The sequence below is a fragment of the Nycticebus coucang genome, chromosome Y, assembly GCF_027406575.1.
Source record: "Nycticebus coucang isolate mNycCou1 chromosome Y, mNycCou1.pri, whole genome shotgun sequence".
Taxonomy (NCBI): Eukaryota; Metazoa; Chordata; class Mammalia; order Primates; family Lorisidae; genus Nycticebus; species Nycticebus coucang.
Window position 1 is genome coordinate 26164046 of NC_069805.1, and position 144179 is coordinate 26308224.

A 144179-nucleotide genomic window follows, 5' to 3' on the forward strand; every position below is an offset into this window, starting at 1 on the left:
ATCAGGATCATTTTCTGCACACAGTCCTCTGGCTAATTGTGCCATACTCCCCTAAACACCCTGCCCAAAGGATAGGAAAAACAGCACTCAAACCCCCTACACTGAAAATTCAGGGAGCTTCCATATTGGATTCCCCCCTCCACTGCTGGAAGTTCTTTTCCCACTGGCTTTTCACTCTTTCTACTAATCTTTCCCTGTCAATAAAATCTATGATGTTAGTTATCTGCGTGATCTGTGGTTTCAATCTTCCAACTCAGAGACCAAAGACTAGGCATAGAGAGAAATTTTCACAATGAGGCCAATGCTTACTAAAGCTGTGAGAGCAATGCCACTGACAAGTGTCTCCACTAGGGTAATGCCCAGTGGAACCATGGTAGCAGGACTGCCACCAAGACCCCACAACCAAAGAGCTACCAGTGTGCAAGGTCAACTACGGAGAGCTAGGTCGACTCATTCCAGCCAAACCATAGGCACAGGACTGCCCAAGTGCTTGGAGAACCATCCTGCACACCAGAGTGCAGATGATATTGGACATAGAGTCAAAGGAGATTATTCTGGAGCCTTGAGACCAGTGGTTCTTAACCTTCCTAACTGCTGTCTTGTTCCAAATGGAAGAACAGGGCTGTGACCTATAGGTTGAGAATTGCTGCTTTAGACCCAATGTCTGCTCTCCTAAGTTTCAGACTTGCTTGGCCTGTCACCCCTTTTCTTTTCCCTTGTTCCCTTTTAATTGGGATCCTTTACCCTATGATTGGCCCACTATATCTTGGAAGGATATAGCTAGTTTGGACTTCACAGGCTCAAAGATATAACTTTGTACTTTTAAACTGGTGCTGGAGGGATTTAAATACTTTGTAGCCATGAACATGAAAAGAATGTACTTGTATGTCAGAAGGGGATAAGTTTTACAGGCCCAGGGGTGGAATTCTGTGGTTGGCATGTCCCCTCCAACACTCATATTCAAACTTTTATTTTAAATTTATTTTTTTAATTTTATTTTTTTCTCTCTTTTAAAAAAAATAATTAAGTCTTTTGTACATAGATCATAAAAACATTTATGCCCATTTCAGTGAGTTGATTATTTGTACAAATTGGAGTGCTTATGTCATAATAATCAGCATAGCTTTCATCTCATTTACCCAATTATAGCATTAGGACATTTGTGTTCTACACACGATAGAGTCAACTTGTACTTGCAATGTGCTCCATACTTGTGGTCCCCCTATTATCGCCTACTGTCTCTCCCACCCCCTCTCCATCCTTTGCCCTCCCCTTCCCTTTTTCATCATAGCCTAAAGTTATGTTTCATTTTTTATATGCTAGTGTGAGTTATTATAAATTGGTTTCACAGTAGTACTTAGTACATTGCATACTTTTTTTTTTTCCATTCCTGAGATACTTTGCTAAGAAGAATATTTTCCAGCTCCATACATGTAAACATAAAGGAGATAAAGTTTACATTTTTTACTGCAGCATAATATTCCATGGTATACATATACCACACTTTATTAATCCATTCATGGGTCACTGGGCACTTGGGCTTCTTCCATAACTTGGCAATTATGAACTGAGCTACAATGAACAATCTGGTGAAAATATCTTTATTGCCAAATGATTTTTGATCCTAGAAGAGGAATTGCAGGATCAAATGTCTATACTACCTAAAGCAATTTATAGATTTAATGCGATCCCTATTAAAGCACCTCTCTCATATTTTAAAGACCTGGAAAAATTAATACCTCATTTTATACGGAAACAGAAAATAACCTCAAAAATCCAGGACATTACTCAGAAATAAAAACAAATCGGGAGGAATCATGCTTCCAGACTTTAAACTATATTATAAATCGATAGTGATCAAAACAGCATGGTACTGCACAAAAATAGTGAGGTAGATGTATGTAAGAGAATTGAAGACCAAGAGGTGAACCCAGACACTTATCATCATTTTATTTTTAATAAGCCTATTAAAAATACAAATTGGGAGAAAGATTCCCTATTCAATAAATGGTGTTGGATGAATTGGCTGGCAACTTGTAGAAGACTGAAACTGGACCCACAACTTTCTCCTCTAACAAAAATTAACTCTCACTGGTTAAAGGACTTAAACTTAAGACATGAAACTATAAATATTCTTAGAGAGAGTGCAGGGGAAACACTTAAGAAAATTGGCCTGGGGGAATACTTCATGAGGAAGACACCCCGGGCAATTGAAGCAACATCAAAAAAACATTACTGGGATCTGATCAAATTTAAAACTTCTGCACTGGCAAGAACACACTAAGTAAACACACTAGTAATACAATAGACAGCCCTCATAAGGGGAGAGGATTTTTGCAAGTTATACTACCAACAAAAGTCTAATAACCAGAATCCACAGGGAACTCAAACTTATTACTAAGCAAAAAACAAGTGATCCCATTTCTTTGTGGGTAAGAGACATGAACAGAAGCTTCTCTAAAGAAGATAGGCACATGGTCTACAGACACATGAAAAAATGCTCATCATCTTTTATCATCAGAGAAATGCAAACCAAAACTACTCTGAGATACCTTCTAACTCCAGTAAGAGTAGCCCACATCACAAAATCCCAAAACAACAGAGGTTGGCGTGGATGTGGAGAAAAGGGGACACTTCTGCACTTTTGGTGGGAATGAAAGCTAGTACACTCCTTTTGGAAGGAAGTTTGGAGAACACTCATATTCAAACTTAATAGCCAATGTGGCAGTAGGATGGAAGGGAGGTTTAAGAGGTTACCAAATCATGAGTTTCTGCCCTCAGAAATGGATAAATTCATTCATGGATTAATGGGTGAATGTCTTAATGTGTACCATGTGAGGGGAACACATGGCCTTATGAGAAGAGGAAGAGTGACCTGAGCCAGCACATTAGCACAGTCAGCCTCCTCACCCTATAATGCCCACATATCTCTGAAGCAGCACAGACAGCCTCCACCAACAAGACTCTCACCAGCTACAGCCCATGAACTTGGATTTCTCAGCCTGCACAACAATTCCTTTATTATTGTTGTTATTATTAAATCATAGCTGTGTACATTAATGCAATTATGGGGCACCATACACTAGTTTTATATAACATTTCACATATTTTCATCACACTCTTTGAAATAGCCTTCTTGGCATTACCTTAGTTATTGTGCTGACATTTATATTCTACATTTAATAAATTTCACATGTACCCTTGTAAAATGCACCATAGGTGTGGTCTACAAAAACACCCTCCCTCCATCCATCCTCCCCCTCCCTTACCCTCCCTTTGACCCTTTCCCATATTCTTAGGTTATAATTGGGTTATAGCTTTCATATGAAAGTCATAAATTAGTTTCATAGTAGGGCTGAGTACATTGGATACTTTTTCTTCCATTCTTGAGATACTTTACTAAGAAGAATATGTTCCAGTTCCAACCATGAAAACATGAAAGAGGTAAAGTCTCCATCTTTCTTTAAGGCTGCATAATATTTCATGGTGTACATATACCACAATTTATTAATCCATTCATGGATCAATGGGCACTTAACCTTTTTCCATGACTTAGCAATTATGAATTGGGCTGCAACAAACATCCTGGTACAAATATCTTTGTTATAATGTGATTTTTTAGTCTTCTGGGTATATACCTAGTAGAGGAATTGTAGGATTGAATAACAGGTCTATTTTTAGATCTTTAAGTGTTCTCCAAACATCTTTCCAAAAGGAATGTATTAATTTGCATTCCCACCAGCAGTATAGAAGTGTTCCCCTTTCTCTACATCCACACCAACATCTCTGGTTTTGGGATTTTGTGATGTGGGCTAATCTTACTGGAGTTAGATGAAATCTCATAGTAGTTTTGATTTGCATTTCTCTGATGATTGAGGATGTTGAGCATTTTTTCATATGTCAGTAGGCCATGCACCTGTCTTCTTCAGAGAAGTTTCTCTCAAGTCCCTTGCCCACCTTGGATGGGATCACTTGTTCTTTTCTCGCTAATACATTTGAGTTCTCTGTGGATTCTGGTTATTAAACCTTTGTCAGAGATATAACCTGCAAGTATCTTCTCCCATTCTGAGGGCTGTCTGCTTGCTTTACTTACTGTGTTCTTGGCTGTGCAGAAGCATTTTAGTTTAATCAGGTCCCAGTAGTGTATTTTTGATGCTGTTTCAATTGCCCAGGGGGTGTTCTCATAAAATATTCGCCCAGGCCGATTTATTCAAGAGTTTTCCCTGTGCTTTCTTCTAGTATTTTTATAGTTTCATGTCTTAAGTTTAAATTTTTAATCCAGTGAGAGTCTTTCTTAGTTAGTGGTGAAAGGTGAGGGTTGAGTTTTAGTCTTCTACAGGTGGCTAGCCTGTTCACCCAGCACCATTGTTATATAGGGAATTTTTCCCCACTGAATGTTTTTAATTGGCTTGTCAAAGATCAAATAATGGTAAGTAGCTGCGTTCATCTCTTGGTTCTCTACTCTGTTCCATACATCTAACTCTCTGTTTTTGTGCCAGTACCGTGCTGTTTTGATCACTATTGATTTATATTATAGTCTGAGGTCTGGTAGCATGATTCCTCCTAGTTTGTTTTTATTTCTGAGTAATGTTAGAATGGCTATTCAAAGTTTTTTCTGATTCCATATAAAATGAAGTATTTTTTCAAGATCTTTAAAGTACGACAGTGGAGCTTTAATAGGGATTGCATTAAAATTGTGTATTCCTTTGGGTAATATGAACATTTTAACAATTTTGATTCTTCCCAGCCATGAGCATAGTATGTTTTTCCATTTGTTAACATTTTCAGCTATTTCTTTTCTTAGAGTTTCATAGTTCTCTTTATAGAGATCTTTCACATCCTTTGTTAGATAAACTTTCAAATCTTTCATCTTGACAGTACAGTGAATGGAAGAGAGTCCTTAACTTTTTTTTCAGCTTGACTATTGTTGGTGTATATATAAAGGCTACCAATTTATGAATGTTGATTTTGTAACCTATGATGCTGCTGTATTCCTTGATCACTTCTAAGAGTTTTGTAGTAGAATTCCTTGTGTTTTCCATATATACAATCATATCAACTGCGAAGAGTGAAAGATTGAGCTCTTCTGACCCTATATGAATACCCTTGATTGCCTTTTCTTCCCTAATGCCATGACTAAAACTTCCATTACACTGTTAACGAGCAGTGGAGACAATAGGCAACCTTGCCTGGTTCCTGATCTGAGTGGAAATGATTTCAATTTAACTCCATTCAATACAATATTGGCTGTGGGTTTACTGTAGATGGCCTCTATCAGTTTAAGAAATAAACCTTATATACTAAATTTTAGTATAGTGTTTTGATCCTGAAGGGATGCTGGATATTATCAAAAGCTTTTTCTACATCAATTGAGAGAATCATGTTTTTTTTTGTTGTTGTTGTTGTTTTGGTTTTTTTTTTCCGTAGAGACAGAGTCTCACTGTACCGCCCTCGGGTAGAGTGCCGTTTCGTCACATGGCTCACAGCAACCTTTAACTCTTGGGCTTCCACGATTCTCTTGCCTCAGCCTCCCGAGCAGCTGGGACTACAGGCGCCAGCCATAATGCCAGCTATTTTTTTTTTTGCAGTTTGGCCGGGGCTGGGTTTGAACCTGCCACCTTCGGCATATGGGGCCGGCGCCCTACTCACTGTGCCACAGGAACAGCCCTGGTCTTTCTTTTTTAATTTGTTTATGTGCTGAATTATATTTACAGATTTACATGTATTGAACCAGCCTTGAAACCCTGGGTTAAAACCCACTTGGTCATGATGTATAATTTGTTTGATTTGTTACTGGATTCTGTTAGGATCTTGTTGAATATTTTTGCATCAATATTCATTAATGATATTGGTCTATAATTTTCTTGTGTATTTTCCTGGTTTTGAGATTAGGGTGATGGTTGCTTCATAGAATGTGTTGGGTAGTATTCCTTCTTTTTCTATATTTTGGAACACGTTGAGTAATATAGGCCCTAGTTCATCTTTAAAGGTTTTGTAGAATTCTGACATGAAGCCTTCTGGTCCCGGGGTTTCTTTTTAGGGAGATTTTTTATAGTTGATGCTATTTCAGAACTTGATATAGGCCTCTTCAACATTTCCACTTGATTCTGGCTAAGTCTTGGAAGGAGACATGCTAAATTTCTTTTCTTTACAAATTAAAGAAATAGACTAATTAGCAGAATAACATGTTTACACATAATAAGAGCATATTAGAGTTATATTAAGAAATGTAAAAATTCCAATCTATTTCAAAAAGATTTTTTTTTATATTCTCAAAATTATGTGACCTCAGAGAAAAACATGAATCAAGAGTTTAAAACTCAGAAAAGAAGTGACAGAACTCATGAAAAATTTGCTATCAAAGAAAAAATACTTTCTGAATAAAAGGTAGTATAAGAACAAGAACAAGACATTTACATTCCACATTTGCCAAGTCTTGGCAAAGTAACTAGGAAAATGCCAGGAGGGCTATGTCAACTAATGAGATGAAAATGTGTCAAATATTCCATGAAACAAGTGTGTGGTTCCCCATGATCATATTGATGTACACAGCTATGATTTAATAAAAAAAAAGAACAAGAACAAAAATAAACACAAATAGAATATGTTAAGTGAAATAAAACCAAAAAAAAAAAAGAGACTTCAATTAAAGAGTTTAATAAAAAATACTGAAAACAACTCAGAGAAAGGGATAAATACTGAAGATCATCAAAGACCAAACAAATGGATAATAGAAATCCCCAAAGAAGAAAACCCAAACAAGGGAAAAGATCACATACTACTATACACATCATAATTCAAGAAAACCTTTTATGAAATAAAATATGTGAAATCATATGTTGAAATAGCATGCTGGGGTCCCCACAAATATCAACCCCAAATTACAAACATCAGTGCATCTGGTCAGATAACTCATAGACAGGAAAGAAGGAGAAGAGGGAGGGAGGAGGAAGGAAATAAAAAGTGAATGAAAAAGGGAGGAAGAAACGAAAGAAATGGAGGCAGGAAGAGAGTTAGAAGAACATTTACAAATAAGTAAATACCCACTCGGCATCTAGAAAAATATGTTTGTCATTTAACAACGCATTGGGCTTTAATGATTCGTTTGCCTAATAATTATTAAGTAACATACACCCCCTACCTGGGGAGCTTGCTCTCCCTGAATCTGAGTAAGCTGGGCTTCCAAATTTGTACATAATTCCTCCTTCTCCTGGAGTTTAATTTTTATTTTCATCTCTTCCTCTGTAGAATTCTATTCATGAAGAAAATGCAAGAGAGGAAGTCATTTCTTTAGAAGAATTACAATTAATTTATATTTGATCTTTTGTTCTAATTTTTCCTTTACAACCATTTAATTATACTTTTATTACACTGATGAAAACAAGAAAAACCATCTGTTCTCATTTTCTTTTTTTTGTTTGTTTTTCTTAGAGACAGAGTCTCACTTTGTCACCCTCAGTAGAGTGCCATGGCATTACAGCTCACAGCAACCTCCAGCTCTTGGGCTTAGGCAATTCTATTGCTTCAGCCTTCAAAGTAGCTGTGATGACAGGTGCCTGCCACAACGTCCAGCTATTTTTCGTTGCACTTTCGCTGGGAGTGGGTTCGAACCTGCCACCCTTGGTATATAGGCCCGGTACCTACTCTCTGAGCCACAGGTGCCACCTAATATCCTAATTTTCAAAATAAAATATATGAAGATTTTTGTATTTGTTTTCAAAGTTATGTTGACAAAGAAATAAGACAACAGCATTTTCAAAGACCTTGTCAGAAGCAAGAAAAATCTACACTTAATCTTTTAATCACTGAATCACTAAATATTTATGTTTTTATTTGTTTGTTTGTTCGTTTTGCATTTTTTTTCCAGGGCTGGGTTTGAACCCACCACCTCTGTCATAGGGGGCCGGCGCCCTACTCCTTTGAGCCACAGGCGCCACCCCTGAATCACTAAATGTTTAATTGCATGAAATCACATGTATATATATTATGAGGATTTTATTTGTTTTTATTTTGAGACAGTCTCAAGCTGTTGCCCAGAGTAGAGTCTGTGGCATCAAAGCTCACAGCAACCTCCAACTCTTAGTCTCAAGTGATCCTCTTGTGTTAGTTTTTCTATATTTAGTACAGATGGGGTCTCCCTTTTTGCTAAAGCTAGTCTCGAACTCATAAGCTCAAGCAATCCACCTGCCTTGGCCGTCCAGAGTGCTAGGATTAGAGGCATGAGCCACAGGGCATGGCCTCATTATGAAGATTTTTACAAGTATATACAAATCTGGCCTGATGTGGTGGCTCACGTCTGTAATCCTAGCACTTTGGGAGGCCGAGGCAGGTGAATTGCCTAAGCTCAGGAGTTCAATACCAGTCTGGGCAAAAGTGAGACCCTGTCTCTACTAAAACTAGAAAAATTAGCCATACATGTGATTTGTGAGGCTGAGGCAAGAGGACTGCTTGATCCCAGGAGTTTGAGGTTGCTGTTATCTGTGACACCCCAGCACTCTCCCCAGGGCATCAGAGTGATAAACTGTCTCAGAACAGAACAAAACAAAATGCTATATACATCTCAGCCACGTAAGGCTTACAACACAGTTGGAGGGAAAGCTCAACCATAGTCCCTTATTTATGCCCTGGATGATGTCTCCCAAATTCTCTCCTGAGCTTCTGTTTCTACCTACTTGAGATATTTCCAGGTGGACATCCTAAAGGCATTTCAAACTCCCTGTGACTAAAACAGAACTCTGGATATGACATGATAGCTCATACTTACAATCCTAAAACCAGGGAGGAAGGGTCACTTGAGTCCAGGAGTTCAAGACCAGCCTTAGTAAGAAGATCCCCAGTTCCCCTCCCCCACCCCATTTCTATAAAAATAAAAAAAAAAAAAACTGGCCATGGTGGTGCATGCCTGTATTTCCAGCTATTTGAGATTCTGAGACAGGAGGTCATCATGAGCTATGATGGTTCCACTGCACTCTACTTGGGGGAAAAGAGCAAGGCTAATTTTTCTATTTTTTTTAGTAGAGATGGCGTCTCACTGTTGCTCAAGTGCCTGAGCTCAAGAGATCCTCTGGTATTGGCCTCCCAGAGTCCTAGAATCCAATTACCGGTATAAGACACCTGGTGCCTGGTTTTCTTTTCTTTCTTTCTTTCTTTCTTTCTTTTTTTTTTTTTTTTGAGACAGAGTCTCACTCTTCTTTTTTCTTAAAAAATAATTCTTTGTAAATAAGGTATTGTTGCCAGGATTTTTCTCTATGCCAAATCTTTAATATCAGGGTTCAAAGAGTTAAATCACAGAGCATGCCCACAAGTGACAAGATACAGTTTATTGACACAAACAGGTTGAGAGAAAAATAACTTTTTTTTTTTTTTGAGAGAATCTACTTTGTTGCTCTAGGTATTGTGTCATGGCATCATAGCTTACAGCAACCTCAAACTCTTGGTCTTAAGACATCCTCTTGCCTCAGCCTCCCAAGAGGTGGGACTACAGGTACCCACCACAATGCCCAGCTATTTTTAGAGACGGGGTCTCACACTTGCTCAGGCTGGTCTCAAACTAGAGAGCTCAAGCAATTCACCTACCTCAGCCTCCCAGAGTGCTAGGATTACAGGTCTGACCCACTGTAACCAGACCAATAGGAAAATTGATAAGCAAAAGAAGGGTAACAGAACCTCCAGCAGTGGGGGTTGGGGACCCAACTAGGAAACGCTCCAACTTTTCTCTAAATTAATCTCATAGGCTTTACTGAAAAAATATGTACATGGAGAGATAAAACAATGTAGCAAAATATTAACAAAAAGCAAATCTAAAAACATGATAAATATTTTCATTAATTTAATTTTTATGTGTTTGAAAATTTCAAAATAACCCTGAAAAAATTTTTAAAAAATGTAATATACAACAATCCCCATTTATTTACTTTTAGTACAGAAAAAAATGGGAGAAGGAAAGTCTACTGAGTGCTCCAGCTTACAAGATTAAGTATAAACTTCTGTTTAGTAGACAAGGCCCTTGCCAGTCTCATCCAGACAGCACTGATCTCGCAATATACCCTGAACCACTGTTTTTCAAACTGTAGGTTAGTTTGTAGGTCAAAGGTAGCATTGCCATATTCATTAAGGATGTTTTGAATTTCTGAGGAGTCTGTTGTTATTTTGTCTTTGTCTTTTCTGACTAATGACGTTAGAGATTTTACTCTATTTTTCCTGATTAGGTTAGCCAAAGGTTTATCTATTTTATTGACCTTTCAAAAAAACAACCTTTTGATTTATTGATCTGTTGTATAATTCTTTTGTTTTCAATTTCATTTAATTCTGCTCTAATTTTTGTTATTTCTTTTCTTCTACTGGGTTTGGGGTTGGAATGTTCTTCCTTTTCAGTTGCTTGAGATGCCCCATTAAGTTTTTAACTTCCTCTCTTTCAATTCTCTTGAGGAAGGCTTGCAGTGCTATAAATTTGCCTCTTAGGACAGCTTTTGTGGTATTTCAGATGTTCTGATAATTCATGTCTTCATTGTTGTTCTGTTCCAAAAATTTGGCAATTTCCTTCCTCATCTCTGACTCAGCTATCATTCAGCAAAAGGTTGTTTAACTTCCATGTTTTTGTATGAGTATGCAGATTTCTAATGTTACTGAGCTCAACTTTTATTCCATGGTTGTCCAAGAAGATGCAAGGAATAATTTCTATTCCTTTAAATTTGCTGAGGTTAGACTAGCTACCTAAGATGTGATCGATTTTGGAGTATGTTCCGTGGGCTGATGAGAAGTATGAATATTCAGGTTACTTGGGATGAAATGTTCTGTAGATGTCTGATAAATCCAAATGTTGGATGGTTAGGTTTAAGTCTAAAATATCTTTGCTCAGCTTCTTATTGGAGGATTGCTCCAACACTGTCAAAATAATGTTGAAATCTCTGACAATTATGGAGCTGGAGGAAATGAAATCTCCAACTACTATGGAGCTGGAAGAAATCAAGTTGCTCACATCTGTTAGATTTTCTCTTATAAATTGATGTGCATTCTGGTTGGGTGCATAGATATTTGGGAGTTTATCTAATAAAGGACGTGAAAGATCTCTATAAAGAGAACTATGAAATTCTAAGAAAATAAATAGCTGAAAATGTTAACAAATGGAAAAACATACCATGCTCATGGCTGGGAAGAATCAACATTGTTAAAATGTCCATTCTTCCCAAAGCAATATATAATTTTAATGCAATCCCTATTAAAGCTCCACTGTCATACATTAAAATATTGAAAAAAACAATACTTCGTTTCATATGGAATCAGAAAAAAACCTCAAATAGCCAAGACATTACTCAGAAATAAAAACAAAGCAGGAGGAATCATGCTACCAGACCTCAGTCTATACTATAAATCGATAGTGATCAAATCAGCATGGTACTGGCACAAAAACAGAGAATTAGATGTCTGGAACAGAATAGAGAACCAAGAGATGAATCCAGCTACTTACCGTTATTTAATCTTTGACAAGCCAATTAAAAACATTCAGTGAGGAAAAGATTCTCTATTTAACAAATGGTTCTCGGTGAACTGGCTGACAACCTGCAGAGGACTGAAACTGGACCCACATCTTTCACCATTAACTAAGATAGACTCTCACTGGATTAAAGATTTAAACTTTAGACATGAAACTATAAAAATACTAGAAGAGAGTGCAGGGAAAACCCTTGAAGAAATTGGTCTGGGCGAGTACTTTATGAGGAGGATCCCCCAGGTATTGAAGCAGCTTCAAAATACACTACTGGGATCTGATAAAACTAAAAAGCTTCTGCACAGCCAAGAACACAATAAGTAATGTAAGCAAACAGCCCTCAGAATGTGAGAAGATATTTTCAGGTTATGTCTCTGACAAACGTTTAATAACCAGAATCCATAGAGAACTCAAACGTATAAGTAAGAAAAGAACAAGTGATCCCGTCACAGGCTGGGCAAGGGACTTGAAGAGAAACTTCTCTGAAGAAGACAAGCACGCGACCTACAGACATATGAAAAAATGCTCATCATCTTTAATCATCAGAGAAATGCAAATCAAAACTACTTTGAGATATCATCTAACTTCAGTAAGATTAGCCTATATCACAAAATCCCAAGACCAGAGATGTTAGCGTTGATGTGGAAAAAAAGGAACACTTTACACTGCTGTTGGGAATGCAAATTAATACATTCCTTTTGGAAAGAGACATGGAGAACACTTAGAGATCTAAAAATAGATGTGCCATTCAATCCTATAATTCCTTTACTAGGCATATACCCTAAAGAAAAAAAATCACATCACAACAAAGATATTTGTACCATAATGTTTATTGCAGCCCAATTCATAATTGCTAAGTCATGGAAAAAGCTGAAGTGCCCATCGATCCACGAATGGATTAATAAATTGTGGTACATGTACACCATGGAATATTATGCAGCCTTAAAAAAAGATGGAGACTTTACCTCTTTCATGTTTACATGGATGGAACTGGAACATATTCTTTGTAGTAAAGTATCTCAAGAATGGAAGAAAAAGTATCCAATGTACTCAGCCCTACTATGAAACTAATTTATGGCTTTCACATGAAAGCTATAATCCAGTTATAACCAAAGAATAGGGGGAAGGGGGAAAAGGAGGGGAGGGAGGGGGGATGTCGGTGGAGGGAGGGGGATTGGTGGGATTACACCTGCAGTGCATCTTACAAGGGTATATGTGAAACTTAGTAAATGTGGAATTTAAATGTTTTAGCACAATAACTAAGAAAATGCCAGGAAGGCTATGTTAACCAGTGTGATGAAAATGTGTCAAATGATCTATGAAACCAGTGTATTGTACCCCATTATCACATTAATGTACACATCTATGATTTAATAAAAAAACAAACTAACTAAACAAAAGAAACATTGCCTAAAATAGAAAATATTAAAGTGCAGAGGGAAAACATTAAAGGTTTAACATTGTTCTGTGGAACTTTTCAGTTTTAAATAAAAGCAGGTTAGTATGACTGCATACAAGAACCCAATGTAAATTCCATTTAAAAACTCACATATTTTTCCCTTTTCTTATCAGAAATCATAGTAGATAAAACTCATGTAGGAGCTAATCACCTATTTTTGAGTCCTGATTTTAGTCACATGGTTTTCTAGTTTAATAACAAAAACTAATTTTTTTGGTAACAAAAAACAACTGACCCCCTTTCTTCTTGACAAAATTTATGATAGGCATCTATAGAAAGGCTCACCTTCTGTAGGCTGAGAAGGATCATCTCAGATCTGATTATTGTGGGATTGACAATTTTTTGCTTCTGGAAAGCAAAGAAAATTATTCATACCACCAATAGTTAAGATAAGTGACACATAACTAGGAAATCAGTAAATAACACCAGAACAAGGTAACCATTGAATCAGTCATATATCATAAAAATTGGAGAGAAAACACTTAAAAATGTATTTAGAAGTTCCACCCGCTTGCATAATTATCATTACATTAATTCCATTTCTACCTTGTCTTTGGAAAACATGGTTTTTGGATGTTTATCCTGCATTCGGTACTGCCATATTAAGTTGGCCAAAGCACTAAGGCACATTTACTTCAAGTCTATCAAAAACAAAAAGGAAAAAAAGTTATCTGTAGTATCATATCTCTATCATCAAGAGAGTATTCAACAAGATGGTCCATTAAGTAACAACTAAAGCAGCAAAAAGTGGAGCCATTGGCTCCCCACCTTTAACACAGTAGTTATGGTGCCAGCCACATGCACCAAGGCCGGTAGGTTTGAACCTGGCCCAGGCCAGCTAAACAACAATGACAACTGCAACAAAAAAATAAAAAATTGTGAGGCATTGTGGTGAGTGCCTGTAGTCCCATCTACTTGGGAAACTGAGACAAGAGACTCACTTAAGCCCAAGTGTTTTAGTTTTCTGTAAGCTGCGATGCCATGTCACTCTACCAAGGGTGACATAGTGAGACTCTGTCTCCAACAACAACAACAAAAAAAAATGTGGAGCCATCACTTGATCTGAAATAGGCAATAGCAATTATTCAGTGCTAAACCCCAAGTTCATTTCTACCACCTACCAGGCAAAGGTCTTCTGATTCTGCTATGCCTACATGTGCTTCTTTTCCAGCAAATAGTCATCTTGAAATAGTCCAGAATTTGTTCTTACTTCCTTGCTTCTGGAGGAAATAAGTATTACCACTATGATGACATACATTGCAATGACAAATGTGTTGGTCATGAACAGCAGACAGGATCTGTTAAACAAATAAATTTTACAAATTAGTAAAACACATACTTCCAGATGAGACAAAAATCAACAGGAATCCTTTCCCCTCAATGAAAACTGGATAAAAATATCAATATGTTGGCTCAGCGCCTATAGCTCAGTGGCTAGGGCACCAGCCACATACACCAGAGTTGGTGGGTCCAAATCTAACCTGGACCCCCCGAACAATAATGACAACTACAACCAGGTGTTGTGGCAGACACGTGTAGTCCTAGCTGCTTGGGAGGCTGAGGCAAGAGAATCACTTAAGCCCAAGAGTTTGAGGCTGCTGTGAGTTGTGACACCACAGCACTTTACCCTGGGTGAAAGTTTGAGACTCTGTCTCAAAAAAAAAAAAATCAATATGTTAACATACTCTTAAAATGTAAAAAGGTCTTCAAAACCACAACAGGCTTGCATTTTCACTAATACCAACATTTTTCTTTCTTTCTTTTTTTTTTTTTTGAGACAAAGTCTCAAGCTGTCACCCTGGGTAGAGGACTATGGCATCATAGCTCACACCAACTTCCAACTCTTGGGCTCCAGTGATCCTCTTGCCTCAGTTTTTTTATTTTTAGTAGATAAGGGATTTTTCTTTTGTTCAGGCTGATCTCAAACTTGTGAGTTGAAGCAATCTACCTGCCTCGGCCTCCCAGAGTGCTGGAATTACAGGTGTGAGCCACTGCACTGGGCCTTTACCAACATTTTTATATCACAAAAAATTAATAAAACATTAACTACCACTGTGGACAATTTAGCATCTGGAACATTCTCACCTATCCCAGCTCAGTTTCCTTTTGAGTACAACAGACTAACTGTGGAAGAAGACAAAGTAATGAAAGTCATATCCGCCAATAATGTTGGAAAGTGCATACAAAATGTTTGAAAAATGAATTAAAAATGTAAATATTATCAAAGACAAAGCAGAGTCACAAAACATTACTTGCCTCATAAATAGATGAATCCTTCAGATGATCATTAGTCCCGAAGAATTCAATGGACCCAAGTAGAAACTTCAGATTTAGTAGTTAGGAAAGATTTTTCAAGAACACTAATTATGAACTAGATTTATAAAGATTAGTGTTTGTTGTTGTTGTTGTTTTGAAACAGAGTCTCACTATGTCACCCTCAGTACAGTGGTGTGGCATCACAGCTCACAGCAACCTCAAACTCTTGTTCTTAAGCGATTCTCTTACCTCAGCCTCCCAAGTAGATGGAACTACAGTTGCCCACCACAACACCTGGCTATTTTTTGTTGTTGTTGTTGCAGTTGTCATTGATTTTTTAGCTGGCCCGGGCCAGATGCGACCCTCCCAGCCCCAATGTATGTGGCCAGCGCCTTACCTGCTGAGCTATGGTTGCTGCCAGATGAGTGGGTTTTTTAGACAGGTGTACTATGTACAGAGATGAGAAAAGTGCAAGCTAGGGGCTTGGGGGTAAACTCAGTCAACAAGTTATTTCCAGGACAGAGAATTTGTCAGGGCTATGATAACGATATGGCTTGAATGGTGGGAAACACAGGAGGCCTTACATGACAGATAGTAACTGGATTTTTTTTTGTGGGTAATATGAACTCCTTGAAAAGAAAGGGACATGGGTAAAGTAACAAATTAAGTGAAAGAATGGGTCTGAAGAGGAAGCGACTAGAAAACCTGAATATACAAAAGAAGCTTTGTAGCAAATCCAGCAGAAGGTAAAAAGAGGCTTGACCTAGAATGATACTAACACAAATGAAAAAAATGAGGCATACAAGAATTGGTGAAGCTTGGGAGCCATGTAAATGGAGGGAGAGAAGTAACAAAAAGGAATTCTAAACAATAACAATGGTAAAATCTTTTTTTCTTTTGCTTTTTTGAAAACAGAGTCTCACTATGGACCCTAAGTAGAGTGTCATGGCAACACAGCTTACAGAAACCTCAAACTCTTGGGCTTAAGCGATTCTCTTGCCTCAGCCTCCCAAGTATCTGGGACTACAAGTGGCTTAGCCTCCTTTGGGAGGCAAAAACAAGAGGATCATGTGAGCCAGGAGTTTCAGACCAGCATGAACAATAGCAAGATCTCACCTCTACTAAAAATAGAAAAAAATTAGCTGGTCCTGGTGGCACATACCTATAGTCCCAGCTGCTCAAGAGACTGAGGCGGGAGGATCATTAGAGCTCAAGAGTTTGAGGTTTCTGTGAGCTATGATGATTCCACTGCGCTCTAGCCCATGCAGCAAAGACAGACCGTGTCTCAAAAAAAAAAAAAAAAAAAAAAAGATATTGTAATTCCTAGTAAGAAAGCTAATAAAGTATGGCTCGCGTCCATTACTCACTGGTTAGGGGCCAGCCACATACACCAAGGCTGGCAGGTTCAAACCCAGCCCAGGCCTGCTAAGCAATAATGACAACTACAACAAACAAATAGCCAGGGGTTGTTGCGGACGCCTGTAGTCCCAGCTACGTGGGAGGCGGAGACAAAAGAATCACTTAAGCACAAGAGTTTGAGGTTGCTGTGAGCTGTGGCAAAGGCAACATAGTGAAACTCTGTCTCAAAAAAAAAGTAATAAAGTATACACAAGTTAATGAAAGAGATAAAAAATGTTCAATTTAAATTAGTAAAGAAAGACTTGGCACCTGTAGCTCAGCAGCTAGGGAGGCAGCCAAATACAGCAGGGCTGGTAGGCTGGAACCTGGCCTGATCCTACCAAACAATTAAAACTAGAAAAAAATAGCCATATGAGGCTCGGTGCCTGTAGCACAGTGGTTACAGTGCCAGCCACATGCACTGAGGCTGGCAGGTTTGAGTCCAGGGCAGGCCAGCTAAATGAAATTGACTACTGGAAGAAGAAAATAGCTGGATGCTGTGGTAAACATCTGTAATCCCAGCTACTTGGGAGGCCGAGGCAAGAGAGTCGCTTGAGCTCAAGAGTTTGAGGTTGCTGTGAGCTGTGATGCCATGGAACACTACCAGGTCGACATAGTGAATCTCTGTCTAGGAAGATAATAATAAAATAAATAAATAAGGGCAGAAAAAAAAGAGCAAAAAAGAAAACAAAAAGCAAATGATGCAACAAATAGAAAATAGCAAAATCGCAGCTTTCAATTCAACTATATCTACTCATTTTAAACATGGTCTAAACAAATCAGTTGAACGTTATAGATTGTTAAGTATCATGAAAAAGCAATACCCAACTATATGTTGTCTATCAAAAATATCCAGTTGAAAGAGAAAAAATTAGGCCAAAAGTGGAGATGGAAGATATATCACATAAATAGCAATCAAAGGAAAGCTGGAATACCCGTCTTATTTAATTTCAGACAAAGCAGACTTCAGAATATGAAAAATATTAGGAATGAAAAGGATTTTTTTTTTATGGTGGAAACAGTCTCACTTTGTCGCCCTTGGTAGAGTTTCATTGTGTCATAGCTCACAGCAACCTCAAACTCTTGGATTCAAGTTATCCTTATGCCTCAGCCTCCTGAGTAGCTGCGACTACAGGTGTCCACCACAACGCATGGTTATTTTTAGAGATGGGGTCTCAATTTTGCTCAGGCTGGTCTCTCACCAGTGAGATCAGGTAATCCAACCACCTTGGCCTCCCAGGGTGCTGAGATTACAGGCATGAGCCACCACATCCAGCTGAATAAAAAGGAATTTTATACAGTGACAAAGGGGTCAATTTTCCAAACAGAAATAAATATCCCAAATGTATATACACTCAACAACAGAGTATAAAATACATGAGGCAAAAACTGATGGAACTGACAAGAAAAATTAAAATATCTACAATTATAGTTGAAGAATACTATGCTGGACAAACCTCAAACAAGATAAACTAATATACATATATATTACATATATATTAGTGTATATATATATACACTCTCATATTTCTAAACTAATATACATATATTGCATACAATATGTATATACATAGTTATATACAATATATGCAAGATAAACTAATATACATATATTACATATATATTAGTGTATATATATATACACTCTCATATTTCTAAACACTAAAGACAAAGAAATCTTAAAGGCACCTGCAGAGAAATTGCCTATAGTGGGAAAAATTACTTGAATGACAATAGATTTCTCATCTTATAGAGGCCAGAAGGAGATGGAAAAACATCTTTCATATACACTCTCCATAAGAAATGTCAACCCTGAATTCCATGTCCAGTGAAAATATCTTTCTGAAATGAAAGGGAAATCAAGACATCCTCAGACAAAGGAAAACAGAATTTGTGGCCAGCATACATACCCTGGAAGACTAAAAAATTTCTCTACCATGAAGGAAGCTTGAACTTCAGGAAGAAAACAATCAAATGGGCAAAAAATAGAAGTAAATATAATAGAATATCTTCTTATGAGTTATGACTCTCCATAGGCAAAAACTGAACTTTTGACAAATATCATGCTAAACAAAAATTTTTAATGGATCATGGATTTAAATGTCAAAATTATAAAACTCTTAAAACATAGGTCTGATGGGAGTATATGGTTAAGTATGTGGAACTGGGAAACAATGAAGCTTTAAAAAATTATTAAACTCTAGTATAGAAATCAGCAAATGTTTTCTTTAAAAAGTCATATAGCTTATGGTGCAATGACTTTGATGCAATGACTTAACTCCACAGTTGTATTGCAAAGGCAGCCAAAGACACCCAAGGGCAAGGTGTAAATAAATGGGCATGGCTGTTCCAATACAGTTATTAATAACAGGCATCCAGCCTTCCAGCCATACTTTACCAAAATCTGCTCTAGTTAGTAAGTATATTTTTGTCAGTGATATAGGTTAGAAATTATTACATTACTTTAATGTGTATTCTAAGATGGAGGAAGTAAAAAAATAGATTCCCGATAATAGCCAGAGGCTATCTGAACAGGGAACACAAGTGAAATGGAAATGTATTTATGTGCATTTACACATATGTGTACACACAAACACACACTAAGATATTAGCAAAAGAGAAATGTGGTTGATGGTGGTGCCTGTAGCTCAAGCAGCTAAGCGCCAGCCATATACACCAGAACTGGTGGGTCTGAATCCAGCGCGGGCCTGCCAGACAATGACAACTATAACCAAAAAATAGCTAGGCATTGTGGCGGGTGCCTGTAGTCCCAGCTACTCAGGAGGCTGAGGCAAAAGAATCGCTTAAGCCCAGGAGTTTGAGGTTGCTTTGAGCTGTGACGCCACACTTTACCCAGGGCTATAGCTTGAGGCTCTATCTCAAAAAAAAAAAAAAAGAGAGAGAGAGAAATGTGGTTAAAATGTGGTTCAACCTTTGACTACAGGTTGAAAGTATACAAAGAAATTCATTATAATATTTAAAGCTTTTTCTTCTTAAATAACTTAAGAATTATAGAAAAGCTTAAAAGAATTCCAAAATAACTTACTGCTCTATATTTTCTTTTTCATTAGTTCTTTCTGGATATTCTCACACTTTTCCTCCAAAGCACAGAATCTCTGTTCAGAGGTTTATTAACTGGCCAAGTTCCTATAAGAAAGGTATGGGAAAAAGAAGACACTTAAAATTATGACACTTGAATAGTTTTGCTATATATGATGACAAGAAGTATTCTCCATACTACAAATTCTTGACAAGAGATCTGTAATTCCATCTATCTCCTAGATGGAAAGGAAAGCACTGGAAATAATATAACAGGACAATATAGGGATTTGGGGGAGGGAAAATTTCACAAATTTTCCATTTTAACTATGGAATAATGAATTACTTCCAAGGTACCTCAAGAGTAATCAAAAAAACCCAGATGTCATATTATGTTTAAGAATTGTCTTGGCATTAAAGGATTCTCTTGCCTCAGCCTCCCAAATAGCTGGGACTACAGGCACCTGCCACAATCCCTGGATGTTTTTTGTTACACTTGTCAAAGCTGTTTAGCTGGCCCAGGCTGGGTTCAAACAAACCCACCAGCTTCAAAGTATATGGGTGGCGCCATAACAACTGTGCAATGGGCACCTTTCTTTCTTTCTTTTTTTTTGAGACAGAATCTCACCTTGTCACCCTCGGTAGAGTGCCATGGCATTATAGCTCACAGCAAACTCAAACTCTTGGGCTCAAGTGGTTTGCTTGCAGCAGGCTCCCAAGTATCTGCGATTATAGGCACCCAGCACAATGCCCATCTATTTTTAGAGGTAAGGTCTTGCTCTTGCTCAGGCTGGACTCAAATTCCTAAGCTCAGGTGTTCCACCCACCTTGGCATCCCAAAATGCTTGGATTACAGGCATGAGCCACCATGCTGGGCCTAGTTGTCTACCAGTTTTAACTATTTCAGAACAATTTATAAAGAGCAGAGAAGCCTTAAATTATATACCTCATAAGTTTTCAGCAAGTTTAAGGTAAATACACCATGTATAGGGATATGAGAAACTGCTGCAATTTCACACTGCCAAGAAACATGTAGAAAAACAACTAAAAAGTGGCTCTTTCAGGTAACATAATGACTACCACCACCTATAGGTTGATGTAAATGCTGTTAGATGCTCATAAGGTAATTTCCTCTTTAGAAAACTGAGCTACTAATAGAATATCCATCTATTTAGCAGGAGAAATAAAATCAGTCAGTTGCTTAATAAATATTAACTATTGGCTCGGCACCCATAGCACAGAAGATAGTATTTCATAATATACCATACTGAAGATTTGGAATGGTTAAGAATAATGATACAGGCTTGGCACCTATAGCTCAGTGGCTAGGGTGCCAGCCACATATACTGGAAGTGGTGGGTTCAAATCCATTCCAGACCTGCCAAACAACAATGACAACTACAATGAAAAAATAGCTGGGCATTGTGGTGGGCACCTGTAGTCTCAGCTAATTGGCTGGCTGAGGCAAGAGAATCACTTAAGCTCAAGAGTTTGAAGTTGCTGTCAGCTGTGATGTCACCGCACTCTACTGGTACTGTACTCCACGGCAAGAGCTTGAGGCTCTGTCTCAAAAAAAAATTATAATACATACATATATTCTGAAAATCTATAACAAACCTTCAAGGTACACATTCATAAAAGAAAATAAAGTTGGGGAAGGGGAAAGAAGAAGAGGGGAGAGGGAGGCAGGGAGAGGGATTGGTGTGTTCTTACCTAATGAGTACAATGTAGGGGTATATGGCAATCTCCTAGGTGAAGGGCTCAACTAAAACTTGGACTTTATCTAACAAATGCAAACAACACAATTATTTCTACCCTTATACTAATTTGAAATAAAAAGAAAAAGAAAGGAAAAATTTTACATACAGAAAACTAGAAAGAGACCCAGGAAATTTAACAGTAGTATCTACACAGAATGGGCTAGATCAGAAATAAAGAGAACTTTTATAAACACACTCTTAATCATTTAGCAAACAGCATTTGTAGAAAAAAGGGGGAAAAAACCCTGAGATTTGTTATAATTAAAAGACAGCAAAAGAATTAATCTCTAGTCTAAACAGATAGTGAATGCACTAGGGAGGGTATTAGAGGCACGGTCACCTAAGTTTTACAAAATTAAATCATCAGGTTTGAAATTAAACAATAAACACACAAAACACTAGAATATAAATGTTTTAATGTACCAAACAAGGGCTTGTGAACGTCTAGCATGGCCTTTTGTTTTGAGCCACCGTCCTTAATAAATTCTTCTATATTACTAAACAGAACACTTAAGTTTTTCCCAAAAATATCCTGAGCTACTGCATTGTCTTAATCAACTGCCTTCTGAACCAATTTTGAATGAAGACCAGACACATCTTTTGTAGTGTTTTCAACTGTGCTAAGCAGATACATAATATTTTTGAAAATAAATGTTGATTATATAGACATGACCAAAGCAATTTAATGAAAATACTGTGCTAGATAAGGATTTCTCTTGACAAGAATTAGTAAAATTTAGACATTGTATCAGAAGAAGTACTTAATCTCATGCTTCAATTTATTTAAATCCAAAGGAATGTTTATTTCCCCTCTGCTAGCCATTTATGCAAGCAAGGAAAAGTGATTTTGCCAACTTATTACAATAATTAAGCTTCCTGAAAATTTTTCCCTATTATGTTCTGCCACTTCCTCAAAAGTACACCAAATAAGAAATTACAGACTCTCAAAATCTTCCCTTATTAGAAAGTACTAAATTCTTTGTGACTTCTTAGGTTCAATCATCACCACAAAGAAAAAGCACCATAGCATCATTATTCTACAAATCCACAAAATATATTGCAAAGTCATGTTCCATTTTCAAGACTCTAGGATTAGTTTTTTCTGAAGTTACCATTTCCAGATAGAAAAATATAGATGAAAGAGTAAAATAATGATTTTTAAATCGAAAGAAATATCATTTGGAATGAAAAAAAAATCTAACAATTAACACTTAAGCACAGAAAATTACTTCCACCCTTTCTCTAATTTGTTTAATTTAATTGTTAAGAACTTAAATTTCTTTAATACTTAATGCAAGTACAAATGAAAACCAAGGACAAACTTTGCTAGCAGCATCATGAAGTTTCTCTTCAGTACTTCCAAAACTGATGTGCTGTATTCTTCTTTAACAAGTTGTAATTTAGTTTCTTACAAATGTTTTTAAGTGCTTTCAAGTTCCTGTGTCTTATTTTTCAGGTCATATTTACACTGGTCAAGTACATTTTTGTTAGTTGTAAACAACTTTGTAACCTAAATGTGTTAAACACTAAAAATTAAAAAGACTGGGCAGCGCCTGTGGCTCAGTCGGTAGGGTACCGGCCCAATATACCGAGGGTGGTGGGTTCAAACCCAGCCCCAGCCAAACTGCAACCAAAAAATAGCCGGGCGTTATGGCGGGCGCCTGTAGTCCCAGCTACTTGGGAAGCTGAGGCAAGAGAGTCACTTAAGCCCAGGAGTTGGAGGTTGCTGTGAGCTGTGTGAGGCCACGGCACTCTACAGAGGGCCATAAAGTGAGACTCTGTCTCTACAAAAAAAAAAAAAGAAAAAAAAAAAAAAAAGACTGATCTGGTTGTTAAGACATCTGGCTAACCCATAATATGATATTAGAAGAATGGAACAAATTACTTCATACAAAAGTTATAACAAGTGACGAGCTGCTTTATATGGCACCTGTGCTCTTCCTGTAAGCTGATTCTAAAGTGTGAGATTAGATAACAGGTCTGGTATAGGGATACCGATTCTTCAGTTTCCTTCCAACACTGTCTATGGACTTTAATACAAATGTATTACTGTAAAAGAAGCATTGAAAGGTCTGGTCTGTTGCCTAACTTAGTTATCATTTTTACTTAATATCCTTTCTCTCCCAACATATGTATCCCTTCCTCTGATAATCATGTCAACAAAAATGTCTTGGCACTCACTATCTTGTAGCTATACAACAAAATTGCATTATTCAGTTATCTTCTGAAAACATTGCATTCATTAGGCTTTTTCACTATCATTGATGATAGTAAAATCATGATTCCAACTTACTTTCGATATAAGGGTCAACCAGAAAAAAATCTTAAAGAAGGAAACTGTATCAGCTCCTTCATATTCTAAAAGTTTCTTACAGTGTTTGCTTTCCATGTAACATTGAATGCTGTTTCAAATGCTTACCCTACTTAATTCCTCCTCAACCTCACCAATTTTTTCAATCAGTTCTACAATCTGTTCTTCTTTAACAGTTTTTCCATTCATGGCTCTAAAATAAAGTTTAATGTAAGTTTAATAGTTATTTTTTTTTCCTAACCCATGTAAAATGTATTCTAACACAATTACGGTCATTACATGAACTCATCTCTACCATTTATCACCATCATAATAATGATGCCTAAGTGTCATAAACCATAAATAGAAACAGCAAAGAACAAATGACTTTGTGACATTTTTCTTTTGACTTCCATTCTGAAACCAAGATTTCCTATATCTAATGGGTAAATCATATGTATATCAAATTTTTAAAGCTAGAAAACCAGCAGAGGACTACAACTCAAAGTAGAAAGGGAGGGACTACAACTGAAGTGCTTGTAATCAGGCGTATGGATATAAGTACGCCCTACAGAATGCTGGGAAGACCTGAGACTGGAAGGTATCAGGTATCACAGGGGAAGGGATGTGATAAAGGGCTAAAAACTGGAGGCCTAAATTGAATTATGTGTACAAAAATAATTATACCCCTGACTCTTGCATACATACCACTCTCACACCACCGCATAAACCCTCATGAGAGTTAATCAAGGGATTATTCTCTAGGGCAGAGTTTCTCTGCCTTAGCACAACTGATAACTTTAAACCGGATATTTCTTTGCTGTGGGGAAGTCCTGTGCATTTCAGTATGTTTACTAACATCCCAGTCATGACAATCAGAAAATGTCTCTGGCATTGCCAAATGTGCTCTGGGTGGGTAAGATTTACCACCACAACCATCACTCCTCCCAAACCCCCAACTTTATTGAGAGCCACAGGAACTGAACTAGAACTTCCAGCTTCACTTTCACTAGACATAATGGAGGGTAGGAGTAAGGTTTAGGGGTGCAAATAGGCATTTTAAGTATAAATCTACATACTGGTAGGATCCTCAGTCCCCCTAGGACCACTCTAAACTAAGAACATAAGCAGTCAGAATCGCCTCTAATTGGAAAACTGGGCAAGTCTTCTCAGGAAAGACGTGAAGGTCTATACAAAAGAATAAAACTCCAACAAAGAATGACATTTGATAGAAGTCCATACTTAACACTTATGTCCACACTTTTTCACCCTACGGTGAACTCACAGGTTTACAAGCTTCACCCATGTACAAAGTCTCTAATCCATTTTCACTGCCATTCAAAAATCACCAGATATTTGAAGAAAATAAACACAAATGAGATATCACAACAACCAGGGGGTGGGAATCCCAAAGGAAAGATGGGGAGAAAAACCTGTAATAACATTAATAATTTCTGAGATAAGAGATATATTGTATCTATAAAAAACACAGGATACTAGATTGTTTTTAAAAAGAAAGGGTAAGTGGGACAAAGTACAAGAATTTTAGAAACTAAAAAGGAGAGTAGGAATAAAAGACAAGAGAAGTATTAGAAGATAAAGACCAACAGTTCTCAACCTGTGGATCACTACCTCTTTGAGGATCGAACATCCCTTTCACAGGGGTCACCTAAGACATCTTGCATATCAGATATTTACATTACAATTCATAACAGTAGCAAAATTACAGTTATGAAATAGCAATAAAAATAATTTTATGGTTGGGGATCACCACAACATGAGGAACTGTATTAAAGGGTCCCGGCATTAGAAAAGTTGAGAACCATTGATAAAAACAAAGAAGTAAAAAAATCAAGTCAGAGCACTATTTGCCAAACAGAAAACTCATAGGCCTTCTAGAACCACTTTCCTGGATCTGTTACAGCGAATGCCTATCTTTTGCTGTCCAGTTCCTTCATCACTACCAACAATTTTCTATTCCATGCTATGCTTACATTACAAAAATCTTCTTCAAATGCAAATCCCCTCAATATATTAACTAGAGATACTATTAATTAAAGAAAAAACTGAAACAGAATGTAACTGGAAAGTTAATTCTAACAGTCTTTTGATTAAATATATTAGTTCTTTATTGGAAATAGTTTTGTTATATAATGAGATTTTGAAAGGCTTTTCTTATATTGAATGTTGTTATATAGTTATGATTTTTTTTTTGAGACATAGTCTATGTTGCCCTCAGTAGAGTACTGTGGCCTCAGAGCTCACAGTAACCTCAAACTCTTTGGCTTAATCAATTCTCTTACCTCAGCCTCACAAGTAGCTCGGACTACAGGCACCCACCACAACGCCTGGATATATATATATATAATTTTTTTTTGGTAGTTGTCATTGTTGTTTTGGCAGGTCCATGCTTAGTTCAAACCTGCCAACCCAGGTGTATGTGGCCAGCGCCATAGCCACTGAGGTACAGGCGCTGAGCCAATATGATGGTTTTGATATGGTTTTAATATACCTAGTCAGCTTGGAGTAAATAAAGCATTGCCCTGTTTTAAACATTGGCTATAGCTTTTGTGGCCCTTTTCTGACTATAAAGAGTGTAATAATTTCAAGAGCTTTTCAGAAGGAACTTTGTTTCAGGTTATGCCTCAGGTCTACTAGAAAGCAAATATTGTCTTTTCAATCATGAGATTAACAACTCAAAACTAATGTTGTTTCTTAAGCTAAAAAAATACCAAAAAGATGAAGACCAATAAACAATATCATTTCTAAAGGTTTTAGCCATGACTATGCACCTTGTTAGCTATTCACTCCTAAAGCACTAACAAAACCTCCCTTAGTCATGGTAAACTGTTACCTAACCTACAATTTTATATTGCCTCTTACTCTACCACACCTTAAGCATATGTGGATGAACTTTGAGTATTCTGTAAAGCCCATTAAATTGTTTCTGAAAAACAAAACAAAACCTCAAAGACATAAATAGCACAAAATAAGAAAATCAGACAGTGCATAAGGTGCCAATGTTTGACTACTAATAGGAAATCAAGGAGCAAAGTTATCTGTAGAACACATTCATTTATTGCTTACGAAGCACCCTTTTCCATAACCCAGATTTCTTTTGGGAAATGACCTTCCCTTAACTGTGCTGATCACGCTGTTCTAGTGGGTCTGACCCTATTCCCAGATCCAGAAACAAAACCTGGCTGGCTAAAGACAATAAATAAGGTAAATTTCAACTTTCTTGACAGCAATTGATTCATAGATGGACAGCTCAGGCCTTACCTTGGCAAGCACCTGACCAGTTCTAATAAGTAAAGGACAGGCAGCTTCTCATGTACGCTAGACATGGATAAGAATAGCATGTACAGGTGGCACCCAAAGCTCAGTGGGTAGGGCGTGGGCCACATACACCCAAGCTGACATGTTCGAACCCAGCCAGGGCCAGCTAAACAGCAATGACAACTACAAAAAATAGCCAGGCATGTGTCAGAAGCCTGTACTCCCAGCTACTTGGGAGGGTAATGCAGAAAGTCCTTAAGCCCTGGGTGGCCCCTGTGGCTCAAGGAGTAGGGCGCCAGTCCCATATGCCAGAGGTGGTGGGTTCAAACCCAGCCCTGGCCAAAAACAAAAACAAAAACAAAAAAAGAAAGTCCTTAAGCCCAAGAGTTGCCGTGAGCTGTGACTCCATGGCACTCTTCCCAGGGTGATCTAGTGAGACTCTGTCTCCCAAAAAAAAAAAAATATATATATATATATATATATATATTTGAAACAGGGACATTGGTACAATGAAACAATTGAAAAATATACTGAAACACTTTAGTTACTTTACTATAAAGAAGTATGGTAGAACCTCCATAGTGGACCACCTCCTTACATTGATCTAATTTTTACAGATCAGACATGCACCACATATACTGAGGCCTAGCACCACATTTTGAGCAGTTGGGTCCAGTCCCTTGGGCGGTCAACTTACAGAGGTTCTACCATATATTTGAAGACTAGGGATAAATAGAAAAACATAAAAAAAATCAAGTTTTGGCAGCACCTGTGGCTCAAAGGAGTAGGGTGCTGGCCCCATATGCTGGAGGTGGTGGGTTCAAGCTCAGACCAAGCCAAAAAGTGCAAAAAAAATTGAGTTTAGGGCAGCACCTGTGGCTCAGTGAGTAGGGCGCTGGCCCCATATACCGAGGGTGGCAGGTTTAAACCCGGCCCCGGGCCAAACTGCAACAACAACAACAACAAAATCAAGTTTAAAAATTGAGCACAAATTTATAAACTGATTTTTTGTAAAATTTTTTTGCCAACTAGATATGGCAAAAAAGTAACCAAACAAAACTGAAGTAACATAGAAAAATGAAAAAGAATAACTTATGATATTCATACAATGCATTTGTAAAGTTAGCGTATGAACCAGCAGAATGTATCACATCATAACAATCAGAAAAGTATCAATACGTGGGAAAAAACTGAGTTTGGTTTATGGGTATGGTTTATGTACTACTAAAGTGATCATGTAATGTTAATATCTTTTTTTTTTTTTTTGAGACAGAGTCTCGCTTTGTTGCCCCCGGTAGCGTGCTATGGCATCACAGCTCACAGCAACCTCAGCTCTTGGGCTGAGGTGATTGTGTTGTTGCCTAAGCTTCCCAAGTAGCTGGGTCTAATTAACCTACCCAAACACCTGGCAATTTTTTGAGACAGGGTCTTACTCTGTCTCAAAGAAAAGTCTCACTTTGTCACGGTCAGTAAAATGTTGTGGCGTCATAGCTCACAGCAACCTCCAGCTCTTAGGCACAAGTGATTCTCTTCCCTCAGCTTCCCAAGTACCTGGAACTACGGGCACCCACAACACCCAGCTTTTTTCTTTTTAGAGACGGGGTCTAACTCTTGCTCAGGCTGGTCTCAAACCGGTGAGGTCAGGGGAATCCACCCACCTTAGGCTCTCAGAGTGCTGGGGTTACAGGCATGAGCCACCACTCCTAGCCTTTAATGTTAATATCTATGAAAAAGTTCAGTGAAAGATTACACTAACCTGATTCTGACTATTAATTAGATCTAAATGTTTTACCATTATTAATTTTGTAAAAATGTTCTGTAAAATTCATCCTCCCTACATCTTGAAGGGTAAATACAGAAAGGAATTTATTTTATTTTATTTTTAGACAAAGTCTCACTATGTCACCCTTGGTAGAGTGCCCATGGCATCACAGCTCATAGCAACCTCAAACTCTTGGGAATAAGCAACTCTCTTGACTCAGCCTTCCAAGTAGCTGGGACTACAGGCACCCACCACAATGCCCGGCTATTTTTTGTTGTACTTGTCATTGTTGTTTAGCAGAGCTAGGCTGAGTTCAAACCCACCAGCCCTGATGTATGTGGCCAGCACCATAACCACCGTGCTACAGGCGCTGAGCCTACTAAGGATTCTTGAGAGAGATCTTTGTGATAATAGTATAGTTCTGCATCTTGATTGCATTGGTGGTTACACAGATCTACACTTGTAGTTCCACAAATCTGCTCTCACTTTGTACCAATGCCAGTTTTCCAGTTTTGATACTGTACTATAGTCACATAGGAGCTGAGCAAGGTGGTTCACATCTGTAATCCTAGGAGGCAGGAGGTTCCCTTGAGTTCAGGATTTCAACACCAGCCTGAGGTAAGCAAGATGCCATCTCTACTAAAAAATAAAACAAATTAGCTGTGTATCAAGGCAGACACCTCTACCTTAGCTAATCAGGAGGCTGTGGCAGGAGGATCATGGGAGCCCAGAAGTTTCAGGTTGCTGTGAGCTGTGATGCCACATCACCCTACCAAGGGCCAAAAAATCAGACTCTTTTTCAAAAAAAAGAAAAAGAAAAAGAAAAAGAAAAGAGGCACTTTTGAAGAGTGAGACACTGCTTCAAAAACCAAACAAAATAAAAGATGCAAATAAATAAAGTTTGTAAATGTAAATAAGTGCAAATTTTGTTGAGGATATCAACTCGGTGGAGCTGATGAAGTCAACAAACTGTCAGTAGAAAATAGTTCAACATATAGCATATTTAGTTTAAATCACTAGATAAAAAAGCCTTTCACAGGCAATTTAACAAATCCTATTTAACAATTATGTGTTTCTTGGCCAGGGGAGGCGGCTCATGCCTGTCATCCTAGCACTCTGGGAGGCCAAGGCAAGTGGACTGTCTGAACTCACATTTGCAAGACCAGCCTGAGCCAGAGTGAGACCTCCTCTCGAAAAATAGCCAGGTGTTGTAGGGGTCACCTGTAGTCCCAGCTACTTGGGAGGCTAATTCAAGAGAATCACTTCAGACCAAGAGTTTGAGGTTGCTGTGAGCTATGATGCCACAGTACTCTACCAAGTACAAAAAACAAATACAATAATTTGTTTCAGTTCTTTGTTTTCACATTTGTCAAAGAAGTTTGCATTGCTTCACAAAAATTCACAATTACCTTAATAAGAGCTTTTTTGGTGAGTTTCTGATTAACTGCAGGCTTGTTCTTTATGTTCTTTGCTCTGTGAGCATACTCCAAGGTACTCAAAGTTTCCTGTCATATAAAGAAGAGGACAATTACTGAATTGTGAAAATAACGTAGTTCTGTTATCTAAAATATAACAGAAGTTGTACAATAACTTACAAGTAATAGTTGATGGTAGTATCTAAACTAAAAATCTACTCATTAAGACTGCTATGCTCAACCTTTAAAAAAGAAGTTGTGCAGGTGGCTGTCTACAGTCCCAACTGGGCCACCAATTGCCAGAGCTGCAAACACCAGGACTGGCCTGTCTCTGGCCCCGGTCATCTACTGTCCAGACACGGACCGCTGTGCTGCTGTCTTACCTAGGGAGAGTGAGCAAAAGAGAGGAAGAGAGAGTCTTTGTAGGAGGAAGCTCATACGCTGAAGTGTCCCTAAGGCACAGAAGTCTCCTCAGGAGGGGAATGCCAAGCAGGCATCCAGAAGCAGAGGCAAGGGGAGGAGCTGGAGGCGGAGTCGCAGCAGAACCCGCGGCTGCCTTCTCCCAGGGCTTTGATACGCCTCGTCCAGTGGCTCTGTACACCACAGGTGTGGATGCTCCTTGTACCACTAGAACAGTGTGTGTCTCTCAGGCTCTCCTGCTCTTGCGTTAAGGAGAGTAATCACCGAGCTCACAGATGTTTCTCATGCTTACTGATTGTTCCAGGCTTAGCTCTCACTTCACAATGGTCTGCTACAAAGTTGTTCAGAAGTGCCTTATCGTTTCGTGCCTGAAATCCTACTACTTGAGAGGCTGAGGCAAGTGGATTGCCTGAACTCCGGGATTCGAGACCAGCCTGAGCCAGAGTGAGACTTCATCTGGAAAAATAGTCAGGCATTGTAGTGGGCACCTGTAGTCCCAGCTACTCGGGAGACTGAGGCAAGAGAATTGCTTGAGCCCAACAGGTTAAAGTTGATGCGAACTATAACACCATGGCATTCTATAGAGGGGGACAAAGTGAAAGGCTATCTCAAAAAAAAAAAAAGTTCCTTATCTTTTATACTTTGAGGGCAACATAGTGACACTCTCTCTCAAAGAAAAAAAAAAAAAGAAAGAAAGAAAGAAAAGGAGGAAAGGCTGGGCGCCCATACCTCAGTGTTTAGGGTGCTGCCCACATACTCTAGGGCTGGTAAGTTTGAAAACTGCCCATGCCTGCTAAACAAAACAAACAAAGAAACAAAAAATTAGGTAGGTGTTAAGGCAGGTGCCTGTAGTCCCAGCTACTAGGGATGATGAGGCAACTTAATCGCTTGAGTTTGAAATTGCTGTGAGGTATGATAAGCGCTTGAGTTTGAGGTTGCTGTGAGCTATTATGCCGGGGCACTCTACCAAGAGTGACAAAGTGAGACTCTGTCTCAATTAAAAAAAAATAATAATAATATTAAATCTTTTTATCTTTTTTCTTTTTTTTTTTTGCTTTCTACTTTATTTTTATTTTTTTTTTATTAAATCATAGCTGTGTACATTGATACGATGGAAGATGGTCTCTCTCTTGCATGGGCTTGAGTGCAGTGGCATCATCACAGCTCACTGCAACCTCAAACTCCTGAGCTCAAGCAATCTACCTGCCTCAGCCTCTCAAGCAGTTGGAACTCAGGTGTGTGTCATTATGCCTGGCTAATTTTTAATTTTTTTTTTTAAGTCTTGGTCTTGCTATGTTGCTCAGGCTGATATCAAACTTCAGCGATTAAGAGATACTCCCTCTTCAGCCTTCCAAAGTGCTGCAATTATAAACATGAGCCACTGTGCCTGGCCAGTATTAAATCTTTGAGTATGAGATATAGGTAATTGTAATTTTTTTTTTTTTTTTTTTGGTTTTTGGCCTGGACTAGGTTTGAACCTGCCACTTCCAGCATATGGGACCGGCGCCCTACTCCTTGAGCCACAGGCGCCGCTCCCACTAATTGTAAATTTTTATAGTTTTCACAAATTAAATTAGGGAGTTGCATATTTCACCATTTTTTTTTTTTTTTAGTCTGCTTGAAGGTCACATAGGTCACAGCAACCTCTAACTCTTGGGTTCAAGCAATCCTCTTGCTTCAGATTTTCTGTTTTTAGCAGAGATGGGGGTCTTGCTTTTGCTCAGGCCAGTTTCAAACTCGTGAGCTCAAGCCATCTACCCACTTCGGCTGCCCACCACAACACCTGGCTATTTTTTTTTATTGTTGTTTATCAGGCCCAGGCCGGGTTCAATCCCAACAGCCCTGGAGCATGTGGCTGGCTCCCTAAGCACTGAGCTATGGGCGCCCAACCTTTATTGAGAGCTTTCAACTCTTGAACGGATATGTCAATATTTATTGTTGTTTATTTATTTCAGAGATAGAGTTTCTGTTACCCAGGCTGGAGTGCTCAATCTTCTGTCTCAGCAAGCTGAATAGCAATACTGACTGCAAGGTCAGTATTTTTTTGTTTTGTCTTACTGGAGTATAAAGCCCCATGTTTTTGTGACAGTTGTCTCCACTAATCTCAATAATTGCAGGCCTGTTTTAATTTCTGTCACTTCAGCTCCTCAGTTAAATATCTCTGAAGATGGTCTGACTATGGTTGGAGAGAAGGGATAATCTATGGTGCGGGCCTCTCACCATCGGGGTATGGAAAGGTGCCTGGTACTTTGAAATCACAGTGGATGAGATGCCACCAGACACTGCTGACAGACTGGGGTGGTCCAAGTCCTTAGGTAAGCTTGGGCCATGTTGTTAGCATCACAGCAGGTGTGGCGATATCAGCCATCTAGCTAAGTGTTTGAAATTATTTGGTTTATAAGGATGTGGGCATAAAATTCAGTTCCCAAGGGTTTAATTGTTTGCAGTTCTTGGAATATTTTTGCAATTCTTTGCTTGTAAGACACCATTTTGTAAGGAACTTTACAAAATGAACAATAAATAAAAAAGGAGTAGAATCTTTTTTCCTTCAGCAAACCAGAATTGCCTTGGATTCCTGACTTCCTATATATCTTTTTATTGGGACAGGTAATCTTCAAGCTCCCTTAGGTTAAGAAAAACTTAGCTATTCCTGGCAGAGCAAAAAGGGAACCAAGTTCCACCAGTCCATTGGGAAACACTAATCTTCTGGCTATGGACAGGGAGACATCCTGGGATTTTATATTAACGTTCCTGAAGACACAGAGACAGCCAAGTCATTGCCTGATACTTATAAAGATAAGGTAGGTTGTTCCCCCTGCCAAAACCTGGGGCAACCACTGCCTGGAGCTGTTGTGTCTGTGTGTTCTCTTGTGATGCTGACCCCAGTTCATTTGTCTGTCCTCCTGATATTTTATTACAAAAATTTCCAGATGCAACAGCAAAGTTGAAAGAATTTAAAAGCTGAAAACTCATCACCCTATTTTACCATTTTAACATTTCTTCCATTCATTCTTCACTTTTATTTTAATGTGCTACACAGAAAATTAGCCTAAGTTCAAACTTTTCTAATTTTTTTGTTATAAAATTTGTATAGTATATATTTACTGGATTTTGAGTTGACTTACACTATTGTAGACTCCTACCATCCTACCATCACCTCAGGATGCCCCTGTCCAGTAGATCTCCATCCCCAACCCCATAGAGGTAAATCATTCTTTTAACTTTTTCCTCACCATATATTAGTTTTTACCTAGTTTTTGTTGTTGTTGCTGTTGTTTCTTCTTTTTGAGACAGAATCTCACTTTTTTCCCCTTGGTAGAGTGCCATGGCATCACAGCTCATAGGAACCTAAAACTCCTGGGCTTAAGCAATTCTCTTACCTCAGCCTTCTGAGTAGCTAGGATGACAGGCACCTGCTACAATGCCTGCCTATTATTAAAGACAGGGATGTCTCTCTGGCTCAGGCTGGTCTCGAACCTGTGAGTTCAGACAACCCACCCAACTTGACCTCCTCAGTGCTGAGATTACAGGCATGAACCACCATGCCTGGTCTACTTTTACCTACTTTTGAATTTATATAAATGGAATCATGAAGTGTGTTGTCTTTTGTCTCTGGCACTTTTTGTTAGACATACTGCTTTTGAGATTCATCTGTGTTGCTGCATATGTCTATAGCATCTTTATGCCACAGAGTGGTATTCCCTTGTATGAATGTACCACAGTGTGCTTATCCATTTTCCTGTTACTGGCTGCATGGGCTATTTCAGGTGTGGGGCTATTATGAATAAGATGCTATTATGAAAAGACCTATATAAGTCCTTTGTCAACATGTTTTTATTTACTTGGGGTCAGTATATAGACATGGAATTATTGGGTCATAGTGTAGTTACACATTTAGTTTGATAAGAAATTATCAAACTGCATTCCACCAACAATGTGTAAGAGTTTTAGTTGCTATCTTTTATTATTTTCTGTCAACACAGTTTTAGCCTTTTTGATGGATACATATGTAGTTTCTCACTGTGGGTTAAATGAGCATTTCTTTGACTAATGATATTGAGCAAATTTTTTCATGGTTTATTGGCCATTTATCCATCTTTTGGGAAAATTCTCTTCAAATATTTTGCCTGTTTACTTACTTTATTTCTTTTTTTTTTGTGTTTGTTTTTTTTGAGACAGGACCTTACTATGTTGCCCTCGGTAGAGTGCTGTGGTGTGACCACTCACAGCAAACTCAGCTTTTGGGCTTAAGTGACTCTCTTGCCTCAGCATCCCATGTAGCTGGGACTACAGTGCCCACCACAACACCTGGCTATTTTCTTCTTGCAGTTGTCATTGTTGTTTAGCTGGCCCTGGCCATGTTCGAATCCGCATATGTCTGGTGTCATAACCACTGTTCTATGGGTGCTGAGCCTATTATGCATATGCTTTTTTTTTTTTTTGAGACAGAGTCTCAATCTTTTGCCTTGGTAGAGAATTGTGGCATCACTGCTCACAGTGACTTCAAACTCTCAGGCTCAAGTGATTCTCTTGCCTCAGCCTCACAAGTAGCTGTGACTATAGTCACCCACCACAGCCACAACACTGGGCTATCTTTTACATTGTTGCATTTGTCATTGTTGTTTTAACCGGCCTGGGCTGGGTTGCCAGCCTCGGTGTATGTAGCCAGTGCCCTGCCCACTGAACTAGGGACACTGCCTTGTCTATCTTTTAATTGGGTTAATTGCTGCTGAGTTATAATGAGTTCTGTATGTATTCTAGATGACAATCCTTTGTCAGATATGGTGTTTCTAAGATATTCCTAATCTGAGAATATATCCACTGAGATATATCTAGTTTTTCAAAAATGTTTTAATAGTTCACTTTATTAAATAACTAATTTATAATGTAAAATTAGTGTATTGGCTTGTTAGGTGACATCATTCCTTCCTAATGTGTCACAGCCTAACATAGACCATTCCAGGTGTCAGAACATTCCCTTTTATTCACTTTCTTCATGACAGACTATGGAATTAAAATGGATGGGTAGACAGTTGCTTGCCAGGAAAGTTGTGTTAATGTTTCAACACACCCTAGTTTAAGTGGAGCCCTAGGGAATGTTGTTCCATACACTATCTGCTTCCTCACCCAACATCCCAACCGGTTCCTGTCTGGCTTTTCCACCTATCAATGCTGAGATATCCTAAACCCAAAAAGTTCCCATTTAGATATATGTACATAGGAGTAAGTTAAAAGATACCTTACTCCAACTCTTACCTGTGGGATTAAATGTGCTGGAATGTGGATAATGAGCTATGGTAAAAACCAAGATTTTTTAAGGAGCCTTTGACAGAAACATTAAGATTAGCATCTTAGCTGGGCACGGTGGCTCATGCCCATAAGCCTCACACTCTGGGTGGCCAAGGGTGTTGGATTGCCTGAGCTCAGACCAGCCTGAGCCAGAGTTTGACCCTGCCTATAAAAATAATTGGACATTGTAGCAAGAACCTGTAATCCCAGCTACTTAGGAGGCTGAGGCAAGAGAATCTCTTGAGCACAAGAGTCTGAGGTTGCTGTGAGCTGTGATGCCACAGCACTCTACGGAAGGCCACAAAGTAACACTCTGTCTCAAAACAAACAAACAAACAAAAAAAAATATATATATGTATATATATGCATATGTATATATATTAGCATCTTAATTCAAATTCAGAAAAAAATGATACTGGGAGAAATAAAGTCTTAGCTGTGTTTAAAAATGCCCATAAGAAGCTATGGATCTTGACTCACTTCTGTAATACTAGTGTTTCCAGAATTTTTTTCTTCATTAGGTCCTTGGTCTCAGGGGTTCAAAGAATGAACCTGCGGACAACAGATCAGTGGTAAGATAGAATTTTATTAGACAAAAAAGGTAAAAAAGCACCAGAGATTTCAGACAGAGCTTCTGGCAGAGGGAAAGACCCAAGTGGGGAGTCTTCACTTGGGTCCTTTGTCTAGAAATATCATTTCCTAAGGATAGCATTTATCCAGGACTTTATAGAGGGAAATACTTTTTCAGTGTTAATGAGTGTTATTGACAAATGAATGCAGTCCCTCCATAGGGGCAAAAGGTCAGGGGGTTCCCTACATGAAGTTGCCTAGGGCTGGTGAAAGCTTAACTAGAGTATCCCAGGCAGGAGGAAAGCTAGGCAGACTAGGTCAGCTGTTTGCTTGGCTGCTCAGACTCTATCTTGCAGGCCATACTTTTCTAGCTTCAGCTCTCACCTAAGCTTCCCAAAGTGCCAGTATGGACTTTTCATGGGTTACACCATGGGAGTAAATGCTTTTTAGAGTCAGAAATGTAGATCTATTTATTTCTTAAACTTGTTGTTCCCAGTGTTTAAGTAGATACTACTTGTAATGTAAGCACCTCTCTGTAGGTGGTAAACTGGCTTTACCCTAACGAATGACAGGCAAGCACTTTGGCCACAAGGTTAATGGGAATACCAGCTTCCCATTAACAAATAACACAAAGCTCTTGTCTGGTTAATAAATAAAAGGAGTTGCATACAAACCTTTTGAAAGTGTGTGTCCATTCTTTAATTTTGTATGTTGCTCAGTTATGAAGAGGCAAGGAAACACAAAATCTAAGTTTCAGGGATAGCCTATGGGCTCAGTGATTTTTGTTTGTTGGTTAGCTAACTTGTGTGTTTTTATCTTATCTAAGCCTGTGAGAATATCTAGGAGGATAAAAAAAATAAAATCCCGCAAGTAGGCCAGTTCACTAGCTCACACCTGTGGTCCTAGCAATTCTGGAAGCTGAGGTGGGTGGATTGCCCTAAGCTCACAGGTTGGAGACCAGCCTGACCAAGAGTCAGACCCCCATCTCTAAAAATAGCTGGGTTTTGTGGCAGGTGCCTGTAATTCCTGTGGCTTCCAGAGGCTGAGACAGCTGGATGCCCACAGCCCAAGTCTGAGGTTGCAGTGAACTATGATGCCATTCCCTTACCCAGAATCAAAGCAGCTTTAAAGCCAGTTGCAACCTGTCAACCCCCTCCCTCAGCTTACATAGGTCCTGTCTTTCCAGGCCAAACTCATGTACACTTTCCACCTATGGACTGATGATTTTATATGTCATCCCCGTCTCCCTAAAATGTGTGAAGCCAAGCTGTAACCCAACTGTCGTGGGACCACTTACGGGACTTAGAACCAACCTCTCTAAATTATTTTACAGAGTTTTGGGGTTCTTATCCATTGACAGTCACTTATTGTCACGTCCATCAGTCCGAGGGCTTTTTCTTTTACATTTTGTCTTTTTCATTGACATCTTTGGATGGGATGGTGGTGGTGCTCATGGTTATCTCTGTACACTCCAAACTGGCATAAGCCAGAGTTAATATATTTTATACGTGTGACAGGATAGCACTTACTGCTATTATGATAACCAGGTCTCATAGTATTATTTTTTAAAGCTGCTTTGACTTTCTACCTAAGGTGCATACAAACCTTTAAAGAAATGCCTGTATTGAGGTACCAGGAGTTTGGGTTTGGTTTGCTTTTAAATCATTTAAATGATCTTCAACCCTCAATATTTATCATCTCCCCCACCCCCAAAATAGTGATATCTGTGGAAGATCTCACATAGGTTGTTTATCTGTGAATGTTTTCTGCTGACTGTATCTAAGATGATGAGAACTATGCATTGTTTTCCAAGATTAAAATTGTGAATATAGTGGGCCTCACAAAAGCTGATCTTAAGTTTCCACAGTATAGACCAGCATCCATTGCCCACCAGAGGGGTAGAGTCTTCATCTAAGCCATCATTGCCACCATCATCTTCATAAATATGATATGTCCTAAAAAGTTTGGAAAGTTGCAAGGAGTAACTTGTGGATAATGCTGAGATTGAATGATAGATCTCAATCTGTGAATGAGCATCTGACCAGAAAGTACTGTAAGAGGAAGAGAGGTTTCATTTCCCTTGACATGTTATTTTCCTCATAAGCAGTGTTTAATGGCTCCATACGCCTATAGACTGTCTACAGAGAGGAGCCTTGTTGACCTGCCATGCCACAATTGACTCTATTCTCGCTTTCCCAGAAGGGTCTCAGCTGGTCTCTTGAGACGTGAGATTTATAATCTCAGAGGTGGCAAAGTATGGTGTATATGGGGGGATATGCTAGCTTTATGAGACTCAGAGTTTGAACCCAGTGACATGTACATTAGTAATGTGAACTCTGTCGAGTCACATCACCCTCACTGAACCCATCATTGACCTGTGTTCTCTTTCTTTTCTTTTCTTTCTTTTTTTTTTTTTTCTGGACAAGGCCTTACTCTGTTCCCCAGGCTACAGTGCTATGGCATCCTCATAGCTCACTGCAACCTCAAATCCGTGGCCTCAAGTGATCCTCTCATTACCAAAGGAAGAGAGTTTGGCGACCTTTCACTGTCAGCCAGATGCAGAGATGGGGATTAGGCCCACCAAACAAGACTTAGCTAGATGGCTGATACTGCCACACCTGCTGTGATGCTAACACCAAGGCCCTGGCTTACCTAAGGGCTGGGACCAAGCCAGTCTGGCAGAAGTGTCTGGTGGCATCTCATCCATGGTGATTTCAAAGTCCCAGGCACCTTTCTGTACCCCATGAGAGGCCTTCACCATATAGTAACCCTTCTCTCCAACTACAGTCAGACCATCATCAGAGATCTTTAACTGGGGAGTTGCAGTGATGGAGATTCAAACGGGCATGCAATTATTGAGATTATTGGAGACAATTGCCACAAAAACATGGGGCCTTATATTCAGTTAAAAAAAATACTGAGCTTATAGTTGTAGCTATTCAGGAGACTGAGACAGAAGATTGAGCACTCCAGCCTGGGTGACAGAAATTCTTTTACTTAAGTAAACAAGAAAAATATTGATATATCAGTTCAGGAGTTTAAAAATCTCAACATAGGTTGGGCTCCTGTAGCTCAGTGCTTAGGGAGTCAGCCACATGCTCCAGGGCTGGTGGGTTCAAACAGCCTGCTAAACAACAACAAAAATAGCCAGGCGTTGTGGTAGGCGCCTGTAGTCCCAGCTGCTCAGGAGGCTGAGACAAGATAATCACAGAAGCCCAAGAGCTAGAGGTTGCTGTGAGTCCTGTGATGTCATGGCACTCTACCGAGGGCGGTAAAGTGAGACTCTGTCTCTACAAAACAACAACAACAACAAAAATACTCAGTAATTGTGGTGGGTACCTGTAGTCCCAGCTACTTGGGAGGTTGGGACAAGAGAATTGCTTGAGCCCAAGAACTTGAGGTTGCTGTGAGCTATGGCACCACTGTCTGGAAAAAAAAAAAAAATCAACACAAAGCCAGGCGCAGTGGCATATGCCTATAATCCTAACACTCTGGAAGGCCAAAGTAAAAGTTTTGCTTGAGCGTCACAGTTTGAGACCAACCTGAGCAAGAGTGAGACACCATTTCTACTAAAAATAGAAAAATAAGACTGATGTTCTGGCAGGCACCTGTGGTCTCAGCTACTCGGGAAGCTGAGGCATGAGGATTATTGCTTAAACCCAGGAGTTTTGAGGTTTCTGTGAGCTATGATGATTCCACAGCACTCTTGCCTTGGGTAAAAGAGTGAGACTCTGTCTAAAAAACAGAAAGAAATTTTTTCAAACTATGTATATGTATATAAAATGGCTAGAACTTGCAGGAAGAGACAGAGAAGGAAAATATTTCTTCCACATTCTGGGTGTATGTAGGGAAGGGAGCCAGTGTAGTGGTAAGAGACTGAGATGCATGTGTAATTCTAGACTGACAATGACAATAGTTCAAAGTAACCCTGAACGGACGTGATCTTGAATACCTTACTTACCTCTGTCATGTAGGGCGAACAAAACCAGTTCCTACAAGCGGTCTCTGTAGAGGTCTCCAGAAATAGGTTTTCCTGCCCAGCAGTCAAGTTCAAGCTTCTCAGGGTCGGGGGCGTGGCTATCAGGCTCAGGGAGAATATACCCATAGCCATTTTGTTAAATGGCTGTTCAAAGTGATAGCCATGTGGGGGAAGGTACTGAGCAGAAAACAAAGGATCACTGCAGAAAGGAAAAAATAAAATCAAGAAAATAAAAACCCCTCTAGTTCAACTGCATTTAATTGTGTGAGAAAGAACTCCTAGTAGATTTCAGTTGGAACACACAGAACTTCACAACACTTTTCATTACTCAAAGAAATCATTCTGCCCTCTGCAGGCAAAATGGAGAAATGAGAAGGATTAACTTTATTTGGCAAAGCAATTTTGGTTAAACTACTTATACTTTACAGGGATCTTCCTGGTGGTTTCTGAGCATTTACTTTGTAGGAAAGAAGTGGAGAAGAATGAAAGTGATTTCCTTTAGTATATTTATTATTGTAGACAGAAACTCAGAGAGAGGAACACTTACTATCTGTTATATTTATTAGACAAAGGGAAGAGAAGACGCATGAAAGTGAGAAACAGAGAACTGAGTAAAAGAACTAACTTTCAATATTGATTTCACTCCTTCTCCCCCATCTATCCTTTCTCAATATGCCTTAACCATGTGGTTCTCAGTGGGTGTACAGAACACAAGAAAGAAGACTAAATTTAGCAGGCAAGTTTTAGTTCCATATCCATTTGTCAATGCAACATATATTAAGAACTTTCTAATGCATAAATTTCAGGTTAGACTACCCTGACTTCTGAGGAATTAATATCAATATACAATTTAAATATTTCATACAAAAAATATGGCTGCATACTAAGGACACAAGGAAAATTGCCTTGCATTTTTGTTTTTGTTTTGTTTTGTTTTGTTTGAGACAGAGTCTCCCTTTTTGCCCTTGGTGGAGTGCTATGGTGTCACAGTTCACAGCAACCTCAAACTGTTGGGCTCAAGTGATTCTCTTGCCTCAGTCTCTCAAGTAGCTAGGACTACAGATGTCAGCCACAATGCTTGGCTATTTTTTAGACATGGGCTCTCACTCTTGCTCAGGCTGGTCTCCAACTCCTGAGCTCAAGCAATCTACCCACCTTGGCTTTCCAGAGTGCTAGGATGACAGGCAAGAGCCACTGTGCCCAGAACTATCTTGTGTATTTCTGAAATAGTAAACTTTGAAATTTGCCCAATTCTATTATTCCTCTCAATTAGATTTTTCCCTCCTCCTCAAAAAAATGTCCCTGAAACTGCAGAAAAATACCTTTATGTAAACAACTGCATAGAAAACTATATCTTAATATGAGGCAAGTTTGTAAATTATTAGCAGTTTTTCTGCAATAAAAAGGATCCAGACATGGAGGTAGGTCATATTCCACATAAACAAGACCAGATTTATGCAGAATTTCCCATTATGAACACATCAGATGTTACTACTGTTTCTCATAAAGGTTTTAATGCTGAACTGCTGCAATATCATTATCTCTATTTTTAGAATTACCGTAATAACAAAACGGTTAATTTTTTTGTTTTCTTTTTTCTATTTCCCTGTACATATGAAGAAACTATTATGTTTTTAATTATTATTTGCATTTTAATTATTACTGGTCATGCGAGGCCAAATATGACAACATACAAGCTTTTAATTACTAACATTAAACTAAACTACTGTTTCAGATTAAGTGCTATTGGCACCATTTCACAATGCTTTAAAATGATTTAGTTTTAGTTTCTAGCACAACTCAGGAAAAAGCATTTTCCAAATTACAATATACTTAAGTCCAAGAGGCTGAAAGAAGACAGAGGAGGAATTCACTTTCAAAAGTGGCATCACCTGTAAGAAGTGGCACCAAGTATCTGTCAAAACAATTAAAAGGGGAAAATACGGTGTAAAAAGATAAAACAACACACTTAGCTATTTCCAACTCACCTTGTAACATTAGAACAGTGGAAATGATTAGATATTTAAGATACTACCATTCCAAAAGACAAGCTAATGATGGCATGTGTCAGATGAATAGCTAACAAGCTATCAGCTACCCCAACCCTCTTGAGATTGTCATTAGTAATGAAGGGCATTTCCCTTGTAGATGGGTTAATGACAGAAGAACATGATAAAGCAGGTGATCGATACAGAAATGCTGTCACATGGATAAGCTGAAGTTTCAAGGCAAGGAATGTTAGATGATGCATACAGGAAGTTGGTTAAGTAATAGCTGAATTATGGGAAAGAGTGGAGAGCAACTGATTCCTTCCAAATTAAATGTTAGTTATGAGGATAAAGATGGAGATGGCAATATAGACACAGCAAATCGTACCTTAAAATTGCACATTGTGGCTCAGCACCTGTGGCTCAAGCGGCTAAGGCACCAGCCACATACACCAGAGCAGGCGGGTTTGAATTCAGCCCAGGCATGCCAAACAACAATGATGGCTACAACCAAAAAATAGCCGGGTATTGTGGCGGGGTCTGTAGTCCCAGCTACTTGGGAGGCAGAGGCAGGAGACTCGCTTGGGCCCAGGAGTTGGAGGTTCCTGTGAGCTGTGATGCCATAGCATTCAACCCAGGGCAACAGCTTGAGGCTCTGTCTCAAAAGAAACAAAACAAAACCAAAAAAATTGCACATTGTTTTAGCCTAAACATGTCTCACTCAAAACCAAACTGTGATGTAAAATGACAAAAGTTCTTGAACTTTACCATCTACCAAATCCTTGGTTAACACCTAAAAATTGAGTTCAGGCTTTAAAACATCATGGTAAATATCCAGGTTAAGGGTTTACTCAAAGAACGTCCATCTCTATGCACATTTGAATTCAATAGCTTAAAAAATATTTAAACTACTTAAATGAGATATTTAAATACTTACCATTCAGATTCCCACTGGTAGACACTGCACTACTTTGTTTTTGGTTGTCATAAGCTGGACCAATATTATATTACTAAGATCCTAGTAGAAAAAAATACACAATCAAGAAAGGAGGTTACATATTTCAATCTGGCAATGCTCATAAACAGGAGAAATTCTAATAGAATGGGACTGAAACTGACAAACCTTTTTTTTGAGACAAGAGTCTCACTACATAATTTTTAGTAGAGTGCTATGGCGTCATAGCTCACAGCAACCTCAACTCTTGGGCTTAAGAGATTCTTTTGCCTCAGCCTCCCAAGAAGCTGCCTGCCACAACATCTGGCTATTTGTTGTTGTTGTCATTGTTGTTTAGCAGGCCTGGGATAGTTTCGAACCACCAGTACCAGTGTACTTGGCAGGTGCCCTAACCACTGAGCTTCAGGTGCTGAGTCCCTGAAACTGACGATCCTAAAGGAGTGCCAAACTTGGACAATTCAGAGACAGGTAAGCATCCTTACTGGCACATGTGAGGCAAGCCGAGTGTAAGGATCAAAATGGTTTAAGGACAATGAATAGCAACAAACCAATCACCTGGGTAAAGAGGGTGGAGGGTGCATGGCACACTGGAGTTCAGGAGCAGTGTAGTCAGACATCAATACAGTACAAGAGACAGAGTCTAATTTTCTATGTGAAATCCTGAATTTTCAAAGCTAACAAACGTTTTAAGACACAGCAGAGGGCCAGGCCTGGTGGCTCACACCTGTAATCCTAGCACTCTGGGTGGTCGAGGAGGAAGGATCCCTTGATCTCAGTGTAGAGAGCGGGTTATAAGACAGCAGAGCCCTCACATCCTGGGAAACATTCAGAGAATAAACCCCTAACTACTTCTGCTCCATTCCCAAAACAGCCATAATCCTTTCTTCATTCTCCCTCTGCCAGAAAAAACTAGCCCTTTGTTTAGCTAACTATGCAGAGATCCTTGAGATCTCTCCCTTCTTTCTCCTCATATGCTATCAAAGTTAAGTAGTAAACACTAAGTCACATAGTTCTTTCTTTTCTTTGTCAACTAAGCTGAGATCCTTGTGATCTTGCCCTTCTTACTTCTTGTCATATATTAATGAAGTTGAGCATAAACCTTTAACAAGATGGTTTGTCTTTGTTAAAGTCATTTATACTTTCCTATTGTAAGACCAAAACTATGTCTTTTGTTTATGCTATTTCCCCATCTTGTCTATGCTACTTCCCACTAGACAACCCTGTACAGATACTATAAAATAAAGCTGATTTTGTGCTTTGGGGCTGGCTGTAGCCATCAGCTCAGTCAGTCCTCCCTGTCCCATTCTTTGCTTCCGTGTCTTCTCTTCTGCTGTATTTTCCTCAGCAAACCAATTCCACTCTGGTTTGCTTTCCTTCACTATGCTGGTTTGAGATAGCTCAGGAGTTCAAGACCAGCCTGAGCAAGAGCAAGATCAAATTTCTTAAAAAATAAAGTAACTAGGCATTGTGAAGGGTGCCTTTAGTCCCAGGTATTTGGGAAGCTGAAGCAAGGGGATCACTTGAGCCCAGGAGTTTCAGTTTGCTGTGAGCTACGAGTCCATTGTATTCTTAGGAGGTCAGCAAGTGAAACTCACTCTCTCTCTTCTCTCTCTCTCTCTCTCAAACACACACACACACACACACACACACACAGAGCAGCCTTTTTCATTCCTGGTCACTTATAGTTATAAAAGATAATCTATCCCACCAAATTGGGATTTCAACATAAATTCTCAAATGCAGGTACAAGCTGGTCTCCTCAAAGCTACCAAATCTTTGAACTGTTTTGATTTTTTTTTTTGAAACACTTTTGTCTTCCTTGGTAGAGTGCTGTATTGTCATAGCTCACAGAAACCTGAAACTCCTGGACTGAAGCTGTCCTCTTGCTTCAGCCTCCCAAGTAGCTGGAGTTATAAGCATGCACCACCCTGCCCTGACTATCAACCCTTTATGATAAACCCCTATCACCCAATACAAAGTTTAAATGACACTGTCTTAACTTTGTTTACATAATGTTTTGTAACTGCATGGAACCAAGGTTGGAAGCTCAAAAACAAACAAACAAAAAAGAAAGTGGACAATAGGTGGCACCCGTAGCTCAGTCAATAGGGTGCTGGCAATATACACAGAGGCTGGTGGTTTAGAACCCAGCCCAGGCCAGCTAAACAACAGTGACAACTGCAACCAAAAAAAATTGCTGGGTGTTGTGGCAGGTGCCTGTAGTCCCAGCTCCTTGGGTGGCTGAGACAAGAGAGTTTGAAGTTGCTGTGCCAAGGAGCTATGACACAAAAGCACTCTACTGAGGGCAACATAGTGAGAATCTGTCTCAAAAAAAAAAATAATAGAAACAAACCTCAAAACACCTGTTCTCAAAGATGATGATCAAAATACAGCTGAACTTCACACTCTGACTGCTTTTTCAGCTAAGTGCAGGATTACTGTCAAAATATTAAGAAGAATGTGACCAGGATGCTAGCCCAAGCTGGCCCAAGGAGAACCAAGAAGCATAATCATCCCTTACAAACAAGTCTGCATGGGTTACAGCTGGGCCTGGGAGAGGTTTAAGGAGATACAGTCCTCCCACTCGGTTTTCAGGGGACCCATTACTTCTTCCAGTCTGGCACTGCAAAGTGGTTTCTTTTCTGGTATGTTTGAAAGATTCCTGCTAGAAAAGTAAACTACCAGCTCCCTACCAGAGTGCCAGGGTTGGAGACAGGACAAGAGCCTTCAGTTTTCTCACTGAATGGGAAAGGTGAGGAAGGTGTGTAATCTGGCGTTTGCTCTGAAGTAATGGTAGTAGAGGTGGGCGCATTTACCATCGCAGCAGGGTCATTGCGAGCCATTGGCTGAAGGCCCTGGGTTCTCTGGGGCAACTGGAGGGCTCCCAGAGCCGCAGGATTCCAAGAGGGTTGGGCCACCTCCCTCTGATTCTCTCCTTGGGTAGCAGTACCTCTTATCCGCTTTCAGCCTCTCCAGAACTGGGCTTAGCTGCCAAAGCAGCCGATGTCCCCTCTGCAGCCAGAGTGGCTGCTACAGCCCCCATGCCTTCTTCTCCCCTTCTTCTGCAATGCTTGCATTTGCAGTTGCTCCTGGGCCAGGCCCAGCAATCACTCCCAGCCCAAGTCTGCTTCCCGCCATCACCACTGCCCTAAGACTTCTGGCAAGAATAGCATCTCGGTCTCACGTGAACTACAGTAGAAAGGTGCAGTAATCTTCAAAACAGAAAGGCCTTCGGTAGGCCCATGGCCTGTATGAGGACTCTGCGCTCCAGGAAGATTTAAGGTCAGGCAGGCAGGAGCGCTGGGTAGTGATGGCAAATGACAGCTCAGCCTGCAGTAAAGGCTAGGGCGGCTAGCACCTGACTTCATTTCAGGGATGAACACATTTTGGTGTTAAGACTGGAAATCCCAGCTCAGTGCCTATAGCTCAAGTAGCTAAGATGCCAGCCACATACACCAGAGCTGGTGGGTTCGAATCCCACCCAGGCCTGCCAAACTACAATGACAACTACAACCAAAAAATAGCCGGGCATTGTGGTGGGTGCCTGTAGTCCCAGCTACTTGGGAGGCTGAGGCAAGAGAATTGCTTAAGCCTAGGACTTGGAGGTTGCTGTTAGCTGTGAGGCCACAGCACTCTATCCAGGGCAACAGCTTGAGGCTCTGTCTCAAAAAAAAAAAAAATCATAGAACCAGAAGACAGAAATGAAAACATATTTAGGAAAAGTTAATGAAACATTGTACAGATGGTCCTCAGTTATGATGGTTTGACTTAGATTTCTCAACTTTATAAAGTCTTTGCATCTCCCTGTGACCCACCACCTTGGGCACTGACTGCTCAGGTAGCCTCCAGCGCCTCTCTGCGTTCATCCCCGACCCAGCCCCTGCCCTGTGAGCTGAAGCTTTCCCATAGCTGAGACGCAGTGTGGTGTCTGGGGAGGGAGTGCAGTTCGGTAACTCTGCGGGTGTGAGTTAAAAGTACCAATCCCTTTTATCTTCCGCTACCTTGGGAAACCTCCTGAACCATTTGAGAGCCAACCTGCTGGCAACCTTCCTTTTGTCCTCTTTGTGGCCTGGCCCAAAGGGGACTGTTAAAGAGCCAGCTGTGAGTGGGTTGGAGCCATCCTTGCCCCAAGGTGTGTGTGGGCTCGGAAGCCTCCCCACCGAGTGCGCTGGGTTTTCTCCCCTCATCTGCAGGTTTCATTAGGGCCTCTGGCTTCTCTCCCTCCCTGTCCCACCCAGCCACTCACCCTCTTTCTTTCTTTGGGAACTCCCTAGTCCTTTTCCACACACTTCAACCCACTGGACCTGCCCATCCCTGAAAAGGGGTAGATGGACAGACAGGGACACACCCAACTGAGAGCCCCTGAGAATGAAGAGCTGTGGAGGCTAAACAGGGCTGTCAGGGGTGGGAGGCAGCTGGCTCATCTTTGGCAAATGGTGACACTGAGTAGCAATCACTCGTCTGAAGAATGTTTCCATGAGCCTGAGAGTGTGGACAGTGTCAAAAGATGTGGTGACTTCTATGGGTTGTCTCCTTGACCAGAACAGAACACCAAACCCAACCCTGTCTGGCTGGGTCAGAGAGGGTCACGGACCATGTACAAAAGCCACGGTGTGGCCATTTGGAATAGTTCCTGCCTCTTGAGAAATCAAAACTTAGAAAGCACCTGGGGCAGTGCCTGTGCCTAAGTGGGTAGGGCACCAGCCCCATATACTGAGGGTGTAGGTTCAAACCTAGCCCCAGCCAAACTGCAACTAAAAAATACCAGAGCATTGTGGCAGGCACCTTAGTTCCAGCTACCCATGAGGCTGAGGCAAGAGAATTGCCTAAGACCAAAAGTTGGAGGTTGCTGTGAGCTGTGACCATGACACTCTACCGGGGGCGACAAAGTAAGACTCTGTCTCAAAAAAAAAAAAAAAAAAAGGAAAATATAATCCCAGTTGCTGAATGAATCATAAGGTGGAAGAAGCCTATAGGGAAAGTGTCTTCTGAGCACAAATCTGGTAAAAACTGACACCTCACACAAATGGGCACCTCTGTGAAAAAGTGTTCCCCCATGTATACATCCATATTTGTTCCCTAAAGTTCTTCAGAAGTAGCCATTCCCTAAGAACTGGCACAGGTTTAGGCTATGTGAGTAACATCCCACACAGACTGTAGCAGAACTTCCCAGTCATTCCCCTGCTTCACTGACCACCTTCAGTCGACCTGATCCTCATAGAGGGCGCATGCTCTACAAATGTCAGTGCAACAGGCCCAGTTCCTCATGCTGAGAAGTTTGTCACAGTCTCTTGGGTGGTCAAGTTACAGAGGTTTTACTGTGTTTGAAAGACAAGCCTTGATTAGTATTCTCTAAAGCTGGATTCCAGGAATAAACCCCACTGTCAACTTCATGACTGTAGGCAGTCCATTTCCTTATAGCATCTCTCATTTCTGATGGTATCGGGAGAGTGAGAACTTTGAAGGTGCTTGAAATAAGTATAAATGTATAGTAATATGAGTGGTAGGAAAAATGGCAAATGAAATGGACCAAGCAAGATAAATTGGGTAACCTGTATAAGGCATCCTTATGCAATATATATATTTTTTAATCTAGGAATGAGTAAGTTCTACTGATATGTTACATGACAACTATATTTTCCCACAACCACAATTTTCAAAATCTATTTTGAAAGACCACCTTAACACCTCATGTTGTTATAACTCAAAAGAGGGATAGAAGAGTGGGTCCCTGCCCTCTGTGATGCAATGCCTTCTCTTGAACTCTCCATCTAGGAACTCTTTTTCACATTTTACAAAAAAAAAAAAAAAAAAATCCAGGTTTCCTAAGTCGGTCACCATACATGGGACTGATCGATGCAAAAGATTGCAACAGAAACAGTGATGAAGCATTGCCTGTTATGTTGCCCTGGAGCTCCTCCAAAGACCACACCACCAGGCAAGTTACATTAAAGAAGAGTCCTTTATTGAAGATCTGGGCAGCGACTATCTCAGTGTCCCAACATGGGGTTTCTGAGAGCAGCCCCAAGTTAATTGAGGCTCTGACTTTTATAGGGCAGAATATTTCCAGGGGGCAGATAAACATAGTCATAGAAGCAGAAAAACAGCCGTTAGGGGAATCATGAGGGGCGAAAACAAGAAGTTGGGGAAATCAGGAAGATACGGCAGTTTAGTCAGTTTACACCATTATGATCACAAGAGCACTTAGTTACTCTGGCAGTTTAGTCAGTTTACAATGTTATTATAATGAGAGCACTTAGTAACTCTTTCTACAAAACAAATACAATCTATAGTGCCCTAGGGCAGTGTAGGAAGGGGAACTCACAGGTGGGGGTCGTAAACAGCATGATCACAAAAAGTGATGAACAGCAAGAATATAATCAGGAGTGAAGTCAAGAACAGTTTCTAGGATCAGCACCTGTGGCTTAAGGAGTAGGGTGCCGGCCCCATATACTGGAGGTGGCAGGTTCACACATGGCCTGAGCCAAAAAAAATATCAGTTTCTAAGGCAATGAAATATAACAGAAAATGAGTAACAGTAAAGTGGAGTTAAACTTCCTCTTTTAGCATGAAGACTACCTTAACATAAACACGAGGGCTGTTGTCACAAAAGCAGTGACTTTCTACACAATGGGTGGGGAGGCAAGCAGAACCTGTTTACCTTCCAAAGCAATAAAATGTGCAAAACAACAGAATGGAATCAGGCCTATTTTGCCTCCCACTGCCTCTCAGGAATAGCAAAACAACAAAATGGAGTAAGGCTTGCTTCTCTTTCACCCCAACATGCCCACTATGAGACTGCTTTCCCAGTGACACTCCGAGTTAATTGCAACAATGTGCAAACTCTGACACCCATCAGCTATTCAACCCCCTCACACCTAGATCCCACCTCAGGAGCACCAGTTTCCCCCCAAAGATTAGGAGATGGAAGCCTCTGGGTGAAAGGGTGACACTTGACTGGCAGAGATCTCACAGACCACCAAGGCTTGTAGGAAAGTTTTTTATTGGTGAGACAGGGATGCTGCAGAGCAGCACCAAGGAGAAGAGAGACCAAGAGAGAAAGAGGAAGAGAGAGTGCCCCCCTTTATATAAGTTCGGTTAGGGGAAGTCTTAGAATTGTGATGAGATGGTAGAATAGCCAATAAGGATTTCTGCTCTGGTGGGAAGAGTCTTTAGGGGCAGGCCATAAGTTTGAAATTTTCAGTGGGTAGCTGTAATTTTAAGAGTGAGACAGCTAATCTTGGTCTGTAGAAAGTAGGAAGGGGCTTTTCTGGTGGAGGGGCTTTCTCTGGGGCAATTGCCTAACACTGGGTAATTGGCCTCAGGGTGAGCTAGGAGGGCTCCATAAAGCTTCTAACTGGCTGTTTAATTCTCTGCAGATGCGATCTCAATTAGCAACACAACTGAAGCACCGCCAGCTGGGCTCCGGAGTCCTGTCCAGATGAGAAGAGATGGCCTGGAGGTGGACAGAGAGAGGTGGGAGGTGGAGCACTGCACGGCAGGAGTGAGCCAGCCCTGGCAAAAGGGGTAGGGAAATGTCGAGTGGAGGGAAGAGAGGCGGGCTACTGCCCCAGAGCGTGGTGGGGGTGCGGGGCCAGGACGGTTTCAAAGCCCTGGATGTGAGCACTGCTTTGGGCAGTATTAACACTCTGAAGGCTTAGTGACTTTACCCAAAAAAATGCTCTGGGCCCAGTTTGTTTTTGCCCTGAGTCAGTTTGAAATATTTGATTGGTTCTTAAGACTGAGGACCACCATCAGTTTATCACTTTGTTTTTTATTGTTCCTAGATTTTCTTTAGTTATCTTTTATAGAATGGCTATTTGCAGTACTCAGAAGAATACCTGGGAGTGTTCATTCTTTAGCAATGGAGATAAGCTGGAGAACCCCCATTACAAAATCTTATTTTTAGGTACTTTGTAGGTTTGAATTATCAAGAGATAATGGAAGGAGATACTCTTTCCCACCTGGAGCTCTGAATGTGCTTTTATTTCTGAATGTTTTTGAAATGATAGTATAAATGTACACCATGGTTATGCTTATCAGACAGTTTTTGGCACCTGTTTAATACAAATGTCAGGAAACTTTAAAGTTAACGTTTATTGAAAACTATTATCTCTAATGACCCACATATGTTTCCTCTTCTTAGCTTCCCTTAGGACTGTGGTCTTAACTGCTAGTCTCTTCTCCCTTCCCATTAAATTTTAACTAATAAAATTAAACACAGCTAGCATTCCATACTATTAAATTATCCCCACTTCTGTTATATTATTTCCTATTTGTATTTCTTTTTATTTTTTAACTTTTTTCCTTTTTTTTTTTTTTTTTTTGGTAGAGACAGAGTCTCACCTTATTGCCCTCAATAGAGTGCCATGGTGTCACACTGCTCACAGCAACCTCCAATTCCTGGGCCCAGGCAATTCTCTTGCCTCAGCCCCCTGAGTGCCTGGGACTACAGGCACCCACCACAATGCCCAGCTATTTTTTTGTTGCAATTCGGCCTGGGCTGGGTTTGAACCCACCACCCTCAGTACATGGGGATTGAGTCCTACCCACTGAGGCAAAGGTGCCACCTCTTATATTTCATTTTTAAGAGAAATTTATAGCTGAAAAATATGTAAGTTGTAAAAAAACTATATTTGGTTAATCAAGTAGATTTTCCTTCAGACATCAGCTGATACTCAGCACAAATTCATTTACATATGATATCTTAAGAGGAGCTTGCAAAATTTAGGATTTGGCTCAAACTGAAGTTGCCCAACAAATTTATCCTTATCATAATAAAGCATCTTCCTGCGACTAACTTGTTCAACCACTAAATCGTCAATATTCTTTATCTCAAACACCAGCATCTACCATGTACTCAAACCAGAAACATAATAGCTAGCTCATAAGCTCTAGCCTGTAGATTTGCATAAATGAATTGCCAGGTCTTATGTATTCTACTTACTAAAACTCTATTATCCATCAACTACTCGCCATCCCCATCATTGATACCAGGACTAATCTCTGATTGGTTCTCCTGGCATCCACTGTTGGTGCCTTCAGTTCTTCTCACTACAGACAGTCATTAATCAAAATTACAAGCATGGCATGTGTTATGAAGGGATGTTTTGGATACTATAGAAACCCATTGAAATGAAACCCAATGAAATGGACAAGGTCAGGACTCAGAGGATTTGCTGGCAGACCCAGAAGTATTATCAGATATGTTTTTACATTTTTTTTATTAAATCATAGCTGTGTACATTAATGCAATCATGGGGCACCATACACTGGTTTTATAGACCATTTGACATATTTTCATCACACTGATTAACATAGCCTTCCTGGCATTTTCTTAGTTTTTGTCTTAAGACATTTATAGTCTAAATTTGCTAAGTTTCACATATATCCTTGTAAGATACACCACAGGTGTAATCCCAGCAATCACCCTCCCTCTGCCCATCCTCCCCCTTCCCCTCCCTCTCCAATTTCCGCATATTCTTAGGTTATAACTGGGTTATGGCTTTCATAGGAAAGCCATAAAATAGTTTCATAGTAAGGCTTAGTACATTGGATACTTTTTCTTCCATTCTTGAGATACTTTACTAAGAACAATATGTTCCAGCTCCATCCATGTAAACATGAAAGAGGTAAAGTCTCCATCATTCTTTAAGGCTGCATAATATTCGATGGTGTACATATACCAAAAATTACTAATCCATTCATGGATCGAAGGGCACTTGGGCTTTTTCCATAACTTAACAGTTATGAATTGGGCTGCAATAAACATTTTGGTACAAATATCATTGTTATAATGTGACTTTTGGTCTTCTGGGTATATACCTAGTAGAGCAATTATAGGATTGAATGGCAGATCTATTTTTAGATCTCTAAGTGTTCTCCAAACATCTTTCCAAAAAGAATGTATCAATTTGTATTCCCACCAGCAGTGTAGAAATGTTCCTATATCTCCATATCCATGCCAACATCTCTGGTCTTGGGATTTTGTGATATTGGCTAATCTTACTGGAGTTAGATGATATCTCAAAGTAGTTTTGATTTGCATTTCTCTGATGATTAAGGATGATGAACATTTTTTCATATGTCCGTAAGCCATATGCCTGTCTTCTTCAGAGAAGATTATCTTTAAGTTCCTTGCCAACCCTGAGATGGGATCACTTGTTCGGTGTTGCTAATACGTTTGAGTTCTCTGTGGATTCTGATTATTAAACATTTGTCAGAAATATAAACGGCAAATAACTTCTCCCATTCTGAGGGCTGTCTGCTTGCTTTACTTACTGTGTTCTTGACTGTGCAGAAGTTTTTTTGTTTGATCAGGTCCCAGTAGTATATATTTGAAGCTGCTTCAATTGTCTGGGGTGTCCTCCTCATAAAATATTTGCCCAAACCGATTACTCCAAGAGTTTTACCTGCACTTTCTTCTAGTATTTTTATAGTTTCATGTCTTAAGTTTAAATCTTTAATCCAGTGAGAGTGTCTTAGTTAATGGTGAAAGGTGTGGGTCCAGTTTCAGTCTTCTACAGTTTGCCAGCCAGTTCACCCAGCACGATTTGTTAAATAGGGAGTCTTTTGTCCACTGAATGTTTTTAATTAGTTTCTCAAAGATCAAATAACTGTAAGTAGCTGGGTTCATCTCTTGGTTGTCTATTCTGTTCCATAAATCTACCTATCCGTTTTTGTGCCAGTATCATGCTGTTTTGATCACTATCGATTTATAGTATAGTCTGAGGTGTAGTAGCGTGATTCCTACTGCTTTGTTTTTATTTCAGAGTAATGTCTTGGCTATTCAAGGTTTTTTCAGATTTCATATAAAACAAAGTATTATTTTTTCAAGATCTTTAAAGTATGACAGTGGAGCTTTAATAGGCATTGCATTAAAATTGTATATTGCTTTGGGTATTATAGATATTTTAACAATGTTGATTCTTCCCAGCCATGAGCATGGTATGTTTTTCCATTTGTTTATATTTTCAGCTTTTTTTTTTTCCTAGAATTTCATAGTTCTCTTTATGGAGATCTTTCAAATCCTTTGTTAGATAAACTCCCAAATATTTCATCTTCTTTGACACTGCTGTGATTGGAATAGAGTCCTTAACTGTTTTTCAGCTTGAATATTATTGGTATATATAAAGGCTACCAATTTATGAATGTTGATTTTGTAACCTGAGATGCTGCTGTATTCCTTGATCACTTCTAAGAGTTTTGTAGTAGAATCCCTGGTGTTTTCCAGATATATAAGCATATCATCTGTGAAGAGCAAAAATTTGATCTCTTCTGATTTTATATGGATACCCTTGATTGCCTTTTCTTCCCTAATTGTGATGGAATATAGCCAATGTTTAAAATAGGGTAGTCCTTTATTTACTGCAAGCTGACTAGATGCTTTAAAATCATATCAAAATCATCATATTGCCTCGACACCTGTACCTCAGTGGCTAGGGTGCTGTCTACATACACCTGGGTTGGCACATTTCAACCCAGCAAGGGCCTTCCAATACAACAATGACGACTACAAAAAAAAAAAAAATAGTCAGGTGTTGTGGCGGGTACCTGTATTCCCAGGTACTTGGGAAGCTGAGGCAAGAGCATTGCTTAAGCCCAAAGAATTTCAGTTTACTATAAGCAGTGACGCCGTGACACTCTATTGACGGCAACATAGACTGTGTCTTCAAATAAATAAATAAATGAATCATAACCATACAACAGCATTCAATATAAGAAAATCCTTTAAAATATCTCATTATATGGCTGGAGAGCAAGATGGCGGCCGAGTGACAGCTTCCTTGCATCTGGGCACCGTGAGTCTGGGGAGATAAGACTCAAGGCATCTCTGGATGGTGGGATCCGCCTATAATAATCCCTTTGAAGATACAGGGAGTCAGCGAGAGACTTCTGGACCCCAAGAGGAGGACTAAAACAGTGGATAATTGGCAAGTAATCACATGTGTTCGATTTGTCTAATCCCGCTGACAGCTGTAAGTGTAGTAGCAGCGAGACTGCAAGTCAGAAAGGCCTTACCTGTGAACTGTTTTGGTGTTTTTGGACTTGGCACTCAATTGAACTGCCTTGAGGAAAGCTGGAGTGGGAATGTGGAGAACATTGGGCATTGTCTGGGACCCCAGACTGAGCCACTGAGCCAGATGGACAGAGCTAATAGTGTTTGGATGTGGGCCGCAGGGAGGCATTGTGAGAGAACTGGCCCAACAAGGTCCACCCTAGGCATTGCAGAGCAAGGATTGGGTGGGACCTAGTAACCTATTTTCCATTGCTGCCTTTTCCAATAACTAGAACTTCATTTTTGCTAGTGTTTCTACCGCTATTATTTTGTTTTTAACCCAATTTTATCCCGTAAAGTTTTCTGTTTGCTTGTTTTGGTTTGATTTATAGAATTTTTGTCTTTCCTCTCTACTTGGTGGAGGTGGGGTACTGTCTCATCAGGTTAGCAAAGAGTTGCTGACCTCAAGGGAACCAGCAAACTGGACACCCCCAGAGGTTGGGGTTTTTTAAGGTTGTGTCAAAGTACACTACTGTACACCTATAGTGCTCTGTCTCTCTTTTTCTGTGCCTCTCTTCCTTTGTCAATATTCGTTTTTACCCACCCCCTCTCCTTTCTGCATTTTCCTTTCATTCTTTCATTCTTTCTTTCATCCCTTATTGCTTTTCAACCTTCCAATCCTTCTTGTCCTATATTAAAGGAATCATAGAAACCTTAGTCCACAGGCACAGGAACTTAAAGAGCAAGAGGAAGTGAAAGGAAAATTAGGGCAAGGAAACAGATACAAGAAATCACTCATGAGGAAGAATCAGCAGAAAAATATTCTGTACTACAAAATATTGTAAAAGAAAATTTCCCAAATATCACCAAAAATTCTGACACACTGCTTTCAGAGGTATATTGGAAACCAGGTTGCCTCAACTCTAACCGAGCTTCTCCAAGACACGTTGTGATGAACCAGTACAAAGTAAAGACACACACACACACATACAAAAATTCTGCAAGCTGCCAGAAGTAAGCGCCAGTTGACCTACAGGGGAAAATCCATCAGAGTGACCGCAGACTTGTCTAATGAAACTTTCCAAGCAAGAAGACAATGGTCATCTAACTTTAATCTACTTAAACAGAACAATTTACAGTGCGGCATTTTGTACCCTGCTAAGCTAAGCTTTAAAATTGACGATGAAATCAAATCATTTACGGACATACAAACATTGAGGAAATTCGCCACAACAAGACCAGCTCTATAGGAAATACTTCAACCTCTTCTACACACTGACCATCACAATGGATCAGCAGCAAAGTAAAAACTCAGAAATTAAAGGACAGAACCTAACCTCGACACTGATGCAAAAGATAAAACTAAGCAATGGACTCTCACAAAATAAGATGAATAGAACACTACCACACTTATCATTATCTCAATAAATGTTAATGGCTCAAATTCCCCATTGAAGAGACATAGATTGGCTCACTGGATTAAAAAACACAACCCATCCATTTGTTGTCTGCAAGAAACACACTTGGCTTCAAAAGACAAATTAAAGCTCTGAGTCAAGGGTTGGAAGACATTTTTTCAGGCAAATGGAATTCAGAAAAAAAGAGGAGTTGCAATCTTATTTTCAGATACATGTGGATGTAAAGCAACTAAAGTCAAAAAAGACAAAAATGGTCACTGTATATAGTCAAAGGAAAAATACAACAAGAAGATGGTTTTAATTCTACATATTTATACACCCAATTTAAATGCTCCAAGATTCTTGAAACAGACCTTACTCATTCTGAGCTATATGATATCCAATAATAGCATAATAAAAGGGGACTTTAACACTCTTTTTACAGAGCTGAAAAGATACTCTAAACAGAAATTAAACAAAGATATAAAAGATTTAAATGAGACCCTAGAACAACTGTCCTTGATAAACACATATAGAACACTCCATCCCAAAGATAAAGAATACACATTTTTCTCATCACCCCATAGAACATTCTCCAAAATTGATCATGTCCTGGGACACAAAACAAATATGAACAGAATTGAAAGACTTGAAATCTTACCTTGTATCTTCTCAGACCATAAGGCACTAAGGGTAGAACTCAACTCTAACAAAAACGTTCGACCCCACACAAAGACATGGAAATTAAACAATCTTCTGTTGAATAACAGATGGGTGCAGGAAGAAATGAAACAGGAAATTATTAAATTCCTTGAGCGTAACAACAATGAAGACACAAGCTCCCAAAACCTGTGGGATACAGCAAAAGCAGGTATGAGAGGAAAATTTACTGCTTTACATGCCTACATTCAAAAAACAGAAAGAGAGTGCATCAACAAACTCACAAGCCATCTTATGGAATTGGTAAAAGAAGAACAATCTAAGCCTAATGTCAGTAGAAGAAAATAAATCTCCAAAATCAAATCAGAGATCAATGAAATTGAAAGCAAAAGAATAAATCAGAAAATTAATGAAATTAGGAGTTGTTTTTCTGAAAAAATAATAAAATAGATAAACCATTGGCCGTTCTAACGAGAAATAGAAAAGTAAAATCTCTAGTGACTTCAATCAGAAATGATAAAGGGGAAATAACAACTGATCCCACAAAGATACAAGAGATCATCTCTGAATACTACAAAAAACTCCATGCCCAGAAATTTGACAATGTGAAGGAAATGGATCAATATTTGGAATCACACCCTCTCCTTAGACTTAGCCAGGAAGAAATAGAGCTCCTGAACAGATTGATTTCAAGCACTGAGATTAAAGAAACAATAAAAAATCTTCCAACCAAAAAATTCCCAGGTTCTGATGGCTTTACACCAAAATTCTATCAAACATTCAAGGAAGAGCACATTCCTGTACTGCATAAATTATTCCAAAAATTTGAGGAAGGAATCTTCCCCAACACATTCTATGAAGTTAACATCACCCTGATACCAAAACCACGAAAAGATCCAACCAAAAAGGAGAATTTCAGACCAATCTCACTCATGAATATAGATGCAAAAATTCTCAACAAAATTCTAGACAATAGATTACAGTTCTTATCATCAAAAAAGTCATACACCATGATCAAGTAGGTTTCATCCCAGGGATGCAAGGCTGGTTTAACATATGCAAGTCCATAAATGTTATCCACCATTTTAACAGAGGCAAAAATAAAGATCATATGATCCTCTCAATAGATGAAGAAAAGCATTTGATAAAATCCAGCATCCTTTTCTAATTAGAACACTGAAGAGTATAGGCATAGGTGGCGCATTTCTAAAACTGATTGAAGCTATCTATGACAAACCCACAGGTAATATTTTACTGAATGGAGTAAAACTGAAAGCTTTTCCTCTTAAAACTGGAACCAAACAAGGTTGTCCTCTGTCACCTTTACTATTCAAAATAGGGCTGGAAGTTCTAGCCAATAAAATTAGGCAGGAAAAGGAAATAAAGGGAATCCAAATGGGAGCAGAGGAGGTCAAACTCTCCCTCTTTGCTGATGACATGATCTTATACTTAGAGAATCCCAAATACTCAACCACTGCACTCCTAGAAGTCTTCAAAAAATACAGTAGTGTTTCAAGAAATAAAATTAATTTCCACATGTCAGTAGCCTTTTTATACGCCAATAACAGTCAAGATGGGAAGCTATTTAAGGACACGACTCCCTTCACCATAGTTTCAAAAAAAAATGAAATACCTAGGAACATACTTAATGAAGGAGGTGAAGGACTTCTATAACGAAAATTATGAAATCCTCAGAAAGGAAATAGCAGAGGATTTTAACAAATGGAAGAACACACCATGCTCATGGATGGGCATAATCAACATTGTTAAAATGTCTATACTTCCCAAAGTAATCTACCTATTCAATGACATTCCTATCAAAATACCAACATCATACTTTCAAGATTTGGAAAAAAATGATTCTGCTTTTTGTATGCAACCGGAAAAAAACCCATATAGCTAAGGCAGTTCTTCGTAATAAAAATAAAGCTGGGGGCATCAGCATGCCAGATTTTAGTCTGTACTACAAAGCCATAGTTGTCAAGACAGCATGGAACTGGCAGAAAAATAGAGACATACACACTTGGAATCAAATAGAAAACCAAGAAATGAACTAACATCTTACATCTTACTAACATCTTAAGATATTAGTTTCATTTCTTGGTTTTCTATTCGATTCCAAGTGTGTATGTCTAATCTTCGATAAACCAAACAAGAAGTGTATGTCTAATCTTCAAGTGTATGTCTAATCTTCCAAGTGTGTATGTCTAATCTTCGATAAACCAAACAAGAACATACTTTGGGGGAAAGACTCCCTATTCAATAAATGGTGTTGGAAGAACTGGATATCCACATGTAAAAGACTGAAACTGGACCCACACCTTTCCCCACTCACAAAAATTGATTCAAGATGGATAAAGGACTTAAATTTAAGGCATGAAACAATAAAAATTCTCAAAGAAAGCATAGGAAAAAACACTGGAAGATTTTGGCCTTGGAAAATACTTCATAAAGAAGACTGCCATTGCAATTGCAACAACAACAAAAATAAACAAATGGGACTTCATTAAACTGAAAAGCTTCTGTACAGCCAAGGAGACAACAACCAAAGCAAATAGACAACCTACACAATGGGAAAGGATATTTTCATATTTTGAATCAGACAAAAGCTTGATAACTAGGATATATAGAGAACTCAGGCTAATCCACATGAAAAAAGTCAACAATCCCATATAGCAATGGGCAAGAGACATGAATAGAACCTTCTCCAAAGAAGACGAATGGCTAACTAACATATGAAAAAGTGTTCATCATCCCTATGTATAACAGAAATGCAAATCAAAACCACCCTGAGATACCATCTAACCCCAGTGAGAATGAGCCACATCACAAAATCTCAAAACTGCGGTTACTGGCATGGATATGGAGAAAAGGGAACACTTTTACACTGCTGGTGGGACTGCAATCTAGTACAACCTTTCTGGAAAGAAGTATGGAGAAACCTCAAAGCATTCAAGCTAGACCTCCCATTTGATCCTGCAATCCCATTACTGGGCATCTACCCAGAAGGAAAAAAAAATCCTTTTATCATAAGTACACTTGTACTAGACTGTTTATTGCAGCTCAATTTACAATCGCCAAAATGTGGAAACAGCCTAAATGCCCACCAACCCAGGAATGGTTTAACAAGCTGTGGTATATGTATACCATGGAATACTATTCAGCTATTAAAAGAAATGGAGACTTTACATCCTTTGTATTAACCTGGATGGAAGTGGAAGACATTATTCTTAGTAAAGCATCAGAAGAATGGAGAAGCATGAATCCTATGTACTCAATTTTGATATGAGGACAATTAATGACAATTAAGTTAATGGGGGGGAAGGAAATGCAAAGAGTGGGAAGGAGCGAGAGGGGTGAGGCCTTGGTGTGTGCCATGCCTTCTGGCGGCAAGGCATGATTGCAAGAGGGACTTTACCTAACAAATGCAATCAGTGTAACCTGGCTTATTGTACCCTCAATGAATCCTCAACAATAAAAAAAATAGAAGAAGAAGAAAATTATATCTCATTATACAAAAGACCTATTTCTAGTGAAGAGGTAATATATTTTCTCAAAAGGCTGTTAGAATTAACTCTCCTCTTATGCCTCTGTTTTTTTTCTTTAATGAATAATATCTGTAGTTAATATATTGAGATGATTTGCATTTGCAGAAGATTCTTTGTCATGTAAGCATAACATGGAATAGAAAATTGTGGTAGCGATGAAGGAACTGGACAAGCAAAAGGTAGGCATTCACTTTAATCAGATCCAGGAAAGTGGTTCTAGAAGGCCTATAAGCTTTGTGTTTGGCCAGCAGTGTTCTGACTTGATCTTTTTATTTCTTTGTTTTTATCAGTGGCTCTCAACCTTCCAAATTTTATGACCCCTTAATACAGTTCCTCATGTTGTGGTGACCCCCAACCATAAAATTATTTTCATTGCTACTTCATAACTGTAATTTTGCTACTGTTATGAATTGTAATGTAAATATCTGATTTGCAGAATGTCTTAGGCGTCCCCTGAATGGAAAATTGTTAAAGAAGAACAGATTGTGGAACTGATTGAAAAAATTGGTGAGGTTGAGGAGGAACTAAGTAGGGTAAGCATTTAAAATAGCATTCAATGTTATGTGGAAAGCAAACACTATAAGAAACTTTTAGAATGTGAAGGACCTGATACAGTTTCTTTCTTTAAGATTTTTTTCGGATGACCCTTATACTGAAAGTAAGTTGGGATCATGATTTTATTATCATCAATGACAGTGAAAAAGTCTAATGAATGCAATGTTTTCAGAAGATAACTGAATAATGCAGTTTTATTGTATAGCTACAGGATAGTGAGTGCCAAGACATTTTTTTTTCCATGATTATCAGAGGAAGGGATACATATGTTGGGATAGAAAGGATATTAAGTAAAAATGATAACTAATTTAGGCAACAGACTGGACCTTTCAATGCTTCTTTTACATTAATACATTTATATTAAAATCTATAAACAGTGTTGGAAGGAAACTGAAGAATCGGTATCCCTATACCAGACTTGTAATCTAATCTCACACTTTAGAATAAACTTACAGGAAGAAGACAAGTGCCATATAAAATAGCTGATCATTTGTTAAAAATTTTGCATGAAGTAATTTTTTTCATTCTTCTAATATCATATTATGGGTTAGCCAGATGTCTTAACAACCTCAATCTTTTGTTAATTTTTAATATTCAACATATTTAAGTTGCTGAGTTGTTTACGACTAATAAAAATGAACTTGACTAGTGTAAACATGACCTGAAATTAAGATACAGGAACTCAAAAGCACTTAAAAACATTTGAAAGAAACTAAATTACAACTTTTTAAAGAAGAATACATCACATCAGTTTTGGAAAGTACTGAAGACAAACTTCATGATGCTCCTAGCTAGGTTTGTCCTTGGTATTCATTTGTACTTGCATTAAGTATTAAAGAAATTTAACTTATTTGGCAGCACCTGTGGTTCAGTGGGTAGGGTGGTAGCCTCATATACCAAGGGTGGCAGGTTAGAACCCAGGCCCAGCCAAACTGCAATGAAAAATAGCCAGACATTGTGGCAGGCACCTGTAGTCCCAGCTACTCGGGAGGCTGAGGCAAAAGAATCGCCTAAGCCCAGGAGTTGGAGGTTGCTGTAAACTGTTATGCCATGGCCCTCTACCAAGGCCGATAAATTGAGACTCTGTCTCTAAATAAACAAAAAAAAGAAAGAAAGAAAAGGAAAGAAAAGAAATTTAGCTTCTTAACAATTAAATTAAACAAATTAGAGAATGGGTAGAAGTAACTTTCTGTGCTTAAGTGTTAATTGTGAGTTTTTTTTATTCATTCCAAATGATATTTCTGTCAATATAAATATCACTATTTTACTCTTTCATCTATATTTTTCTCCGGGAAATGCTGACTTCAGAAAAAAACTAGTTCTGGGGTCTTGAAAATGGAACACGACTTCGTAGTATATTTTGTGGACTCACAGAATAAAATGCTATGGTGCTTTTTCTTTGTGGTGATGATTGAAACTAATGAGTAAGGAAGAATTTAGTACTTCCTAATAATGGAAGATTTTGAGTCTATAATTTCTTATTAGGTGTACTTTTTAGGAAGTGGTAGAACATAATAGAGAAAAAATTTTCAGGAAGCATAATTATTGCAAAATCACTTTTCCTTGCTTGCATAAATGGCTAGCAGATGAGAAATAAATATTTCTGGGCATCTAAATAAATTGAAGCATGAGATTAAGTACTTCTGATACAATATCTAAAATTGACTAGTTCTTGTTAGGAGAAACCCTTATGTAGCACAGATATTTCCATTAGATTGCTTTTGTCATGTCTATCTAATCAACACTTATTTTTAAAAATATTATATAGCTGCTTAGCACAGTTGAAGACACTATGAAAGATGTGGATGTTCTCCATTCCAAACTGAATCAGGAGGCAGTTGATCAAGACAATGCAGCAGCTCAAGATATTTTTGGCAAAAATTTAAATAGTCTGTTTAGTAATATGGGAGAATTAATTAAGGATGGCAGCTCAGAACAAAAAGCCATGCTTAGAAGTTCACCAACACTTGTTTGGTACATTAAAACATTTATATTCTAGTGTTTTGTTTGTTTAGTGTGAGGCTAATTTCAAAACCAATAATTTGATTTTATAAAACTTAGGTGACCAGGCCTCTAATAACCTCCCCAGTGCATTCACTATCTGTTTAAACTAGATATTAATCTTTTACTGTCTTTGAATTATAACAAATTTTTGGGGTCCCCCCATTTTCTACAAAATGCTGTTTGTTAAATGATTAAGACTGTATTTATAAAGTCCTCTTTATTCCTGATCCTGGCCCATTCTCTATAGATATTACTTTTACATTTCCTGGGTCTCTTTCTAGTTTTCTGTATGTAAATTTTTCCTTTTTATTTCATATTAATACAGGGGTAGAAACAATTAGATTATGTTGTTTTAATTTGTTAGATAAAGTCCAAGTTGTAGTTGAGCCCTTCACCTAGGAGGTGTGCCATATGCCCCTATATTGTACCCATTAGGTGAGAACTCGCCAATCCCCCACCCCGCTTCCCTCTCCCCCTTCCTTCTTTCCCCTTCCCCAACTTTATTTTCTTTTGTGAATGTCTACCTTGAAGGTTTGTTACAGATTGTCAGAATATGTGTATGTATCATTTAATTAATTTATTTATTTACTTATTTATTTTTGAGACAGAGTCTCAAGCTGTCACCCTGAGTAGAGTGTGTGGCATCACAGCTCACAACAACCTCAAACTTGGAATTAAGCAATTCTCTTGCCTCAGCCTCCCAAATAGGTGGGACTACAGGCACCCGCCACAACACCCAGTTATTTTTTGGTTGTAATTCTCATTGTTGTTTGGCAGGCCCAGGCTAGATTCGAGCCCTCCAACCAGTGTATGTGGCTGGCACCCTAGCTGCTGAGCTATAGGTGCCGAGCCTATATCATTATTTTTAACCATTCTATTTCAATTTCTCTATATAAAAAAACACTCCAGCATAGTTTATTATGAAATACTATCCTCCTTATAGAAAATTTGTAGATCCAGAAATTTGAAAATTAAAAAAAAAAAATACCTAGGCTCTCGTCACCCTAAGCTAACCACTACAAATTTGGGGGATTTATAATTTCTCTCTCTCTATTTTTTTTTTTTTTTTTTTTTTTTAGAGACAGAGTCTTATTTTGTCACCCTTGGTAGAGTGTCATGGCATCACAGCTCACAGCAACCTCCAGCTCTTGGCTTAGGCGATTCACTTGCCTCAGCCTCCTGAGTAGCTGGGACTACAGGCACCCACTACAACACCTGGCTATTTTGTTTTTGTTGTTGCAGTTTGGCTGGGGCAGGGTTTGAACCCACCACCATCAGTATATGTGCCTGGAGCCCTAATCACTGAGCCACAGGTTCCACCGTATAGTTTCTCTTTTCTTCTATGAACCCTTCCTACTGTATTATGGTAGGAATACTGTTAATAATTATTGAAATGTTAATTTTGTTTAGAGATTCATTTTAGAATATTCTAATTCTTGGTTTACTGGGAGTTATATTTAAGGGTCTCATACACTTACAAATATGTCAACGTCCTACAGAACACTATTGAATGTGTATAATGCATATTTAACACATTTCCTTTCTTGTATAGTGAGCCAATTATTTTAAGCTTACTTGTTATTGCAAATTCCTCAAGGATATAATTTTGACAAACTCTCTGAAATGGTTTAAGCTATATTTAAATATGTTTACATCAAAGTTTACCTCTTTTTTTTGTTATAGGTAATCTACTGTCTTCCAGTTTCTCTGCATTAGATAACATTACCACAGTAGCACTTGGATCTCCCAGATCTATTCCAGAAAATGTGTCTACTCATGTTTCTCAGATTCTGAAGATAACATTAAAAGAACAATCAATATCAGCAGAAAGTAAAACTGTACAACAAGAATTGATTATCAGTATCTCTCTTAAAATATTTTTGGCAAATGACATTTGATAAATTGGAAATACAATGTTGACTGTTCTGTCATCTTAAGCTTTGCTAGACACTAATAGACATTTCACTATAAGATGTATCACTGTGTTAATATTTTTAAAGACCAATTTCTCTACTGTTTTTTTCTTCCCAGATTGATCTCCAAATGTATATAACTAACATTTGAAACTTTTTTTACTTATATCTTGTAACATTCTAAGTGGGCAGTATTGGTGAGCTTTCTAATGAATAAAGGGCAGACTTAGTACTACATGATTTTGGGGGACCCATGACTTGTTTGTTTGTTAGGTGGCCTAGAAATCGATAAGTCATCCTTTTCCCAACGTTTTTGGACCCAATCAAAAAGAGATATCGGGTACTTTATTTTAAAACTACAGCAATATGTGATAGTAATATGTAATGGTGATCCAAGAAATATAACATTTAGAATTCTAGGAATAATTTTGGGGTTAGATCTGTGTGGCCATGCCCTTCAGGGGCTTAACTGTAAAGATTTTCCCTCACACTTCTATGAAAGTCACTCATCTAATCATACTTAATATTATTCAATAATGGCATGGTTTGTCTAAGAAGTTCCTGTCTGTATCACCTATTTTTATATGCATAGGCCCTCTGCCTGCTTTTTTGAGTTTAACAATACTTATTAAACATATCCAAGTAAGTACCACAACTGTTAGCTGACGCTTTGACTTAATTCAGTGCTTATATGACACTATTTGATAGTATTTTTGGCACCCAAATTTGGCAAACTTAAAAGATACTCTGTTAATACCAACTTCAAAAATTGATTCATTCACTAAATGGTGTATATATACAGCATAACTTGGACATATTTTGTGTTTGTTTCAGACAACCATGCTAAAATGAAAATTGTAATAAAGTGAACTACGATTTTTTGTTCCCACTGCATATAGAGTTTATACTACACTGCAGTCTATTTAAATATGCAATAACATTATGTCTTAAAAAGCATTGTATGCGTTAATTAAAAAATACTTTATCACTAGAAAATGCTGATGTGCACGTAAGTCATTAGCAAGTTATAATGTTTTTTCTGGTGGAGGGTCTTGCCTCAATGTTGATGGCTGCTGATTGAACAGGGTGGTTATGACATTTTCTCAAAAGGAGACTATAATGAAGTTTTCTGCTTTGATTGCTGTTTCTTTTATTAAAGTAGTATATAATGTTGTTTGATAGTATTTTACCCACAGTTCAGAATATTGAAATGTTATCAATTAACTGTCATTTTTTGTTCTTCTGAAATCTTCTGATTTCTTTTTCATTAGACAGTTAAGAAATTATTGTAGATGAAGTGAAAATTTAATTTTCTTTTCTTTTTTTGAGACAAAGTCTCACTGTCTCCCTTGGTAGAGTGCTATGCAGTGGTCGCTTACAGCAAACTCAAACTCTTTCACTCAAGCGATCCTTTTGCTTCAGCCTCTCAAGCACCTGGGACTACAGGTGCTGGCCACATCGCCGGCCTAATTTTGTTTTATTATATTTTTGAGACAGTGTATCACTTTATTGCCCTCTGTGATGTGGCATCAGAGTTCACAGCAACCTCCAACTCCTGGGTTTAGGCAATTCTCTTGCCTCAGCTTCCCGAGTAGCTGGGACTACAGGTGCCCGCCACAACACTTGGCTATTTTTTCTTGCCATTTGTCTGGGGCTGGGTTCGACCCCACCACACTCTGTACATGGGGCTGGCGTCCTATCCACTCAGCCACAGGCACCATCCATCAGCTAGTTTTTAGAGATGGCTCTTGCTGTTGCTCAGACTGGTCTCCAACTCCTGAGCTCAGGCGATATACCTGCCTTGGCCTTCCAGAGTGCTAGGATTACAGGTGTGAGACACTGCTCCCGACCATGGAGGCAGTTTTCTTTTCTTTTTTTCTTGAGACCAAGCCTCAAGCTGTCACCCTAGGTAGAGTGCAGTGGCATCACACCTCACAGCAACCTCCAACTCTTGGGCTTAAGGGATTCTCTTTCCTTCACCTCCCAAATATGAGACAGAGCCTCATGTTGTCACCCTGGGTAGAGCCCCGTGGCATCACATCTCACAGCAACCTCCAACTACTGGGCTTAAGTGATTCTCTTGCCTCCGCCTCCCAAGTAGCTGGGACTACAGGCATCCACCACAACACCAGGCTATTTTTCCGTTGCAGCTGTCATTGTTGTTTGGCAGGCCTGGGCTGGATTCGAACACACCAGCTCAGGTGTATGTGGCTGGCGCCTTAGCCCCTTGACTGTTTTCTTTTCTTTCAACAGAATCTCATTTTTGCTCCAGGCTAGAGTGCAATGGATCAGTGCCTAGCTCACAGTGTTTTCAAAATCCTGAGTGCAAGGGATCCTTCTGCTTCAGGCTTCCATAGTTGGGACTGTAGGCGCCCACCACAATGCCTGACTAATTTTTCCATTTTCTGTAGAGGCAGGGTCTCACTCTTGCTCAGGCTAGTCTTGAACTCCTGAGCTTAGGGGATCCTCTTGTCACATGCTAGGATTACAGGGTTGAACCACTTCACCCAGCCTCTAAGTGTGCCGCACCCACGGCACCACAGCCGTAGTGAGGCGGCGCTGTCCGCGTTTTAGAACGACGGTAAAGAGGCTTGTGCTCCACGGAGCTTCGCCCCCAGCGACCCCTGCACAAACGGCATCAGAAACGGTGCTCTACGTGCCAAGTCACCCGCAGGAGCTTGAACGACCGTGGCAGCCTTTAAAATTTATTACTTTGTTTTTCTTTAGCATAGGTCTGTGTGCTCTGATACTAATCACAATGTGCTTTCTCAAGGCTGGACCCACCGCACTACAGGATAAGATAAGGCACGAGCCTGCTAGACTCAGTGCCGCCTATAAGTCAGGCACTAAAACGTTTTAAGTAATAAATACCATCACAGTAAATACCAATGATTTAGGAGTAAAACAATTTCACAACCATGAGTGGTACTGTTTATTTTAGGTATGCTTTTAACTGCTATCAATTACGAACAGAGACAGAGTAATTACATTGTCAAAAATATCTAAAACAATCAGAGCTTACCTAAGCACGAAAACTGCAACCGTAAAGAAAAAATTTGTAACTTTCCCAGTAATTCAGAATGACCCTTGTGTAACCCATGACGCCCCCCTGCCTGTGAGCAGAAGTGTATAAGTACTTGCATAAGTTTCACAGTAAACTTGCAGCTGCATACCCCAACCCATGGTGTGACAGACTGTCATTCCTGCGCCGACCTCTCAACCTTCCTCGCTCCTTCTCCCTGCTCTCCCTCGGACTGGAGCCCACCGACAGGGTGGTCCATGGCAGGTGGCGCCTCGAACAGGGACCTGAAGGACAGGTAATCTTCTCTCTCTTTCTTTCTTTTTCAAGGTTGAGGGCGGCTCTTACCAGGGAGCTGCAGTCCCGCTGGTAAAGGCTGACCGGTTAAGTGTAAGTAATCACAGGATTCATGGGGCACGCATTAACCAAGGAAGAAAGAATGTTAAGTACTATGTTGCAGCGTTTGTTGGCAAAGAACAGGTTCAATGTGTCCCTCAAACGGTTGGAGGAGCTCATGCATTTTCTTAGACATGTCAGCCCTTGGTTCGTGGAGGAAGGGTCGCTATCCTTCTAAGATTGGAAAAGAGTTGGGAGGGAGATGCGCCGTTATGTGCAGGCACACGGGGAACATACACTCCCCGCTCAAGCCTTCCCCCTGTGGCTACAGATTAGGGAATTGCTAACTGATACTACGTCTCTTGAGGCATTTGTACGAGAAACTGCTTCAGAGACTAAAAGTCCAGAGGCTAAAAGTCCACCTATACATGATGAAGTACCAAGAGAGACTCGTGAAGAAGCAGAGCCAGGGCTTCTGCGTGCTGTAGCAACAGCTCCCCCGCCGCCGGAGCGGGAGGAGGACTTCTTTCCTCCGCCACCGGAGCTTGGAGCCTTTTTTGATGATGATTGGGATTTAGCAGATGAAATGGCAAATCAAGATCTGGAGGATGATTTCTTTGATCATGATAATGAGCCCCCCATGGCGTTTGTAAGCATGACAAAGGCACGTCCTGCTAAAAGGGTCTCTCGTGCCCCTTGGCCACCTTTGCCTCCCATGGGTTTTCAGAACGCAAGGCAGGAAGCCCGAGGTTTTCAGGGCGCAGTGCAGGAAGCTTTTAAGCAAGGGGATTTTACTTTCGCTTTTCCAGTGAAAGTGTCAGCTAATGACAATGAGGATCCCGTATGGGAACCCCTGCCTCTTAAAACATTGAAAGAATTGCAGCAGGCTGTCCGTACTTCGGGCGCTTCTGCTCCATATACTTTACAGATTGTAGACTTAGTTGGAAGCCTCTGGCTTACTCCCTATGATTGGCACCAAACAGCTAAAGCCACTTTATCACCTGGTGATTATGTCTTATGGAGAACTGAATATGAGGATAAGTCCAAAGAAACTGTTACTCAATTTAGAAGTAGAAGGGGACCTAAGCCCACTATGGCTATGCTATTAGGAACTGATGATTTTGCATCTCCTCAGGCACAGACGGCCATCCCCCGCCAATTTCTGGAAGCCATAACAAAAAATGCCATCAGTGCTTGGCGCAAGCTCCCTCCTCCCGGGGCCAAGGGCAGCACATTAGCCAATATTAGACAAGGTACGGAAGAGTCGTACCCAGAATTCATATCAAGGCTGGAAGAAGCCATTAATAGAATGCTCCCACCGTCAGAGGGCACATCATTGTTGCTTAAACAATTAGCTGGGAAAATGCCAACATGCTGTGTCAGGACCTTATAGGTCCTCTGAGAAAAACAGGTACTTTACCAGATTATATTAAAGCATGCATGGATGCCTCACCAGCTATAGTCTAAGGTATGGCTTATGCTGCAGCAATGCAAGGACAGAAATTCAGCGCCTATGTTAAAAATACCTTCAATAAAGGAGGTAAGGGGCCAAGAGCTCCTGCTAACACTTGTTACAATTGTGGCAAGCCAGGACATATGCAGAAGGACTGTAAGCGGTCCACTGCCAATAAGCCGAGGGGGGACCCACCCGGCTTATGCCCTCGTTGTAAGAAGGGGCGACATTGGAGAAATGAATGTAAATCAAAATTTCATAAGGATGGAACCCCCTTGAATGATAAGGGAGACACAGATCCTGACGATCAGGACGTACGAAAGTCAAAAAACTAGCAAAGGGGCATTCTCCCAGCCTGGACCCCAAGGGAGATCATGCTGCGGTGCAGGATGTGCAGCACTCATCTACTTTAAATCCTCAAGCCCCTGAATTTACTATTCATGACCTTTCACGGGGCACTCCTGGGAGTGCAGGTTTAGATCTTGCTAGTGAAAAGGATGTGATTTTATCCAAATGGGACGGTGTCACTTTAATTCCTACTGCCGTCAAAGGACAACTGTTACCAGGGACAGTTGGACTTATTATTGGGAGAAGTTCAAATTATACTAAACATTTTGAAGTTATTCCAGGAGTAATTGATTCAGATACTCAAAACACAATTAAAATAATGGTTAGAGCTTTAGTGGAAACAACTCAAATACATAAAGGACAGAGAATTGCGCAATTGCTGTTACTACCATATGTACCTCTACCTGCTCCACACTTAAAAGCCACTAGAGAGCAGGGTCAGTTTGGCTCCACTGATTATGTGACTCTAGTGCATGATTTAAATGAGCGGCCATTTCTAAAGGTAAAATTAAATGGCAAAGTATTTAAAGGTTTAATGGACACAGGAGCTGACAGAACCTGTATTGCAGCTTCTGAATGGCCTCAGTCCTGGCCAGTACAAAGAACTGGTTCCTCCATAATTGGTCTTGGTTCAGCCACAGGAGTTATGCAAAGTACAGCTTATCTCTCATGGGAGTTTGAAGGAAAAACAGGTTTTGTTCAACCATATGTGTTGCCCTCTTTACCATTCACTCTATGGGGCAGGGACCTCCTACACGTTATGGATTTAAAATTAGTCACTGCTGATCAATTAAATGACCAGCATTTTACATAGGGGCCACTGCAGAAAACCATGCAATCAAAATAAAGTGGCTAACAGATACGCCTGTATGGGTTAGTCAGTGGCCCCTAACAACAGAAAAGTTACAGGCATAACAAATTTTAGTTCAGGAACAAGTAGACAAAGGGCACCTGGAGGAATCCACTAGCCCTTGGAATACTCCTGTATTTGTGATAAAGAAAAAATCTGGAAAATGGAGACTTTTACAGGACTTAAGAGCAGTCAATACAGTAATGGAAGATATGGGAGGCTTGCAACCTGGGCTCCCTTCCCCTGTGGCCATACCTGAGGGATGGTCAATTATAATTATTGATTTACAGGATTGTTTTTTCACCATTAATCTACACCCTGATGACTGCCCTCGGTTTGCTTTTAGTGTTCCTTCACTAAATTTACGAGAGCCTTTTAAAAGGTATCAATGGAAAACTTTACCTCAAGGTATGAAAAATAGTCCTACATTGTGTCAAAAATTCGTGGCTGCTGCTTTAGCAGCACTGCGAGTACAATTTCCAGATGCTTATATTATTCATTATATGGATGATATTCTATTGGCTCATCAACATCAGGCACAAGTACAACTTATGCTGGAAAAGGCCATAGAGCAATTAACTAAGTTTGGTCTAATTATTGCCCCAGAAAAAATTCAAAGAGATAAGCCGCTTAGCTATTTAGGTCAGTGGATTCATTCGGAGTATATCACTCCACAGAAAGTACAGATAAGAAGAGATAAATTACAAACACTTAATGATTATCAAAAACTCTTAGGAGACATAAATTGGATTCGGCCTTATTTGAAAATTACTACGGGGACTCTCAGTCCTTTGTTTGCTATTTTGCAAGGAGACTCAGATCCACGGTCTCCAAGAATAATGACTAAAGAAGCTTTACAGACACTGGGGGTTGTGGAACAGGCACTCAGCCAAGCTAGAGTTAAGCAGGTTAATTATCAGAAACCATGGTCTTTATTAATTTTCTCTACTGAATATACACCCACTGCCTGCTTGTGGCAGGCAGGCATTTTAGAATGGATCCATCTACCACATGTACAAGCAAAAGTTTTTGCTGACTATCCTTATTTAATCTCCTTACTCATAGACAAAGGCAGGAAACGATCTAGAGAGTTATTTGGCAAAGAACCTCATGTCATTATAACTGCTTATAATAAAACTCAAATAGAACAGTTACTTCAAAATAATGAAGATTGGATATTGGCCTTGCAAGGTTACACAGGTCAAATTTTATATCATTATCCAAAACATCCTTTAATTGAATTTGCAAAAACGGTTTCACTTGTATTTCCTCTTATGTGTGCCAGACAACCACTGTCTCAAGTTATTACTTTGTTCACAGATGGTTCCTCAACAGGCAAAGCTGTGGTTTTTAGTCCAGGCATGTCGCCTCTCATAAAGGAAGTGGCACAAATTTCAGCTCAACAAGCAGAACTATGGGCATTAATCACTGCTTTTGAACATTTTAACCAGAAGTTTAATTTGTATACAGATTCTAAATATGTTGCTTCCTTATTTCCAGCCCTAGAAACTGCTCTTTTGACAGGAACTTCTACTATACTGCCTTTACTCAAAAAATTACAAGGTTTAATTCAACAAAGACACAATCAATTTTATATTGGTCATATAAGAGGGCACTCGCAATTGCCAGGGCCATTGGCTCGGGGCAATGCCACTGCAGATTTACTTACAAGAACTGTAGTGGCCACAGTCACTCAGGCTGAGGACAGCCATGCTTTGCATCATCAAAATGCTAATGCATTAAGAAAAATGTTTCACATCACTAGAGAACAAGCAAGACAAATAGTCTTACAATGCAAAGCATGCCCTCTTACTCACCATCCATTAAAATTTGGAGTTAATCCTAGGGGCCTCCGCCCCAATATTTTATGGCAGATGGATGTTACCCGTGTGCCAAGTTTTGGAAGGTTGGCATATGTACATGTAACTGTGGATACTTTTTCACATTATATTTGTGCCTCTGCAAGAACTGGCGAGGCTTACAAGGATGTTATTCAACACTTGTTTGACTGTTTTCAACAGCTAGGTGTCCCTCTTCAATTAAAAACAGATAATGCTCCAGCCTATACTTCTCGAGCATTTGTTAACTTTTGTGCTCAGTGGAAAATAGCTCATTCTACAGGGATCCCTTACAATCCACAAGGGCAGGCCATTGTGGAGCGAGCCAATCAAATATTAAAATTACAAATTGAGCGCCTACAAAAAGCTCACACATACTTCTCCCCCCACCATATTTTGTCACACGCATTATTTGTATTAAATCATTTAAATGTTAATTCTGAAAATCATACTCAAGCATTTATACACTGGCAGCCGGAAACAACTGCTTTACCAAAAGTTCTTTGGAAAGATTTGTTATCTGGATTATGGAAAGGACCAGATGTCCTCATAACCTCGGGACGAGGGTATGCTTGTGTTTTTCCACAGGATGCGGAATCGCCCATCTGGATTCCAGACCGACTGGTCAAGCCAGCTCCTCCGGAGAAGACAATGCAGAAGGAGACGCCAGCGGCCGCTGCAGGACCTCACCCGCCGCTTGGAGAAAATGAAAGTAAACTCGCCGATCGTGAACGAAATCACCTGGACGCAAATTAAGACTCTTACCCAACAAGCCAAACAACTACTACTTTCCCAGGGAAAATCCCTGACTCCTTGCATGTATTTTATAGCTTTTTTAACTCTCATTTCAAGTCCCAAAGTAGAAAGCACCGCCTACTGGGCATATGTTCCCAATCCACCTTTGCTTCATCCTGTTGGCTGGTTTGATCAGGAGTCGATTAAAATATTAACCAATGACACCCTCCATCTAGGAGGCTTTCAGGATTCAGAATCACGGGGCCACGCCTCCTCCTTTGTTAACTTTATGGGTAGAGCGGACTCACTCCCCATTTGTCTTTCTCTTAAGGGGCAAGCACTCCCATTCTGCCTGAAAACCAGCTTCAGAGTATTTCTGACGGACACTCCTGATCCCAATGACCCTGGTAAGCGTTATGTATGGGAATATCAATTACAAACCTTAGGATATTTAAACTTTAATGAAACTTTTGAAGAAGTGACTACTTTACCTATCCCTAATTGCAAAGAAAAATATAGAGATATAAATCAATTTTGGGACTCATCATTAACAAAAACTCCCGTCTGGCTGAAATGTGGTTTTGCTGAAGCAGCCAGTCGACATGTCCCAGTAAACTCTAAACTAACCATTTGGGACTATTCTGCTTCTTCAAGAGAAGGAAATTATGAACAATATTTAACAGACCATAGTATAAAATTTCATAGATATAGATGGTCATCCTTTCCCTCACAAAAAATTAGGCGTTGGTATTCACCTGGTTTGGTGGAACCCATATGGGTTGCACAGAGCCAGAACACAACTCAAGTTCATTATGATTTATTTAGACTAGTTGCAGCCTCAAATATAATTTTAGAAAAAAAACCAGACATGACGGAGTCTGCTGTTATACCTGTTAGGGTGTGTGTGGGATATCCCTATGCATTGTTATTAGCATCTGCAAGTTATTTAAGTATAACTGAACATAGAAAGTCCTATAAAATAACCTGTATCTCTTGTAAAATAACTAATTGTATTGCTTCCTTTGATGGGCGACTTGATCCTCGACTAAATGTTATGTTAATTGTAAAAAGACCTTCATATGTAATGTTACCTGTAGATCTGCAAGGCGATCCATGGTATGATAATGCAGCGTTGCAAGTTTTGGAAATGCTTAATGAATTAATTAGACCAAAAAGGTTTGTAGTAAGTTTAATTTTAGGCATTGCAGCTTTAATTTCTATAATTACTACTTTTGCTGTAGCTACCACAGCTTTAATACAACAAGTACACACTGCACATTATGTCAATACCCTTAGCAGTAATGTAACCTTAGCTTTAATGACACAAGCTAGTATTGATAGTAAACTTGAAGCAAAATTGAATGTATTGGAAGAAGTAGTTTTAGCATTAGGACAGGATATTAAAAATATACAACAAAAATTACAAACCAGATGCCATTCTGCTTTCCAAGCTATTTGCATTACACCATTACCTTACAATATATCCGAGCCTTGGAATAAAGTGCAAGCTCATTTACAAGGAGCATGGACAGATAATGATATAACACATGATTTGAGCCTTCTTCGACAAGACATCACAGCTATGAGTCGAGCCCATTTGCCAACAACTTCCCTTCAAACACTAGCTGAATCACTAAGTAATAGCTTTAGGGCACTCAGTCCTCTTGATTGGATCCAATACTTTGTGTTTATAATAATAATAGGATGTCTACTACTTCTCACTGTTCTACTATTACCTTGTCTCATCCGTTGTCTTTTTACATCTATAACTTCCATTCGCCAGGAGGTCTTCGAGCTGCGGTTTAATAATAGAAAAAGGGGAAATGCCGCACCCACGGCACCACAGCTGTAGTGAGGCGGTGCTGTCCGCGTTTTAGAATGCCGGTAAGGAGGCTTGTGCTCCACGGAGCTTCGCCCCCAGCGACCCCTGCACAAACGGCATCAGAAACGGTGCTCTACGTGCCAAGTCACCCGCAGGAGCTTGAACGACCGTGGCAGCCTTTAAAATTTATTACTTTGTTTTTCTTTAGCATAGGTCTGTGTGCTCTGATACTAATCACAATGTGCTTTCTCAAGGCTGGACCCACCGCACTACAGGATAAGATAAGGCACGAGCCTGCTAGACTCAGTGCCGCCTATAAGTCAGGCACTAAAACGTTTTAAGTAATAAATACCATCACAGTAAATACCAATGATTTAGGAGTAAAACAATTTCACAACCATGAGTGGTACTGTTTATTTTAGGTATGCTTTTAACTGCTATCAATTACGAACAGAGACAGAGTAATTACATTGTCAAAAATATCTAAAACAATCAGAGCTTACCTAAGCACAAAAACTGCAACCGTAAAGAAAAAATTTGTAACTTTCCCAGTAATTCAGAATGACCCTTGTGTAACCCATGACGCCCCCCTGCCTGTGAGCAGAAGTGTATAAGTACTTGCATAAGTTTCACAGTAAACTTGCAGCTGCATACCCCAACCCATGGTGTGACAGACTGTCATTCCTGCGCCGACCTCTCAACCTTCCTCGCTCCTTCTCCCTGCTCTCCCTCGGACTGGAGCCCACCGACAGGGTGGTCCGTGGCATAAGTGACCATTTTCTTAATTACTACTGGAGGCAGGACTGAGTGACTTATTATGAATAAAACTTTAAATATACAGATATATCTCTGGGGGCTATAAAGGATGGAAAATGGAAACTTAGAATTTTAATGTGCATATGTAGTTACTAAACTATTTTATTATTCTTAACCAGTTAGGTTTATAGAAGTAAAAATATTCTTCTTTAATAATCTGTCTATTTTTAGAACCAAAATGTACTTAAGCCTGACCTTCTAAGTTCACTGGAAAAGATTTTATGATGTCTACATTGAAAATCAATAGGCTCAGTGCCTGTAGTTACTTAAGCGACTAAGACGTCAACCACATACATCACAGCTGGTGGGTTTGAATCCAGCCTGGGCCTGCCGAACAACAATGACAACTACAACCAAGAATAAAAAAAAATACCTGTATCTTGTTGCAGGTGCCTATAGTCCCAGCTACTCGGGAGGCTGAGGCAAGAAAATTGCTTAAGCCCAAGAGTTTGAGCTTGCTGTGAGCTGTGATGCCATGCACTCTACCAAGGGTGACACGGTGAGATTCTTTCTAAAAAAAAAAAAAAAAAAAAGAAAGAAAATTGGTATTCAACTGATTAAGAAATCAAAACACAAAGACTGACCTTAAAAGTATCTAATGGCTTTCTAAGAAAGAAGTTCAAGTTCCATAAGTTAATTATTAGGTTTTCAAAAACTTGAAGCGAACACTAATAAAAGCATTATGTAAAACTCACACATATTTACATGTAGATAAATCTGGTACAACACCTATATTACCCCTTACTTTGAAATTAATAAAAATACTGACAGGCTTTATTCATAATCAGAATATTAGACATTTATTGTCAGCTGAAGTGTTATTCAGAGATACTGGCCAACTGACAGACTGATCAGGGAACAAGAATCCTGGATCCACTTTCAGCACTTCTTGGTCTTCAGTGTAGCATGTTGTGTACTTAAAGATGTCAAATGTGAACAAAGTTAAGACTCTACTTATATTTTATTAATATCCAACTAAGTTTTGTAAAATTATTCAGCTCTAATAGTTGATACTATTTTTGGATTGCTTGACCCAGTAGATTATCTGCATTAATTTTCCCTTATAGTAATGTTATCAGTCAAAAAATCAACTGTGTATCAATTAAAGTTCTTTCTTTTCTCTTTGAGATAGTCTCACTTTGTTTCCCTTGGTAGAGTGCTGTGGTATCATAGCTCACAGCAACCTCAAACTCTTGGGCTCAAGCAGTCCTCTTGCCTCAGCCTCCCAAGCAGCTGGGACTACAGGTGCCCACCACAACACCCAGCTATGTTTAGAGATGGGTGAACTTTCATCTCAAATGTACTCCTTTGTATATTTTCCACCTGTAGTCGAAGATTGAACGACATTTCAACCACATTTCTCTTTTGCTAATATTTTATTGTGTGTTTGTGAGTACAAGTATGTATACATGCACATAAATACCTTTTTATTTAATTTGTGTTGCCTGTTCAGATAGCCTCTGGCTATTATTGGGAATCTATTTTCTCACTTCCTTCATCTGAGAATACACATTAAAGTAATTTAATCATTTCTGACCTTTATCACTGATAAAAAATATACTTACTAACTACAGCAGACCTTGGTAAAGTATGGCTGGAAGGCTGGATACCTGTTATTAATAACTGGATTTGAACAGTCATACCCATTTATTTACAGGTTGCCTTTAGGTGTCTTTGGCTGCCTTTGCACTACAATGGTGGAGTTAAGTCATTGTACCGTAAGCTATCTGACTTTCTAAAGAAAACTTTGCTGATTTCTATACTAGAATTTAATATTTCTTTACAGCTTCATTGCTTCCCAGTTCCACATAACCATATACTATGATCAGACCTATGTTTTCTTTTTCGAGTTTTATAATTTTGTTTGACATTTATATCCATGATCCATTTAAAATTTCTTTTTAGCAAAATATTTGTCAAAGGTTCAGTTTTTTGCCTATGGATAGTCTTAACTCACAATAAGGTATTGTATTATATTTACTTCTATTTTTGGCCATTTGATTGTTTTCTTCCTGAAGATCAAGCTTCCTTCAGGGTAGAGGAATATTTTAGTCTTCCAGGGTAGGTATACTGGCTACAAATTCTGTTTTCCTTTATCTGAGAATGTCCTGATTTTCCTTTCATTCTGGAAAGATATTTTCACTGGACATGGAATTCAGGGTTAACATTTCTTTTGGGGATGGTATTTGAAAGATGTTTTTCCATCTCCTTCTGGAATCTACAAGATGAAAAACCCATTGTCATTCAAGTAATTTTCCCCCATAGGCAATTCCTCTGTAGCTGCCTTTAAAACTTTTTTGTCTTTAGTGTTTAGATGTGAATATATTATGCCTACTTACATTTCTTTTTTTTTTTTTTTTTTTTTAGTTTATCTTGTTCGGTGTTTGTCTGGTGTTTTTTTTTTAGTTTATCTTGTTCGGTGTTTGTCTGGTGTAGTAATTTCCATCTATAATTATAGATTTTTTTTAATTTTTCTTATCAGTTCCATCAGTTTTTGCCTCATGTATTTTGATACTCTGTTGTTGGGTGTATATACATTTAGGATAGTTATGTCTTTTTGGAGAATTGACCCCTTTATCATTGTATAAAATTCCTTTTTATTCACTTGGGTGCAGTGGCTCATGCCTCTAATCCCAGCACTCTGGGAGGCTGAGGTGGGTGGATTGCCTGAGATGAATGGTTAGAGACCAGCCTGGGCAAAAGTGAGACCCCCATGTCTAAAAATAGCCATGCGTGGCTCAGAGCCTGTGGGTCAAGTGGCTAAGGCACCAGCCACATGCACCTGAGCTGGTGGGTTCGAATCCAGCTCAGGCCTGCCAAACAATAATGATGGCTGCAACTAAAAAATAGCCAGGCGGTGCAATGCCTGTTGCTCAAAGGGGTAGGGTGCTGGCCCCGTATGCCGGCGGTGGCAGGTTCAAACCCAGCCCTGCAGCCCAGGCAAAAAAAAATAAATAAATAAACACTACAAAAAACAATAAATAAATAAAAATAGCCATGTGTTGTGATGGGCACCTGTAGTGACAGCTACTTGGGAGGTTGAGGCAAGAGGATCACTTGAACCTCAGAATTTGAGGTTGCTGTGAGCTATGATGCCAGAGCACTCTACCAAGGGCAACAACGACTTTCTCAAAAAAAAAAAAGAAAAATCCTTTTTATTCCTGATATTGATCATATTCTTAAGTCTGCTTTGTCTGAAATTAAATAAGACTGGTATTCCAGCTTTCCTTTGATTACTATTTATGTAATATATGACCATCTCCATTTTCAGCCTAACTTTTTCTATTTCTAGTAGATGTTTTTGGTAGACAGCATATGGTTGTGTTTTGCTTTTTCATCAGATTTAACAGTGTATAATGTTCAACTAATTTGTTTAGACTATATTTAAAGTGAGTACTGTTACAGTTGTATTAAAAGATGCCATTTTTCTATTTTCTATTTGTTGCATCATTTGCTTGTTTCTTTTTTGCTCCTTTTTATTTTCTTATTTATTTATTTATTATTAATTTTCTAGACAACATCTCACTATATAGCTGTCTAGAGTGCTATGGCGTCACAGCTCACAGCAACCTCAAACTCTTGGGCTTAAGCAATTCTCTAGCCTCACCCTCCCAAGTAGCAGAGACTACAGGCACCTACTATAATTCCTGACTATTTTTTTTCTATATTTGACACAGTTTCACTACGTCACCCTGGGTACAGTATCATGGCGTCACAGCTCACAGCAACCTCAAACTCTTGGGGTCAAGTGATTCTCTTGCCTCACCCTCCCAAGTAGCTGGGACTACAGTCACTCACCACAGCATCCAGCTATTTTCTTGTTTCAGTTGTCAATGTCATTTAGCTGGCCCTCTCTCTGCTCGAACCCGCTAGCCTCATTGCATGGGGCTAGTGCCATAATCACAGTGCTACAGGCACATAGCCTCGCCTGGCTATATTTTTGTAGTTGTAGTTGTCATTGTTGTTTGGCAGGCCCAGGCCAGGTTCCAGCCCACCTGCCCTGGTGTATTTGGCTGGAGCACTAGCTGCTGAGCTACAGGTGCCAAGTCTTTCTTCCTAATTTGGATTGAACATTTTTATCTCTTTCATTAACTTGTGTATACTTTATTACATTTTTTTTTTGAGACAGAGTCTCACTATGTCACCCTCAGTAGAGTGCTGTGGTGCCACCATTCACAGCAACCTCAAACTCTTGGGCTTAAGCAATCCTCTTGTCTCAGCCTCCTGAGTAGCTGGGACTACAGGCACCTGCCACAATGCCCATCTATATTTGTTGCAGTTGTCACTGCTGTTGTAGTTGGCCAGCACTGGATTCAAACCTGCTACCCTTGGTATATGGGGCCGGGCCCCTATCTACCAAGCCACAGGCACTGCCCCAGTATAGGGTATTCTATCGTGAACTCTTTAGATTTTGAATCTAGAAAGTATTTCTTTCTTTTTCATTCCTAGTATTTAGGCTGATTGATTTTTTTTTTTTTTAGCCCATTCCATAGCTTTGGAGGGAATACTAGAGAAGTGAAGTGGGAAAGGAGGTATGAAATATTTTCCTAAGGGCTATGGTAGTCATTTTTCCAGTCTTCCTGACATTAATTGTCCATGTCAGTGTTTATTAGTGTGGTCTAGGAACTCTGTCTCAAAATCACTCATGAGTCTAGGTAGAGGTTTGTGTACACTGAACATAACTGCCTTTAGCATTATTTGTCGTGGTTGGTAACCACATTTGACTAAATCTCATCTTCACACAAGGTTGTTAGTTCTTTGTGAGGAATGATTTATGTTGATAGACTCTAAGCTTACCATTTAAATTTATTTTCCTTTTCCAGCCACTTCCACTTTGTAAGTTTGGTTTTGAACATGTTTGCTTATGTGGTTTATTTATATGGTTTACCATCTACTGGTAATAGAGGGGTTTAACTCTGTGGTCCTGTGAGATGGCTTTGAAGGCTAAGAGAAACTTGCTGAGAGGAAGAATTCAGTGAATTTTATGTGTTTATTCTAACTGGTATTAGTTTTATATCAAGTTTATGTCACACTCTTCTATATGGGTTATATTATAATTTGTCATACTCAAGTATATTTTTCTTTTAATTATAAGAAAGCATTATAGATGACTTTTAAAATAACATAATGTTTATGATTTATTTATGTCCTAGGCAAGGGAAGCTGCTTCATAACAGAATCACGGACTGATTGGGCAATTTAGGGGTAGACCAGAGGCTGTAGGAGCTGCCTCGAAGTGACATAGTTTAGTAGGAGGAATACAAGTAGAGAAATTTAATTTTAATAACTGTATAATTAAATACTGTAAAAGATACAAAACAAAACATGAAATCAGGAGAAGGTCTGGGAAAGTTTTCATGAAGAAGAATGATCTTTTCAAAGGTCATTTAACGGCAGATGTGATGTCATTCTGCTGTGAAAAGACCCTGGCCAAAGCATCATTCATGAATGTAGAAGATTCATAAGACATTGGGCTCCTGAGCTGGACAATCTGTGTTCAAAACTGCCACCTTAGAGCTGTGCAATCCTGAGAAATTATTGGTTTCCCATTTCAATAATGTCATTCTCTTTTTGTAGGAAATCTAATGATACAATCAACCAAACAAGTTTTCAAAGTAAAAAAATTTGTGCTGATTCAGATGTCTTATCACAGGAACTCAGACATTTTAACCAAGAAAGTAAAAAATTGGTTGAAGAGTCTGTGAAACAAAATGATAAACTGAGTATCAAGCTGGAAAAAATATCTGAAGAGACTGATCAGAGATGTGAGTCTCTGAATACAAGCACGATTTGTTTTTCTGAACATTGGGCAACTTGCTTAAATAAAACAGAAGAAGAACTTCAGAGTTTATTGGAGATAATAACATTGTAACTGAAAAACATATTTTTTTGTTGTTGTTGTTATAAATGTTTCTTTCTTCATTTATTGAGATTTTGTTTGAAACAAAAAGTATTGACTTTAAAATTAGAAACAAAGATTTTGAAATATGTGCTGCTAAAGTTTGGGCTCAGTCTGAGAATAATTTTTTTTTCTAAGAACATTCAGGCATTTTTTTTCTCTTTGTGGTGTTTCCCTTTTCTGTACACACCCAATTGCCTGTGTCTGTGGTGCTTCTGTTCAGGTGGAACCCAGTTGTGTCTGATCCTGTTCACTCCAGTAACATGAGTTTTGTACATGCCCATTTAATTACGAGCTATATCCATCTAGGGAGGTAATCTGTTCCATGATTTCAATAGCATGCTCTTAGAAGTTCATGGGTTCTAGTTTAAGGAAGCTAGAGGGCCCTCCCATTCTTTGGTAAGGGTCCCCAAAGACAAACAAGGCGTATAGTGATTGCTTCAACTTCCAAAAATACTATCCTGGCTGGTCTATTTCAGGTTCATCTCCAGAAAATCTGGGGTGTGATTTATAAGGGTCTAAAAGGGCTTACTAATTTAACTACCTCCTTCTTTTAAGTCTACCATAGAAATAAATAAAGATTAGCCATATCAATAAAGCTTAGCTGTAAAAATACCTTTATTGAGCCCCCAAATTTTCTGTGTGGGGAACCCAGGGCCAGTGGCATCACACTTGTTTGTGGAATACTATAGTTTGTGCGGAAGCCTTCTCTGGTAACCATTTAGAATTTCTATTACTGTGAATGTGTACATGTTATTAAACAGGGAATTAATCATCCCTGTTCTCTTTGATTAAATGTCACATTAACTTGGGCAGTGACTGTGGCTCCAAGGACTAGGGTTCTGTTCCCATATACCAGAGGTGGAGGGTTCAAACCCAGCCCCTGCCAAAAACTGCAAAAAAAAAGAAAAGTCACATTACCTTTAAAGGACACAGGGTATTGTCAAGTGGGCGAGGCAGATCATGTGTGTTCTCTGTTACTGGCCTTCTTGTTTGTTTGTTTGTTTTCTTTATTTTTTATTAAATCATAACTTTGTATGTTGATGCATTTATGGGGGTCAGGGTACTGCTTCAATATACAATGTGAAATGCTTATATTGAACTAAGTAACACATCCATCACAATTATACTCATTTTTTAATAGTTTTGAAATGTACCATTGCATCATGCACATTAGGTGAGGTCCCCCTAAATACTCCCCTTCTTCCTATATCCCTCCTCCCCTCCCCTCCCCCTCTCTCCTCTTCCCTTCTATTTTCTGGACTATAGTTATGTTTTGCCATTCATATGATTGTGTACGTGATTGTATAATGATTTCATAGAAGTGTTGAGTATATTGCATACCTTTTTTCCATTCTTGAAATACTTTACTAAGAAGAATATGTTCCACCTTCATCCAGGTAAACAAAAGATGTAAAGTCCCCACCTTTTTATGGCTGCATAGTATTCCATGGTATACATGTATACCACAGTTTGTTAGTCCATTCATGGGTTGATGGACACTTGGGCTGTTTCCATGTCTTGGCTGTTACGAATTGGGCTGCAATAAACATTCTGATGCAAATATCTTTGTTGTAAAATGATTTTTGATATTCTGGGTGTATACCTAGTAGAGGAATTGCAGGATTGAAGTGTAGGTCTACTTTTAGTTCCTTGAGGATTCTCTTAAACTTCTTTCCAAAAAGGTGGTATTAGCTTGCATTCTCACCAGCAATGTAGAAGCATTCCCTTCTCTCTGCATCCATGTCAACATCTGCAGTTTTGAGATTTTTGCAATGTGGGCTACTCTGACTGGAGTTAGATGATATCTCAAAGTGGTTTTGATTTGCATTTCTCTGATGATTAAGGATGATGAGCATTTTTTCATGTGTATGTAAGTCATAGCCCGGTCTTTATCAGAGAAGTTTCTGTTCAAGTCTCTTGCCCACATAGAAATGGGATTATTTATTCTTTGCTTGTTGATTAGTTTTAGTTCTCTGTAGATTCTAGTTATCAGATCTTTGTTGGAAGCATAACCCGAAAAAAACTTTTCCCATTCTGAAGGTTGTCTGTCTGCTTTACTTACTGTGGTCTTGACTGTGCAGAAGCTTTTTAGTTTGATCGAATCCCAGTAATGTATTTTTTGTGTTGTTTCTATTGCCCAGAGGATCCTCCTCATAAAATATTCTCTCTGGCCAATTTATTAAAGTGTTTATCCTGCACTCTCTCCAAGAGTCTTTATAGTTTCATGTCTTAAGGTTAAATCTTTTATCCAGTGAGAATCAATTTTTGTTAATGGTGAAATGTGGGGGTCCTGTTTTAGTCTTCTACAGGTCGCCAGCCTGTTCACCCAGCACCATTTTTCAAATAGGAAGTCTTTCCCCACTGAATATTGTTAATAGCCTTGTTGAAGATCAAATGATGATAGGTAGCTGGTAGCTGGATTCATCTCTTGGTTCTCTATTCTGTGCCATAAGTCTGCTGTTTCTGTGCCAGTATCATGCTGTTCTCATCACTATAGATTTATAGGATAGCCTGAAGTCTGGTAATGTGATATTTCCTGATTTGTTCTCATTTTTGACTAATGTATTTGCTATTCAAGGCTTTTTCTGATTCCATATAAAATGAAGTACTATTTTTTCCAGGTCTTTAAAGTATGGCAATGGTGCTTTAATAGGGATTGCATTAAATCTGTAGATTGCTTTGGGTAGTATTGACATTTTAACAATGTTGATTCTTCCCATTAATGAGCATGATCTGTTTTTCCATTTGTTAACATCTTCAGCTATTTCTGTTCTCAGAGTTTCATAGTTCTCTTTATAGAGATCCTTCACATCCTTTGTTAGGAAAATTCACAGATATCTCATCTTCTCGGGCACTACTGTAAAAGGAATAGAGTTCTTGACTGTATTTTCAGCTTGACTGTTGTTGGCATATTAAAAAGATACTGACTTGTAAGTATTGATTTTGTATCCTGAGACACTGTTGTATTCCTTGATCACTTCTAAGAGTTTTGAAGTTGTGTCCCTGGGATTTTCCAGGTGTAGGATCATATCATCATCCAAAGAGTGAGAGTTTGATCTCCTCTGACCCTATTTGGGTCCACTTGATCACCTTCTCTTGCCTGATTGCGATGGCTAAAACTTCCATTACTATGTTGAATAGCAGTGGAGACAGTGGGCATCCTTGCCTCCTTCCTCATCTGAGAGGAAATGTTTTCGATTTTATACCATTGAATACAATATTGTCTGTGGGTTCTCTGTAGATAGCCTCCATCACTTTAAGAAATGTTCCTTCTATGCCTATTTTCTTAAGTGTTCTGATCATGAAAGGATGCTGGATATTATCAAAGGCTTTCTCTGCATCAATTGAGAGCATCATATGGTCTTTGTTTTTATTTTATAGATGTGATGTATTATATTTACAGTTCTGCATATGTTGAACCAAACCTGGAACCCTAGAATAAAATGAACTTGATCATAGTGTATAATTTTTTTGATGTGTTGTTGAATTCTGTTTACTAAGATCTTATTGAATATTTTTGCATTGCTATTCATTAATGATATTGGTCTATAATTTTCTTTCTTTGTTGGATCCTTTCCTGGTTTGGGTATCAGGGTGATATTTGCTTCATAGAATGTGTTGAGAAGTATTCCTTCTTTTCTGTGCTTTGGAAAATATTATATAATATAGGTACTAGTTCCTCTTGAAAGGTTTGATAGAATTTGGATGTGAAGCCATCTGGTCCTGGACTTTTCTTTTTTGGGAGATTTCGTATTGTTGATACTATTGCAGTGATTGATATAGGTGCATTTAGGATTTATAATTCTTTCTGATTGAATCTAGGAAGGTGGTGCGCTTTCAGATATTGGTGCATTACCTACAGATTTTCATATTTCTGGGAATAGAGATTTTTATAGCAATCTTTGAGGATTTTTTGAATTTCTGAAGTGTCTGTTGTTATTTCTCCTTTATTGTTTCTAATAGATGATACTAAGAGATTATACTTTTCTCTTTCTAGTTAGGTTGGCCAAAGATTTATCAATTGTGTAATCTTTTCAAAAAACCAACGTTTTGTTTCATTGATCTTCTATATGATTTTTTTCCCATATAATTTGATTCTGCCCTAATTTTGATAATTTCTTTTCTCCTGCTGGGTTTGGGGTTGGAATGTTCTTCTTTTTCCAGTTGCTTGAAATGATCCATTAAGTTTTTGGCCTCCTCTCTTTCTGTTTTCTTGATAAGGCTTCCAATGCTATAAATTTCCCTCTTAGGGCTACTTTTGCAGTATCCCACAGGTTTTGATAATTTATGTCTTCGTTATCATTTTGTTCCAAAAATTTGGTGACTCCCTATTTAATAAGTGGTGCTGAGAGAACTGGATATCCACATGTAAAAGACTGAAACTGGACCCACACCTTTCTCCACTCACAAAAATTGATTCGATAGATAAAGGATTTAAATTTAATGCATAAAACAATAAAAATCCTCAAAGAAAGCATAGGAAAAACACTGGAAGATATTGGCCTGGGGAAAGACTTCATGAAGGAGACTGCCGTGGCAATTGCAACAACAACATTTGTTGTGCCCAGATCACGGGGTACCCCTCATAAATCACCCAAAGACCAAGTCTGATGCAAAAGAAAGAGGTAGTTTATTCACAAGGTCAGCCTTGTGCTTCTTCGTTCCTGATGCAGCAGGAGAGCAGAGAAGCCCCGACCGCAGAGGGAAGAGCAGTTTTAAGGATACAGAAAGGAAAAAGGGAGGGGCAATTGGACAAACAGCTGGGGAGAGCTGATGAGGGCTTAGGGAATTGGACAATGTTTGATCTGGGCTGATTAGCCTGGGGAAAGATTTACTACTATTGGGGCTGAAGATGGGTGCCCTTAATGCTCAGGGCAGACATACTGGAGCCCGGGGTGGGGAAAGAATCAGGTTGCCTATCACCATTGGTATGCAGCCAAAAATTGAAGAGTGTGGGGCAAAGTGGGGTCAATGAAGGCTGTGAGACAAAATGGAGTTAGTTTTAACAAAATAGAGTTATCTTGGTCCTTTCACAATAATAAACAAATGGGACCTAATTAAAAGTTTCTATGTAGCTAAGGAAACAACAACAAAAGCAAATAGATAACCTACACATGGGAAATAATATTTGCATGTTTTAAATAGGACCAAAGCTTGATAATTAGGGTCTCTAAAGAGAACTCAAATTAATACACATCAAAAAAGCCAATTATCCTTTATATCAATGTGCAAGAGACATGAATAGTACCTTCTCTAAAGAGGACAAATGGCTAACAAACATATGAAAAAATGTTCATCATTCCTAATTATTAGAGAAATGCAGATCAAAACCACCCTGAGATATCAACTAACCCCAGCAGTAATGGCCCACATCACAAAATCTCAAAACTGCCGATGCTGGTGTGGATGTGGATAGAAGGGAACACTTTTACACTGCTGGTGGGACCACAAACTAATACAACATTTTTGGAAGGAAGAAGTATGGAGGACCCTCAAAGAACTCAAGCTAGAGCTCCCATTTGATCCTGCAGTCCCATTACTGGGCATCTACCCAGAAGAAAAAAAAATCCTTTTATCATAGGGACACTTGCTCTAGATTATTTATTGCAGCTCAATTTACAATCGCCAAAATGTGGATACAACCAACTAAATGCCCACCAACCCAGGAATGTATTAACAAGCTGTTGTATATGTACACCATGGATTACCATTCAGCCATTTAATAAAAAATGGAGACTTTACAGCCTTTGTAATTAACCTGGATAGAAGTAGAACACATTCTTAGTGAAGCATCACAGGAATGGAGATGCATGAATCTAATGCAATTTTGATATGAGGACAATTAATGACAATTAATGACATGGTGGGGGTGGGGGAAGGGGATAGAAGAGAGAGAAAGAAGGAGGAGGGAAAAGAAAGACCATAGAGAGGGAAGGACGGAGCAGGGTGGCATCTTGGTGTGTGCCACACCTTTTGGGGGGCAAGACATGACTGAAAGAGGGAATTTACCTAACAAGTGCAATCAGTGTAAACTGGTTTCTTGTACCCTCAATGAATCCCCAACAATAAAAAAAAAAGGTATGAACATTTTCTTTTCTTTTTTTTTTTTTTACATTAATGCTTTCTTTTTATTAAATCAGAAATGAAGGGCAGCGGCTATGGCTCAGTTGGTAAGGCGCCTGTCCCATATACCGAGGGTGGCGGGTTCGAACCTGGCCCCGGCTGAACTGCAACTAAAAAATAGCTGGGCGTTGTGGCAGGCGCCTGTAGTCCCAGCTACTCGGGAGGCTGAGGCAAGAAAATTGCTTAAGCCCAGGAGTTGGAGGTTGCTGTGAGCTGTGTGATGCCATGGCACTCTACTGAGGGCCATAAAGTGAGACTCTGTCTCCACAAATAAAAAAAAAAAAAATGAATAGCACATGTATACATTAATGCATGTATGGGGTACGATGTGCTGATATATAGAATTAGGAGAATTTCCATCACACTGGTTACTATAAACCTCATCTCGTTTACTTAATTATTGTGTTAAGACATTTATACTCTATACTTAATAAATCTGACAAGTACCCTTGCATTATGCACCATAGGTTTGATCCCACAATTCACCCTCACTTGATCTGACCATCCCCATCCCATCGCGACCCCCTCCTCCCTCCTTCATCCTGGTAGTTGTGATCTATTTTTCATATGAAAGTGTGAGTGATTGTAAATTGGATTCATAATAGTATTGAGTACATTGGATATTTTTTCTTCCATTCTTGAGATACTTTACTAAGTAGGATATGTTCCAGCTCCATCCATGTAAACGTGAAAGAGGTAAAGTCTCCATCTTTTTTAAAGGATATTCCATACATACACCACCAGGTATACATACACCACAATTTATTAATCCATGCATGGGTTGATGGGCACTTTGGCTTCTTCCATGAATTGGCTATTTATGAATTGAACTGCGATGAACAATCTGGTGCAAATATATTTTTTATAAAGTGATTTTTTGTCTTTTGGATATACACCTAGTAGAAAAATTTCATGATCAAACAACAACAGGTCTGCTATTAGATCCCTCAGTATTCTCCATACTTCTTTCCAAAAGGGGAATATTAGCTTGCACTCCCACCACCAGTGCATAAGTGCTCCCTTTTCTCCACATCCACGCCAACATCTGTAGTTTTGGAATTTTGTTATGTGAGCCACTCTTGCTGGAGTTAGATGATATCTCAAAGTGGTTTTGATTTGCATTTCTCTGATAATTAAAGATGATGAGCATTTTTTCATGTATCTGTAGGGCATGCACCTATCCTCTTCAGAGAAGGTTCTGTTATAGTCCCTTGCCCACAATGAAATGGGATTACTTGTATTTTTATTTTTTTTCATTAGTAAGTTTGAGTTCTCTGTGGATTCTGGTTATCAAATCTTTGTCAGAAGCGTAACCTGCAAATATCCTCTCCCATTCTGAGGGCTGTCTGCTTGCTTTACTTACTGTGTTCTTGGCTGAGCAGAAGCTTTTTAGTTTGATCAGATCCCAGTAATGCATTTTTGATGTTGCTTCAATTGCCTGGGAGTCCTCCTTATAAAGCATTCTCCCAGGCTGATTTCTTTAAGTGTTTCTCCCGCACTCTCTCCAAGAATCTTTACAATTTCATGTGTTAAGTTTACATCTCTTTTCCAGTGAGAGTCAATTTTTGTTAATGGTGAAAGGTATGAGTCCAGTTTCAGTCTTCTACAAGTCGCCAGCCAATTCTCCAAGCACCATTTGTTAAATAGGTAATCTTTCTCCCAATTCATATTTTTGATGGGCTTATCAAAGATCAAATGATGATAAGCGTCTTGGTTAATCCCTTCGTTTTCAATTCTGTTCCATACATCTGCCTCTCTATTTTTGTGGCAATACCATGCTGTTTTGATCTCTATAAATTTATAGAATAGGGTGAAGTCTGGTAGTGTGATTCCTTCTGATTTGTTTTTATTTCTGAGTAATGTCTTGGCTATTGGAGTTATTTTTCCGAAATAAAATGATGTACTATTTTTTGCATGTCTTTAAAGTATGACTGTGGTGCTTTGATAGGGATTGCATTGAATTTGTAGATTGCTTTGGGTAATATGGACATTTCAACAATGTTGATTCTTCCCAGCCATGAGCATGGTATGTTTTTCCACTTGTTAACATCATCAGCTGTTCTTAGAGTTTCATAATTCTCATATAGAGATCTTTCACATCCTTGGATAGATAAATTCCCAAATATTTTATCTTCTTTGGCACAACTATAAAGAGAATAGAGTCCTTGAATTTTGGGGGGCTTGACTATTATTGGTATATAGAAAAGCTACTTATTTGTGAGTTTTGATTTTGTATCCTAAGACACTTCTGTGTTCCTTGATCACTTCTAAGAGTTTTGTAGTTGAGTCCCTGGGGTTTTCCAGGTGTAAAATCATGTCATCTTCAAAGAGTGAAAGTTTTATCTCCTCTGACCATATTCGTATACCCTTAATCACCTTCTCTTGCCCAATTGCAATGGCTAATACTTCCATTACTATGTTGAATGGCACTGGAGACAATGGGCAACCTTGCCTGGTTGGATCTGAGTGGAAATGTTTCGAATTTTTCTCATTCAATATGATATTGGCTGTGGGTTTGCTGTAGATGGTCACTATCAGTTTAAGAAAAGTCCCATCTTGAGTGGTGCCTGTGGCTGAAAGGGGTGGGGTGCCAGCCCCACTGCTGGAGTTGGTGGGTTCAAACCCAGCCCTGTCCAGAAACTGCAAATAATAATAATAATAATAATAATAACAAAATAAAATAAAGAAAGAAAAGTCCCATCTATACCTATTTTCTTAACTGTTCTGATCATGAAAGGATGCTGGATATTGTCAATAGCTTTTTCTGCATCAGTTGAATCACAGGGTCCTTGTTTTTTAGTTTGTTTATGTGATGTGTTATATTTATAGCTTTATGTATATTGAACCAACCTTAACAGCCTGAGATAAAACCCACTTGGCCATAATGTATAATATGTTTGATATGTTGCTGGATCCTGTTTCCTAGGATCTTATTGAATATTTTTGAAGCTATATTCCTTAATGATATTGGCCTATAATTTTCTTTCTTCTTCTTTTTTTTTTTTTTTTGGATCTGTTCCTGGTTTAAGCATCAGGGTGATATTTGCTTCATAGAATGTGTTGGAAAGTATTATTTCTTTTACAATGTTTTGGAAAAGGTTGGGGGTTTGGGTTACTGTGAGGGGGCAGGGGTTACGGGCTGAAGGTTAGGGAGTAGGAATTAATTTTTTAGGGGTTGGGGTGGGGAGTGGGGGTTAGGGTTGTTAGGGTTAAGTGTTGGAACTTGGGGTGAGTGTTGGGATTGGAATTAGGATTAGGGTTATGAAGAAGGGGGTTAGGGTTGGGGTCTGGGTCTGGGTTAGGGTTAAGGGTTAGGAAAAAGACGGTTAGGGTTGAGGTTAGGGTTAGAGTGAACAGGGTTAGGGGTTAGGGTTGGGGATAGAGTTTTGTTTACTGGTTAGGGTTAAGGGGTTAAAGTTGGGGTGGGGGTTAGGAGTTGGGCTAAGTGTTGGGGCTAGGCCTAGGTTTATTGCTACAGTTGGCTAACTGTTGGGGTTAGGAGTTAGGGTTGGTGTTTGGGGTTGGGATTAGGGTTGGCTTTTGGGGTTGAGCTTAGAATGTGGCCTTTGGGTTTGGGATTTAGGGTTAAGCGTTGAGGTTGGGGTTTGGGATTGTGCTGTGGGGTTGGAGTTAGAGGTCGGGTTACGGATTAGTGTTAGGGTTTGGGGTTAGATATTGGGGTTAAAGATTGTTCTTTGGGGCTGGGCTTTGGAGTTGGGATTAATGGCTGGGGTTAGGGATTAGGGTTATGCTGGGATTAGGGATTAGTGTTGGGGTTGGTATTTGAGTTAGGAGTGGGTTGTCTTACTCAGCCTTGCTCTGTGGTGTTTTCTGAGGATCCCTCTGTCTGTCCCAAGAGGGAGTACAATAGGAGGAAAGAAAGGAAGAAGAAAAGGAGGGACCAGCAAAGACCCACACACCCGAACATGGAGGTGTGGAGGGAGGGAGTGGAGGAGTGGCAGACCCAGGGAAAGAGGGGAGCACAGATAGGAAGGCCGCTATGCCCAGGCCAGGCATCCTCGAGGACCTGAAGAGCCCAGGAGCCAAGGTAGGCCATCACTCTTCCTGCGCCTCCTCTGTCCACCATTCCTGACCCACTCAATGTCCCTGCTTGAGACCCTTGTGTTCCTGGCTTCGGTGCCCTCAGGTCTCTCCTGACACTCAACCCCCCCACCCTTCCTCGGCAGCAAGTGGCTGGACACTGTGCCACAGGTGAGCCACAGATGCACCCTTCAGAAAACCCAGGTGTGTGGGGCTCTTCTGGGCTTCCCTGAGTCCCTACATGCTGAGTACCCTCCACAAGCATACCTACTTCATCCCTGCAGGTGGCAATTTTTCTCGACTCTCACTAAGGAGGAGAAAGACTCAGCCCCGCTGCCCAAGCAGCTGAAGTAGCCAATGTGGCAGCATCAGCTCCCGCCTCAACAGGTGACCCCAGCTCAGCAGCAGCTGGAGATGGCGGCTCAAGGGCTACTGTCCCTCAAGGCCAGGCCGCGGCAGCCATAGAACCCAGCAGTGGGGCAGAGGTGCGCACAGCAGGGAGAATTCCCTGCTGCCAAGCAGAGCCCTGCACAGGAGCCCACTCAGGGCCCTGGGTACTCCAGCGGCAGGGTGGTGAGTAGAGGCCCCTAGCAGGGTGGGCGTGAGCAGGGGAGGGCCACAGGGGTCTTAGAGCTCTGCCTCTCTCTCTCCAAACATTTTTCCAAACCACATGGAGCCGGCACAGAGAGAGGCCAGGAAGGGGTTTCTGCTTTAGAGGCCTCGTGCTCAGCAGGTCATGCAGCTGCTGGGCTAAGCTCAGAAGCCCCAGGAGCACCCCGGATGGGACATGACAACCTGCCTCCCCTTCTTCTACTGGGCTACTGAAAAGACCATACTCAACATCCTCACCTGCCAGGGGTGGCTCCTTCCCGTCTCCTTGTGCAACTGGAATTCTTTAGCAAAGGGCCCCCCCCTTGGCCTTCCCCATTCTCTCCTCTTGTCACCTCTGCCCTCCCCCATCCCTCTCCCTTAATCCTTCCCTCAGGGGTTTTCCTCCATAACAATGACAACATAGTTGAAAGGATTAAATTGTGAGTGTGTGCATCTTTGTCTGTTAAACCGGACTCCTCTACTAAATGATGATGCCAAAGAGTGAAGGACAATTTCTAGGATCCAGCCAGCATGGGCAGCCCTCTCCTTACAAAATCATAAGTGTGAAGGGATTTGTTTGTTTCTCTTCCCGATCAATATCAAAAGAGGTTGATTTAGATTGAGAATAAGCTAGTTACGGGACAGACATTAAAGGAGGCAGGCTGCATACCTGGGTGTGGAAGCAGGAGGGGGAAGAGGAGGAGGAGCGGTCAACCTAGTCCCAGGCCAGGACAGCACAGCACCTCTTGGAAGATGGGAGAGCAAGGGGAAATGAGGGCAGGTGTTGAGAAACGGCCTTGGGGTTCTGAGCAGGTCAGGCCTGGGGTTGGGATGCAGAGGAGGGCCAGGGACAGCAGTGATAGACTTGCTGGAGGTAGGGCAGAGGTCCCAGTACACAGACAGGGCTTTGGAAGGACCCTGGCCCCGGTAACCATGGGAACCAGAGCTGGCTTTCAGAGGAAAGGGGACTGACCTCAGGGTGCAGCAGGAGGAACAGCTGGGGAAGCAGTGGGAGTGCCCTGGGCTGGATCCAGCGGTGAGTTGGACAGAGAGACTTCCAGGGTCCGAGAAGGGACCCTTGAGGGAGAGTACTTCTGATGACGGGTTGGGGGTCCCTGGAGCTGATGTCTGGCTTAAGGAAGTCTGCATGCTCAAGGCTGTCCCGAGATCTGGGAGCCAGAGACCTCCCTCTGCAGCGGGGGTGGGGTGGGGATGGGGTTGGGGGTTCAGAGGAACCACTGGTTTCAGGCTTTAGTCTGGAGAGCAGCCTATATCAGGTGAAGTAAGTCATAGAAGTCTTTGAAAGAGGACATGAAGGGCCCCACTGGGCCCACCCCACCTCTATGCCTGGAGTGGGTGGGGCCTGTGCCAGTGCCCTATGGGCATCTTCCATTGTGACTGTCCTCTGCCAGGCTGCCCAGGCATGCCCCCTTTGACTTGTGCCTTTTTCCTCGACCAGTGGGCCTGGAGCATTGATGCCACGGCCACCCACAGCTTTTTTCCAGGTAACTCCGGGACCCACATGTCCAGGCTCAGTCGCCTTTCTGCCCTGCTAAGGAGTGGAGGCTGTCTGGACGTGGTGCTGTACTCAGATGGATCTCATCTGTGAATTCCCATCCCCGTTCCCATAAGTCCAACTTTCCCCTGACAACACCCGGGATGTTGGAAGAAATACGACAGGAAAAACTGTCCAGAGCCAAGAAGGTACAACGTGCCAGAGTGGCAGCTCCCAACACAGCCTGACGATCCCACCCCACCCCAGGCTCCTATGCCAGGACAAAGGCTACAGTCTGTGTACCACACCTAAGACACCCAGAGATGCCCCCAATGTGTCCATTGTCTCCCTCCGCAACATCTCCTCATCCGGTCCTGGCCCGTCAACAGCCCAGTGGCCCCCCAGTGACTCTGGGCTGGTGATTCCCCCTAGTCTGAGCTCTGGCCTGGGTTCTGGCCTCCTGCCACCTAAATCCTGCCCTCCCTGGACTCTGCCGCCTCCCGTCACCATGGCCCTGGGTCCCTGCTCTGTGCTCCAGTTCCTACCACCCAGCAGAGAATGGGGACACGGATGGACTAGGTAGGCAGGAGTGGAACGCAGTGAGGGAACCACGCCCCTGAATACTGACATTACTGCCCATAGCCTGGTCCCTGATTGGACAGCCGGCTACCTCAGCTGTTAACTCCCTTTTGGCTGTTGCCCACCTCCATGCAGATTACCCTGGGCATGGGGTTTAAGGAGCAGAGCATTCAAGTCTGAGAAGTCTCAGGCTTTCTCTCTCCCTTCATTCAGTCATCAGCAACATCTTTGCGTGGCGATGGGGGAACAGGTTTGGTTCACTGTGCTCTGCAATTGGAGAGACTGTGATATTTTTCACTGAGTTCTCTCCTCACATTCACTCACTTCTATCTGGAGTGAGATCTACTTGGCTTCTGTGGGCCAGACCCTGGAAAAGGGAACTTCACAGCCTCGTATCTTCCCCCAAACATATCAACCTGAGGTTCTCTGGCTGTCATACACTTAACATCGGGCATCTTTGCAGAGCATCAGTTTTCCCATAAGCTCTGGAGAGTCAAAAAGCATTCATGGGCTCATAGATAAGATCTGCCTTGATATTCAGGTTATATCAGGTTGTGATTTGTCAGGTAGACCTCTCTCTTAAATGGTGCTTGGCTTGGCTTCTTTCTGTGAGGTTCCCAGATTGACTAGACCCACGTGTTCACCACCTTTGTGCCATTAGGATACACTGACGTCAAAGTTGGATCCGTGCTGGGGCGCAGCGCTCACACCTATGCAAGAGAGGGCCCCGCTGTCTGACTCCACAGCACACAGTGCACATCTCCTGCCTACTCAAGGCTTCCTTTTCTAGTTCCTTTTCAAAACCCACTGTTTTGCCCCCTGGCACTTGCAGAGTCCCGGCAACACTCAGGAGCTTCATGTCAGATGACTGAATTTAGAGCCACTCTTCCATTTTGTGAGCCAAGTGATGGGTCCCTTTCAGCCACTTGGTGACCATCACACTCACTTGTCTGGTTGTCCATGGTATTAGATCAGACGGTGCACACAATACCGAGTCTTTTGTCAAAGCTGTAAAGTAGACCGATAGACCAACCAGATCCTTGGAAAGTTGAAATTGGCAGAAGGGCTTCCACTTCTCTCGAGCACTAATGCTTCTCCAGTCCACAGCTGATGGAGTGCCAACTCAAACACAATTTACCCTCTTCTTACATCAGGAAGAAGAAGGGAAGCAAACGGGAAAGTATTTCCCAGTCTACCATTGATGGCGGCTACTCGCCCGAGAATGTGAGTCTTGCTTGGCCAGGACCTGGGTATAGGAGCCTTTATCGGACATAAGAGGATGGTGGAGAGAGTATCAGGTAACGGATAAGAAGTCTGGCTTTGACTCCTAACTATCCCCGTGCACAGGGAAAATTGTGCAAATAGGGATGGGGTGTCTGTTTTCACATGGTCAAGTCAGGGCACCAATCTTTTACTTCCACTTCAGAGAAGTTTAAATGAGGCATTGCTTGCAGAGCTGCAGAGAGCAATGTCTCGTCACACTTCTCCCCAAAGCTCTGTAGCACTGGCTGTTAGGAGAGAAGCATATTTGCGTTTTCAGAGGCCAAGGCTGAAGGGTTGGGTCCCGAGCACAGGCAGCCCATTTTGCTGGAGGTTGTGGCGCCACATCCTCTCCAGACCTGGTTTCCCTGACCAGGCCTGCCCTCCCCAGAATTCTGCCCTCTCTGAGCTCTACCAGGTCAATGTTGATTCTTCCCAGCCATGAGCATGGTATGTGTTACGTGACCGGAGACACTGCAAGAACAACAGCTTTGCCGTGGATATAAGCTCGCTTCTGTAATTATTGAGGGTAAACAAGAAACAGGCTACATCAAGTGGGATGGCGTGTAGCCAAACATCTTTATTCTTAACTACCTTATATACACTGATGGTCACGTACACACTTAATCTATGATCTCTAACTCTTTATATCTAACCTTAACTTGTGAGGAGAAATCAAGTGTACAAATCAGCACAATTTCCTGTGCTTTTTCTCCTCAGACATACGTTAATTCTTGAGCAAGGTATGCAAATAAAAATCACATAGAACTCCTGGGGAGGAAGGGGAAACAAAATCCCTCAAGCACACACTTACTTTGCCTCATAATGGAGTAATGACTTTGTTCTTCCACAAGGCAGAGACCTTTAGGCTCCAAAGACCATGTGTTTTTAACACCTGTCATCCTCTGGCCTGTATCTCCAGTGGAGAGATTGTATGTCTCTGACCACGTGGGCTTAACAGGAGCATATCATCAGAGAAACTGTCCTTAAACACACTCTGAGTATGCCTCAGAGGGGAGGCTAGTTCCCTTTTTGCCTTTGTGTTAGCAAAAGCTTTTTTAAACCCATTACACACTTGCTTTGTGTTGCTCACGTGGGATAGTTTAACCCACAATTCCCTTTCCTTTATTATGACGTATGTCATTCATATCTGTCATTATAGCAGGGAAAACCAGAACATAATTCTCGTTTTTGTGCTGGGTTTCTCTTATTTTTCTACAAATTACATATAAAATAAAACTAATGATTAAAAACAAAACTAAAGATCCTAATGAATTTTCAATTAATCTTTGTATTTTAGGTAAAAGATTCATCTGTTCTATACCATTAGCTATTCTTTGTAGTATTTGATTTCCATCTATCTTCTGTAATTTATTTTCAAATGTGAAATATATTATATGTTGTAAATTAACAATTATTTTCGTTAAATTTTCTTGAGTTAACAATTTTTTTTTACATTTTTCCATGGAAACTTAGTCTCATTATACATAATAGGTGTAGTATAAAATGTTGTTACATTCCAATCACATTTCAATTTCAATTGTTTCTTTAAATTTACTAATTCATTTTTTGACATTCCCACAGTCTGTTCCAGATCAGATATCTCATTATATAATTTACTGTTAATTTGTTTTTGAGCTATCCATAATTGTTCAGAGTTCTCATGCCAATCAGCCACAAAAACTCGGTCTGCTAACAGTTGAAGAGCAGTTAAAGTTGGAGACTGTCACCACGATCTGTTTAGGTCAACTGGCAGCCACACATCTGTTCTGGCTCTTAATAAATACAGCTGTTCCTTTTCTGGATTGAAACTCACAAGGTTATTAATGCAAGTAAACAATTGACACACGGCACAAGATAATTCTCCGGCTTTTTCACTCCATTTAATATCTCCTTTTAACCAAACAAATGGTAACTGCACACAAGCCTGAATAGTTCTTTCTTCTTGTACTAGAAATTCCATGCCATACATTTGAGGATTGCTGGTGTAATGATAATATAGACCACCTGTCTAAGCTTTCAATGGCTTTAATGCCACAGCAACTTTCCATAAATTATTTTGTTTTGGGAATCCATAGACTCCTGGTGCTAGCAGTTAAAACCCAACATCCGTCCAGCTCATAGATGTTAACATATTTATATTTATCTTTCTTTTGTTATAGGTTATGTGTGCTTTTCTTGAGACAAATCCATATTAATAGGAATTTTATCATGATCTAATAAAGTTGCCTTAGGACTCCAATCCATTATTGCTCCCTTGGATGTATTGGTGAGGAAAAAAGTTTTTTCACCTTTACATTTAGTCCAATGTACCCAATTCTTAATTTCTTTAAAACTCTGTTCTTTACAAGATGGAGTCTCTACATCTATAGGAACAAAACTAGGGATAAATCTGGAAATAGAGTTAGCACTCAACATAAACATTTTTCCTTTTATATCTCCTTTAGGAGCAGGCCTGTCATAATGACTTAGCCAATACTGAGTTGTCATATTAAGACATTGATATTGTTGACCAAAACAAATGGGAGTGCCTGTGACTTCAGTAACAAAATTAGTTACAACCATACCTTCTTCCTCAGGAAATGGCCCTCATGTGTCATGTGAGCCAGGAAGCCATACAGGTTCATTAACATAAATTTGTATGGTAGGTTCTGTCCAACTAACCCCTCGCAGTAAAGGTGGATTAGGGACATAGGTCCAGTAATGATACTCCTCCTCTCTTGCTGTGGTAACCTGAAGTGCAAACATTGCTAAAAATACTAAGACAGGTGTAACCTTACGTTTCTTGTTCATATGTTTTTAAATGCCATCCTTTCCAGATTCTGCAGTTGTTTCATAGTGGGCATCTTGAGGTGAGGAGTCACTTTCATCTTTCTCTTTCTCATCTTTTTGGTCAGAGACAGGCGGCAAAATCTGCTGGTTATGTTGTTCACTGATGCCTCCAGTAACCTATTTTAAGGATATTCTTCATGAGGAAGATGTCTCAACTTTATATTCTTATCTGGAATATAGAAGTTTTGGTTTCCTGTAGAGATATAAGCAAACCCTCTTCCCCGTCTTATGATTGTGGCTGAAAGCCACTCATTTTTTAAAGAATCTTTGTAATATACTAGTTGGTCAATAGGTGGCGTTATGACCACATTCCAATGTTTAAAAGCTGGTGTTTCATTTTCATCATTCAAATTTTAAAAATTTAAAGTAAAATGTGCTAAGGATAATCTATTTCTAGGGTTAGTATACTGTCCTTCTCCCTTTTGTTTGAAAAGCATATCTTTTAGAGTTCTGTTTTATCTTTCTATTATAGCTTGACCAGTGCAATTTTTTGGTATTCCAGTATTATGATTAATTTGATGAATATTTAAAAATTCTTTACATTTATGAGATATATATGCTGAACCATTATCTGTTTTGATAGTATTAAGTTTTCCCATAATGGCAAAAGTTTCTAATAATGTGTGATTATTGCATCAGCTTTTTTTCTGAAGATAAAGCTGATGCCCATGAAAAATGAGAGTATCAACAGAATGATGAATATTTTGGACTTACAAAATTCTGGGAATTGAGTTACATCCATTTACCAGTTACATCCATTTACTAGATTTTAAGTCTCAAAGATTAACTCCTTTTGATAAAGAAGGAGCCAATATAGTTTGGCAAGTAGGACAAGATCTTATTATAGCCCTTGCTGATTGCCAATTTATTCCATGTCTTTGTTTTAAAGACGTGGCATTTCAATGATGTAATTTATGTTCTTGTTGAGCTGAAAATCTGAACCAACTAGTTGGTCAATTATATTATTTCCTTCAGACAAAGGTCCAGGTAATCCTGAATGAGCTCTTTTGTATGTTATATACAAAGGATGTTGTCGACTTCTAATCAAGGCTTGTAATTGAGTAAATAATTGATTTAACTCAGAGATGTTATCAGAAAGAGTGACTGTATCAATATTTTGTACTACTATTGTACTATATTTTGAGTCACTCATGATATTTAAATTATTTTTTAATAATCAGTTAATAACATTATAATAGCAAACAGTTCTGCTTTTAGAATAGATTTATAAGGTGATTGTTCTACTTTTTGAACATTTGGTCCAATATACCCTGCCATCCCTTATTTATTTGCATCAGTATAAAAAGTTAAAGCATTATCAATAGGTTCATTTCTAATAATTTTAACTAATATCCAATTAGTTTTTTTAAGAAATTGAATCCTTTTGTCTTGTGGATAAGGATTATCTAAAATTCCTAAATAATCAGAGAGAGAATTTGCCATTCCACATTAAAAATAAACAAATTATTATTTTGGAAATTAGTTAAAGGAACAATAATTTTATGAGAGTAAAAACCAACGAGTTGTCTAAGTCTTTGTCTACCTTTAGTCTATGGCCATACCACCCTGAACGCGCCTGATCTCATCTGATCTCGGAAGTCTTTCTCTACCTTTAAGAATCACTGCTGCTATTTATAAATATAAGTTTCCATATTTTTAATTGCTTTATTAGGTAAAAAAAACACCATTCTATAAAAGCTTCCTTTTTAGTTAATAAGCCTGTAGGTGAATGGCTAAAAGGAAAAATGTATAAGTAGAATACTCCTACAGTATTAATTCTATCTAATTGAGATTGTTGAATATGTTGTTCTATCCACTGTAATTCTTTTCAGCCTCAGAAGTTAATTTTCCAGGGCTTTTTAAATTTGAATCACCTTCCAAAGTAGAGAATAAATTTTTAAAGCATAAGTAGATATCCCTAAACTAGGTCTAATCCAATTAATATCTCCCAACAATTTTTGAAAATCATTAAGAGTCTTTAATGAGTCTCTCCTAATTGTTACTTTTTGAGGAATTATTTGTGGTCTAATAATTTTATATCCTAAATATTCCCAAGGATCCATATCTTGAATTTTATCCTGTGAAATGACTAATCCATATTGTTGACAATTTTCTTTTACTGCTTTAAACATCAAATGTAATTTTGTTTCTTCAGCGTGAGCAATTAAAATATCCTCCATATAATGTAAACATATTCCTTCAGGGAATAATGTCCTAACCGTTTCTAAAGGTTGATTTACAAAAAATTGACACAAAGTGGGGCTATTTAACATGGGTTGAGGAAGCACCTTCCAATGGTAACGTTTAGCTGGCTTTTCTGAATTCAGAGAAGGGATGGTGAATGGTGAATACAAATCTTTCTGCATCATTAGGATGCAGCAGGATGGTAAAAAATATCTTTTAAGTCAATAATAATTATGGAGCGACTTTTCGGAGTTAATGCTGCATTAGGAATACCAAATTGGCGTGTTCCCATTGGTACAATAATAGCATTAATTTGTCTTAAAATTGTTAGCATTCTCCATTTTCCTGATTTCTTTTTTATAGGAAATACTGGGCTTCAACCCATATTGGTTTATCTGTTTTCCAATATAACAGCAGGGCAAAGCGCGGAACGGAAGCCTTTACAAAAAATTCTCATGAAGTGCAGGTAAACCTAAGCCAGTTTTATCATTGCCCATTCTTATAACTTCTGGTTTAAGAACCAGAGTTGGATCAGTTGGACTATAGCCCATATTAAACATAATGTTTTGTGCAGATTTAGAAATAGTAGGAATAGAAATCATAGTGCCCCATTGTTTTAAAACATCTCTTCCCCAGAGGGATAAAGGTATAGGAGCCACATAGGGGCACAGTTGAGCTTTCTGTACTTCAGGTCCTGTGCAATCAAGAGTGTTAACACTTTGTTCTATATCAGATAAAGTTCCCATTCCTACAAAAGTTGTTGTAATTTTTTTCTTAGGCCAATGCTTTGGCCATTCATATGAAGCAATAATTGATACGTCAGCTCCAGTATCTTTAAGGCCCTTAATGGAGGTGTTATCAGAAAAAGATCACAGTACACTGTAGCCTGGAGTTATTAACATAACTATGCCGAAAAACCTGTTTTCCAGTGTTTTCAAAATCACCCTCTCTCTTAATGGGTGCTATTTTCCCATTATAATAAGGTAAAATTAGTATTTGAGCAACCTTTTGTCCAGCTTTTAATTACACATTTTGAGTAGAAGAAGCCATTAACAAAATTTCTCCCTGATAGTGAGAATCTATTATTCTTGGGTGAATATTTAAACCTTCCATTGTTAACCTACTTCTTCCTATAATTAAACCCACTGTATTTTCTGGAATTTGTCCATATATTCCTGTCGTTAATGTTTTAGGCAATTGTCCTGAAAAAATCTCCTCCTCTTTTAAAATTGGCAGATCTAATGCTGCACTTCTTTGAGTAGCATGAAAAAGATCTTGAACATATACCTTAACAGTTTTTATACTTATTAATTGTTCTGATTCATCTGGGCATGGGCTACACCATCGCTGACTGAAAATTGAGTTTGATTGCTCATGTTTTTTGTCTGAGGGCCTCGAGCTGAGCCCGACCCCCTGTTTCACAAGTTCTGTGCAGAAGTGCGTTCCTCGTTGGTGGGAAGTAAATTCCCATCTTTGTCTCTTATTGATTTACATTTCTTAGTCCAATGTTTACCTTTTTTACAACGTCTGCAGACTCCCTGTGCCTGTGTCTTTAAGACCAATGCTGAAGCAGTTTCACTTTTGCTTTTAAGGCAGTCATCACTGGATGTGGCCTACCTTTCCACAATTAAAGCATTTAGGTTTCTTTTTAACCCTTGTATGGCATCTGCTAAAGCTGTAGAATTTAACTTAGCTTGGAATGTGCCTGAGCCTACATCTTTACAAGTACGGAGATAATGCTCAATGGTCACATTATCTTGATTTCTGACTAGAGTCAGTGCCTGCTTACAGTCAGAATTGGCATTTTCAAATGCTAGTTGTAATAAAAGCATCTGTCTAGCTTCTGCTCTGGGCATAGATCTCTCAATGGCTGTCTGTAGACGTGCCACAAATTCTGAGTAAGGCTCATTGTTTCCTTGTATTATCTTAGTAAAAGATTGTTTTACACCATCCTTTTCTTCTAGTCTTTGCCAAGCTCGAATACAAACATCTTTGACTTGAATAAGAATGTCATGTGGAAGATGCAATTGTGCACGAATATCTGCCTCATCACCAGTCCCCATAAGGAAATTAACTGGGACTCCATTAGAGCAATGTTGTAGGTTAGCCTCCTCTAACCACCAAGCTTTAAATTGTGAGAATTGATCAGGACTTAATGTAGTTCATGCTAATGTTTCCCAGTCCGTGGGGACAAAAATATAATCAGTACAGATCCAATAACAAAAGGAGATGTAAGCCTATATGCATAAACAGCATCTTTCATAGTTCTTAGAAATTTTACTTCAATGGGTACATGGTGTGGAGCGCCAAGATGCCCATCTTCCTGAATTTATCTGAAAACTGGATAAGCCTATAAAGCCAGTCGCCTGTGGCTCAGTGAGTAGGGCGCCGGCCCCATATGCCGAGGGTGGTGCCCAGCCCCGACCAAACTGCAACAAAAAAATAGCTGGGCATTGTGGCAGGCGCCTGTAGTCCCAGTTACTTGGGAGGCTGAGGCAAGAGAATCGCGTAAGCCCAAGAGTTGGAGGTTGCTGTGAGCTGTGTGAGGCCACGGCACTCTACCGAGGGCCATAAAGTGAGACTCTGCCTCTACAAAAAAAAAAAAAAAAAAAAAGCCAGTTCCTTAGAGCCTTTTTGGGTAGTCTGTATAGAGTTTTCATTAGCTACAGAAATTTCTCAAGGAAAATGATATTGAGCTACAAATCAAGTGTTAGGCGGATTTGGCGACACTGCGTAAATGCCTGGAGGTGCATTAGGATGTAAAGGACCGTCTCTCCATTGCAGAGGACCTGGTGGTACAGAAGGAGTAAGAGGCTTATAAGGTGGTATTGCATCTTTACATGATCCTTCCTTAAAAAGTCTTTTATTTACTGACTGAATACCTTCAGCCATAAATTTTTTAAATTGTTCAAATTCAGACTCTTTTAGAGCCATTTAATCAACCTCTTCAACTAATTCAGGACAGGTTTCTGCATCACTATCTAAACTAATTAGATCACCAACATACTTTTTAGCAGGCTTAACAGACTGATCAGGTTCTGGATTTGCAGTTACTGAATTATTATGCTCATGTTCTTCAGAGTTTTTTGCCTCTTTTCCCTCTTCTGTTGGAGGAGACAAGGGTGGTATCTCGTAAGCCCCACTATCCTCTATTCTTGAAGATTCTTGTGGGCAGGGTTGGAAAGTCTGCAAGGCCATATAGACCAATTGAAAAGTAGTCCAGACCTCCCTGCTTATAAAATTTCCTTCATGGTGTGCGCAACGCAAAGCTCTCCCTACTTTTTTGCATATTCTCAAATTTATTTGCACTTTTCTGTCTGGCTTAAACCAATGACAGTGCTTAGTCACAACTTTAAATAATTCCCTTAGGCTGCTAGTTTTAACATGAATTTTAGTGGAAGCAATTAATGCTTTCAGTATGGCTATATATTGAACTTCTAGAGAAGAACTGAGTTGAATACTCATACTATTCCCACCCATGTTTCTTGTTAATCTGGAAACGTACCACATGCTCTGCGTGGCCACAGAACTGTTCCAGTTACAGGGTTCTCAAGCCTACCTCAAGCGGCTTCAGCGAAGATCTCTCCGAGGCATCCTGGCAGAGGCGGCCAGTGTCCAGAAAGGCTTCCTGCTCCTTTGTGATCCCCTTTTCCTGCCGACTACGACAATAGTATGTTTTTCCATTTGTTAACATCTTCAGGTATTTCTTTCTTAGAGTTTCATAGTTTTCTTTATAGAGATATTTACTTCATTTGTTAGGGAAACTCCCAAATGTTTCATCTTCTTTGGCACTACTGTGAAAGAAATAGAGTCCTTGAATGTTTTTTTTGTTTGTTTGTTTGTTTTCAGCTTGACTGTTGGTGGTATATATAAAGGCTAAAAAATTATGAGTGTTGATTTTATAACTGAGATCCTGCTGTTTTCCTTGATCACTTGTAAGAATTTATTAGTAGAATCCCTGGGGTTTTTCAGATATACAATCTTATCATCTGTGAAAACTGAAAGTTTGATCTCCTACGATCATAAATTGACACACTTTATCCCCCTTTCTTACCTAATTGCGATGGCCAAGACTTCCAATACAACATTAAAAAGCAATTAAGACAATGAGAAATGTTCCATGGTTTTTTATTTGAGTGGAAATGATTTCAATTTAAATTCAATCAATAGTATATTGGCTATGGGTTTGCTGTAGATGGCCTCTATCAGTTTAAGAAATATCCCTTCTATACAAATTTTCTTAAGTGTTCTCATCATGAAAGGATGCTGGATATTATCAAAAGATTTTTCTGCATCAGCTGAGTGAATCATACAATCTTGGTTTTTTATTTTGTCTATGTGATGAATTATAATTATAGATTTACTTATATTGAACCTTTCTTGAGACCCTGGGATAAAACCCACTTTTTCATAGTGTATAATTTATTTGATATGTTTCTGGGTTCTGCTTGCTAAGATCTTATTGAATATTTGTGCATCAATATTCATTAGGGGTATTGGTCTACAATTTTCTTTTCTTTGGGAGTCTATTCCTGGCTTGGGGATAAAAGTGATGTTTGCTTCATAGAATGTGTTGGGTAGTATTTCTTCTTTTTCTATATTTTGAAAAATGTTAAGTAATATAGGTCCTAGTTCCTCTTTAAAGGTTTGGTAGAATTCTGATGTGAAGCCATCTGATCCTGGGCTTTTCTTTGTAGGGAGATTTTGAATGGTTGATGCTATTTCAGAATTTGATATTGGCCTATTCAACATTTCCCCTTCATTATGGCTAAGTCTAGGAAGGTGGTGTGCTTCCACGTATTGGTCTATTTCCTTCAGATTTTCATATTTCTGATAATAGAATTTTTTGTTATATTCATTAAGGACTTTTTGAATTTCTGAGCAGTCTGTTGTTATTTCGTCTCTACCATTTCTGATGGATGAAATTAGATATTTTACTCTTATTTCCTGGTTAGGTTAGCCAAAGGTTTATCAACTTTATTGACTTTTTCAAAAAAACAAATTTTTCATTTATTGATCTGTTACATAATCCTTTTGTTTTCAATTTCATTTAATTCTGCTCTAATTTTGTTTTTTCTTTTCTTCTGCTGTGTTTGGGATTGGAATGTTCTTCATTTTCCAGTTTCTTGAGATGTCTCATTAAGTTGTTAACTTCCTCTCTTTCTGTTCTGTTGAGGAAGGCTTGTACTGCTATAAATTTCACTCTTTGGACTGCCTTTGAAGTACCCCAGAGGTTCTGGTAATTTGTATCTTCATTATCATTTTGTTTTAAAAATTTAGTAATTTCCTTCTTCATCTCATCTCTGACCCAGCTATCATTCAGAATAAGGTTATTTAGTTTCCATGTTTTTGTATGAGTATGCAGATTCCTGTTATTACTGAGTTCAACTTTTCTTCGATGATGGTCCGAGAAGATGCAAGGAATAATTTCTATTCTTTTAAATTTGCTGAGGTTAGACTTGTGACCTAAGATGTGATCAATATTGGAGGATGTTACATGGGCATGAATACATGAGATGAATGTGTATTCAGTTTTCTTAGGATGGAATGTTCTGTATATGTCTGTCAAATCCAATTGTTGAATGATGAAGTTTAAGTCTAAAATGTCCTTGCTTAGTTTCTTATCACATGATCTATCCAATATCACAAAAGCGGTGTTAAAATTTCTGAGTATTATGGTGCTGGAGGAAATCAAGTTGCTCATGTCTATTAGAGTCTCTCTTATAAATTGAGGTGCATTCTGGTTGGGTGCATAAATGTTAATAATTGAAATTTCATGTTGAGTGTGATTCTTAACAAATATGAAGTGACTATCTTTATCTTTTCTTTTATTAGTTTAAAGCCTAATGAATCTGCAAATAAAATTGCAACCCCTGCTTTTATCTGATATTCAATTGCCTAAATTATTAGTGACCATCCCTTCACCCTTTGTTTATATTTATCTTTTATGGTAAGATGAGATTCTTGTATGCAGTAGATATCTGGCCTGAGTTTTTACATCCAGTCAGCTGACTTGTGCCTCTTAAGAGGACAATTTAAGCCATTCACATTTATTGAGAGTAGTGATAAGCCTGGTAGTATTTTAGGTGTTAAGGTTTTTAAAAGTCCAGTGGACATTTTAAAACTTTTCTCCATTGTGGAAGTTGGCTTTTGGTCAATAATTTCAGAGTGAGTTTATTTTGGTGGTAGAGCATTGTGCTGGTGCTTATGGAGGATGGATCTGAGAATATCCTTAAGAGCTGGTATGGTTATGGCAAATTTCTTCAATGTGTGTATGTCATTAAAGTATTTAACTTCTCCATCATAAATGAAGTTCATTTTAGCTGGGTACAGGATCCTGAGATGAAAGTTGTTTTGTTTTGGAGACTGAAGTTCGATGACCATCCTCTTCTGGCTTGAAAAGTTTCAGCTGAGAGATCTGCAGTCATTCTAATATTCTTCCTCTTGTAGCTTATGGTTTTCTTACGTCTGGCTGCTTGCAGGATTTTCTTCTTCATGTTAACTTTGGCAAAGTTAATTACAATGCTTCTAGAAGATGTTTTATTTGCATTGAGTCATTGTGGGGTTCTGATACTGTCTGCTATCTGAATTTCAGTAACTTTTACCATGCTGGGAAGTTCTCTTCAATTATCTCTTGGAGTAGAGTATCTGCACCTTTTGGACCATCCTTCTCTCCTTCAAGGATTCATATAAGGTGAATGTTTGCCCTTTTGGAATGGTTCCACAGTTCTCTCAAGGATGATTCTTTTTTTCCTTTCCACTTCTCTCTTTGAGCATTTGTAAGAGTTCAAAAGCTTTGTCTTCAATGTCAGAGATTCTTTCTTCTGCCTGCTCCATTCTGTTACTAAGGCATTCTACTGTATTTCTTCGATTTTGAGGGCTGCAAGTTCTTGCTTCAATGTGTCAAAATCTTTGGTGATTTTGTCTTTGAATTCATTGAATTTATGAGTGAACTTTTGAAGTGCTCCTTGAATTTCTAATTCCATCCTTGCCTCCATTGGTAATCTTATTTGAAATTCTAATTCTGAATTCGATTTCTGATATCTCAGCCATTTGTTTATGAATGGGATCTTCTCTTGTGTCTCCTTTGTCTTTCCTTGGAAAAGTTGATCCACCCTAATTGTTCACGTTCCCAGAGTATTTCCACTGATTCTGCCCTTATGATTATTTTTCGCCATTTGGCTAGAGAAGCTGATAAGGTGAAATTGAATTGAGGGCTCCTGGAGTTGTTCTTAAGTAGCTCCTTACCAAACAACTGGGACTGGTGGTTGTGGTTTTTACCCTAGAGCTTTACAAAGGTCCCTTTCAGTACTGCAGCCTGAAACCCTGGCGACCTCCTTGGTATGGTGAGGCTAAGATGGCTGCGACCTGTATTCAACTAGTCTCTGTCCAATCCTACTAAATCAGCAGTTTATGGCTCAAATCTCAGTTATGGAGATATATAAGCAACTAAAACACCACATACCCACCCCCCATGCAACAAGTGGAAGAGGAGAATCCTTCACTCCCATAACAACAGAACCAAAGTACAATTTTGGTGGGATCCCTGGTGATCGGCCCAGGTCAAGAGTTCCAAACCAAATGTCCTGGTCAAAACAAACACTGATCAGGTGGGAGAATTCAAAATGTCTTCAGCATCTAGGCAGCTGGTCCACTTGAAGCTCAAGTATAACTCACTCCAGTGCTCTGTGGAGTCAGAAAGGCCCACCCAGCAAAATAGTCAAGTGGGGCTGGTACTGTCTTCCACACCTTGAACCTCTGTCACTACCTGAGCACTGGTAGCCCCAAGGGGATGTGACCCAGCTCCCTCCAATGAGCAACTGTGCAAGGGATTTTGGCCTGCTGGAGTCAGAAGGAGGTTAATGCCTCATTGTCCAAGTGACTACACTCTGCCACCAACCACCAGGGGGACTTGAAGTCTGATGACATCAAATGCTCAATGGAAACTGAGGAGTGTTCCACCTGAGCTCATTCTAAATGAGAGATTAACAAAGCAGCAAATATTTTTCACCCTCAGAGACTCTTCTACCCCTGCCAATCTGCTTCTCTGGTATCCCTGCAATATGAGATCTAACTCTCTCTGGCAGTTCACAGAAGTGGGGAGGTGTTTCTCCAAAAATTGACCCTGGCAGGATTGCTCTATTAAAGCTGCTGCTAGGTGAGAGGTGTCTTCACTTGGGATCCCATGCCTCAGTGCTTTCCAAGCCTCTCCCTATTGTACAGAGGCCCACGCTTCTGCCCAGTGCTGAGTTGCCGTTTCCTAGAGCCAAGCCAGACACCCCCCCACTTTACCTATCTACACTGTTACCAGACACCTTCCCCCTTTGCCTATTAAGACAGTTACAGTGTAGCTGCGCTACCTCATACCATGCAATGTCCAGTCTTAACAAGAATCTTGAATGTTCTGGTCTTTGCATGTTTTAGGTTCTAGACTGCCAGGCCAGGGTTTGGCATGGGGTGAACTGGGAGCTCAAAGTGGCAGGAAAAATATTTGTTCAACCTTCATTCCAGACAAAATAATACCCAGGCTCACAGCAGGGACTTTATGGAGAAGGAGTCCTAGATCCCAGCAACTCGTTTCCATGGGATGAGAGAATAAGACCTCATATTCACTGCTCACTAGTAGAGATTTCACAGCAAGCAAGCAAGCATTCTCTCGGGGGAGGGGTTGGATATGCATCATCTTTGAGGTGGGTTTTGTGCATGAAATTTGTTTCCTTAGAGTTTCAACCTGCCTATGCAGAGAAGACATGCAATTATCAATCTTGTCTCCCAGCTCAGATCCCAACATTCTGCTTTCTGGCTGTTATCTCTCCCTCTGGCAGGAGCTTCTGTTGAAAGCTGGCTTCAGTTGGCTATCATCCCCCACGCCCTTTTGCTCTTATTGCACATAAAAATTGGAGTTACAGAAAATAGCTGACATGAGGATTTAGCAGAACACAAGGCACATTAAAACAAAACGACCAAACAAATAAACCCAAAAAATCAAACACACAAACACACAATCAAAAAATACAAACACACACACACACACACGCACACACACATACACAAACAATCACAATAACCTAAAATAGCCTGATGTAAGCATTCTCAGCAAAAATAAGAGGAAGGGGAGGGCTCAGAGCCCATGCCCCTGAGGCCAGAGCACCAGCCACACACACCAAAGCTGGTGGGGTCAAACCCTACCCAGGGCCCGCTAAACAAAAATGACAACCACAACCAAAGAAACAGCCTGGTACTGTGCTGTGCCCCTGCATCCCCAGTCACCTGGGAGACTGCAACAAGTAAATTGCTCAGCCCAAGTGTTTGCCATGAGTTGCGACATCACAGCACCCCACGTAAGGTGACCTAGTGAGACTGTAGGAAAAAATGGGGGGGGGGGAATCAGAGAAAAAGAAACAATAATAATTACATAAATTTTATCAATAACTCCTATTGTTCCAAGAGAGCCGAACTAAACATCCTTCCTGTCCACCATCATCCTCCTATAACTCTTCTTTGAAGATTTGATAAAATTCTTGTGTGAAGCCATCTGGACCAGAGCATTTTTTAGAAGAAAGATTTTTTTATTTTTTTCTTCAATCTCAGTGCTTGAAATTGGTCTTTTCAAGAGATCTATTTCTTCTTTGTTAAGTTTTGGGAGAGGATATTATTCCAGTTATTGATCCATTTCTTCCACATTGTACAATTTCTAGGCATAGAGTTTCTTGTAATAGTCAGAGATAATTTCTTGTATCTTTGTGGCATCTGTTATTTCCTGTTTATTGTTTCTGATTGAGGTGATTAAAGATTTTGCTTTTCTGTTTCTAGTTAATCTGGCCAGAGGTTATCTATTTTCTTTATTTTTTCAAAAAAACCATCTTTTTGTTTTGTCAATTTTCTGAATGATTATTTTGTTTTCAATTTCATTAATCTCTGATTTAATTATGGTTAATTCTTTTCTTCTGCTGGTTTTGGAATAAGATTGTTTTTCCAATGGAATATTTTTCCAATTCCGTAAGATGGCTCATGAGTTTGTCAATGCACTCCATTTCTGTTTTTCAAATGTAGGCATCTAATGCGCTACAATTCCCTCTAAGGAGTGCTTTTGCTGTATCCCACAGGTTTTGGTAACTTGTGCATTGATTGTTGTGATGTTTGAGGAATTTAATGATTTCCTCTTTTATCTCTGCTTGAACCTAACTATCATTCAGCTAAAAGTTGTTTAATTTCCATGTCTTTGTGTGTAATTGAGCGTTTTTGTTGGAGTTGAATTCCACCTTTATTGCCTTGTGGTCTGAGAAGGTATAATTTCTGTTCTTTTGATTTTGCTGAGGTTTGATTTGTATCCTAGGATATGGTCAATTTTGTAGTGTGTACAATGAGCTGATGAGAAAAATGTATATTCTTTAGCTTTGGGATGTTGTGGTCTATATATGTCTATCAAACCCATTTTTTCTAGGGTCATATTTAAGTCCTTTGTATCTTTGTTAGTTTCTGTTTAGAAGTTCTGTCCAGTTTTGTCAGAGGTGTATTAATGTCCCCAGCTATCATGGTGTAATGGGGATGTTATATGGCTCATACCCTTCAAGGTTTGTTTGTTTCATAAATCTGGGAGCGTTTAAGTTGGGCGAATAAACATTTAAAATTAAAGTATCTTCGTGTTGTATTGTTCCTTTGACCAGTAATAAGTATCCATTTGGTCTTTCTTTTTTTTTTTTCTTTTTCATTTTTGGGGAATTCATTGAGGATACAAATAACCAAGTTACATTAGTTGCATTTTTCAGGCAAAGTCTCTATTATAAATGTTTTCTTCCTCCAAGAGGTGTGCCAAACACCATGACCTTCACCCTCTCCCCTCATTCCCTCTCTCCCATCTTTGTCTTTCTTAACTTTAGTTGCTTTAAAACTGCTTGTATCTAAAAATAAGATTACAACCTCTCCTTTCTTCTTGTTTCATTTTGCTTTTCTTTTGGGTTTCCAACCCAAATTTAAAAGTCTACAGACTGCTTGTCAGACATCCAAGGAAATCTGTAAGCTACTTGAAGACTGCCTCTTCTTATGTTATTTATTAATTCTGAACGACAACTATTTGGATATATTTTTTACCTTCTTTTTATTGCAGCAGGAGTGTCACAGCCTGTATGGCCCTGGTCTTGATCACTGCAGGAAGGAATAAGTTGTACATGGATTAGACGTACAAGCTTGCAGGTGGTGGGTAACTTTGATTGCAGGGTATCCCCAAGCAACCTCAGCAGTAGCCTTTTATTGAGACAGTTCAAGAGTGTGAGGGGAATATTAGACAATGATTACGTGCCTAAGGATAGCCATGGGCTCAGAATCTTTCCCCACAATGAAGAACTCCAGATGAATTGCCCAAGCGTCTGCCCCCCAACCACAAATCATTTTGGTCAGAGGTCGTCTGGCTCTTGGCATCCTCTACATTACTCCCCACTAGTGTATTAAAGACCTTTCTGGATAGGAAAGGAAGAAAGGGCATATAAGTATAACAGAATTACAACAATGGAACTAATCCGGGTATAAGGGAAACTATTGTACCCAAACTAGGCATAGGGGAAAACATGTCCCCTTTTGCTTACCACCAGCCAACTATGTGCCATGGGCTGACCCATAGGGCCCAGGATGCTCATGTGGGAAGTATTAACCACCACCTGAAGTTACGTTAGGTGGGGAGGGCTGTACTGAACTCAGATTCTTTCAAAAGAGGAGTATGATTTTAAGTTAAGATCAAGTGCCCAACTGAAACAGATATAAATCCAACAAGTGAAATTCTCTTACCTTGGCCTACGCTGATACCAGACTGTTACCTCAAAGCCTGATGTTTGAGGTCTTTGTTGTCATAACCTTCAAAGATTTAGAAGATGCATACTAAGCTTACCTGGGCCTTGTTATTCAGCCCAAAATAATGAAATCCGGTTTCAATCTTCCCTCTCTGCCTAGAAGCTCCAAGTGCCTCTTAGGGAAACAGGACGCTGATGCTCTTAACAGTTTCCTGCTGATGATGGACGGTGATATGGGAGAGGCATCTAGAGTTCCCACAGAGGAGAGTGGTCCAGGGTTTCTCTATTATGAAATTACCTAGGCTCCAAAAATCAGGGTCCTGTGAATAAAAGAAAAGTTAGTGAAAACAAATTTGTTAAAGCACTGGCAAGTTTTCCTGCTCATTTTGAGGCTTAATCTAGCAGGCTGGTAACCACTACCTCTCTTGATGTTCTGTAATGATATGAGCAAAACCTTGACCCTAAATGCAGTAGATAAGCAGACTTCAACTCTGACATGTCAGCTTTTCTATAAAAAAATACATTATTGTATTGGAGAGGATGATGGATGAATGAGAGATGTCCAGTGGCATTCTTCAGCTGTCTTTCCATCATTGCTTGTGGCAGAATATTCCTCGGGTAACACTTGGGAGGCTTCTGCTGATTATAGACAGTAACAGAAAAGGCAAAATGTGGTTGATCTTCAGGCTGCAGGTATATGGTTAGAAGAACAATCCTTTAAGTCAACAACATACAAATACCAATTGGAAGGTGTTATAGAGGTTAAAGGAAGGCCTAACTGCAGGGTTCCCATGGTTATAATAGTTTTGTAAACATTGTGAAGGTCACTGAGCATTTTCCAATTGCCTGATTTCTTTCTTATGACAAGAACAGGATAATTCCAAGGGCTGGTAGAGGCCTTGATATGTCCTTGCTCCAATTGTTCCTGTACTACTAATTTTAAAGCATCCAGTTGTTCCATAGTTAATGGTCACTGCTCCATGCACACTGGATTACCGCTCTTCCTGGATAACCTAAGACCTATTGTGGGGAACTGGCCTGTATACTAAATTTGACATTTGCAAGAAATTTACATGAGGTGATGGTATGGTTGTCACAGCATTCCATTGCTGGGGCAAATCATGACCCCATAGGTTAATAGTAATATTGGCTATATATGGTCTGATTTGAGCATTCTGCTTTACTGGCGCTAAGCAGGTCAAACACAAAATACTCTAATAGATTGAATCTAGACTTCTGATGCCAACAAAAGTATCATCAACAACTTGTTTTGGGCATTCCATGGGCCACTGATTTAGAGCACCTATGTCTAATAGGCTAGTAAAGTTTTACCCTTCAGACTAAGAGTTAATTGAGGCCTACTCTTATTGACAGACATTTTCCAGAAAACATGGCTTGTGTTACCAGGCTAACCAGTATGTTTTTCCCCAGCAGCTTATAACTTAATGCACGGTAGGAGTACCAATTGAGCAATCTTTTTTCTGGCCAAAATTTGAGTTGGTTGGTTTACTGAGATCATGATCTGTATTTTCCGTAAGTAATTACCATCAATAACACTTGTGTGGATGAACATTCCCTGAGCTGCTAATTCACTTTTCCTGAGCAATAATCCAACAATACCTGGGGGAAGAGGACCACACAGTCCTGTTCTCAATTCTTTGGCTCCCGTACTGGGAAGCAAAACGAAATTATCATATTCTGGTAAGTCCAAAGCAACACTGCCTTAGGTGGTGTGTAAGAGACTGAACAGAGTGAAGTTGCTAGTGAATGTGCATATTTCAGACCCATATTTTTTGCCTGTGGGCCCCAGGCAGATCTGTCTACTGGTTCTCCTGTGGTAAAGGTGTTCGAAATGAGAGTGGCACTCACTCTCCCAATGTGGTGCTTTCATACACCTGGGACACAACCCAGGGGTTTTCATTTTCTACAAGTCTTTTGTTCATTGTTTTTTCTATACATTATTCCCTTTACAACTCTTTTTTCTCCTATGTCCCAATTTTCTGCAGTTATGACATCTAGGACAGTACGGACTGACCCCTTCTTTTATTTATTTATTTATTTTGGGGGGAGTGAGTGTGTGTGCGTGTGCGTGTGCGTGTGTGAGCACACACGGGTACATAGCATGTTGGGAGGAGTGGGAACAGTGTGTGTGTGGATCTCTGATGGTCCTTTAAGTTCTCTTTTTTAAGCACTTTTGTGAGAAAAACAGCAGAAGCAGGTTTTGTGTGGGGCAGCCCTACTGAGGGAAGAGCCATCAGGATGATGGAGACCATCAGAGTATTACTTTCTTTTTTCTTTTTTTTCTTTTTTTATTGTTAAATCATAGCTGTGTACATTAGTGAAATCACCTGTACCCATTTTAAGATGCACCATAGATGTGGCCCCACCCATTACCCTCCCTCCACCAAAACCACCCCCTCCTTTCCCTTCCTTGGCCCTTTCCGCAAAGTCTTGTGCTATAGTTGGGTTATAGTCTTCCTGTGAAAGCATAATTTAGCTTCATAGTAGGGCTGAGTACATTGGATACTTTTTCTTCCATTCCTGAGATACTTTGCTAAGAAGAATATGTTCCAGCTCTATCCATGTAAACATGAAAGAGGTAAAGTCTTCTTCTTTCTTTAAGGCTGCATAGTATTCCATGGTATACATGTACCACAATTTGCTAGTCCATCGTGGGTCGATGGGCACTTGGGCTTCTTCCATGACTTAGCAATTATGAACTGGGCTGCAATAAACATTCTGGTACATATGTCTTTGTTATATTGTGACTTTTGGTCTTCTGGGTATAAACCTATAAAGGAATTATAGGATAGAATGGCAGGTCTATTTTTAGATCTCTAAGTGTTCTCCAGACATCCTTACAGAAGGAACATATTAGTGGGCATTTACACCAGCAGTGTAGAAGTATGCCCTTTCCTCCGCATCCATGTCAAGATTTCTGGTTATGAAATTTTGTTATGTGGGCTACTATTACTGGGGTTAGGTGATATCTCAGAGTAGTTTTGATTTGCATTTCTCTGATGATTAAGGATGATGAGATTTTTTTCATGTGTTTGTAGATCTTGAGTCGGTCTTCTTTAGAGAAATTTCTCTTCAAGCAACTTGCACACCCTGAGATGGGGTCACGTGTTCTTTTCTTGTTAATACGTTTGAGTTCTCTGTGGATTCTGGTTATTAGACCTTTATCGGAGGTATAACCTGCAAATATTTTCTCCCCTTCTGAGGGCTGTCTGCTTGCTTTACTCACTAGTTCTTGGCTGTGCAGAAGCTTTTTAGTTTGATCACGTCCCAATGGTGTATTTTTGATACTGCTTCAATTGCCTGGGTAGTCCTCCTCACAAAATATTCACCCAGGCCAATTCCTTCAAGAGTTTTCCCTGCACTTTATTTAAGTATTTTTATAGTTTCATGTCTTAAATTTAAATCTTTTATCCCGTGAGAGTCTATCTTAGTTAATGGTGAAAGGTGTGGTCCAGTTTCAATCTTCTACAGGTTGCCAGCCAGTTTACCCAGCACCATTTGTTAAATAGGGAATCTTTTCTCCACTGAATGTTTTTAATTGGCTTGTCAAACATCAAATAACAGTAAGTAGCTGGATCCATCTCTTCTTTCTCTATTCTGTTCCAGACATCTACTTCTCTGCTTTTGTGCCAGTACCATGCTGTTATGATCACTATGGATTTATAGTACAGTCTCAGGTCTGGTAGCGTGATTCCTCCTGCTTTGTTTTTATTGCTCAGCAATGTTTTGGCTATTCGAGGGTTTCTCTAATTCCATATAAAATGAAGTATTGTTTTTTAAAGATCTTTAAAGTATGACAATGGAGCTTTAATAGGAATTGCATTAAAAATATATATATCTTTGGGCAGTATGGACATTTTAACAATGTTAATTCTTCCCAGCCATGAGCATGGTATGTTTTCCCATCTGTTAACATCTTCGCCTATTTCTTTTCTTAGAGTTTCATAGTTCTCTTTGTAGAGATTTTTCACGTCCTTTGTTAGGTATACTCCCAAATATTTCATCTTCTTTAGCACTTCTGTGAAAGAAATAGAGTCATTGACTGTTTGTTTAGCTTGGTTATTGTTGGTATACATAAAGGCTACAGATTTATGGGTGTTGATTTTGTAGTCTGAGACATTGCTATATTCCTTGATCACTTCTAAAAGTTTTGTAGTAGAATCCCTAGTGTTTTCCAGATATACGATCATATCATCTGCGAACAGTGAAAGTTTGATCTCTTCTGACCCTATGTGGATACACTTGATCGCCTTTTCTTCCCTAATTGCAATGGCTAAAACTTCCATTACAACGTTAAAGACAATGGGCAACCTAGCCTGGTTCCTGATCTAAGTGGAAATGATTTCAATTTAACTCCATACAATACAATATTGTCTGTGGGTTTTCTGTAGATGACGTCTATTAGTTTAAGAAATGTCCCTTCTATACCAATTTTCTTAAGTGCTCTGATCATGAAGGGATGCTGGATATTATCAAAAGCTTTTTCTGCATCAATTGAAAGAATCATTTGGTCTATATTTTTAAGTTTGTTTATGTGTTGAATTACATTTATAGATTTACGTATATTGAACCAGCCTTGAGACCCTGGGATAAATCTGACTTGGTCATGGTGTATAATTTTTTGATGTGTTGTTGGATTCTGTTTGTTTGGATCTTATTGAGTATTTTAGCCTCTATATTCGTTAGTGATATTGGTCTATAATTTTATTTTCTTGTTGGGTCTTTCCCTGGTTTGGGGATCAAGGTGATGTTTGCTTCGTAGAATGTGCTGGGTAATATTCCTTCTTTTTCTATATTTTGGAAGAGGTTTAGCAGTATAGGTACTAGTTCTTCTTTCAATGTTTGGTAGAATTCTGACGTAAAGCCATCTGGTCCTGGGCTTTTCTTTTTAGGGAGATTTTGTATAGTTGATGCTATTTCAGAACTTGATATAGGCCTCCTCAACATTTCCACTTCATTCTGGCTAAGTCATGGTAGGTGGTGTGCTTCCAGGTATTGGTCGATTTCTGTCAGATTTTCATATTTGTGAGAGTAGAGTTTCTTGTAGTATTCATTAAGGAATTTTTGAATTTCTGAGGGGTTCATTGTTATTTCATCATTACCATTTCTGATTGATGAAATTAGAGATTTTGCTCTTTTTTTCCTTGTTAGGTTGGCCAAAGGTTTATCTAGTTTATTGATCTTTTCAAAAAACCAACTTTTGGATTTATTGATCTGTTGTATAATTCTTTTGTTTTCAATTTCATTTAATTCTGCTCTGATTTTGGTTATTTCTTTTCATCTGCTGTGTTTGGGGTTGAAGTGTTCTTCTTTCTTCAGTTGCTTGAGATGTTCCGTTAAGTTATTGACTTCCTCTCTTTCCGTTTTCTTGAGGAAGGGTTGCAGTGCTATAAATTTCCCTCTTAGTACTGCCTTTGCATTATCCCATAGGTTCTAGTAATTCGTGTCTTGATTTATGTTTTGTTCCAAAAATATGGTGATTTCCTTCTTAATCTCGTCTATAACCCATGTATCCTTCAGCATAAGGTTGTTTAGCTTCCATGTTTTTGCATGGGTATGCAGGTTCCTGTTGTTATTTAGTTCAACTTTTATTCCATGATGGTCTGAGAAGATGCAAGGATTAATTTCTAATTTTTAAATTTGCTGAGGTTACATTTTGGCCTAGGATGTGGTCGATTTTGGAGTATGTTCCGTGGGGTGATGAGAGGAATGTGTATTCAGTTTTGTTGGGATGAAATGTTCTGTAGATGTCTGTTAAGTCCAGATGTTGAATGGTTGAGTTTAAATCTAAAATTTCTTTGCTTAGCTTCTTTTTGGAGGATCTATCCAGGACTGCTAAAGGGGTGTTAAAATCTCCAACTACTATCGAAGTGGAGGAAATCGAGTTGCTCATGTCTGTTAGAGTTTCTCTTATAAATTGAGGTGCATTGTGGTTGGGTGCATAAATATAAATAATTCAGATCTCATCATATTAAGTATTACCTTTAACAAATATGAAGTGTCCATCCTTATCCTTAATTGTTTTCATTGGTTTAAAGTCTATTGCGTCTGAGAACAGGATTGCAACGCCTGCTTTTTTTGGCTTTCCATTTGCCTGGAATATAGATGACCATCCCTTCACCTTGAGTCTACATCTGTCTTTTAATGTGAGATGCAATTCTAGTATGCAGCAGATATCTGGGTTGAGTTTTTCTATCCAGTCCACCAACCTATGCCTCTTTAGAGGACAATTTAAACCATTCACATTAATTGAGAATATTGGTAAGCCTTTTGAGAGATCGGTGGACATTTTTAATCCTTTTGCGACTGTGGAAGTTGGAATTTGATCAAATATTTTTTGGGTGGGTTTACTTTTGTGGTGGAGAATTACACTTTTCTTTATGGAGGATATTTCTAAGAATGTCCTGGGATCTGGTTTAGTTGTGGCATATTTCTTCAACATGTGAATGTCTTTGAAGAATTTAATTTCTCCGTCAAAAATGAAGCTCAGTTTCGCTGGGTACAGGATCGTGGGTTGAAAGTTATTTTGTTTTAGGAGATTAAAAGTCGATGACTCAATTTTGATATGAGGACAATTAATGACAATTATGGTTTTGGGGGGGAAACAGAAAGAGAGAAGGAGGGAGAGGGGTGGGGCCTTGGTGTGTGTCACACTTTATGGGGGCAAGACATGATTGCAAGAGGGACTTTACCTAACAATTGCAATCAGTGTAACCTGGCTTATTGCACCCTCAATGAATCCCCAACAATAAAAAAAAAAAGAAGTATCACACTCAAAAATATTATGAACAAAAATAAAAAAAAAAAAGTCGATGAACATCCTCTTCTAGCTTGAAAGTTTTCAGGAGAGAGATCTGCAGTTATTCTGATATTCTTCCCCTTGTAGGTAATGGTTTTCTTTCTTCTAGCAGCTTTCAGAATTTTCTCCTTCATATTAACTTTAGTGAAATTGATTATGATGTGTCTGGGGGATGTCTTATTTGGGTTGAGTCATGCTGGAGTTCTGAAACTGTCTGCTATTGAATTTCAGTATCTCTTGGGATGTCTGGAAAGTTCTCCTTCATAATCTCATGGAAAAGAGACTCTGTGCTTTGTGAAGCCACTTCGTCACTTTCAGGGATCCTTATAAGACAAATATTGGTTTATCTGAGAACTCTCTGAGAGTGTGGTCTGTTTTTGCTCTCCATTTCTCTTCTTCTTTGAGGGTTTGGGAGCGTTAGAAAGCTTTGTCTTCAATGTCAGACATCCTTTATTCTGCTTACTCCCTTCTGTTACTGTGGAATTCTACTGTGTTTCTCAGTTCTTTGAGGGATCCAACTTCTTGTCTCAATGTGGCAAAATTTTTGGTCATTTGGTCTTTGAATCCGTTGAATTCGTGAGATAACTTTTGTAATTTTAATTCTATCTTATTTGCTATCCAGATCCTGAATTCAATTTCTGACATCTCAGCTATTTGTTTGTGCATGGGGTCTTGTGCTGTTTCTGGCCCATTGATCCTTGGTGGAGTATATCTACTCTGATTATTCATATTGCCAGAGGTTTTCTGTTGATTTTGCCTCATGACTGTTTTTCACCATTGCCTCTTGCCATCCTCAGAGTTGGGGAGGTGTCTCTCCAAGTTTAGACCCCAGCGGGATCACTCTATTGTTGCTGAATCTTTGTAGGGAGTGACCCTGTGTAGTTCCTCTGGGGCTGCTCTAGCTAGGGAGTTCTGGTTGTGGAAGCAGCTCCGGTTTGTGACACACCTGGATCCAGCAACAGGGTTCGGGGTGGTGCGCATGGTTCTGACAGTGCCAGGTGCCCAGTGACTTTGGCACAGAGAACGCAAGGCTCCAGCAGTCTCTGCCCAGGAGAAGACTCTTTGCAGAGGCAGGGAGGGCTCTAAAGGGCACGCAGCTACTAGTGTCCCTTTCCAGATGAACAGGCTAATGTGGAAGCTGGGATTACACAGGAGAGAGGACGCAGGGTTGCGTGGCTCCCGCAGTTCCTGGTTAGGGCATGTGGAGGCCTGGTGGGTATGGGTCACCAGTCGGGGGTCGCTGCACAGCTCTTTTGGATGTCTGGGCAGCGCCAATCCCAGGAGTTTGAGGTTGCTTTGAGCTGTGACGTCACAGCACTCTATCCAGGGCAACAGCCCAAGGCTCCAGTATGCCAAAACCGTCTCACTCTGCCCCTAAGGATTAAGGCTGTAAGGTAGCTCAATCCCCGCCTTTTGGCTGCTCAGTCAGTAGGTTACTTTGACCTGCCCAATCCTTGCTCTTAGACCCTGAGTGCGGGACTTGCCGGGGCAGTACTTTCACAATGGCTTCCTGCGCCCAGCTCAGTGGCTCAGTCTCGGGCCCCAGACAATGCCTAAATTTCTCCACACACCTGCTCAAGCTCTCCCCAAGGCAGTTCAGCTGAGTGCCGTGTCCAAGAACACCGAAACATTTCACAGGTAAGGCCTTTCTGGTTTGCCGTCTCAGTGCTGCTTGTACTTACAGTTGTCGTCGTGTTTAGGTCAATTGAACACATGCAACCGCTTGCCAGTTTTCCACTGTTTTTGTCCTCCTCTTGGGGTCCAGAAGTCCCTTGCTGGCTCCCTGTATCCTCAAAGGGATGATTATAGGCAGATCCCACCGGTCAGTGATGCCTGGAGTCTTGTCTCCCCAGACTCGCTGTTCCCAGTTGCAGGGAAGCTGTTACTCGGCCGCCATCTTTAATCTCTCTGACCCCTTCTTTTAAAGCAGCAGCAAGTAAATTAACCATGTGGGATTCTGTTCCTGTATCAGCACATGCCCATATATATTCCTCTAATGGAGCACTTTGTGCTCCTAAAGGTCACAAGGCCTTTTCACACTGAGAGTTAGCATTCTCATATGCTAAAATTTGGAAAATCATGTCTTTGATCTCTGGCTGGGCAACGGCCTTATCAACTTCAGTTTTTAATCATGTGAGAAAGTTGGTATAAGTTCCATTCCCCAACTATATTATCTTAATAAAAGTCTTAGAGATCTCTCCTGGAGCCTGAATCTTTTCCTTTGCCCTAAGACAACAGCCTTGTCTGGAATATGGCTATGTCATCATACTGAAATTGATTCGGAATACCCAGCCAGTGAACAGACCCAGTTTTCAGTGGCATGTTTTGGCTCAGGGAATGGCTAACAGTCCCACTCTTTGCCAGAAATTGGTAGCTCAATTTTTTTTCTCCCTCTAGCTGCAGTATCCACAGGTTTACAGGATTCACTTCATGGATGACATTCTTTTGTCTCATCCTTCCCAAGACGTTTTAGATAAAATGCTGAGTCATTTAACTTGTCATTTCACTCAGCACAATTTGGTTGTAGCCCCTGAAAATATTCAACAGACTTATCCCTTGATTTACTTGAGCATGAAAGTTTTCCAAAGTATACTGCATCCTCAACGCCTTGTGTTGGATAACTCCTGTTTGCAGACTTTGAATGATTTTCAGAAACTGTTAGGTGACATTATCTGGCTGCACCTGTCACTCCATATTACAACCCATGAAGTAACTTTATTTGACATTTTGCAGGGGGTACATTCTCCCACTTCTCCCTCTTCTCTCAACTTTTCAGTGCATGCTTCCCTAACACTGGTGGAGCAGGCCCTAAAACAGACTCAGGTTACCTGAATAGATTATGCTTCTCCTTTAATGTTTATAGTTTTGAATACTTTTTCATTTCAAACTGGTGTCTTTAGGCAGAAAGCCACTATTGAATGGGTGTATTTGCTATCTTCTTGACGTCGTACACTGCAACTTTATTTTGATTAATAGCACATCTCATCACAGCTGCCCGTGCATGTGTGTGACAACTGTGTGGGATTCGCCCTCATTTTATTATAGTTCCTTACACCGCAGCACAAGTCAGTCAATTATGGCAGTTTAATACTGCCTGGCAACATGCTTTTGCCAGTTTTACAGGTCAGATTACTTATCATTACCCTGGATCTAAATTACTTTCATTTTTATGCCAGCACCCTTTGAATTTTCCTTGCCTGCATTCTGCTGTCCCACTTCCTCATGCAGTTCTTTCCCTTACCGATGGTTCCTCTTCTGGCTATGCTGAATTAGCTTTAAATGGTCAAAAAAAAATTTTTTTTTAATTTTTGGTCATTCATTGTGGGTACAATAAACCAGATTACACTGGTTGGATTGGTTAGGCAAAGTCCCTCTTGCAATCGCGTCTTGCCTCTGAAGGTGTGGCACACACCAAGGACCCACCCGCCTCACTCATTCCCTCTCTCTGATCTTCCTTTCTCGAACCCTCCATCATTCTTTCTCTCACTGCTCTGCCCTTCTCCCACCCGTATCATGACCTTAATTGTCATTAATTGTCCTCATATCAAAATTGAGTATGAAGGATTAATGCTTCTCCATTCTTGTGATGCTTTACTAAGAATAATGTCTTCCACTTCCATCCAAGTTAATACAAAGAATGTAAAGTCTTTATTTTTTTAATGGCTGAATAGTATTCCATGGTGTACATATAACACAGCTTGTTAATCCATTCCTGGTTTGGTGGGCATTTAGGCTATTTCTACATTTTGGCGATTGTAAATTGATCTGCAAAAACAGTCTAGTACAAGTATTCTTATGATAAAAGGTTTTTTTTCTTTCTGGGTAGATGGCCAGTAATGGTATTGCAGGAACAAATGGGAGTTCTAGCTTGAGTGCTTTGAGGTTTCTCCATACTTTCTTCCAAAAAGGTTGTACTCGTTTTCAGTCCCACCAGCAGTGTAAAAGTGTTCTCTTCTCTCCACATCCACACCAACATCTGCAGTTTTGACATTTTTAGATGTGGGCCATTCACAGTGAGGTTAGATGGTATCTCAGGGTAGTTTTGATTTGCATTTCTCCAACAGATAGAGATGATGAACATGTTTTCATATGTTTGTTAGCCATTCGTCTATCTTCATTAGAGAAGGTTCTATTCATGTCTCTTGCCCATTGATATGTGGGATTGTTCCTTTTTTCAAGTGGATTAATTTGAGTTCTCTACATAGCCTAGTTATCAAGCTTTTGTCTGATTCAAAATATGTAAATGTCCTTTCCCATTGTGTAGGTTGTCTATTTGCTTTGTTTGTTGTCTTCTTAACTGTACAGAAGTGTTTCAGTTTAAGGAAGTCGCATTTGTTTATTTTTGTTGTTGCAATTGCCATGGCAGTCTTCTTCATGAAGTCTTTACCCAGGACAATGTCATCGAGTGTTCTTCCTATACTTTCTTTCAGGATTTTTATTGTTTCATGCCTTAAATTTAAGTTCTTTAGACATCTTGAATCAATTTTGGTGAGTGGATAAAGGCGTTGGTCCAGTTTCAGTCTTTGACATGTGGATATCCAGTTCTCCCAACACCATTTATTGAGTAGGGAGTCTTTACCCCAAGGTATGTTCTTCTTTGGCTTATCAAATGTTAGGTGGTTTTAAGATGTTAGTTTCATTTCCTAGTTTTCCATTTGTCTCCAAGTGTGTATGTCTCTATTTTTGTGCCAGTACCATGCTGTCTTGAAAACTATGGCTTTGTAGTACAGACTAAAATCTGGTATGCTGATGCCCCCAGCTTTATTTTTATTACTAAGCACTGCCTTAGCAATATGGCTTTTTTTCTGGTTCCATACAAAAGCAGAATGATTTTTTCCAAGTCTCGAAAGTAGGATGTTGGTATTTTAATAGGAATGGCTTTGAATAGGTAGATTGCTTTAGGAAGTATAGACATTTTAACAATGTTGATTATTCCCAGCCATGAGCATGGTGTGTTCTTCCATTTGTTAAAGTCCTCTGCTATTTCCTTTCTGAGGATTTCATAATTTTCTTTGTGGAGGTCCTTCACCTCCTTTGTTAGGTATGTTCCTAGGTATCTGATTTTCTTTGAAACGATGGTGAAGGGAGTTGTGTCTTTAATTAGCTTCTCATCTTGACTGTTATTGGCATATACAAAGGCTACTGACTTGTGGATATTGATTTTATATCCTCAGACATTACTGTATTTTTTGATGACTTCCAGGAGACTTGTGGTTGAGTCTTTGGGATTCTCTAACTATCAGATCATGTGGTCAGCAAAGAGGGAGAGTTTGACCTCCTATGCTCCCTTTTGAATTTTCTTTATTTTCTTATATTGCTTAATTGTATTGGCCAGAACTTCTAGCACTATGTTGAATAGTAAGGGTGACAGAGGACAACCTTCTCTGGTTCCAATTCTAAGAGGAAAAGCTTTCAGTTTTACTCCATTCAGTAAAATATTAGCTGTGGGTTTGTCATAGATAGCTTCAATCAGTTTTAGAAATGTGCCACCTATGCCTATACTCTGCAGTGTTCTAATTAGAAAAGGATGCTGGATTTTATCAAATGCTTTTTCTAAATCTATTGAGAGGGTCATACAGTATTTATTTTTACCTGTTAATATGGTGGATAATGTTTATGGACTTGCACGTGTTAAACCAGCCTTGCATCCCTGGGATGAAACCTACTTGATCATAATGTATGACTTTTTTTATGATAACCTGTAATCTATTGGGTAGGATTCTATTGAGAATTTTTGCATCTATATTCATGAGTGAAATTGGTCTGAAATTCTCCTTTTTGTTTGGGTCTTTTCCTGGTTTTGTTATCAGGGTGATGTTTGCTGCATAGAATGTGTTGGGGAAGATTCCTTCCTCCTCAATTTTTTGGAATAATTTCTGCAGTACAGGAATAAGCTCTTCCTTGAAGGTTAGATACAATTAAGGTGTGAAGCCATCTGAACCAGGGCATTCTTTTACTGGAAGTTTTTTTTTTAATTAAATCATAGCTGTGTACATTGATATGATCATGGGGCATCATACATTAGCTTCATAAACTGTTTGACACATTTTCATAACACTGGTTGACCTAGCCTTCCTGGCATTTTTTAGTTATTGTGCTAAGACATTTACATTCAACATTTACTAAGTTTCACATATATCCTTGTAAGATGCACCGCAGGTGTGATGCCACCTGTCCCCCTCCCTCTACCCACCTCCACCTCCCTCCCCTCCCTTCCTCCCTTCCCCCTATTCTTAGGTTGTAACTGGGTTATAGTTTTCATGTGAATGCCCTAAATTAGTTTCATAGTAGGTGTGAGTACATTGGGTACTTTTTCTTCCATTATTGAGATACTTTACTATGTTGGCGTGGATGTGGAGTAATGGGAACACTTTTGCACTGCTGGTGGGAATGTAAATTATTACATTCATTTTGGAAAGATATATGGAAAACTCTTAGAGAACTAAAAATAGAACTGCCATTCAATCCTGTAATTCCTCTACTGGGCATATACCCAGAAGACCAAAAATCACATCATAACAAAGATATTTGCAACGGAATGTTTATTGCAGTCCTATTCATAACTGCTAAGTCATGGAAAAAGACCAAGTGCCCATCGATCCACGAATGGATTAATAAATTGTGGTATATGTACACCATGGAATGTTATGCAGCCTTAAAGAAAGATGGAGACATTACCCATTTTATGTTTACATGGATGGAACTGGAAGCTTTATTATTGTTTCTTTTATCTCAGTGCTTGAAATTGGTCTGCTCAGAAGCTCTATTTCTTCCTGGCTAATTCTAGGGAGAGAGTGTGATTTCAAATATTGATCCATTTCCTTCACATTATCAGATTTCTGGTCATAGAGTTTCTAGTAGTATTCAGAGATGATCTCTGTATCTCCATGGGATCACTTGCTATTTCCCCTGTATCATTTCTAATTGAGGTTACTAGAGATTTTACTTTTTGATTTCTAGTTAAGTCTGGCCAATGGTTTATTTATTTTATTTATTTTTTCAAAAAACCAACTCCTTGTTTCTTTAATTTTCTTAATGATTCTTTTGTTTTCTATTTCATTGATCTCTGATTTTATTTTGAATGCTTCTTTCTTTCTACTGCGTTTGGGCTTAGATTGTTCTTCTTTTTCCAGTTCCACAAAATGGTTTGTGAGTTTGTTGATGCACTCTCTTTCTGTTTTTTGAATGTAGGCATCTAAAGCAATACATTTTTTTCTCTCAAAACTGTTTTTGCTGTATCCCACAGGTTTTGGTAGCTTGTGTCTTTATTGTTGTTATGCTCAATGAAGTTAATGATTTCCTGTTTTATTTCTACCTGCACCCATCTGTCATTCAACAGAAGGTTGTTCAATTTCCATGCCTTTGTGTGGGGATGAACGTGTTTTGGTTGATTTTTTGTTTATTTTGATCTTGTTGATTGTTGTTTTGTTTTTTAAGTTCAACATTTTCCATACAGACCCTTTTTCTTTCTCAATTTTTCTAGTTTAATTATAATTTCCCATTCCTGCCTATTTCAATAATTAGAACTTCATTTTTGTTAGTGTTTCTACCACTATTACATGTTTTTTCTAGCCAATTTTATCCCGTAAAGTTTTCTGTTTGTTTGTTTTGGTTTGATTTATAGCATTTTGTCTTTCCTCTCTACTTTGTGGAGGTGGGGTACTGTGTCAGATCAGGTTAGCAAAGAGCTGCTGACCTCAAGGAAACCACCGAACTGGGCACCCCCAGAAGGTGTTTTTTTTTTTAAGGTTGTATCAAAGTACCCTACTGTGCATAGATATTTAGAATTGAAATGTCTTCTTGTTGTATTTTTCCCTTGACTAATATAAAGTGACCATCTTTGTCTTTTTTGACTTTAGTTGCTTTAAATCCACATGTATCTGAAAATAAGATTGCAACTCCTCTTTTCTTCTGAATTCCATTTGCCTGAAAAATTGTCTTCCAACCCTTGACTCGGAGCTTTAATTTGTCTTTTGAAGCCAGGTGTGTTTCTTGCAGACAGCAGATGGATGGTTTGTTTTTTTTAATCCAGTCAACCAATCTATGTCTCTTCAGTGGGGAATTCAAGCCATTAACATTTATTGAGGTAATTGATAAGTGTGGAAGTATTCTATTCGTCTTATTTGGTGAGAGTCCATTGCTTAGTTTTATCTTTTGCATCAGTGTGGAGGTTAGCTTCTGTCCTTTAATTTCTGAGTTCTTACTTTGCTGCTGATCCATTGTGGTGGTCAGTGTGCAGAACAGGTTGAAGTATTTCCTGTAGAGCTGGTCTTGTTGTGGCGAATTTCCTCAATGTTTGTATATCCGTAAATGATTTGATTTCTCCGTCAATTTTGAAGCTTAGCTTAGCAGGGTACAGAATTCTGGGCTGGAAATTGTTCTGTTTAAGTAGATTAAAGGTAGATGACCATTGTCTCCTTGCTTGGAAAGTTTCATTAGAGAAGTCTGCGGTCACTCTGATGGATTTGCCCCTGTAGGTCAACTGGCGCTTACTCCTGGCAGCTTGCAGAATCTTTTCTTTTGTCTTAACTTTGGACAGGTTCATCATAATGTGTCTTGGAGAAGCTCCGTTAGAGTTGAGGCGACCTGGGGTCTGATATCCTTCTGAAAGCAGTGTGTCAGAATCTTTGGTGATATTTGGGAAATTTTCTTTTATAATATTCTCTAGTATGGCTTGCATTCCTCTGGGGCATTCTTCTTCCCCTTCTGGAATTCCTATAACTCGTATGTTGGAACGCTTCATAAAGTCCCATAATTCTGACAGTGAACGTTCTCCTTTCTCTCTCTTCTTTTCTGCCTCTTTTGCTATCTGAGTTATCTCAAAAACTTTGTCTTCTACCTCTGAAATTCTTTCTTCTGCATGGTCTAAACTGTTGCTGATACTTTTCATTGCATCTTTAAGTTCCCTGTTTGACTGTTTCATTTCCTTCAGCTCTGCTATGTCCTTTTTATATTCTTCATATCATTCATCTCTTATTTGATTCTGTTTTTGAATTTCCTTTTGGTTATTTTCCACTTTATTAGCAGTTTCCTTCATTGTTTCCATCATTTCTTTAATTGTTTTCAACTTGTGTATTCTAAATTCCCTTTCTGTCATTCCTAACATTTCTGTATAGGTGGAATCCTCTGCAGTAGCTACCTCATGGTCCCTTGGCGGGGTTGTTCTGGACTGTTTCTTCATGTTGCCTGGAGTTTTCTGCTGATTCTTCCTCATGAGTGATTTCTTTTATCTGTTTCCTTGCCCTAATTTTCCTTTCACTTCCTCTTGCTCTTTAATTTCTCTTGCCTGTGGACTAAGGGTTACAGGACCAGAAGGGTGAGAAGGTTGAAGAGCAAAAAAGGGATGAAAGAAAGGAGTACCAAGTGATAAGAAAAAAAAAAGAAAAATAGAGAAAGGAGAGGGAGTGGGTAAAAGGAATGTTGACAAAAAGAAGAGATGCACTGAAAGAGGGAGACAGAGCAATATAGGTGTACAGTAGGGTACTTTGATACAACCTTAAAAAAAAAAAACACCTTCTGGGGGTGCCCAGTTGGGTGGTTTCCTTGAGGTCAGCAGCTCTTTGCTAACCTGATCTGACACAGTACCCCACCTCCACCAAGTAGAGAGGAAAGACAAAAATGCTATAAATCAAACCAAAACAAACAAACAGAAAACTTTACGGGATAAAATTGGCTAGAAAAAACATGTAATAGTGGTAGAAACACTAACAAAAATGAAGTTCTAATTATTGAAATAGGCAGCAATGGGAAATTATAATTAAACTAGAAAAATTGAGAAAGAAAAAGGGTCTGTATGGAAAAGGTTGAACTTAAAAAACAAAACAACAATCAACAATATCAAAATAAACAAAAAATCAACCAAAACAAACAAACAAAAAAAACCACCAAAAGCAAAGCAGTATGTACATGTTATTGAATATTGTCTGGGCAACACGTGGTCTTCTGGGGTATGAGATGTTAATCACAGTTCTGATACGACTGGAGGCTGCTAGTTTCTCAAACCCCAGCAGGTAGACACCCTAAATCTCTCTTCAGCCCACTTAAAAGGCACTTTGAGCTTGTTCACTTGGTGAGCAGAAGCTTTCCCAGGGAAGTGCTTGTTGCTGGAATCACTGCTGAAGTGGCTATCCACTTACCCTGTGTGCCAAAACTGGTCTCCCTCTGCCCCCGAGGGTTAGGGCTGCAAGGCGGCTCAGACCCCGCCCTGAGGCTACTTGGTCGCTGGGTTACCAGCTCCCACCCAATTCCAGCTCTGCAACCCTGAGGGCGTACCTTGCCGGGGCAGATCGCTCACAATGGCTGCCATGACCCAGAGCCAAACACTATTAGCTCCGTCTGGTTCAGCGGCTCATACTGGGGCCCTAGACAAAGGCCAAAGTTCTCCGCATTCCCACCCAGGTTCTCCCCAAGGCAGTTCAGCTGAGTGCCAAGTCCAAAGACACCAAAACAGTTCACAGGTAAGGCCTTTCTTGTTTGCAGTCTCTCTGCTACTGAACTTACAGTTGCGGGCGGGTTTAGACGGATTGAACACACGGGACCACTTGCCGGTTTTCCACTGTGTTAGTCCTCCTCTTGGGGTCCAGAAGTCTCTCGCTGACTCCCTGTATCCTCTTAGGGGTGATGATAGGCACATCCCACCAGCCAGAGATGCCTGGAGTCCTATCTCCCCAGACTTACGGTGTCCAGATGCAAGGAAGCTGTTACTCGGCTGCCATCTTGCTCCCCCTCCCCATCATATGTATTCTAAATCCCCTTTCTGTCATTCCTAACATTTCTTTGTAGGTGGAATTGTCCACCTACCTCATTGTCCCTTGGAGGGGATGTTCTGGACTCGCTCTTCATGTTTCCAGGAGTTTTCTGCTGATTCTTTCTAATGAGTGATTTCTTTTATAAGTTTACTTGCCTAATATTCCTTTCACTTCCTCTTGCTCTTTAAGTTGCTGTGCTTGTGGACTAGGGTTTCAATGAGTACTTTTTTGATAGGACCAGAAGGATAAGAAGGTTGAAGCACAAGAAGGGATAAAAGAATGAAAGAAAGAAAAGAAAAAAGAGAAAGGAGAGAGGGTGGGTAAAACGAAATATTGACAAAGAGAAGAGAGGCACAGAAAGTGGGAGGCAGAGCAATATAGGTGTATAGTAGGCTACTTTGACACAACCTTAAAAAACACCCAAACTCTGGAGGTGCCGGGTTGGGTGGTTCCCTTGAGGTCAGAAGCTCTTTACTGGCCTAATCAGCCACAGTACCCCATGTCCAACAAGTTGAGAGGAAAGACAAAAATGCCATAAATCAAACCAAAACAAGCAAACAGAAAATTTTTATGGGATAAAATTGGGGGATAAATCAAATTATAGGTGTAGAAATACTAGCAAAAATGAAGTTCTAATTATTGAAAAAGGCAACAATGAGAAATAGTATTTAAACTAAAAAAAAAATGGACAAAGAAAAGAAAGGGAAAAAAAAGAAAAGAAATATGTATAGCGAAAAGGTTGAAATTAAAAAACAACACAACAATAAAAACCAAACAAAAAACCAAACAAAAACAAATCAGTATATCTATCTTGTTGACTGAAGTCTGGGCAACAGGTGATTTTCTGGGGTATGAGATGTTAATCACAATGCTGTTATGACTGGAAGCTTCTGCTGATTTCTCAAACCCCAGTGGGTGGACACCCTAAATCTCTCTTCAGCACTCTTAAAAGGCACTTTAAACTTCCAAACTTGGCTAAGAAGAAGCTTCCCAGGAACGTGATTGTCACTGGGATCACTGCTGAAGTGCCTATCCACTTAAACAGTGTGCCACAACCGGTCTCACTCTGCCCCTGAGTGTTAAGGCTGTAAGACGGCTCAGTCCCCGTCTTTAGGACAATCAGTCAGTAGATTACTGGCTCCCAGATGATCCTTGCTCTGCTACCTTAAGGGTGGAGCTTGCCGGGGCAGTTCTCTCCCAAGGGCTCCTCACCGCCTATAGCTGAACACTGTTAGTTCTGTCCGGCTCAGTGGCTCAGTCTGGGGCCCTAGACAATGCCCAAAGTTCTCTGAACTTTTGCCCAAACTCTCCCAAGTGAGTTCGACTGAGTGCTAAGTCTGAAAAAACAAAAACAGCTCACAGGTAAGACCTTTTCAGTTTTCAGTCTCATTGCTGCTGTACTTACACCTGCTGGCGGGATTAGACCGTATGAACACACACAACCATTTGCCAGTTTTCCACTGATTTTGACCTTCTCTTGGAGTCCAGAAGTCTCTTGCTGACTCCCTGTGTCCTCAAAGGGATAATTATAGGCAGATCTCACAAGCCAGAGATGCCTGGAGTCTTATCTCCCCAGACTCACCATGCCCAGTAGCAAGGACTCTGTAATTTGGCCGCCATCTTGATCCAGTCCTGTAAATGGTCAAACTTTTAAATGTCATACTTCTCTTTCTTCTGCTCAAAGAGTTGCATTAATTACAGCACACGTAGCCTTTTAAAAATCTTTTCATCCTTTAAATCGTTATACTGATAGCAATTGGGATTTTTCTCTGCAGGTTTTGGAGGAAGCCACCATTGGCCCTTCAGTGGATTCAGCTCTTCAAGCACTTTTGTTACAGTTTCAGCAGATTTTCCATGCCTGTTGTGCCCCCTATATGTTGGTCACCTTTGTGGTCATACAGCTTTGCCTGGGTCTTTAGATGAAGACAATGCCCTAGCTGATTCACTCTGTCGTGTGGGCTTGGTTATACTGTCTATCACTTATAAGGCCCAAGCTTCTCATGCCATTCATCATTAAATGCACGTACCCTGCATCAGCAGTTTGGTATTTAGTGAGAAGCATCCAGAAAGATTATGAAGCAATGTTCTTATTGCTTATCTCATATTCCAGCACCCCATCATGGGATTAATCCTTGAGGCCTTTTGTGCCTCGCACATGCTTATCAGCATTAGGTGTCCAGATATCATTTTCTTTTCTTTTTTCTTTTTATTTATTTTCTAATTTTTTATTAAGTCTTTTATACATATATCATAACAGATATAATTTTCATCAAGAATAAAATTTCTTAGTGAGCATTCTAACAGCTGAGATAATTGATCATTTTTTTTTTTCTGAGACACAGTCTCACTATGTCACCCTTTGTAGAGTGCCATGGTGTTACAGCTCCCAGCAACCTCAAACTTTTAGACTTAAGTGAACTCCATAATGGTGACATTTTTTTTTAATTTTTTTTATTTATTTATTTTTTTTTGTAGAGACAGAGTCTCACTTTATGGCCCTCGGTAGAGTGCCATGGCATCACACAGCTCACAGCAACCTCCAACTCCTGGGTTTAAGCGATTCTCTTGCCACAGCCTCCCAAATAGCTGGGACTACAGGCGCCCACCACAACGCCCGGCTATTTTTTGGTTGCAGTTCAGCCGGGGCCGGGTTTGAACCCGCCACCCTTGGTATATGGTGCCGGCGCCTTGCCAACTGAGCCACAGGCACCGCCCCATAATGGTGACATTTTATATTATTAACTAACAATGATTCTCTTGCCTCAGCCTCCCAAGTAAAAAATTGATAATCTTGAAACAGGAGACATCCCATGGGTCATTTAATAATAAGCAAGCAAAGTTCATTTGAAGCCTAGATTTTATTCACTCAGAAAACCTTAGGGAAGAATTTGAAGCAGGAATTACAGATGACTTATCATCTGGGGTCTTGTCACCATCAATACAAGAGAGTTCTGTGAGTTGGTATCACCTGGTGAAATATTGCCCCTTTGTTGGAAAGCTTTCAATCCTGTATCACTGAAACTCTTAATTTTTTGAATGTTATTGTTTCCCAAAAAAATGTATTGCCAAAGAGAGCTTAGGCAAATTCAATAGATTGCTTGAATATTGGACATATAACGCAAAGTTTGGTAATATTGCTCATGTATAGATGATCATGGAAAAATTGTGTTGGGGTACATATTTCTTGCAGGTATTCTTTGAAATCCAGTGTAAGAAATGTTGAGTTAGGGGTAATAATGTAGATCATTTACTCAATGAAAAACAAGTGATCCCATTTCAGGGTGGGCAAAGGACTTGAAGAGAAACTTCTCTAAAGACAAGGGCACAATCTACATGAAAAAAAGCTCATCATCCTTAATCATCAGATAAATGCAAATCAAAACTACTTTGGGATATCACCTAACCCCAGGAAGAGTAGCCCACATAACAAAGTCCCAAAAGTAGAGATGTTGGCTTGGATGTGGAGAAAAGGGCACACTTCTACACTGCTGGTGGGAATGCAAACTATACGTTGCTTTTGGAAGGATGTTTGGAGAATACTTAGAAATATAAAAATAGACCTGCCATTCAATCCTATAATTCCTTTACTAGGTATATACCTAGAAGACCAAAAATCACAATATAACAAAGACATCTGTACCAGAATGTTTATTGCAGCCCATTTCATAATTGCTAAGTAATGGATTAAGCCCAAGTGCCCATCAACCCACGAATGGACTAACAAATTGTGGTACATGTATACCATGGAATATTATGCAGCCTTAAAGAAAGATGGAGACTTAACCTCTTTCATGTTTACATGGATGGAACTGGAACATATTCTTCTTAGCAAAGTATGTCAAGAATGGAAGAAAAAGTATCCAGTGTACTCAGAACTACTATGACACTAATTTATAGCTTTCATATGAAGGCTATAACCCAACTATAGCTCAAGAATATGGGGAAAGGGCCAAGGGAGGGTAAAGTAGGGAAGAAGTCAGGGTGGAGGGAGGGTAATGGGTGGGACCACACCTACAGTGCATCTTAGAATGGGTACAGGTGAAACCTACTAAATGCAGAATACAAATGTCTACATACAATAACTAAGAAAATGCCATGAAAGCTATGTTGAACAGTTTGATGAGAATATTTCAGATTGTATATGAAACCAGAAATTGTACCCCTTGACTGCACAAATGTAGACAGCTATGATTTAACAATAAAAAAATACTAAAGAAAATATTGAAATTATTAACTACTATAACTTAAGGCAGGGGGATAGAGCAATATTAATAAATAGATACTGCCTCTGCCCTCAAGAAGTTCTTGGTTTAGATGAGAAACAGTAAAATAATTAAAATATACTATGGTAAAGGCTTGTGAAAAAGCAAAGATTCTTGAAAACAGTAAATGTCTGAATTGAGTTTTGGAGGTCACCTGAGTTGATGTGACGAGGCAGATGAGAGGTGTTTCCAAGGGAAGGAGTGGCACATTGGAAAGCATAGAGTACTGAGAATTAAGGGGCTACTTTTTATTTATTTTCTATATTATGTGCAAAATTTTCAGACCTTGGATAATGTTTTCCACTTACACACTTAGAAATGTGTACCCTTTTCTCCACATCCACGCCAACATCTCGGGTCTTGGGTATGTGTGAATCTTAGTAAATGTGGAATGTAAAGGTCTTACCAAAATAACTAAGAAAATGCCAGGAAGGCTATGTTAACCAGTGTGATATAAATGTGTCAAACGGTCTATGAACCAAGTGTATGATGCCCTATGATCATACTAATGTACACAGCTATGATTTAAAAAAAATAAATAAAATTAAAGTGTGTAATTTTGTCAAGTATCGTATTAATTATTTTTGCTGTATTGCAGAAAGACACCACATCACTCTTCCTTGCTCTGAAGGAAACCCATCCAAATATGGTGGAACTTTTAATTAAGAATAAAGTGAATATACATCTAGTTGATGGATATCAGAGTTATAGCAATTAGTTCTTTTTTAAAAACCTGAGTGGTGTTCTGGAGTGGTTATAGTCACTCTAATCAGAAATGTTAAATAAATAAGAACATCTTCTCATAATTATTGGGATATAGTGAAAAATATCACAACATATCTTCAGTTAGATCAATATTCTTTAAAGAAAACAACTTGAAGCAAACATTCAGTCATTCAAAAGACTAAATGAATCCCAGCTCCTATTTATGGAAAACAGAGCATTCTAAGGAAACTATATCAGTAACAGAGGTTGAAAAATACTATGAAAGAGTGAAGAAGTTCTAAGTTCATAATAAGTCATAAAAAACTACAAGTTTAAGTCCACATTTCATAAAACTAAAGGCTATCAGGTAATATATCACCAAAACACCAAATTACAAACAAATATCAGTCAATATTGAAAGAAAGATAAATCCTTCTGTATACTGTCCTTCATATTGCTTAGTGAAAAAAGTAAATAACTGTGGGCAATACCAAGAAGAGGTTTTTTGGGGGTTTTTTTGCATGTTTTTCCCCAGTTTTTAATATTTAAACCAGAATCTCTTTCTTTTAAGGATAATAATTGTCAGTTTGAGACAGTTAGTGAGAGGTAGACTTGCCTAGGCATCAATTTTAGGAGAACTCTGAGGAAACCAGATTGACAATAAGTATGATGAAGTAGAAAAGAAGGAAGAACAAATAATTAACTGATTATCCTAAACTGGCAGAAGCAGCCACTTAGAAAAGAGTCTAAACTCTGCTCTCAAGACTAGAATATCCTGATGGGAAGGTGGGAGAGAAGGACCTTATAAGTAGAAGGGAAAAAATTGACCTCCAAAAAATTCAGTGTTATCACAAATATTTACCGTTAACACATAAAAGAGGCTGTACTCTCTCATCTTTATTTAAAAGTATCAATATTTAAACACAAACCTTAGACAATTGAGGTATTTCAAAATATGTTAATTGAGGGAATGCTTAAGTTTCCAAACTTGAAAAATTGAACCCTTACATATGTCAATGTTAAAACAAATGCATTTCCAATATTTTGAAAATAAAGTCAGTTGATGTATACCTTGTTCATTATTTCCATAGTGGCACCATATTCAATAAGTTTTGCTGAAATTTTTACATTGTCTCTGTAAGAAGCATAGTGCAGAGAACAGTTACCGTGGATATCAGCAATATTGGGATTGGTGCCATGTTCTAGGAGGACAGGGACATACTGCTCACTCTCACATTGCACAGCTTGTCAGTATTAGGCCAATAAATAGATTATTAATTCTAGGAATTCAATATGAACCTTTTCACAGATTTCACTGTGAAATTGAATATTATATTCAAATGAGATAAATTCATTTTTATTCTATGGGTGTAAATAAAATGCATCTCATGCTGAAATTTTTGGCTATTATATACCTTTATAAGAAGTGACCTCTCTTTAGCATCTCTGATGTTCACATCTCAGTTCTTGTCAACCAACATAGTGGCCATCCAGGCAACGCCTTTTGAATAAGCCACATGGAAAGCACTCCTATAAAATTGAGAGAAATTTTTGAAAAATTGTAGTACAGTATCTTAAAACATGTAATTATTCATGTAATCATAAGCATTAATTTGGATATATTCCTGTTCTCAGGAGAAATCTTTAATTTTATTGTGAATATAGAACAATATTTATTAGCACTATGTAACAAAAACCCAGCGTATTGGAAACAAAGACACTGGCCTTTGGATTCAGTTCAACTTCTGTTTGAGACACACTTTGGCTTAGAGTTTCTTTGCCTCAATTTCCTCATCAATAAAATGGAAATAAATATAATAAGGGCACCTAACAGGATACCTTTGTGATGCTGAGTATTTGGAACAGTTCCTGGCACAAATAACAGCTCAGTAATTGCTGGATATTATAACTATTACTATGACTGCTAAGAAAGATGACATTTTGATTAAGTAAAATGATACAGTCATATCTACTTTGTGGTATGTTTTAGAGATTAGAAATACAACTGTATTTCAATGATTCTAAGATGTTCTTTTTTTGCATTTTAACATGTCTGACTTAGGAATGCCACTATAATCATGATTATAATTATAATTGGAAGCTTTTAAAAAATTACGTTATTGAACATAAGATAATGGGGCATGGCATATTCCATGGTGGCTCATAGTGAGTGAGATTAGGCACACACAGATTTCTAGCATTTATTTTCATATGATTGACATTTAAAGAAATTTTAGTTTTTTTAGGTACTATGACAAAAAGAAGGCTGAAATAACACCAATGAATTTTCAAAAGAAAGTTAATTCTCACTTTGATTTTAAAAATCTTTAAAGCAAAGGAAATGCAGGATTCAAAATGGAAAGTGTGGCTCATTATTCAGTGCTTAGATTGATTGACATATAAATGAGATATTTCTAATGATTAATATTAGTAATGAAGACTGTTATAAAATTTCAAAGGTCACTTAAAGTTCTTTTAAAAGAAGTTTTTAACTCTAGAAATGCTTTTTCTGCTTTTATTCTCTTCAAATGTAAAGGAACCTTTTTATCTGTGCTTGAAAGTAGGGAGGAAAAACTTCACTTGAGATCAAGTCCTAATGCAACAAGTGTAAACCTCTCAACTTCCTCAGGCTGGTCAGGTAAACATGCAGGCTTAGGATGGAATGGTCCTAAAAGGCAATAGTATATATCTGCTACCCAAGAGGTTACCAGGTTATGTTTGGAGAATAAATGAATTGAAAGGATGGATAGGGAATTCAATTAAAAGAAAAAAAAACTCATGAAATAAAATAATACTTTTTCAATATTTATAATCGTTTATATTTGCCATTTTTATTTTCTTAAGGGCACAAATAAATGATTAATCTATAATTATTTGTGTATATGTAATAAATATGTATAATCAAAATATATGTACATAATCAAATGTATACACAGCAAAATATACATGCACATATATAAGTGAAAAGATTGCCTTTGAAGAGACTAAAAGTTAGCAGAAGATACTAATTCAAATAAATGAATTAACAAAAAGTGTGAAATTATTTTTCTTGTGCAAGGTTCATATTTCATAATCCTTGGGAATAGATTTCATTAATAATAAGCTTTTATTAAAACTTTTAAATGTTCACTGCAGAAATCACAAGGAAGAAAAAAAAGAACTTAGTCTTAGAGCAAATTCTAATACTAATTGTTTTTATCATACTTTTTACATATTTTCACTCACACATTGTCATAGTCCATGTGTATGTGTTTGCTGATGTGTACGTATCAGCAAATTGACTTTTTCCTCACCGTGCATCTTAAAAGTTCACCTTCGCATATCAGCAGACACCGTGTATATGCCACCTTTACTTGTCGCATATTTCGCTACAATATGGATGCATTGAAGTTTGTTTATAAATACTTTATGTGGGTTCTTCTTAATATAGTGTGACTTTAAGTAGAGCTGAGAAAGACAAATGGTATGGATTTCTAATTATTTCCAAAAATATTTTAGTGTGAGTGACTTGTTTTATAAAGTGCATATTCATTATTAAAAATGTGATACTTACTACGAAATAGTCTATTTAAAAGGTCATGAGCATGTAAGACTTTAATTGCCAGCATAAGTAACATCACATTGCATCTTTCTGAATGTTGTGGATAGAAAACAAAATTTGTTCCTCGTTTAACTTAAATTTCTTGTCTTCTCAGGAGCACTAAATATTTTTCCCAGGTGCAGAGGTCAATTGTAGATCGGTAAAGAAAAGTGTGCTTTGCCCAATTTTAGAATTATTTTGTTATTGATACAAAAGAAATCTCTGTAAAATTAAGATATATTTTCATTTCATACATTATGTGATGCAAATGTTTTGCAAACATGTTTTGTTAATTTTTGCCCTGATATAGAGGGCGTTTTAATGTTTATTTTGCTAAAACAATCTTAAGGAAGATTGCTTCAGAGGTCATTCTCAGAAAGGGCTTCATTAAAATAAAAGATGTATCTATCTCAAAAGGCATTTGTGTTTATTCCTGGTACTTTCCTTATTTTGTATACTTAACACTTTTAATATGTATTTGATTATGAACTTACTTCTTTCTTTTTTTTTTCTGAGACACATTCTCATTACCTTGCCCTTGGTAGAGTGCTGTGGGGTCACAGCTCATGGAAACCTCAAACTCATTTGCTTAAGAGAGTCTCTTGCCTCCACTTCCCAAACAGCTGAGACTACAGGCACCTGCCACAACAGCCAGCTTTTGTTTTTTTATTATTGTTGGGGATTCATTGAGGGTACAATAAGCCAGGTTACACTGATTGCAATTGCTAGGCAAAGTCCCTCTTGCAATCATGTCTTGCCCCCATAAAGTGTGACACACACCAAGGGCCCTCACCCTCCCTCTGTCCCTCTTTCTGCTTTTCCTCACACCCCATAAACTTAATTCTCATTAATTGTCCTCATATCAAAATTGAGTACATAGGATTCATGCTTCTCCATTCTTGTGATGCTTTACTAAGAATAATATCTTCCACTTCCCTCCAGGTTAATACAAAGGATGTAAAGTCTCCATTTTTTTAATAGCTGAGTAGTATTCCATGGTATACATAAACCACAGCTTGTTAATCCATTCCTGGGTTGGTGGGCATTTAGACTGTTTCCACATTTTGGCGATTGTAAATTAAGCTGCAATAAATAGTCTAGTACAAGTGTCCTTATGATAAAAGGAATTTTTTCCTTCTGGGTAGATGCCCAGTAATGGGATTGCTGGATAAAATGGGAGGTCTAGCTTGAGTGCTTTGAGGTTTCTTCATACTTCCTTCCAGAAAGGTTGTACTAGTTTACAGTCCCACCAGCAGTGTAAAAGTGTTCTTCTCTCCACATCCACGCCAGCATCTGCAGTTTTGAGATTTTGTGATGTGGGCCATTTTCACTGGGGTTAGATGATATCTCAGGGTTGTTTTGATTTGCATTTCTCTAATATATAGAGATGATGAACATTTTTTCATGTGTTTGTTAGCCATTCGTCTGTCATCTTTAGAGAAGGTTCTATTCATGTCTCTTGCCCATTGATATATGGGATTATTGGCTTTTTTCATTTGGATTAATTTGAGTTCTCTATAGATCCTAGTTATCAAGCTTTTGTCTGATTGAAAGTAGCAAATATCCTTTCCCATTGTGTAGGTTGTCTCTTTGCTTTGGTTATTGTCTCCTTAGCTGTACAGAAGATTTTCAGTTTAATGAAGTCCCATTTGTTTATTTTTGTTGTTGTTGCAATTGCCATGGCAGTCTTCTTCATGAAGTCTTTCCCCAGGCCAATATCTTCCAGTGTTTTCCTATGCTTTCTTGGAGGATTTTTACTGTTTCATGCCTTAAATTTAAGTCCTTTATCCATCTTGAATCAATTTTTGTGAGTGGGGAAAGGTGTGGGTCCAGTTTCAGTCTTTTACATGTAGACATCCAGTTCTCCCAACACCATTTATTGAATAGGGAGTCTTTCCCCCAAGGTATGTTCTTGTTTGGTTTATTGAAGATGAGGTGGTTGTAAGATGTTAGTTTCATTTCTTGGTTTTGAATTCGATTCCAAGTGTCTATGTCTCTGTTTTTGTGCCAGTACCATGCTGTCTTGACTACTATGGCTTTGTTGTACAGACTAAAATCTGGTATGCAGATGCCCCCAGGTTTATATTTATTACTAAGAACTGCCTTAGCTATACGGGTTTTTTTCTGGTTCGATACAAAACGCAGAATCATTTTTTCCAAATCTTGAAAGTACCATGATGGTATTCTGATAGGAATGGCATTGAATAGGTAGATTGCTTTGGTAATTATAGACATTTTAACAATGTTGATTCTTCCCATCCATGATCATGGTATGTTCTTCCATTTGTTAATATCCTCTGCTATTTCCTTTCTGAGGATTTCATAATTTTCTTCATAGATGTCCTTCCCCTCCTTCGTTAAATATATTCTTAGTGGGGAATATAGTTTTTCTTTGAAACTATGGTGAAGGAAGTTGTGTCCCTAATTAGCTTCTCATCTTGACTGTTATTGGTGTATACAAAGGCTACTGACTTGTGCACACTGAATTTATATCCTGATACATTACTTTATTTTTTGATGACTTCTAGGAGTCTTGTGGTTGAGTCTTTGGGTTTCTCTAAGTATAAGATCATGTCATCAGCAAAGAGGGAGAGTTTGACCTCCTCTGCTCCCATTGTGATTCGCTTTATTTCCTTTCCTTGCCTAATTGTTTTGGCTAGAACTTCCAGCACTATGTTGAATAGTAAAGGTGACAGAGGACAACCTATTGGGGTTCAGGTTCTAAGAGCAAAAGCTTTCAGTATTACTCCATTCAGTAAAATATTAGCTGTGGGTTTGTCATAGACCCTAGAAAAACTGTGCTTGATAGATGCATATAGAACACTCCATCGCAAAGATAAAGAATATACTTTCTTCTCATCACCCCATGTAACATTCTCCAAAATTTATCATATCCTGGGACACAAAACAAATATCAACAGAATCAAAAGAATTGAAATTTTACCTTGTATCTTCTCAGAACATAAAGCACTAAAGGTGGAACTCAACTCTAACAAAATGCTCTACCCCACACCAAGGCATGGAAATTAAACAATCTTCTGTTGAATAACAGATGGGTGCCAGAAGATATAAAACATGAAATCATTAACTTCCTTGAGCAGAACTACAATGAAGACACAAGCTACCAAAACCTGTGGGATACTGCAAAATCACTTTTGAGAGGAAAATTCATCGCTTTGAATGCTTACATTCGAAAAACAGAAAGAGAACGCATCAACAATCTCACAAGCCATCTTATGGATTTGGAAAAAGAAGAACAATCTAAGCCTAAACTCAGTAGAAGAAAAGAAATCTCCAAAATCACATAAGAGATCAATGAAATTGAAAACAAAAGAATCGTTCAGAAAATTAATGAAACAAGGAGTTGGGTTTTTGAAAAAATAAATGAAATAGATAAACCACTGACCAGATTAATGAGAAATAGAAAACTAAAATCTCTAGTAACGTCAATCAGAAATGATAAAGGGGAAATAACAACTGATCCCACTGAAAATTAATGAAACAAGGAGTTGGGTTTTTGAAAAAATAAATGAAATAGATAAACCACTGACCAGATTAATGAGAAATAGAAAACTAAAATCTCTAGTAACGTCAATCAGAAATGATAAAGGGGAAATAACAACTGATCCCACAGAGATACAAGAGATCATCTCTGAATACTACCAGAAACTCTATGCCCAGAAATTTGACAATGTGAAGGAAATGGATAAGTATTTGGAATCACACCCTCTCCCTACACTCAGCCAGGAAGAAATAGAGCTTCTGAACATACCAATTTCAAGCACTGAGATCAAAGAAACAATAAAAAATCTTCCAAACAAAAAATGCCCTGGTCCAGATGGCTTCACTCCAGAATTCTATCAAACCTTCAAGGAAGAGCTTATCCCTGTACTGCAGAAATTATTCCAAAAAATTGAGGAAGAAGGAATCTTCCCCAACACAGTCTATGAAGCAAACATCACCCTGATACCAAAACCAGGAAAAGACCCAAACAAAAAGGAGAATTTCAGACCAATCTCACTCATGAATATAGATGCAAAAATTCTCAACGAAATTCTAGCCAATAGATTACAGCTTATCATCAAAAAAGTCATTCATCATGATAAAGTAGGCTTCATCCTAAGGATGCAAGGCTAGTTTAACATATGCAAGTCCATAAACGTTATCCACCATATTAACAGAGGCAAAAATAAAGGTCATCTGATCGTCTCAATAGATGCAGAAAAAGCATTTGATAAAATCCAGCATCCTTTTTTAATTAGAACACTAATTAAAAGAGAGTATAGGCATAGGTGGCACATTTCTAAAACTGATTGCAGCTGGCTATTTTTTTGTTATAGTTGTCATAGTTGTTTAGCAGGCCCGTTTGGAACCCACAAGCCTGTGAATGTGGCTGTTGCTCTGGCCACTGAGCTATGGGCACCAAGCCATGAACTTACTTTTGTGATATGAAAATCTAGCTAGTTTATTTCCTATTAACTGACACCAAGGTTATGAAAAATTTATTGTTTGTTAATAATAGAAAATGTCACCATTATGAAGTTCTAAATTTTTCTATATATTTGGGTGTGTCTGGATTTTGTAGTTTGTTCCATTCATTCATGTGTCTTTTCAAAAGTTGGTACACAATTTGTG